Source organism: Rhinolophus sinicus, chromosome 8, assembly GCF_057876585.1.
Source record: "Rhinolophus sinicus isolate RSI-liver-muscle chromosome 8, RSI-T2T, whole genome shotgun sequence".
In the NCBI taxonomy this organism is placed as follows: Eukaryota; Metazoa; Chordata; class Mammalia; order Chiroptera; family Rhinolophidae; genus Rhinolophus; species Rhinolophus sinicus.
Window position 1 is genome coordinate 56,491,301 of NC_142508.1, and position 144,179 is coordinate 56,635,479.

The window sequence follows — 144,179 nt, forward strand, 5'->3', positions numbered from 1 at the left end:
TTTCTTCTCTTACAGTTCCGGAGGCTAGAATCTGAAACCAAGGTGTGGGCAGGTCCATACCCGCGCTGAGACTCTAAGCAGAATCCTTCCTGTCTCTTCCTAAATTCCGGTGGTGGCCAGCAGTGCTTGGCTTATAGATGCATCACTTCAATCTCTGCCTCTCCTCTGTGGTCACAGGGCTTTCTCCCTGTGTGTCTCTGTCTTCCATCTTCTTATAAAGACACCAGTCCTATTGGATGAAGGGCACACCCCTACTCCAGTATGACCTCATCTTATATGGTCACATCTGCAATTATCCTATTAAATATTTTTGTTGTGGTGGTAAAATACACATAATATAAAATTTACTATTTCAACCATCTTAAAATGTACAGTTCAGTCGCATTAAGTATATTCACATTGTACCACCCTCATTACCATCCATCTCTAAAACATTGTCATCATGCCAAATGAAAACTCTGTGTCCATTAAATACTTCGCCATGCCTCCCACCCCCCAGCCCCTGGTGACCTGTATTCTACATTCTGTCTCTATGAATTTGCCTGTTCTAGGTACCTCACATAAGTGAGATCATACACTATTTGTCCTGTTGCGTCTGGCTTATTTCACTTAGTATAATGTTTTTGAGATTCATCCATGTTGCATTTAGCATGTACTGGAATTTCATTCCTTTTTATGTCTGGTTAGTGTTCTATTATATCTACATACCACATTTGATTTATCTGCTCATCTGCCAATGGACATTTGGGTTGGAGGAGGCTTTTAAAGATGTCAGGCACTTGAGTATGTTCATAAACTGAGGGAAGGAGGCCACAGACAGGGCGGTAGTGGAGCAAATGCATGAATGAAGCCAGGCCCTGAGGAGGGTAGGGGAAGGATGGCATCCACTGCTTTGCTTTAAAATATTCTTTTTTTCATTTTTCAATTACAGTTGACATACAATATCCTATTAGCTTCAGGTGTACAACAGAGTGATTAGACATTTATATAACTTATGAAGAGATCACCCTGGTTAAGTCTAGTACCCACCTGACACCATACTTGTACAGTTATTACAATATTATTGACTGTATTCCTTGTGCTACACCCTACATCCCCATGACAACTTTGTAACTTAACTACCAATTTGTGCTTCTTAATCCCTTCCCCTTTCACACCCATCCCCCTAACTCCCCTCCCATCTGGCAAACAAAATGCTCTCTGTATCTATGAGTCTGTTTCTGTTCTATTTGTTCATTTATCTTTTCTTTAGATTCCACATATAAGTGAAATCGTATGACATTTGTCTTTTTCTGACTCACTACACTCAGCACAATACCCTCTAGGTCCCTCCAAGTTGTTGCAGATGGAAAGGTTTCATTCTTTTTCATGGCTGAGTAATATTCCATTGTATATACGTACCACCTCCTTTTTGTCCATTCATCCATTGATGGACACCTAAGTTGCCTCCATATCTTGGCTATTGTAAATAATACTTCAATGAACATATGGATGCACGTGTCCCTTAGAAGTAGTGTTTTGGGTTTCTTTGGATAAATACCCAGAAGTGGGATTACTGGGTCCTTCTTTGTCTCTATAAAGCCTTTGTTTTAAAGCCTATTTTTTTCTGGTATAAGTATTGCTACCCCAGGTTTTGTTTTTTGTTTGTTTGTTTGTTTCCATTTTCATGAAATATCTTTTTCCAACCCTTTACTTTCAGCCTGTGTGTGTCTTTCCATCTGAAGTGAGTCTCTTGTAGGCAGCATATGTAAGGGTTTTGTTTTCTTATCCATTGAGACTTCCTGTATCTTTTAATTGGAGCATTTAATCCATTTACATTAAGAGTAATTATTGATAGATATATAGTTATTGTCATTTTATTATTCATATTTTTGGACTCCTTCTTCTCCTTCTCCTTCTTCCCCCTCCCCTTTCTCTTCCCCTTCTCCTCCTTCTTCTAGAGGGAAGAAGTTCCCTTTAACATTTCTTTTAATACTGATTTGGTGGTGATGAACTCCTTTAGTTTTTTTCTTATCTGGGAAGCTCTTTATCTCTCCTTCTATTTTCAATGATAGCTTTGCTGGGTAGAGTAATTTTCATTGCAGGTCTTTGTTTTTCATCATTTTGAATATTTCCTGCCACTCCCTTCTGGCCTGCAAAGTTTCTGTTGAGAAATCAGCTGACGGTCTTATGGAAGCTCCCTTGTAGGTAACAAACTGCTTTTCTCTTGCTGCTTTTAAGATTCCCTCTTTGTCTTTAACCTTTGCCATTTTAATTACGATGTGTCTTGGTGTGGGCCTGTTTGGGTTCATCTTGTTTGAGACTCTCTGGGCTTGCTGGGTTTGTGTGTCTATTTCCTTCACCAGGTTAGGGAAGCTGACCACCATTGTTTCTTCAACTAAGTTTTCAATTCCTTGCTCTCTCTCTTCTCCTTCTGATAACCCTGTAATGTGAATATTGGTACACTTCATGTTGTCCCAGAAGTGCCTTAAGCTATCCTCATTTTTTTGGAATTTATTTTGTTTCTTTTTGCTGTTCTGCTTGGGTGTTTTCTACTAACTTATCTTCCAAATCGCTGATTTGATGATCCTCTGCTTCATCTAATCTGCTGTTGATTCCCTCTAATGTATTCTTTATTTTAGTTATTGTGTTCTTCATTTCTGACTGGTTCTTTTTTATGTTTTCTATCTCACTCTTGTTTCCTATCTATTTCTTGAAGTCCTCACTGAGATCACTCACTGAGCATCCTTATAACCAGTGTTTTGAACTCTGCATCTGGTAGATTGCTTGTCTCCATTTTGTTTAGTTATTTTTCTAGAGCTTTGTTCTCTTCTTTCATTTGGGACATGTTTCTTTGTTTCCCCATCTTGGTTGCTTCCCTGTGTTTGTTTCTATGTATTGGGTAGAGCTGCTACATCTCCCAATCTTAGTAAAGTGACCTCAGATAGTAGGTGTCCTGTGGTACCCAGTGGAGCAATCTCCCTGGTCACCAGATCTGGTGCTCCAGGTGTGTCTCTTATGTGGGTTGTATTTGCCCTCCTATTGTAGTTGAGACTTGGTTGCTGTTTGCATGTCAGTGGGAGGAACTGACCCTCAGGCTGATTGGTTGTGAGGACCGGCCATGACTACAGTGGAGGAGCTGTGTGCAGGGGCTGCCCTTATGGAGCAGTTATGGAGCAGGATCCACTTTAGCAGGACTCTGGGGCCTGCCCAGTCTGTCCTTTGGGTGTGTTGTCTGTGGAGGTGGCCTGGTGGTGTTCCAGTGACACTCTCTGATGCAGGTCAATGGATGTACCAGCCCTGTGGCGTCCTGGGAGAGACTCTGCTGCATGCCAAGTTCAGCCTCCACCTATGCCCTGCACAAGGCCACCAGGCATGAGCCAAAAAATGATCCTCAGATTTCTTCCACGTTTGTTGGGCTTGGAGGTACCTGGGGGAGGCTAAGCTGTGAACTCAGGCTAAGTGCAACTAGCGCCAGGCTTAGGGCTGCTCAGCAAGAGGTACAGGGCAGGCTGAGGCCAGATGCTGCTTGTGTGGGGTTTGTGAATCTTTGAGAGATCTTAGGAAATTCTGCAGCATGAGCCAAGATAAACTGTTTGTATGGAAAAAGCCACTGGAAGCTGCTTGGGTGGGTCTGCAAGTTGGGTGGGGCAGGGTTTCAGGGCATCCCAGGGCGGGGTGAACAGTGTTAGCCAGGTTGATGGAGAGTCAGATATAGTGCCTGCCTAAGTCTGCACACTGGGAAGGGGGAGGGCTCAATAAAAGAATAATGGCTTCTGCCAGCACTTCTCTCTGGGATAAAGCTGCCCTTCAAGCCCTTGCCCTGCAGCCAGACAATTCAGTTCCTCTTTGTATGTCCTTGGTGTCTTTCAAGCTGCTGCCCCAGCACTGGAGTTCAGAGCAAGTGAGTCCATCAGCAAGTAATTTTGTGCGTACAATAATCCTGTTTTCAAATAAGGACACACTGAGATACTCTCTTTTGGGGGGATATAATTTATCCCATGACATAGGTTTATCTTATTTAACTATAATTTTTGAATAACTTAATTCTGGTTCACTATGAAGAACCCTCTTTAACATATGATAAACCGAGTCCTCGACAGAGTAAATAACCTGCCCAAGGTTGCACAGCCACAAGAGAGGTCTTTCTGAGACTTGAACCCAGGCAGCTCAGTCAAAGAACCTGTGCTGGTAAATGCTACTCAGTGGAGCCCCTAGACATGTGAAAAGTATCCAACTTGAGGAATGAGAACTCAGAAACTCAGGGCTGCGGTCTCTTCTTAGAACACACTCCTTATGGCATGCCCGTGGGCCAGTCTCTAACCCTCTTTGGCTCAGGGTCCTGATGGCTAAAATGAAAAGATTTGCCTAGAGATGTGGTAGCCAGCATGGGAGTCACAGCCATGTGTGATAATTGAGCACTTGAAATGTGGCTAATTGGAATGGAGATTCCTTAAGTTAAAACACACACTAGATTGTAAATACTAAGCCCAAAAGAAAGAAGGTAAAATAATAATTCTTTAATATTGATTACATGTTGAAATGATAATAATTTAGATATATTGGGTTAAATAAACTATATTGTAAAATTAATTACGCTGATTTCTTTTTACATTTTTTCTTTCATACTATTTAATTTTTTTAAATTAGTGTCAAGTGTACTAAACAATGCAATAATTAGACATTTACAACCCTTACAAAGTGGTAACCCCCTCCCCCAATCTACTACCCTTCTGACATCGTGTATAACCGTTACAATGTCATTGACTCTATTCCCTATGCTGTACTCCATATCCCGTGACTATATATATATATATCCAAATATAATTATAGTTGACAGCCAATATTATTCAGCTTCAGCTTCAGGTGTACAGTGTAGTGGTCAGGCATCTACACCATCCATGAAGTGATCTCCCTAAGAAGACAAGTGCCCATCTGACACCCTACAAAATCTTTACAACATTATTGATTATATTCCCTAAACTGTCTTTCGTCTATTTAATTTTTCTATGTCATTATTTTTATTAATAATGTTTTTCTTTCATATCTTTTACATATTTCAAACACAGCTTGCACCAGCTTAGATCATTCAGTACCAGGCTTTTGTTTATTTCTTTTTAAATTGTTTGTCTTTTAGCTATGGAACCCTTCATTCAAGCACAACATTGGATATATTCAAAAATTAGTTTTATTTATTTAATCATTCATCTATTCAACAAATGTTCACTGAGCACATTCTGGGCGGCACACACTGCTCTGGAAACTGAGGATTAAATAGTCAGGTTAAAGACACGTTATTTAATATATATTGTTGACTCATTAACATTGAACTCGTGGTCAATAGCCCTAGAACTTATGCCTGAACAAAGCTTATCTAACATACCCATTTTCTCTAATAGACACATCACAACCTTCTTGCGCTTAGAAACACAAAACAGACTCCAGCCCTCTGTCTGGGCGCCAATTTAAACAACAAAATTGCCAACAAAAAGGACAAAAAAATGTAAAAAACACTAAATAGACTGTGCAAAGGACACTGTTTACAGTATGAGAACTGAAATAAGAAGGCAGAGTGTTGGTCAACTTCAGCTGGGACCGTGTCTCTGAGACAACTCAATTTTTCTGCTCTGCGCTTATCCGCCAATGACCATGAAAGGAGAGCAAATATTGATTTTGGAGTTACAAATAAATTTTAGCAAATAGGCAAATTTACAAATACGGAACCTGTGAATAATGAGGACCAACTGTATGTCTTTGGGGAAATCACTACATATATCCTTGGGATAAACAGGAAATGAAGTCTTAGATTTGCATTCTCTGAGAAGGCTGGAGAGAATTCAGTTCCTCTTTGTATGAATTGATAGCCATTCCACCAGAAAAAAGTGAAGAAGGTCTGGTCTGGTCTGGCCTGGTCTGGCCTAGGGCATTTTATCTAGAAAAGTGGTTGTTAGAGGGAAGATTCCGCCGTGATTAACTTCAAAAGCTTTATTATCAGCTCCTTTTCTCACAATCTGATCTGGATGTCAATCTGGATGTCAATCCTAGGAGGGCCACTTATTTGAGCAGCCCTGAGTCAATTCCTCACTACTCTGAGCCTTGTGGTTTTCATCTGTAAATGGGTGCATCTTAGAACTTACCTCCAAGGGTCGTGGTGAGGTATGATTGAGTAAATGTAGAGAAAGCATGTGTCAGGGTCCCTGGCTGGGGCCCTGGTCCGATTCAATAATCCATGTCATGGAAGGGCAACCCTTCAAGGACCTCCTTGAGAGTGGTTAGGAGTGCAGTTCTCCTGAAGGCTGGATGCATGCCAATTATGAAAGTGCCCACCTTTTACCATTCAAAATAGCCAAGGGGATCTATAATTATAATTTTTCTTTAAAAATTCATGGGGCTTTGACAACCTGAGAAAGGACAAGAATCCACAGTTATTGTATAGGGATCAAAAGGTACCAAAAGGTCTCCGTTCTGACTCAGTCAATCTCATTATCTGTTGGCTTCAGCATAAACTTGGAAGTCTTAGGTTTTATCTCAGATCACCAGATAATGTATGCTCTTGTCCTCAGCTCTTGGTCCTCAGCAACGTGTTATCTAAAAATCAACTGAAAACCAGTAGTATTGTGCTTCAGTGGAAAGATCATTGGGTTTTGAGTTGTACTGACCTAAGTTTAATTTCCTAGTTCTTGGTCTTACTCTGTGTGACTTTCAGGCCAATTACATGATTCCTCTGAAACTCAGTTTTCCCATCTGGAAAATGGGCATGATAGTGCATAACTTATATTTTTACTGTAGATGTATATCAAGTTGTTTTTAAAGGGCTCAGTCTGGTGACTACCAGGTACTAAGTAGACATAGGTACTAAATAGCCATCGCTATTGTGAGAGTGTCTGTGTGCATGGTTTGTGCCTTATTAAAAGTCACTCTTACTTTGATTCTTATAAATACCCCTGTAGCTTAACTGTGTATCGGTTCACATTTCCATTTTGCTTCCTCTTTTTCGATCTTTCCCTCCTCGCAGAAAATGGGACTAATTGTATCACAGGACAGAATCTTTACTTGGAATCTGATCCGGCAGCAAGAAGCAAAATATATTGGTGTGTAAGAAAAGGCATTGCATTGACTTCCCCTTCCTTGAAATCTATTTCAAAAATCCTGAGGGAAGGGAGACTCTAATAGAATGATGGTGGAGGGATGACATGGAACTGTTATAAAACGATGACCATTCCAGGGCCAAACTGCAATTTAATAAAAAGGAAAATATATTCCTACCCACTTTCCTTTCAAAACCAGGGACGCTTTTCATTATAATTATTACAAGATCTGCATCCCAAATACTTATAACTTAATGTCGTATTTCAAACATTTTATTGAAAGATAGTTTTTTTCTTAAAGAGAGAGGGATCCGCTTTTGTTAGTTCATAATTTAACAGTTCCAAATTTGAGTTAGATCATTTAGCATGTTTTTAAAATAATATATTTATATTTGTGTATATCTGCATATGTGTATACAAATATATAAGTATTTGTGCACATATACACTTCTGTCCAGACAGGGACGTTAACAAATTACCCTTGATGCTGGGGCTACTTGATAATAAAGTGGTTGTTTCATTATTTATGTGTGTAGTTTTCTTTTTCTTAAACAAAGTTGGGAGAATTGTATCAATGTCCATTTCCTGGTTGTGACATTATACTAGAGATTATACTAGATATTGTGATATATACCAGAGCTATGCAAATTGTTATGACGGGAAGTGGGTGAAACATGCATGGAGTAGATGGTTTGATGGGTGAAGACCCCAGTCTTTCCACTCCTCACCAAGCACCGGAGGGAATCCTGTCTGGCTGCTCAGCCTCTCCTTCCCTCTAACTGCTAAGGCAAGTTCTCCTCTACCTGCTGGGCTCTGGCCAGTGGTGAGGCTCCCGGGGGAAGGGGCCTGGAGAGGTCCCCAGAGGGAGAAAAGAGGGGGCTGTTTTGCTGCCGGTTACAGCAGCCCCTGGGCAGGGCTTGTTCTAGGGGAGTTGTGTGAAGGGGGAAATTGGGGATTTTTTTTTTTAAGCAAAAGTGAGTAAAAGAAAGGAAGAAGAGAAAGAGAAGGGAAAAAGAGTTTTGCAAGTTTAGAAAGCAAAGGGTTCAGAATGGTAGTGGATTGAGGGGTACACGGAAGGAAGAGAAAGGCCATTGTAAAAGGGGTTGCTTATGAGTTGGGCTCTTCTTGGTCTTTAAAAGACAAAAGAAACGATCCCAGTTTCTTTCATTTTAGTCATTCTTGACTCTTGGCCTGGGCTTCTATGAAATGAGATTTTCTGCAACACTGCCACGTGGTCTCTCTCTCTCTCTCTCTCTCTCTCTCTCTCTCTCTCTTTCTCTCTCTCTCTCTCTCTCTCTGTCAGTGTGTGTGTGTGTGTGTGTGTGTGTGTGTGTGTGTGTGTGTGTGTTTGTGTGTGAATCCAGGTAGTAAATTCAGGCTGGGCTCAGCCTGGACCCCAGACTGCTGCGATTTTCCTGCTGACTCTGGAATTCCCCACCCCCGTGATGTCACAGAGTTACTCACCCCTTCTGACTCAGTTTACTCATTGGGAAAATGGGGATCATCATAGTTCCTGCCTGGTGGATTGCTGTGAGGATTAACTGAAAGAATAGGCAGTAGTGCCAGGCGCACAGGAAGCACGCAACCATATAAATATCAGGCATCAGCACTTCCTCACCAGTCAGCAACTCGAGGGGTTGACACTTGTCTTCCTTAGCACCCTGGCCCTTTATGGACCAATTCCCCTATTTGCCAAGAACTGAGGGGCTTCCTGAGACTCAGGAGTCACCAGTTTAAAGCTGGGACAGTCCTGGGCACACAGAAGCTTGTTGGCTGCCCTCTATGTCATCCTCCCTCGTCTCAACCCCATTCATGGTCTGTATACGGCAAACACGTATGGATTATTGGTTGCCTGAGCCAAGAAATTGCCTGTCTGCTGAGCCAATTAGTTAACACTTTCTGGGCTGTGGCTGTACCAGTGGGTCCAGGCAATCTATTGCCTAATGTCTTCCCAGAAATGGGCACAGTTAGATCCGGGGGGGAGTCTGGGAAGGGAAGGGTGGAGAGGGAGGCTGGGGACACACAGAGGGTGACTCAGCCCTGAGTCTGGGGGTTCTGTCACGACAGGCTCACCTTCCCCTGGAATGCCCGAGTACCAGGGATGTGGCCCGCCCAGTGCTGTGAGTCAGGTAGGATGACTTGCTCAGGGCATCTTCTAGGGCCAGGCCCAGCCCCTCCTGACACCTTTCTGGCAGGAGCGGGGTACCTCCTGAGGGCTGAGGGGCAGCAGCCAGGACAGCCAGCCCAGGTCCTGGGAGAGAGGCTGCACACTGTACCTGATTCCTGCTAATCATGGTGGCAATGCCATGAGCTGAGTCACCAAAGTGATGAGCCATTGCCATTTCAAATGAGTCCCGAGCAAAGTGAGCTGCGCTCTGCACAGAACTTTTGGGGGCGGGAGGAACCTCCCTGTTTCAGTTATTTCCAGGCCAAAATTCTTTCAAGTGAAAATGTGATTGGGAAGCTTCTAGGCTCAGCAACCAAGGGAATAAAGAAATTATATTTTTATAATGATTTTTATCACTGCTACCATTTCCCATTATTACCTATCCTTCTCTAAGCACCCACTGTATGCCAACCTCTTTATATCAGCCAACTGTTGAAATAGCTCTGGGTGATGTTTATTATTATCCAAACCTAATATTTATATTATTAATGTGCATGATAAATCTAAGACTTGGGAGGTTCTAGAACAGGAGCAAAGTCACAGGGTGATGCCTGGCAAATTCTGGACCCTTAGTCCTTTGCACGCCTTCCCAAACGCTGCCTCTTTCAGGCCCACCTCACCCTAAACATACACTTGACATATCTTGTGTCCTGGTATTTGTCCAGAAAAAAATATGGAGAGCTGGATAAGCGATTGGATTCGGAGACAGTATGACAAGAAAAAAAAAATCTGAACGTGCACATATTACTTTAAAAAAATTGTTTCTGGACTCATGGTCCTTTCCCTCTCTTTCTGTCTCAGTTTCCTTCTCATGTTGATTTAGAGATCATCTTCAATTTAAATATCAATTTATTTCTCAGTAACACTTAGGCCCACAGGTTCTGGTAAGGGATCTTTACATGCCCTTTGGATGCATTTGCCAAATCACACTCAATCCTACATCCATTTGCAATTCTGTCAATTCAGTGTTTTAACTATATGTGAATTAATCCACATAATTGCTCTTTATTAAAAGCAAATCTGAATTACACTGTTATTACTCATTTGACAGTTGTTAAGAGAGTAGATCTTAAAAGTTCTCATCACAAGAAAAATATTTTTTTGGTAACTATGTATGGTGATGGATGTTAATGAGCTATTGTGGTGATTATTTTGAAATGTGTACAAATATTAAATCATTATGTTGTACACCTGAAACTAAGGTAATGTTAAAGGTCAGTTATACCTCAATTTTATAAAATCTGCTTGCATTATCTGCTTACAAAGTATGCTTTATGAAGTCGGAATTCCTTATACTGACTCTTTGTCTCTCCTCGTTTAGATCTCCTCTGTTCACCGGAACTGTCCGAAACTGTCTGTCTGGTGTCTGTGACTTTCCTTAGGCCTTTCTTCACCTACAACTCTTCCTCACCCCTCAAACCTTAGTTTTAATATTACCTCCAAAAGGAGACTTCCCTGAGTCCCCTTGGCGCTGACTGTAGCTGTCACAGCTCTCTACAATAACTCAAATGTGGCTCTCGGGTTTCCAAACTGGAAGGCAAATTAGAGTTATCTGGGATTGTGGTAAAAAATGAGATTCCCCAGGGCCCCTCCCCCAGACATTTTTATTCCATCAATCTGGGCTGGGGCTGAGGGAATCTGTATTTTTATAATCCATTCTCCAGGAGATTCTGATTCAGGTGCTTCTCGGGCCCTACTTTTAAGAAACTGCTCATTATTGTAATTCTTTATTTATATCTCTGTTCCCTGCTGAACTCCACTGACCCACCACTCAAAGGTCAAGAGCTCTCAGAAATAAGAGCAACATATTTTCATTCCTAACGTCCTGGTGTTTGACTGAAGTATGGGGACAAAAATGTAATGACTGAATCCATTTAATCTGTTTTGTCTATAGCTGTTTAGTAAGTGCCTACTATGCCTACACCATTGTTCTAGGCACTGGGAAGAAGCAACAGAAAGCAAAAGAGATAAATATCCCTGCCCTGATTGACAAAGCAATGGATGAGTGAGTTATGATGACAGTTTCTGAGTTTTAACAATTGTGTATCAGAGGGTGACTGTTTGCTGGGGACAAGGGAGCTTCAGGGACACTAAATTAGTAGGCATCACAATAAATAAGAGACAAATCACACAAGAGAACGATCGCTCTTCTTTTTTTTTTTCTTTTTTTTCTTTTTTTTAACAATGAGGGAACTGAAAATCAGAAAAGTTGGGACTGGCTGCCTATTCCAAGACTATTCGGTGCAGAGTCTGAGTGCAAAGTCTGGCCTGTTTCGTTTCTAGCACTGAGTTCTGGGTTGTCTCCCTGGGTTCATCATGGCCTTGGCATTGCTGCAAAGATCATTTACCTGGTACAGGTGATCTTACTCAGCAAAGCCAGCAGACATGAGCCTGGGCAGTGCAGGAGCTGAGCGAATGGGTTACCTGGGACTGCCTTCTCTCCAGCAAACTCACCTGTGGAAGTACCTGGGCACAGGGGTTCCACTGAGCTAGCAAGTTGTGAGTATATTGGCACAACTGTGCTTCACGAAGGAAAGCATGCCGTCATTCCTCATGCTTTCATTAAGAGGATTTAGAGCACAGGAGCCTGAAATGGCTTTGTGTTGGCACAAAAAATCAGAGATTAATAGGAAACCTTGAAAATAGTAAAGCATCTGATTTGGGCTTTTCCATCAACAAGCCCAATAACCCAGAGGAAACTATTAACATACAAATAGACAGGCTTCCCATTAAAACAGCAGCAGACGGTTCTGGAAAAGACCTCTTCACGCAGAAAGCAATTATGACGGGAAATCGAGTCCGATTCAGGCCCATTTGCAGCAAGCTTGGAAAATCAAAATGGAACCACTCATAATCGTGCAGACAACCCTGCTGTGGGGGAGGGGGAGCTGGTTCTTTATTATTATTGCTTTTATTATTTTACTTTTAAAGAATTCAACTTTATAAGCTCCAAATCTTACTGACTTGCAGCCTCTGCTCAGACTTATAGCGCAGTACAGGGCAGACACATATATTCACATACCAAAGAAAGAAAGAAAGGAAGAAAGAAAAGGAATCAGCCTGTGTATAAATAAATAGGTTTTTTTGGTCAGATTTTCAGAGGTTAATAGGGTTTCCAGCTGAGATGCCACTCAAACCAAGAACTTCTAAATAAATAGGCATCTACTTCGAGCGTCTGCACCTTCTGAAGGTCAGATGCTTCCGCCCTGGGCCTTTCATTATTTTAACAGAGCTGGGATGTGCATGGCCAGACCTTGAGAGGCTTAGTTGAGTCTAGAGATGAGAGGTGAGACCTAATAAAGTTGGAAGCCCCAGCTAAGGACAAAATCATTCTGGAAAACATGAATGTTTACTTCCAAATGGTTGTGGAAAGGGTAGTAGGCCAAGATGCTAAACAGATAATAGACATTTCTAGACCTTCGTGCAAGTACAAGAGCTTGGTGACATGATGACATCCTAGGGACTGACTAGCGAAGACCCCTGCCTGCAATACCTTCTTCTCCTAGCACTGGGCAATTCTTCCATGACCACATACTTTACTCTCATTAAAGTTTTAAGTTTCTGTCTTCTGTGCAACCCTGTGAATGTAGTATTCTGAGAGGTTGGGACTGGCTGCCTATTCCAAGGCTATTCAGGGCAGAGTCTGAATGCAAAGTCTGGCCTGTTTCGTTTCTAGCACTGAGTTCTGGGTTGTCTCCCTGGGTTCATCATGGCCTTGGCATTGCTGCAAAGATCATTTACCTGGTACAGGTGATCTTACTCAGCAAAGCCAGCAGACATGAGCCTGGGCAGTGCAGGAGCTGAGCGAATGGGTTACCTGGGACTGCCTTCTCTCCAGCAAACTCCCCTGTGGAAGTACCTGGGCACAGGGGTTCCACTGAGCTAGCAAGTCGTGGGTATATTGGCATGACTGTGCTTCATGAAAGGAAGCTGTATTCTCTAAATACCTTGTAGAGGAAGACAACTTCACGAATTTGACCTAAGACATCCTACAGTTGTCAGCCCTGCCTGTGTCGCCAGCAGAGATTGGGGGCTCTTCCTCATTTCTCTGTGCCCCAGCTACGTTGGCTCTCTTCAGTCCCACAGACTTGCCATACTTCTCATGAGCCGGGCCTTTGCACATGCATTCCTCTCTGCATGAAGGCTGTGCCTTCCGCATAAACCTAGTTAACCTCCTAGTTATATAGAGACGTGCCATCTGGTCCCTTTCCTTCAGTGCCATTGTCTATAATTATAAACTTATGTGGGTAATTATTTGATACATTCCAGTGACCCCGAGACCCTAAGATTCATTTAATCATGGAGCTCACATTGCCAGAACATAACCTACCTCAGGCCTAAAGATAAATGATTCCCCAGCACCCAAGTCAGGCCCTCACCTTGTCAGTTATATTTGGTTTGTCCCCATTTCTAGAGCAGAGATTCTAAAACCTTTTGAATTTCCTAAGCAGTGAGAGAAAGATGTTTTTTGTTATGGTAATAAGGTGACTTTTGGAATGCCCCTAGGTCACCTAATGATGGGGCTAGTTGCCAGGGGCAACAACCCGGTGATTGGTTCACAAATCCTTTGATACTCTTCCTTTTAAGCAGTAGAACCTAGTTCTTCACCTTTGCAGGTGGACTGGAATTAGTGCTATGCTGTTAATTGATAGAACCAAGCAAAAGTGATGGGAGGCGTCTTCCTAGATCAAGGTCATGAAAGTCACTGTGTGGTTTCTGTCTTGATCCTTCTCTTAGGTAACATCTCTAGACAAAGCCAGCTGCCATGCTGTGAGGACACTCAAGAGCCCTGTGAAGAGGCTGTCCTGGGGAGGCACTGCCAACTGCCAGGTGAGTGAGTTGTCTCAGAGGTACCTTCTCCAGCCTTTGTCCAGCCTGGAAATGACTTCAGCCCCAACCCACAGCTTGAATGCAACCTCATGAGAGATTGTGAGTTAGAACCACTCAGGTAAGCTACTCTCGAGTTCCTTACTCTAAGAAACTGATTGAGATACTATATTTGTTGTTTTAAATTGCTGTGTTTGGGGTAAGTTACATAGCAATAGATAACTAACACACCACCCCACTCCTGGGATCTAATACCAGAGAGCTAGGGCCCTAACAATAAATGGTTCATTGTTAAAATAAACCAGATTACAGAATGTACCTAAAATCAGCCATAGCCCTCTTTGAATTTGTTCACCCGTGGTGTGACTTTGTTAGAAGTAGAGACTCAATTTGTACAGAATTCTTTCCCCTTCCTCGTGTATTTTTTCCCTGTAGAACAGAATGGCTAATTGCATGGGTTTGACATTTAACAAATCAGGGTTCAGGTTGCGTCTCTGCTATGTATTATGTAGGAAAGTGTTGGAAATTTATTTAATCTCTCTGAGATCAGATGTTTCACCATAAAACTGAGGGTAATAGGCCTTACTTCACAGAGTTGCACAATCCAGGGGCACCAGGGTTTTACAGGGATCTATTTAGATAATGTACATAAAATATTTAGCACAGTGGTTGGTGCCTATTAAGGACTCAATTAATAGTAACCATTATTATTATCTTTAATAATAATTACCCAAATTACCTTACACCAGCAAATAGGAACTTTCTTGAATTCCAAAGGACTGTGCTATTGAACTTAATTCTGGTAAACAATGTGTGGTAACAGCTGAGTGTTCTGAAAACGTGGTCTGTGACTTCCTGCAGCAGGATGCTGTAAAGGGGAAATTCACCATGAAGATGCCTAAAACCAGTCTCAGACCCATTAAGTCAGTATCTTTGGGATGGGAGCAAGGGAGAGAGGAAAGAAAGGGAACCTGCATTTTTAACAAGCTTCCCCAGCTTGATTCCAGTGTGCAGGAAATCTCTAGTATCACTGTGGAGAGGAAAGCAATTCATCTCAGAACTGGAGGAGAAGCAGGGGTTCCAGTCAGACCTCTGACATTCACTAGCCAAAGTGAGCTAACCTTTGTCACCCGCCTTTTCTCATCTGTGAAAAGAAAATGCGAATCTGCCTTCTCTAGCTCACAGAGCAATTGTAAAGATCACCTGAGATAATACAAACATTACCCGACTATCTAGTGTGTACACAGTTTACAAAGTGATTATATACCCACTTTATCTCATTGAAACTCAGGACCGTCCTATGAAACCAGTCTTCCTCCCTGCTGATGGAGACAGGAGTTTAGGTAGCTGAGGTTACGTGGCTTGTCCAGGTTCAGAGTTGGGGCACAAACTAAGGTCTGGACCACACATCCACATCTGAACTAAAACCAAGATGCTACATCAAGATGCAACTTCTAGGCACTACTTGAGCTAAGGCTGCTGCCTTGGTTATGCCGCCGAGACTAGAGAGAGAGAGACCAAGGCAGAAACTGTTTATGTTCTAATTGCTCAGATTACAATTATGCATGCAAAGAGCAATAATGGTTTTAAAACAAAAACTGTGAGGTCATTGAAATACATTTCCTTAGCAATGGCATTAGAGGAAGTATCAGTCTTGGTGTGGCAGATATTTCTAACTCACGCACCATTAAATTCACTCATCTTAAATTATAAACCTGATTAACTTCATTCATTTGCTTTTTCTGGATCATTATTTTGTTTTTTCTGCCTAGGTTTATCCAAGAAAAGAATATCTGGGAAATCATTTGTATTCCCCACATGCTCTTTGAGTAAAGGAAAATCAATTTTCAATTGGATAGCTTATATTTCTATTAATAAAATTAAGTGTCTGCTATTATACTATGTGAAACGGTTGGATGGCTTTTCACTGAGTTTGGAGGGTTTGTCTGGGATGGTCTGACTTAAAGTATAGGATATGTTGTGCGTATTAAATAGATCTCTGGGTGTCAAAGGTGGGAGCTCCTCCTAAAGATAGTCACATGTCCTTTAGAGTAGGAGGCTAAGAAGAACACTCTCTCCTGGAAAGACAAGCCATATGTATTAGATTCCATGAGCAGAGAAAAGAAAGCGCTTTCAAATGTGAGCCCAAACCTCAAGTCACAAAGTCAGACTCTGAACTGTCCACGCTGATTTGGGATCTGGTTGAGTTCTCATATCGCACCTCCAGGCCGAGAGCTTGAGAATGAACTCGGTACTTAATGAAAGTGTTTGAAGTTGGGTTCCCCCAGGAGTAGACCTGGATGCAAGAATTTGAGTGCAAGCAGCTTCTTTGGTTAGTGGTCTCAGATGCTCCGGTAGGTAAATGGGCAAGTTTGACAGAGGAGGCCAGTGTCCAAAGTAAGGTTCTTGAGTATGTAGGTCACTGCTGTGCAATTGGGGCTCAGTCTAACTGTGGACCTTCATGAGACTGTGCAAAAAACACTTCAGTTATCCCACCCAGGGGCAAGAAAGCTGGAGGGCATTTATCCTCCAACTCCCATCTGTTCCCAGGGTGTTAAGACCCTGGTACTTCTGACCTGCCCTGGAGTGTCCTGAGAAAGCCCTCAGGTAGGGGTTCGGGGATACTTACAGCTAAAAGGCATCAGCTTGACTGACCACCTATGGAGTTTTCTACACCCATAAGGCTATGTCGTGGGTCGGTTTGTATGTGGTAGTAATGATAATGATACACTGGCAATGCAGCAATAGCCATCTACTGAGCGCCTATCACGTGGTGGTTACCGTTGCAGGTCCGTGATGTATCTCATTTAACGCACACAGCAACCCCATGGGTAAGGCGTCATGATCCATATTTCACACATGAGGAGAGGGAGAGTCAGAGAGCTTCAGCTGGCAAAGGAAAGCCAAAATCGGAGCCCAGGTCTTTGACCATAGAACATACCCGCTCCACAGAGCAGGGAGCAAATGTAGATTTGTTTAATGGATGCACTGAATATATACAAAGAGTTCTTTTTAACTTTTGACATTTGAAGGTGGTGTTTTTGTTAACTTGTATCTGTCTTGAATATTTTCTGAAGTCCACCCCTCACCTGCCCCTCTCACCTCCCTGCAAGGCCAAAGTATGTTCTGTAATAAGATGTGGATACTGTTTAGTCCTAGATGAACATGTGTGTACCTCCTGTATATCTATAAAACCACAGAAAATCTACCCAGGGAATCCAGGATGGATCAGAGGGCCTCAGACCCTCTTTTACTGACTCATGCCAGGAACAAACGGTGTCCCTCACTCTCTACCACACCTTCCTGCCTTCAAGTTCAGAGAATGTGCTCAATGCAGCTTCATGCAATATCTAGTTATTTTCTAGGCCAGTTCACAACAAATATTACCAAAGTTTAAGAAAATATGTTGGGCTTCCAATAAGGTTTCAACTACTACACAGATGTTAGTAAGATAGAAAGTATCAGATAATCTGTTTCCTACCACAGGAAGCTTCTGCTGCTCACAGTGGGGTTTATAGTTGACAGAAAGAAGAGTAAAATACATAAATAAATAAACAGAATTTCATATGCTATGAAAGTGTGTTTTCCTAATGCAATTACACTGAATCTCTCAGGTAACCTGGTCATAGGAAGGATTATCCAGAGGTACTCTGTTTTTAATCTCTAAGAGCATCAGCCACCATCACACAGGATTCATCTACTTTGCACCAAAAAAAAAAAAATACAATTTGGAATATTTATGATTTGCCATGTATAACTGCATATAGCTCCCACTGCTGCCCAAGCTGCAAGAGAGAAACTGAGGCCATTTTTTCCAAATGGATCAATGTCTGAAATATTGGCTTCTATTTCTGAAGAAGGCACTTTTGAGCTTGTTTGTCCAACTCTGTAGTTCAAATTAATTTCACCCTTCAGGGATTTGTAGGCATGTTGACAGATTCAATGACAAAAGTAGAGTTTTATTGGAAATGGTGTTAGTCAGGGAAGCAAAGGGCTCAGAGAAGAATTTGTTAATGGGCTATAGAGACTTTCTTCCTAGGTCACTGGTTCAAATTTAGAACCTGCTTGGCAGTGATTGAAAATCATTGCCACTTGACAGGAGGCTGACAGGTGGCCAGTAATGTGTTGGTACCTATTCCTGAAACTCCTTCTGGGAGAAACAACCACATGACGGGAGGGACACCATGGATTAAATGAAAACATAGGAGCTGAATTCCCAGATAGCTTTCTCAGCAGCTTGTTACTTAACGGGTTAAACACTTTTATCAGTTTAATAGATAATGGCCCGCCAAAAGATTGCAATGCCTCTCTCTCTCTCTCTCTCTCTCTCTCTCTCTCTCTCTTTCTCATTGTCTTGGTATGCACACATCAATTATCAGTTATTTATTTGTACCTGAATTATGATTTTTTGAAGTATAATTGACATATAACATTATATTAGTTTCAGGTGTACAATATAATGACTTGCTATCTGTATATATTGCAAAATGATCACCACGGTAAGTCTAGTTAACATCTGTCACCACATATAGTTACAACATTTTTTTTTCTTGTGATGAGAACTTTTAAGATCTAATCTCTTAACAACTTTCAAATATACAATACGGTCTTATTAACTATAGTCACCATGCTGTACAGTACATCCCATGACTTACTTATTTTATAACTGGAAGTTGGTACCATTGGCCCCCTTCACCTATTCCCTCTCCACACACCCCCTCCTCTGGCAACCACCAATCTGTGCTCTGTATCTATCAGCTTCTTTGTTTGTTTGCGTTTTTAGGATTCCACATGTAAGTGAGATCCTACACTTTCTGTCTTTCTCTGTCTGACTTATTTCACTTAGCATAATGCCCTCAAGGTCCATCCATGATTTTGCAGATGGCAAGATTTCGTTCATTTTCATGGCTGAATAATACTCCACTGTATGTATATACCACATTTTCTTTATGCATTCTTCCACCCATGGACACTTAGACTGTTTACATACCAATACTTACCTCTTGACAGCGACAAAATCTAATTAAAACCAAGGGCAAAAAATGAGACACAATGAGAAATGAGGGGTTAAAAAGCAACTACAAAACCTCACATCAATCAGCTGCTTATAGCTGAGCTAGATGAGCCACATGTTTGTATGAAAAAAGACCAAACAATCTTAAAAGGCCAGACCTGGCATCAGAAAAACACACAGGGACAACCCCTAAATAGAATGGCTGCAGGAAGAAATTTGGCAGATTTCCATCTGAAGGGCTCTTAAGAGACACACAAGGCAAGGAGCCGCCATGTAGAACCCATTATGGGAGGGTTGGCGCCATATTAATTTCAGCATGGCTGTTCCCAGCTGGAACCCAGTCACCCAATCACATCTCTGCAGGAGTCCGTCCTTAATGCAGGCTGGGCCAAGGTAACGAGAACTTGATTCTAAGAGGGGGAATTTCCTTATTTCAATGGGCTTAAGCCAAAACCTTTAAAATTATTTTAATGTCATTTTTCTTTTTAATGGGACATGTAAGTACTAGGAAAATTATAGGCATTAAAAGGGTTTCCTTGGACTTTTTTTTTTTTTTTTTTCTTTTGTAATTGCCCTTTAGAAGGTAGAACTTTTAACTCATTCTGAATGTTTCACTCTGATGTGAGAAAGCCTCATATCCTGAGGTAAGTTCCTCATATTTTCTCCTAAAAATAAAAGCCAAAATAAAAAATTCAAGATACTCCCTAGTTTAGCTCAACAACTGCTCTTCCCCCTTAGATGATAAACCACTGGATTTCCAGAGGGGTGACAAGATTTATCCACAGCTGTTGGCCAAAGGAAAAAGTGTGTTACAAACACATAAGAGACAATACATTAAGCCACATTATTGATGAATTTGCAAGTAACACTGCATCCTGCCCACCTGAGTGAACATTGCACTCTTCAAAGTATACCTTTACGAGACTGATGATTTTAAGTGTGGGTCACTTCCTTAAGTTTTGCTGCAACCGTATCACAGACAACCCCCCAGACCTGCGTGGCTTACAACCACAAGCATTGTTTTTCTTGCTGCCAGGTTTGCTTATTGGCTGGGCCTTAGCCAGAGGCTCCACATGCCTCTCATTTTAGGACTCAGGCTGCAGAGGCAATACCTGAGGAATGTTCTTCCCACTACCACAGAGGGCAGGAGCTCAAGAGAGGTGAGCAGAAATATGCAGAGCTTCTTAACAGTGTCAGCTTGACTGGCACATAATCATGTCTCATCATGTCCCATTGACCAAACATGACCAAGTGGGATAATGGGTCAAGGGGAGAAGGAATATGTGTTGCTCATGAATATAATCTACCGCTGTCACATAATTTGCAACCCTCTACTGTACAGATGATATTTTTATTGACTTAGCACATGTTTATGGAGTACCTACTCATTACAGGAACTCGTTGCTGTATTGAGCTGAGCACAATACATTCATTATATCACATCATCCTCACCACAAACCTCCGAGGGAGCTACTTATTCCCATTGTACAGATGAGTAGATGGTAGACAGCTGCAACCAAGTTCTATGCCTTGGCCCTAACTGTGGAAAGCTGTCGAGCCAGGATTGGAGCCCGTGTGATCTAGTGGCTCTGGGCCTGTGCTGTAAGGCAGTAACTGGCTGAGGACTGACGCCTGGGGCCCGGAGAAGAAGGTAACAGTCCCCACACGCAGATCAGACGGTCTGCTGGGATCCTCAGACCAATGCACACGTCACTATCGCCTGGAGAGAGAGGATTCTATTTTGGAAAAGATTCAAGGACCTTTGGCAACTTCTGGAAACCAAAGTGGTTGATTGAGTTTGGTAATCCCAGTTGAGGTCTGAAGTGAGATGTGACTATAAATCACTGAGGCTGATTTTATGTGCCTTGTAACCTGAGGAAACTGTAACGAGGAAATTATAGCGAGGAAATTTTGAGGAATTTCTGAAGGGAATTGTAAAGAGGAAATTCGTCATCATCCTCCGCCTGTAATCAATCAAGCCTGGGAATCTCTTTACTATTGTGGCCCATGCCAAACATTGGTCTGTCTCTAGACTCGCGCGGCTATCTCTTTGGTCTACTGGTCCACCAAATACAGTAGTCTCTACACCTTTACCACAATGTTTTGATGCTCAAAATCTGTGCTGTCCAATAGGATAGTCCCTATCACATGTGGCTATTTAAATTTTAATTCAATTAATGTAAAAATTCAGCTCCTTGGTCGCTCTAGCCACGTTTCCAGTGCTCAGGAGCCATAAGTCGCTAGTGGCTGCCATATTGAATAGCGCACGTATGGACTAGGTCCGTAATTATAGAAAGTTCTATGGGCCAGCACTGCAAAAACTTATAAATAAGTCTCAGGATCATTATAATAGGGCAAGTAAGTCTCTTTTCACTCTTTTTCATCTTTCAAGTTGCTTTGGCTCTTTACAGTTCCAAATAAATTTTAGGATAAGAAATCAGGGAAATGTACATTGAAACAACAATGATATACCACTCTATAGCAACTAAAATGGATGTGTTATATGTATCAAACTGGGGAAGTCTGAACATAATGAGAGTGTGTGAAAAAAACAAGTTGCAAAAAGACTGTGTGTGTGTGTGTGTGTGTGTGTGTGTGTGTGTGTGATGCTATGATAGAATTTAGGCAAATTTTAAAAACACACACAAAAAACTATTCTATATTGTTTATGGATTACAATAATAGCTAATATTATTAGACATTTATTTATTCCAGGCTCTGTTCCATGGACTTTAAATGTACTAACATTTGACGACTGTACCCAGGATTGATTTACTATCTTTTTTATTTGACTGAGACATACAAAAGTTAAGCAACTTGCCCCAGGTTACCCAGCTACTTGGTGCAGAGTTGGAGCTCATAGCCAGCCTGTCTGGCTTCCAAGTCTGCATTCATAACCACAGTGCTATCCTGGATTCAGACCAAATGACACTCACCAGACATGCATGGGAATGTTTCCAGAGAGAGAGAAATTAGAAATGGGCTGTAGGTCTTTACCTTCTGCATAATGTGTGTGTGTGTGTTTGAGAGAGAGAGAGAGAGAGAGAGAGAGAGAGAGAGAGAGAGAGAGAGAGAGAGAGAGAGAGAATAGAGAAGAGATATTGAGAAAGGGAGATCCGAAGGAAAAAAGAAAAAGGAAAATACTAACATCGGTCAGATTAGGTGGGTACATGGTGTCTTGTCATTTTCTGTTTGATTAAAATATAAAATCAGTTTTTAACTAATAAAATAAAAAATAATGTGTATATTATTAGAGGAAGTAAGGCTTCCCAAACTGGCTTATGACCTGCAATTTGCTAACTAGGCTTCTGTGTTGCTAAGAGCAAGATGTTTTGCAGAATTAGAGGTGAGAACTGGTTTTTGAGGGGCAGCTGTGAGGGGCACAAAGCCAGGTGACAGGAGAGACTGCTACGGGAGAGTCTTGGGACAGACCTAGAGAGGGGCAGCTCCTACTGGAAGGGTGGGACAGGGATGCTATAAGAAAATCCTCTAGTGCTTGATGGAATCCCTTCTTGATTCGCCTAGGAAAGCTTCATTAAAATCTACATCATCCATGTTTCTAGTGGCCAGGTTACTTTTTCCTTTTGGCATGTGGAGAAGGGGTGGGACTGGCCTCAGAGGGACTGTTCTGTGTGTGATGTACTGTCCCAGCAGGTGAAGTTATGCTCCGGTTCCATATATAAAGCACTGCTTCTTGGCACCTGCAGGCCTTTACCACGGCAGGTAGTGCTAGTAGCCAGTATCGCTTCCCGTGGAAGCCTCTTCTCGAATCTGATGCTTTCTGTGATCTGATCAGTCCCGCACTCAAGCTTCACGCCCATGTCACCCTGTTCCTGTGGCAGAGCTACCTGCTAGCCTCCCAGGCAGGGAGCCTCTTTGGCTGTCTCCCTGATGGCAGCTCGCATGTGAGGTGTCTTGCACAATTTCTGTTCTGGAAGCAGACAGGTGGGAGTGGCAAGGTGGGGCCTCCACGGGCAGGTCTGGGGCAGCTTAACCGTGTGAACGGCAGACACCTGCCAAGCCACCAAGACAAGGGGAGCTGGGTTCATCCAGGTGAGGGTGGGGAAGAGGGGAGAGGAAGGGGGCAGCTGTGGAAAGTCTTCCCTCCATCCTCTCCCTGCAGCTGCTCTGTACAAAGGACCACCGCCCCTGCCCACTGAGTCCCCTCCATGGCCAATTTATGGCTTCTTTTCTATGAGCTCATCAGCAATTATGGACCAGCAGGTTGTGAAGAAGCAAACACCCTGCAAGGCACAGTCTAGTTCTGGCTCTGCTGTGGCCCCTCCTGGGGCATGAAAGGAGGTTTCCAGATTCTGGGATTGTGGCCGATCTGTACCTGCCTCAAGCCAACAGCAGGCCTCACGCTCCTTTGCACAGTGCAAACATGGACCTACAGGGCTCGGCTTCCACACATGCCAACACACTTATTTCCAAGGCAAAACACTCCAGAGCAGAATGATAAAATCCTGTTTCTTTAGGATAGTTTGCCATTGAATTTTACCCTGTGAGCCTCACTGAGGAATGCACCACTGTGAAAGCCTGGACACTCTAAGACACTACATGGGGCAGGGCTCTTTGGCCGGCAGAGAGGGAAAGACACTGTCACGGATGACTCCTGCTGCTTGGGCCACCTGCTCCCGCGTCCTGTGTACCCACAGCCAAGGCCTGCCTTGGAGTTTGGATCTGTGGAGGATACAGGATAGGCTACTGGTAAGGAACAGTCTGTGGGGTGAGACAGGACTGGGTTACGGCCCTTCTTAGCTTGGTGGTTAAGCTTTCTGAGCTTCATTCCATTTATCAGAGTGGAAACCTGACCTGCTTTGAAGAGTTTCTAAGATTAGAACTAAAAGTATTTTCGTGTGGCTGGTTTCTCTCATTAAGCCTGTGGGGACAATGAGTGAAATAATTTTCCAGTTCTCCTTAGATTCTGCATATGAGAAAGTCAGTCGCAGATTATTAACACTGGTGTGTTTTAAGTAGATTTACTACTAATGAAATTGTCATAGATATGTTCACATGTGGGTTTCTAAATCCCTACCATGTCAAAAATAAGTACATAAACAAATAAAACACACACACACACACACACAGTTTTATTTGTTTTTTCCACTTATTTGTTTACTAGTGCTACATAGTATGTATATATATATATATATATATATATATATATATATATATATATATATAAAACATAGTACGAAGGCATAACGAATGGGGCTCTGAATAGGCAGACCTGGGTCCCACGATTTATTCTGACACATCTTGGTTTTATGGCCCTAAGCAAGTTGATCAACTTCTCTGAACCTGTTTTTGCTCGTTTTGAGATACAGTATGCAAAGTGGTTAAGGGCTTTAACTCTGAAACCATATCTGGGGCTGATTCCCAGGTCCGCTACCTACTCATCTCTTTGTGCCTCAGTGTTTTCAGCTGTAAAATGGGGCTAAGACTAGTACCTACCTCATCGTGATGTTGTGAGGAGTCCACGAGCTAATAGAGTGTCATGTAATATAAAGAGCTTACGTGACTGACCAAGGGACAGTTATTAAAATGACTACAGAGTGGGAATAATATGAGAATCAACCTTAGAGGGTTGTGGTAAGGATGAGACGAGGTCATGCATGCGAGGCCGATGACTTGGAGAGGACACCCAAGTGCTGCATAAAATGGTCACTGCTATTTCTGATGTTTTATTTCAGACCAGGAGGCAGGGAAGCGGGGCTGCATGCAGGCCAGGCTGTGTACGCATGGTGTCCCAGGTCTCACTGCGGGTCTGCAACCCCAGGATCTGAGGAGATGAGTGAGGGAGACAGGCGGGCAGGAAAGGGAGAGCTAATGTCCCTGGAGAAGGGATGGCGACGGCCGGGCTCTGGCTCAGGTGGAAGTGCAGGGGCTGTGCCCACCACACACCAGGGGGCCGAGATGCTGCCCATTTTACTGATCCACCTCCTGCTGCCAAATGTTGTTCCAACTAGAGCTCTTTGATCCCATGCCAGTCCTTGGGCAATAGAGGCAAAATGTGCCGGGATTCGTGCAAGGGCCTCAGGTGAGGGCCTGCCGAGCCTGACAGCCGTGCTGGCACAGGGCCAGGGGGAAGGTCCCAGATGGGTGGGGATGGGCCTGGGCTGCCTCAGCCCTCACAGCCAGGAAAGCAAAACAGACATATCACAGGGACCAAGGGGCTCTCTGGGTAGGTGCTCTTGCCTTCCACGCAGGCCACAGGACCTGGAACCAGAAGTAGAAGGAACAGCTGCTCAGATACAGGGAATGGTGCAATCGCACAGGTCCTCAGGACCACCTTGTTCAGACTGCACCTCGCAAAGGTGAGACAGCTGAGGCCAAGAGAGCCGGCGGGGGGGTGGGGGTTCCTGCGGTCACAGAAAGTCCACGTCAGAAGGAAGTAGATCTTTCCATCAACTCGCCACAGGGTTTCTTAGCTTTGTCTCTGTTGCTATTTGGAGCTGGCTCACTCTTTGTGGTGGGGGCCGTCCTGTGCATTGCAGGACATTGAGCCGCATCCCTGGCCTCCACCCACTAGATGCCAAAACACTTCCTCCCCTGCCTGGGACAACCAAAATTGTCTCCAGACGTTGCCCACTGTCTCCTGGAGACAAACTCGGTGCAATTGAGAACCTCTCCCTGCCTTGTGTTACAAAGCAGAAAGGAGCAGAGAGAAGAAGAAAGACATTGAAGAGAAAAAAAGAAAGAAGCCAACAGAAGAAGTAGGGGAGAGAGGAGGGGAGAGGAGAGAGAGAAAAGAACGTGCCTACAGTGCAAGCATTGCCCTGGGAGCCAGTGTCAAAGCTTTGTCAAGTTGGAGACCTCCCTGTGATTGGGCCCCAGAGGGCAGATTGTGGAAAAGGCATACTTAGGAGCAGCTTCCTCCAGAAGGGCCCAATATGGCGGCACTCTCCAACACATCAAGCCTTTCCCCAGGAAATTCCTGTTGGTCATGATCCGTGCCAACATTTGCAGTTTCCAATTCCCCCATATGTCCCTACTAAGGGGAGGCGACCAACGCTGTGCCCACCTGGGGCTGTTTGTGTTTCTTGGCCAGGTCCAGGTAGCCACAATGGATGATGGCAGATATGTCCAGCGCTGGAGCCTTTTGCAGAGCTTCCCCTCTGCCGAGAACAGCTAACCACGGGGATGCACCTCCAGAACACAGAGAAGACAGGCATTTTCTAGTTAAGACACATTTACACCAGAAAAGTATGCACTGCTTACCTGAAAGTCAATTGGAACTGGGATTTCTGTATTTTTATTGGCGAAATCTGGCCGCCCTAGACAGGCCCCTGAGACCTGACTTCAGTGGCAGAAATGGGAAGAGAACTGATATTTCAAACTCATTCTCCGATCACACCCATCCCAGGAAAGTCGCCAGCTTGGGAGGGCTGAAGCCTGACCCTCCTGCCAAGTGGCAGGATGATTTTGTCCTTGGCAAGAAGGGAACAAACAGAAAATCAGTCTCTGGTTAACTTGACGCCAGGGCAGGCACTGACGAAGGCCTGAGTACATCCCAGGGTCTGTGCTACCCGTTCACACGCATTGTTTCATTGAATGTCGGTGACCATCGAAGGAGTGGGATTTCTTTTTCTATCTGTGCAGAGATGGAGAAGTTGAGAGTGCCAGGGATCCAGCCAAGGCACCCCCCCCCCACCCCCCCCGGCCACAAGTGGCAGAGCTGGACTCAAAAATGGCCGACAGACCTCACCCTTCCCTTGCGATTTCAGTTCTGCGGCTCTCCTTTCTCTCAATGCCTTTACAATGTCCCTGTTTCAAAACGGAGCACCCGCCTGTGCCTGCCACCCCAGGTGAATCAAAGTCCGAAGACAAATATGGTAGGTGATACTGGAGAAAGGCCTTGGTCCTAGAGGCACAGGCAGGAAGAGTTTGTGTGACACCACCCAGCACTGAGTCACAACCCCAGCTCTGTCATTGCCGGTGCGACTTTGGCCAAGTGACATGCGATTGTTTGAACCCCAGTTTCATTTTCTAAATAATAGGGATAATGATATACACTGAACAAGAGAGTCCGGATTTAATGAGAGAATGCATGAGAAGTAAGTGCTCGTCAATTGAGCTATTATCTACCTCAAAGGATTGTTGGAGAAGTATAAAAATGATCAAAGCAAAGAAACGTAGTAGATGCTTCATAAAAAGTAATTAGGATTACTGTTACCAGAACCTCTTGGAATTGGTGATTTGTTTACGAAAGCCACTAAAAAATTCTGTTCCCATTGCAGAAGCACTGGATAAATGACTCCTTGGATAAACTAACTTTTCACCTAGTTTGCTGAACCTACCCAGGTCCAAACAACTGAAAATCAATTTGATTTGACAGCTGTGGAAAAAACGAAATGCACGTACAAGTACAAACTGTTGAGCATCAGATCCCCTCCGCTCTTGCACAAAGTGAGCCTGAAAGGGGCCTGCTGTCTTTTTTGATCTTGTTGCCTGCCCCTTGTTTGAGGCTATCCCACGCATCTGGGCCACCCATCACAGCTGATAAGATCGGAGGTCTCCCTCCCTTGCTGATCCCCTGGTCTCTGGGGGGCAGCAAGGTGCACACAGGAGCCCAGGCACCCGGGCTTGGCCTTGGAAACACACCCCAAATCCACCCCAAACTCAAGAGCAGAGCATTCTCAGCTGCCCTGTAGCACAGTTAGTGACCACGGAAAAGGCAGAACAACTGGGGTCTGGGTGCCGTGGCTGCTTCTAAGATCAAGGAAGGCCAAAGGGAACTTCACCCACCTGTCTCTCCTGCCAAAAGAACAGGTGACTTCAGTCCCTGCTCGCTCCCTGCCTCACTCATCCCCACCAAACCCCTATTTCCAGGCCCCAATACTGTTCCAGGGTCAAGTGTTCCCATCAGGTCCATCTGTCCAATTCTTGAAATGACACATCCTCTGAGGCCACTAGGCACAGGTCAGGTCACTTGTAATACCTCAGGAAAGGCTCTCAGCCACCCCGAGCCTCAGTTTTCATGTCTGTCAAGTAGGGAGAATAAATCAGCATAAACACTGCCTGCCTCCTGTGGCTGCTGTAAGAATCAAGTCACATATTAAGGCCGAAGGGGCACTCGGCATGCATTTACGTGGGGGTGGTGCATCCACCCCGTTCTACAACATAGTGGATGTTCTCTGGGTAAGAGCAGGGACATCGTCACTCAGTCACCTCATTCTCCTTGACGTTTGTCCATCTGTCCTGACTTTCTTTCACTTGCCACAGGGAGGGGTGGGGTTGTCAGAGGGTCAATTCCACAGGAGTCCGTACTCCCTGAGTTTTTAGCATAAGTAACCCAGTACCCAAATTAAGGAATCTGGCTGCTTAGAGATCCTCCCTATGGGTTTATTTTAAACTAGCTGCTAAGAAGAATCACTATAGTTGTAACCCCAATAAACTTTAATTGAAAAAAAAAGAATAATCAGTAACTATTATGAAATAAGTCCTGTGGCTGCTTCCGCTGCTATGTTGAGTTGCCCCAGTAAGAAACAGCATCTTCTCACATCATACCCTGAAGATATCTATCTTTTGTTTTATTCTCTCTCTCTCTCTCTCTCTCTCTCTCTCTCTCTCTCTCTCTCTCTCTCTGTCTCTCTCATCTTCACATGGCATGAACTACTTTTCTAATCAATAAGTCCACACACTATTATTTCAGTTTGAGCTACTCTGGATGATGCTTGCCTATTCTTTTAAGTACAGCCCCCACTTAGACTTTATTTTAAGCCAGATCTAAAAGTTTGGTGAGCATCCGTCCACTCAGTTTTATTTGCACAAAAAGTGGTTCATTTTATGTATAGGGATATATAAAATATATCCCTATACATATAAAAATGCATATATATATATATATATATATATATATATATATATATATATAGTAACTATCTGTCACCAGCCTAGAGAAAGGGCTACACTAGACAACCCTGGGCAAGTAGCTTAACTATTTTCTGAGAAAGTGCCAGTTAATTGCAATTGATTGGTAATAGCTTTCATGTCATGGACACTGATTGTGTGCCAGGCATTGTGCTAATATCTTATTTAATCAACAAGGCCTAGTACTATTCTTAACCTCCTAGTACTGTTCTTAACCTAGTACTAAACCTCCAAGGCTTAGTACTATTCTTACCCTATTTTATAGATGAGGAAAATGAGACTGGGAGAGGTGAAACAATTTGCTTAGAACTAAGAGCTAATATGTAAGAGCTGAGATTCAAAGCAAGGCCTTTAAAACACTTTTCACTGGGCCTGCTAATGAACTCATAATGTTTTTGTGTGGACAAAAGCTCTATAAGCTGGGTGCTTGGGTTCTCCTCATTTCACAGGGAAGGGGTGAGCTCAGGGAGCCATAGGTGTGATGAGTTGAATGAGGAGAGATGAAAGACACCCCTGAACCTCAGCATTTGGGAGGGGCCTGGGCACTGCCATGACCCAGCCTCGTGGCATCTGAAGAATGCTCTATGTGTGTGATTATACATAAGATTGTTTAACTAATCACATTGCTCACCTGTCCCAATATCTGCCTTTATGAAGTGTCTTTCATCTTGGATCTCCAGAGCAGGTGTAAACACTGTAATTAGCTGTAATGATTGTTATGTTTTTTAATAGTCACCTGTTATAATGTCCCTTTGACAGGCAAAGGTACTAGGGCTTTGGGTCAGAGAGAGAGATCCTAAATATGGAGACTCTAGACATAAACTAGCCAAGCCCCGCCCCCAACCCCTGACTGTGAAGAGCAGGATCCGTCTCAAATGCCCTGGAGCCTCACAGGAAAGCTTAGCACTTCATAGAGCAAAGAACCAACTTGGACTATCCAATTCTATCTCCCTTTGCCTTTAGGAGGGGCTCCTATTTCTTCCTAGATGGAGGAAAGTGGTCACTTTCCATGGCATTTAAAAAGTTAGGTGTGAACAGTCCATTCCATTATGAAGGCAAAGGGGGTTCAAGATTCAAGATGCTACGGCATCACACACCAACCACAATTTGTTCATTGGTAACGCAAGGGCAGAGGTCATGAGAAATCCTAAATCACAATAGCTTTGTATCCTTTTATGTGATAGTCAGTCAGGTGCAGCTACAAGATGATGCAGGCTCAGGAAAATAAAGTTCATTATACTCATAGATCCTAGAGACAGGAAGCACATCACACAGGCCCACATGGGAAAGACACCTGGATGGTCAGGAGGCAGAAGACAGAAGCAGGGGAAACGCTTAGGCTTTCCCTTTGTTAGTAAATGGAAGAACCGGGATTCAAGCTGAGGGTCTTTGTCTTCTAAAACTATCCCCCTGTGTAAGAGTGAGAGAAAGGAACCTTGGCTGAGCAGCCATTTTTCAGGAAGTCATGAAGTGGAAATTAACTTTTGGAAAATAAATTCTGCAGAAAGAAACCAGGTGGCTTCTTTGGAGCAGACAAACAAGAATCCTTGACTAATCAGAAAATTCACTGTGGGAGTAAATCTACAGACCCTTAATCCCTCTTCAATCCAATTAGGTGTGTACTCTGGAAAAACTCGTATTCACATTCGTCAAACAACCATGTACAAGAATGTCATATAGTCCATATAGTCATATTTCTAAAAGCAAAACAGCTACACACAAAAAACAGGTAACTGAAAATGACCCCATTATCCATCAACAGATGAATAAATAAATGGAATAGAACACTAGTTTGTAGGGAAAATAAATGAACTACTTACAGGTACAGACGCCAACATGGAGGAATCTTAGAAACATAATGAGGAGAAGAATAAACACGTAAAGTAAGATAATATAGACTATAGTGACATTTTCACAAAGCTGAGAAACAAACTGCACACACACCATGTAGAGCTGAGGCATACCTACATAAAGAGAAGTGTTTTAAGGAGAAATATCATAAATGTTTTTAATGATAATCATAAAATTCAGGATAGCAGTTACTTGATAAGGGAAAAAGAAGGGCCTTGGGAAAGAAAATTCACCAATATTGGTTTATGGTTCTTAAGACATTGTTATACAGGCATTTTATATTCAGTTTCATGACTTACATATAGATTGCATATATAATTTTGTATGACTCAAAAATGCATATTTCAAAAGAGAAGCTTCCTAGCACAAATGGCCCAAAGGCAAACTGTTTCATTCAGTGAAAGTAGATAAACTTGAACTTCAAGAAACATACAGGAATGTGGTATTTGTGGGGAGGGTGGGGATCCAGTGGGAACTTGGGAAAAAGAGGAAAGTGGAGGAAAAGACTGGAAGCACAAAGCTGCGAGAATAAATGTCTGCGATTGTTGACTTTTCTCTCCTTTCTCCACAAGACACTCTCTGTTGCTGGCTATCTCCTCTTCCTACACCTTCTAAGATATTTTTTAAGGACCCAGGAGCAAGGGAGAAAACAAGAACCCGCTCTTCCCAGGATGGAAGGCTGAATCATTTTCATGCTGGTGAATACAAAGGCTGGGCAGGGCACCAAACCCCAAGTCAAAACCCCAGGATCCTTTTTCTACTCTAAAAGTGTGACATGGTAGAGGTCTTCATGCTCCCAATAATGGGGGACATGTGAATACCATATAGATGAGATCGCATCATAAGCTGCAAATGTTGTGCTTATACACAGGTCTTGGAGACCCAGGATCTTGGCTTGCTTGCTCTGCCTGTAAAGACCTTGCCTCAACTTGCTCGCTCTCCTTTCTGTTTCATCCGGTTGCACTTCACCGTATTTAAGAGAACCTTCTCAGTTTGGGAAGTGAGAGTTTGAGAAAGGTAGAGGTAATCCCTCCCCACCCCAAATATTATGACTGAACCTATAACACAAATATCCTAATAAAAAGTGGAAAGAAAATTATCTGGATATCACAAGAATCTGTGTTTGAATACCTTAAAACACTTATGTTTGGATTATGGGTTTAATGTTATTTTGAATTTGGATATGAATTAGACACTCAGTAGAGGACATTTTAACATGTTGCATACGGCGGGGTTTAAATCCCTCGTGAAGATTCTTGTGATCCGTACGCAACGTGTTAGTGATGATGATGATGATGGCAGCTCTTGTTTGCGAACGTCAAGAATGTGTCATACACACTGATGGACTTATGTGCGGCCCCTTATTTATTTTCAGAGCAACATTTTGAGGTCAGTATCCTTATCCACTTACCAGTGAGGGTTGGGGTAGCACTGCAAGGTAAAGCAACTTGCCCAAGAACACTGAATAACTAGAAAGTACTTATGCTGGGATTTGAACCTCGACCGGGCTGGCAATGAAGACGTGCATATTATATCCAGGTCCTGATATATTATTTTTCAAAGATTTAACAGCCAGGAGAATGTAATGTCCAAGCTGAGAATAACCCTATTTTACAAAGGGCTTCAATTTATTTTAATACGTTCCCCTACTCAGAGCAATTAATTACTAAGCATTTGTGAGCCACCTGCCTTCAGTCCCAGCTCTGCAAATGTTTTTATTTCCACAAAGCCCGAGATGGAAGAAAAAAGCAAATCCATTCTGATTCTGCTTGCCAAGCCACAGAGCTCCCTCCAAAAATCAAGAGTTGTTACTATTGGCAAAGAGCGTTAAAAACCCGACCATGGTGCTTGCGGTGCTTGACTGGAGTAGTTCTCACATCAGCTGCCTTCACTCCCAAGTTCTCTGAGCTGCCCTGGGGTGACAGTGTGTGACAAGCCTGCATCAAATACCCCTCACCAGGCCCAGGGTGAGGTGCTGACTGCACCGTGTTACACTGGGTCCACAGCGCAGCTCTGAACAGTAGGACCTTTCATGGGCACCTCACTAACGAGAAAACTGGGACTAGCAAGGGAGAGAGAAGGTCAAGCAGCTCTGGGAGGCCCGAGGAGTTAAGAGCTCCTGCCCGCTTTCAAACTCCCGCCGTTGACAAGCTAACACGCTGTTTCTCCAAGGCAGGGTTTCTCAACCAGGGGAGATGCCCCACCCCCCGGGACATTAAGGAATGCCTGGAGACATTTTTGCTTGTCACACCTGAGGGTGGAGGCTGCTGTTGGCATTTGGCTGGTAGAGGCTATGGGTGTTGCTAAACATCCCGCAATGCGTAGGACAGACCCCTCCTACAAGGAATAATTTTTCAGCCGCCAATGTCAACGGTGCCCAGGTGGAGAAAACTGGAGTTAAGTCTGGTGTTAGGGAAACAGAAACGGCAGAGAGTTAAGTCCACCGTGGGAAAGGGGACCCTGTTACCAGCAGCAACCTGCCTGCTTTCTATGGGCCCAGGCTCCAGCCAGCCTGACTTTTAGTATACCCTGTTCCATCCATCAAACAGGGTAGTCCAAAACACCCAGAGACAGCAACGAAAACCATTCTCCTTCCCAAATCTCTCTCACGGGACATAGAGCTTTGAGGAGCTCTCAAGGGTGGGGACTGCAAAGCTAGGGAGTGGAGATGGGAGCGGAGGGGGGAGGGGCCCTTGTTTTCTAGGTGCATGGTGAATTGCACACAGGTGACACGGAGTGCCCAGGTCACCAACTCCAGGGAAACCTCCTGCCTCCTAAGAATCACTTCTCAGTGTCCAAAGGGAGGAGGAAAGTTGTCTGGGAAGGGTTAAGTGCGGATCTTCCCTTGCTGGCCTGTCTCCCAGGCTAAGTGAAGGCTGCTTCATCTCATATGGGTATGAAAGACAAACTGTGCAGATTGAAAACAGCTGTCCGCGGAGGGAACGGGCCACATGTCCGCAGTGCCATGCCGAGGTTTAGCTAGATCGCTGCCCTTTTGTTTGACTTTGGGGGAGCAGCACAAATAAATACAGTAGGTTCTGTTTAAACAAAGGACTCTGATCAATAGAGGTTTGTATAGCTTACGACCTTCAACCATAAACAGAAATTTGAGGTAAAAATCCACAAATCCCAGATCAATTACCAGATTATTTACCCTTTTGCACTGCTAATGTTCCAATCTGCCTTGCATATTAAATAGCCAGGGAAGAAAAGGATTTTTGTTGCAGGGAAGAGGGAGGGCTCTGTGGATTTATTACAATCAAAGCCTGTGCCATACGTTTTCTATATAAACCTGGCTGCGGTGATTGTGCAAATCGGCTAAGACAAATTTGAAATTCCAGGACTTTTCAGCTGATGTTACCAGTAGCTTTAATAATCTTTCTTTTTCTTTTTCCCTTTCTTTTCTTTTTCTTTCTCTTTCTTTCTTTCTTTCTTTTTTTTTTTTTTTTCAGGGATTTTCACCATTTGCATTTGCCACAAAATTGTTATTGCATTGTGGTTTGCCATAAACGAAAGTACATATATTAGGGCTTCAGTCCCCATTAGGGTTGTGGGGACGGAGTCCCAGAGAACAGTTTCCAGGCTCTCGACCTCATGTGGAAAGATGCTGGCTCGGGTAGTAGATGGCCATCAGCTGTGACTGGTTGGCCATCAGCTGTAACCAGTTAGCCATTGGCCACTGGTATAACTGCCATGGCTGAGCTAGCAAGGGCAGATTGCAGGGGGGTTGGTTGGTTGGCAGAGAAGCGGATGGGGGATTGCAGCTAGCAAGGGGGGTTAGCAAGTGTGGATGGCGGATTGTAGATCGTGTGGATCCTACTTCCTGTGTCTCGCCTGGCTGCCAGTGAGACTGGGGTGCAGGAAGACCCCTTGTTGGGGTACTGGTGGATGTTTGCTTTTGTGTCTCCAACCCAGATGCCAGAGAGAATATAGTGGTATGAACCCCCCATCCATGGCTCCGTAGGTGTTCCTTTTTGGCCTCACCATATCCTGGGTTCTGGTGCGGGGAGCGGGACTAGAGACCCTGTATCACACATAGCGCAGTGAGCAGGGTACGATGCCGGCGGGAACTCTCCAAAGGATGGTGGAGCAGTTTGTGCGTATGAACACTACATCTCAGGAAGCCCGTGAGGAGCAGCTCTGGGAACAGGAAGCGCAATCTGCCTGGGAGAAATGCGACCCCTTGGTGAATTAGCGGTCCTCTCAAGCCTCTGGATGGCATGCCGCCCTATTGGCTATAGCAGGCGTCGCCTGCCGTTTGGTGGTCTGCTGCTGCCGCGGGCTCCTAGAGTTGTGGACGTCTTACACCGAGGCCTCTACCCAGTCCGACACCTGGCACGGGAGCAGGATTCCAGCAAGGTAGGAATGGTGTCTGACTCTGGGCAAGAGGACAGGTGGCCCCACACTGTGTGTGGTGCCTGGTAGCCACTGTTCTCGGGAGCAGGAGCCCCGTTTAGGGGTGGGAGGATGTGGATGGTTCTCCAACCAGCACAGGCTGGAGAAAGCGAAGGTTGTTGCTGCTGTGTGGGCTGGGAAGTGCTTGCTGTGGCAGCCCAGGTGGGGGACTTGTGGTCCCAGGATGCTTGCTGAGTCCTCAGTGGAGGATGCAGGTGAGGTCAAGGTTGTCCCTCACCCTCAGGTTGGGGAGGACTTCGAGCCCTCACCCTGTGGAGAGGGCATTCATTGTGAGGGCAACGCACAGTCCTGGTGAATGACTGTGGACTATGGGGAAGTGCCTTTCATCCCTGATTTGATGGACCAGCTTGACTGTTTACTTGGAAACGTACCCCCATGTAGTGGAACTGGTGGGTGTTTACTTCCTGTGTCTCGACTGGCTGCCATCAAGAATATGTGAGAAGCCTGGCTGTGCCCAGAAAGACTGGTGGTGCCCTGAGAAACCCTGGCTGTGCCCAGAAAGTAGGTGGACATTGAGGGATACCCCTGGGACATTACTTGAACCGGACTGAAATTTTTCTCATGAGCTGAGTTCCTGACACAGGACCCCTTGTGGAATCGCTTGTCGCGTAGATTGTGAGGCGAGACGCTGTAGGGGTGGAGTGTGGGGACGGAGTCCCAGAGAGCAGTTTCCAGGCTCTCGACCTCATGTGGAAAGATGCTGGCTCGGGTAGTAGATGGCCATCAGCTATGATTGGTTGGCCATCAGCTGTAACCAGTTAGCCATTGGCCACTGATATAACTGCCATGGCTGAGCAAGCAAGGGCGGATTGCAGTTAGCAAGGGGGTTTGTTGGTTGGCAGAGAAGTGGATGGCGGATTGCAGCTAGCAAGGGGGGTTAGCAAGTGTGGATGGCGGATTGCAGATCGTGTGGATCCTACTTCCTGTCTCGCCCAGCTGCCAGTGAGACTGGGGTGCAGGAAGACCCCTTGTTGGGATACAGGCGGATGTTTGCTTTTGTGTCTCCAACCCAGCTGCCAGTGAATATATAGTGGTATGAACCCCCCATCCATGGCTCCGTTGGTGTTCTTTTTTCACCTAACCATATCCTGCATTCTTGCGTGGGGAGTGGGACTAGAGATCCTGCATGACAAGGGTCCTTGAAAGCTGTGAATCCTTGAGAAAAGCTCCTTGCCCTGGATTTCCTAGACTCTAGTTTTTCCCAGGTGTAAGCTTGGGCTTGTGTGGAGGGTTCCTCACCAGCTCTGCACCTCGGGCAAGTTGCTTAATCTCTTGAAGCCTCTGTTTTCTGGTCTGTAAAATGGAAAACAATACTGTTTACCTCTGGGAGTTGTGATGAGGATGAAATAATACGCAGCATCTGAAAGCACAGCCCACATCTGGCGTACAGGAAGTGGCATTCATTAGCATTACCATGATCGCCAGCACTCCTTCTTCTCTGGTGTCCTGAGTTTCAACATGTCTGTCATATTTTGGAGTGAACTCTCTGAGTCAAGGGCTTGTGGGGAGAGGCTGGCATGAAGAACTGGGGACTAAGGGACAGGAGCACATTGTGCCACTAGGAAGAGAGGGGCAGCATTTACCTAACAAGTCAGCCTGAAGACCCCAGCTAGCAAAGGTGATGGGTGCCTTCAGATCACACCCCACCTCACCTCCCGCCACCCACGGAAGTCTTTTGGCTTAGATGTCTGTTCATCAGAACCTATAGATATACTCCCTGCAAAGAAATGGGTCAACCCTCCCTCCCTCCAAACCCTCTATGGGATGCTGGCTTCAGCAAACACAATTCCGACCCCATCTGCTAAACTAGAAGTCCCTCCAAGGGCTGGGGCCCTCTGCCCATCTTGTCCACCTCTGATCTCCAGCCCCTAATCCTGTGAAGAGCCCCGAATAAGCCTCATACACTCTTGTTGTTGGATGAGTGGGTCCTCAGGCTGCCCCACATCTCACCCTTCTTCTCTCCCGGCTTGTAGACTCGACATTTCCCTATTATCCCAAGGCCTCCTGTTTACTCCCCACTCTGGCTTCCCAGCCACTCGCAGAGAAAATGTGAGGACTCACCCTGTTCTCCATGTTTCTCTTCCTTCCACAGATAATATAGGATTATAGAGAAAGCAATCTGTGCTCAGCACCGTGTTGAGAGCTTGACATCTATATAGACTCATTAATTTGCACAGCTACACCATTTTATCCACATTTTACAAACAGGGGGAGTGGGTGTTAGGTTCTTCATAGGCTGAAAGTGGCAGATGAGAATCCAAACAAGGTCTTCCCAACTCTTCATGATCAGGCCAGTGGTTCTCAAACTTCAGTAGCATCAGAATGACCTGAAAGGCTTATTAAAACATGTTACTGATCCCACTCCAGGATTCCTGATTCAGAAGGTCTGTGGTGGCGCCTGTGAATGTGCATTTCCAATAAGTTGGCAGGTGTTGCTGATGCTGTCCAGGGACTGCCTTGAGAAACTGCCCTAAGTACACTCCTCTTTGGCCAAGGACCCAGCACCCTTCCCACAAGAGGGCAGGGGCAAAAATCCTCGGCACTGCACCATCTATCCCTTTCCTAAATTCTAAATATCAAATGGAAGACATTTGCATCATCAAATGGACTACAAGTCAAATCAATGGCTAAGTTTTATCATTATTTTTCCTTTGTATTTTGCTGAGAGAACCAACTTACTTTAGAATCATCTGTGTCCTATAATTCATCCTCAAGTATTACGCATAAGTTGAACTAAAATGAAGTTCTCATTAACCAACTCTTGTAAATTTTTTCTTTCTTTGTTTTTTTTTGTTTTGTTTTGTTTTTTTTGATGAAGGAGTAGGAGATGGGAGGGAGGTCCAAGAGTGAAGAACATTCTTCTAAATTAACCAAGAGGTCTAATTATAGCAGAGGCTGGCTGTTTTATTTAAAAGAAAAGCAGTTTCTTGAGTTGTAATTATTCTATATATTATAACACGTGGAAAGTAATGGAATGGAGGGGAAGGATTAGAAACTTGCATTCCTTAGTAATGAACTGCATAAGCAGTAAAAGCCCAAGTTAGAGTATTTTTTTCCAAACTTTTACTCAATAAATATCCTGTCTCTAACGTATCACAAATTCCAAATTAGCAGTGTGTGGATTCATGAAATCCATTCATTTCTCCATTCATGCATCCCACAAACATTTATTGAAGCCTCTACTCTTTGCCAGGCATCTGCTGGGTGCTGGGCCAGGGGAGGGACAGGGGGATGTTGATGTTAAGAGAAATAGGATACAGGCCATGTCCTTGAGGGATGGTGGGAGACAAAGGGTCATGGAGGAGACGTATGTGGGTGGAAAAGTTGGGGAAGGGGTTTCCAGACAAAGGGAATAGCATATAATGATAGAAGCTGTAATAGATTTTGTTGGTGCTCCATCCAGATCCCTCTTACCAGGCCACTGCATCTGTCCCCCAGCTGCTGCGTTGATTGCAAAGGGCACAAAACTGTCTCCTTCTCAGCCAAGTGGAGCCACCTTGCCAAGGGGTTATGCCATCCATACCCCCTGCCCCCCTACCCACCCAGGGGGCAACCTGTTGACTGACTAACACAGGAGTATCTTGCCACACCCTTGCTTCCCTTTTTCCCCCCTGCCCTGTCTTATTCCCTCCTTCCTTCAACAAATCATGCATCCACTCTTGTCTGAGGCTCTGCTTCTGGGGAACTTGATCTAAGGCGGAAGTGTAATTGCTCATTTTTGGTCTCTAAAGCCACATACCTGCATTTGTTACACTGGCTAGCGCATTTACTAGCTGTAGGAGTCTAGATAAGTTACTCAGCCTTGACCAGAACTATTAATAGAAGCCCAATGGACCCAAGAGGTGGGCTCCCCAACCCCCACCTTTTCTTTGCCCCATCTCTTAATTAAGGAGCTGCACCATGTGCGTGCATGTGTACATATCTAAAGACACACACATGCACGCACACACATGCACGCACACACACGCATACATACTCACGGGGTAATAATAAGAAGCAAAATGTGCAACCAGGGGCTTGGGGACCTGCCACATAGATAACTTTTCCCTAAAGACTTGAGAGTTGATCTCTAAAGCCATCTTCAACCTGATCTGGTATTCTGTACCTCCCCAAAGTGCTTGCCGTGGCCTTCAGTCAAGGCCCACTCTGACAGACCCACGTATGTCAGGTGGAATGCTTTTAGAAACATGTAGTGCATATCAACTAGCTTCAGCAATAGGAAAATGTATTATTTTGTATAATACATATTATCCACATTAACAGAGGCAGGGCAGATTTCTGGACTGGTTGATTCAGTAGTCAATGATATCAATAAGGATTTGGACTTTTCCCCCATTTTCCTGCTCTGTTATCACCCATGTGGGCATGGGTTACCTATAGGAAGGAACAATAGGCAGCATACACACCAGCTGCAGGCTGCGGTCTTTACTTCCATCTGATTGGTCCATCTCAGGTCGTGTATCTGGCTGGGACCAATAACAGTTAACAAGAAAATGCCATGTTCTGATTGGCTTAAACTAATCAAGACCTATCCCTAGAGCTGGGGATGGGATGAAGGCAGTATAGCATGCCGATTAACAGCTTGGACTCAGAGCCAGGATGCTGGCATTCCTGTTCTGCCTGTCCTGCTAGTAGCTATATGAATTCAGGCAAGTTATTGATTTCTTTCTGCCTCAGTTTCCTGATCTGTCTGATAGAAATATTATGCGCGCTTCATAGGGTTGTTATGAGGCTTGAATGACTTGATAATAAATGCCAGGAGCTTTGACAGTACCAGCTCATGGCCAGCAAAAGTATTAGCTATTACCATATTGTGTTTATCTGAACAAAATTGGGGTACAGTTAGGAAAGACAAATATGGCAGCCGATGTAAAGTAGACAGCTACGTAGCATTGTTCACGATACTATCTCCAGAGCCCAAGTTGGTTTTCTGACTCCTTGACTGTATTCAGCTCAGCATCCTAAGTTGAAACATCCTGGCCGGATGCATAAGGTTTAAAAACCAAGGTGTTTCTGAAATCATTCTTGGCTTTCAAAGTAGCTCCCCAAGCATTTTGAAATTGTAGCTCTGAGCCCTTCTCTTACTAACCATCTCTCACCTGAAACCCATCATTAAACTTCTGTGTTTGAGTAGCGCTGTCAGCTCCAGGAGATGCTACCTCATAATGGGAGATCTGGGACCCTGTCTGCCCATCTCTCAGGGGCTACACCACCATGGAGCAGTTGTTCTGGGCAGGCTCAGTCGACTTCCAGAATCAATGACAAAGCACATGTAGCTGATCACATCATGCCCCATTCCAAGCCTCAAAGACTGAAGCCTTTGCACTCTTGAACGGCAAGGACAGGAATGAGTCAGGCTGGCCAGAGGGCATGAGCAGTAACAAAGGGTTGCAGTGAATATAGAGAAAGAAGTATCAAGAGGAGGTGGAAATACCTCCTGGCAGGGCTGTTTATAGGTGTCCACTTTAGTTAATAATTTACACTAATCCTAAAGTTCAGGTTCGTACACTGGGACATCTGGATGGGTTTCAGATGATCACTGAGCCCCTTAATTTATATATGTGGACTTTTCTAGTGGGGAAGGCTTCGGCTTGCAATGGATTCTCAGAAAGGTCGAGAACCACTGTACTGGAATGAAATCTCTACTTCACGAAATTAATCCCCTTCACTTCCTTGCTCATTTTCTGACGGCTTCTCACCTCCAACAGGGTTCTCTTAGGAAGTTGTATCTCTCAGCTACAATCATTTGTGAAACTGAGGCCAGGACCTTGGGCATGCTAAGGACCCCAGTGCAACCTGCTGAGGGATTGGTCCAGGCCCCACCCTGACTGAACCCCAACAGGGAGTCAAAGAAGCTCATTGCTGGACTTGATATTTTGCACAAGGATAAAATTAATTAGTGAGAGGCCTGAATTCTGAGGCCAGGCAGAAACCCATTTCTCACCCAGCGTGGCTCAGAATTCCACCCTTGAGTCACATGGGATAGCTACACAAGTGTGGCCGGGGCAGCAAACAGCTCCTTACCAGATAAGTATAGAGATGGAGGGCTCTCATTTGGGAAATTTTATAGCAATTTGACACAGTAATTGTGTCTGCCTCACCTAATAGTTTCAAAAATGGGGCTTGCATTTTGTATGTCCTGTTCCTTTATTTCTTTTTTCTAAAAATTCATTTTGGCTGTGTTTTATGAAACTGGTCACCAGAAATAAATAAATAAATAAATAAATAAATATATATATATATATATATATATATATATATATATATATATATATAATACTGCTCTTCACACAGAGAAGCACTAACCTAGGGGATCTGTCAGGTCACTGTCCTGGCACCTGTGCCACTAACATGTAGGACATTTGTTGGGCCGAGGTGTGGGGATGGAGGATGGATGAGCCTGAGGCAGAAACCCCAAAGTGAAATTTCTTTAAGGGCTCCTGTAACCTGAAAAGTCATGGGATTTTCACTTCCTTCCACAATATATCCACCTTTGTTTTAAAATAAAATAGGTTCACTGGTTTTCATTCGTTTAGTTTCCTTCAAGTTGTCAAGTAAAATTTTAGCTCCAAGAAGATGCACGGTGACTTTTTAGTTTGTTTGTTTGTGCCTGTGAGAAACACACACATGTCCTATGTGGCCTTGTGTGCCCTTTGAAACACCATCGTATGCCCTTTGGAAATAGTAGCATTCGTCATTTCAGGAAGCACTTTGCACCAGCTATTCAACAGCAGTTTAGATGTAAAAGCAATTGAGTGGAAGGAGTATTTTGTTTTGGTTTCTGTTTTCTCCAAAAAGCAAATGTAAGTTTGATTGTTTTAAACAAATGTGACTTTCTGTGTAGTCTTTATAGTTGATGTAGTCTAGTGTCTACGAGCAAACTCTTACATAGTGTTTACTATGCGCTCGGGAAAGTTCAAGGGGCTTCTTCTACATTAACCCATGTAATCCTTATAGCCATCCTTTGAGATAGGAGCTGTTCATAGCATCTCTATTTTATAGATGCAATACTGATGCACAGGGATGCTAAACTAAGCCACTTGCCTCATGTCACATAACTAGTACAGCTCCTGCCATGTCGACATCTTGGGGCCAGGGGTCTGCTCTGAACTTATCCGCCCAAAGCTGTCCAGATGGGACAACCTTAGGGACTGTGTCAGCTAAATAATTCCTATTATGTGAAGAACACTACCACTGCATCCAACTCAGGACCAAAGACTTACAGGGCAGCCAAAGTTATACACAGGTTTACATTAGACTGTGCTCAGATGAAATCCATTGGGTTCTGAAACTGATACATAGACTAACTTTTAATGCACAGTCTGCTGTGCATTCTGCCACCTAAATGATAGGCTCAAGTTGGGTCCGCGTGGAGAAGAATTGTGTTTGGGGCTGTCGAGTTCAAGACACCCTGGCTAGAGCAATTTGCTGGAAAATTTGGGGCAATTTTATAGCCACAAGGACACCCCATCAATTCCACTAACTCTTTTGGACATGCTTGATTTTGTCATGGCTGTGAAGATTCAGCCTTTGTGAATTATCCACACGCCAACCCGCATCAGCATTCGATTTGGTGTTTCAAGCAGCCCATTTGGTTTTGAAATTAGTTGAAGACGATGCTATTTAGGGGCCATGTGAAAAAATATATAATCTGTCTTGTGCTTATGAAAAAAAAATTGCTGTGTTCTGATTAACTGCACGTGACGCTGAGATATATCCCTGTGAAAATGACCTCCATTTGCAGTCTGATTTTGATTTGCAGGCTGTGGAATTAGATTCCACCTCATTGGTTTTATGTTTCTCCCATCGTTTGTCCATTCATTCACCAAACATTTATTGAGCACCAACTATAGCCAGACCCAGTGCTAGGTGCTTGGAAGGAGGAAAAGAAGGAGACCATCCGAGGATAAATAAGCCCTGCTCTCTGTCCTTGAGTTTTCAGTTTTGTCAAGGAGACAGATATATAAACATACAATGATCGTGCGGGTATGTGCGAAACCCAAGCCAACACCTATTATAGATCCCAAATTAATTCATTTTCTAATAGCTCAGTTACTTTGGTTGTTACAAATACCAGGTTGTATAGCCTGAGAGTTGGGAACTGAGCTGTTATTTACTATTATCTACAACTAAGGTTGAAACAACCAACTGGGTGCCTGTAAGGCTAAACTCAGGGTGATGAATAGAAGTGGTAGCATCTGTCTACTAGATACACTCATGTCAAACAAAGCCCACAAAGGACAGAAAGCATTTTCCTAAAGCACCTGCGTTTATCCCAATAACGACAACCCCTCCATCTGCCCCAGGCTTCACAAAGCACTCCCACATCCATAATTGAATCTCCTTCTGACAACAAAATCTCTAGATAGGCATTATCATCTAGTGAGAATTTAGGTGACTTGCCCAAGGCCACGCAGCTAGTTAGTGATAGAACAGGTCTCTAACTCAGGTCTCTCATTCCAAAAACTGTCCTGCCTGGTGCATCATGCTACCCTAATTATTTGTTGAACACCTTTTTTACATTCAGCTTTGGATTTCACTGTATGATTGGGTAGTCTGATTCCAATATCTAGGTGCTGGGTCATCTGGGTCACCCGGCCAGGTATTTTATGACTGTAGGTGAGTGGCCATTTTATACCCAAGAAAGGAATGCCCTAACACAGTAACATCCATAATGAATCCAGGTAGGACAAGTACAATCTTCTAGAACCAGCTATCTGATCCACTCCCAATTCACCTTCCTGGTCTCACAACCTTGATGTTTTCCTTTATTCTTTGAAGGAAATAACTTTCTGGAATAATCTTCAGGATGATCATAAAAAACAGACTTTTTTTTCTTTTTTTTTTTTTTTTTGGTTTTGACTCAGTGGGAAACTTGACTCAGCTTTTTGAAAGTCAGAGTGGCCTTTGTGTTTGGAAATTAACTTTTTACAGTACCCGGGGGGTAGTTATTAGTCACTGGGTACTTTTAGGAATTTAAATGTGATCGATTAATTGATGGTAAAAATTATATTATGTGAATGCAAATTCTGAATTGAGTTTGGTGTTCACAGTGGCCTGAAAACATTTTAAAAGGCCAGGTTAGGCCTGAGGAAATTGGAAGTTTTAGTCTTTGCTATTAAAAAAGAAAAAAAAAAAGAATGAAAGAAAGAAAAAGTGAGTTTGCAACAAACTCAATAATGAAGACCAGAATTGTTTTCTTTTGACAATGTTATCACAATTTATTATCACAATCTAACTCTACCATAGCAACTCTAATGTAAGGAATCAGGCAAGCTTTTGTTCGACCTTTTTTTTTTTTTTTAGAAACTCTGCCCTACAAGTCTTATCAGGCTTATAAAGCTCATAAACACTGGAACCCCAAACAACTTAGGGAGATAGAAAGACAAAAACTGAAAGAGAGGAAGAAAAAAAAAAAAAAAAAGAATGGTGATAAAATGAAATTGAAGAGGATAACACAATAGAATCTGGAGCCATTAATTTTTATAGCTGATGCAGCTACTAATATTTTATGAGGTTTGGAATATGAGTATACAAAAGCACCCTCGTATCTGCCCTTGTTCTCTTTCTGTTGTTGTTTTTATACATAGATAAGCCCATCATATCTGTGCCTTGAATACGGTCTTAATACAGTTAAACACCCTATAGTAACAAGCATTCTGTTCAATGGACTTTTTCCAAATCAGTCTCCTTTTGTTTTTAGTTTGGTTTTCCACCTTTTCCAACAGAAATTCATGGACCACTTCACATATCATTTCTTGCCCTTGTTCCTTTTTTTTTTTTCCCTTTCAACTTATCAGAGCTTATTTCCAGTTAAATCGCAGCAGGGTTTTGTGTGTACTAGCTTTCCTGGACTGTACAGCCTGCAATGTCTCCATTTAAATGTAGATTTCAACTTTACTCTGGGGAGGGTGGTAAGAAGCTTTTTGCTGCAGCATTAACATCAAGGTGAAAATATGAGCTTGAGATGGATGCCATGTTTCCCTAAGTAGGGCTGTGTGAGTCCAGTTTGAATATTCCCAGCCATTTCTTTTCAACTCGCCTTGTACCCTGCAGGGGAAAAAACACTGCCTCAGTCAGCCCTGTACACAGAAGTAAAGCCAAAGGAAAGCAGAGTGGAGAGATTAGGAGAGATGGAGTCTGGACACAGCAGTTGAGCTCATGGGCCTAATTGTCCTCATGTAGTCCACAGAACCAAGCTTCAGGCCAAGGAAATCGAATACGAAAGGATAGCATAGACACTAGCACAGATACTGAGCCGGTGCAGTGGGGGTTCTGCCCATGACCCTCTGGAATTAATGATGAATATGATTAAAAGGGCATATTTAAGAACCGTTCACATCTCTTTTCATTGTCAGGAGCCCATGTCTACTCTAAAGACATGGGGTAAAAATGTATATACTGTAAATAAAGCTTAACCATGTGTAGATCATGACACACTTTGAATTGTATCCCCCACCCTACATACACTTTTTAAAAATTTTTTCACTGAACTGTGGTAGATATCTATGAAGTTCATTTTAAAGGAAGTTAATGAAGTGCATGATTTGCCTTCTCTCTCTTCTGCCCTGTTTGATGGATAGGCCATTAGAGAGATGGCAAAATTAGGTAGCCAAACTCAAATCTGGGGAAATTATACAGTTGTGTTTTTTTTGTTTGTTTGTTTTTGTTTTTGTTTTTTTCTCAGCTGTTCATGAGACAATCCTACTCCCAACTGACATTGACATGGAGTCTTTTGTGCTGTCCAAATGATTCGATGGAGAAAGCACATAACTTTGTCAAGTTCTCTTCAAATATCCTGTTCCACTGAGTCCATAAGAATACTTGTACTTGCAAAATGATGTATCTTGATTTGGTTTCCCAAACACTTGGTACTCTACTTCTTCTAGAGCCCCACCCTGATCATACCACGGAAAAATGGTTCCTAGCTTTAATCATACTCGTATATGGTACTTAACCCACCACCATTACAAGCTGTGATTTTGTTCATTACTTAACCTTTCTGTGCCCCAGTTTGTCCGTCTGTAAGCTGTTAATAATACTAGAACTTGCACCATGAGTTACTTGGAAGAATAATTCACTGAATGCATGGAAAGAACTTAGGATAGTCTCTCTCTCTCTCTCTCTCTCTCTCTCTCTCTCTCTCTCTCTCTCTCTCACACACACACACACACACACACACACACACACACACACACACAGACATAGAATTCTCTCCTGGAGACTTAAGGAACCAGAGGGAAGAAAGAGAAAGGAGTAGCTGTAGAATAAAGTCAAGTACATTTACTTTTCTAGAGATCCTGATATACAGTAAAAATAGAGGAATAAAAGTATTTTAGTGAACTATGGGCCAGTAATAAGAAAATGATAAGAGAATAAAGTCAAAACCAGCAAACCATGGCAGAAATAGAGGAAGAAGGCAAACACAGGTATTTTCATGAAAATCCCCAGATGACCAAAGTAGCTTAAAAGCCCAGGATTTCTGGAGAAATTTAGGGCTAAAAAATTAAGCTTCTCACACTGACAGTCAGACCAAGAAAGCCATTGTTTGCACCTCATCTGGTCTAAATATTAAGTTTACAAATGGATGTTGCTCGGCATTGTGTGCTATAGATGCTTTATGTTTATTTAAGAACTCAGTTTCAAGGAATGTTCTCCAGACATGTGGTTCACCGCAATAGACAGCTGTTGATATTCTGATCCCATGAGCATTCTAATATGTTTAAAAATTGCGACACTTTTAAAAGCAGATGTTCTACATAAACTGCGCACAGAGGGGAAAAAAGAGAAAAAGAAAGAAAGAGGGAAGGAAAGAGGACGGCCGGATCTGTCACTTGGCATAACACTGGAGCTCTGTATGCTCATAGAAAATTCACAACAAATTGAAGTGAACCCCATAAAGCTGGTTCCGAGTTTTCTTCTGCAGAAAAAATTAAAGGAAAATTATTTTAACAGAAAAGAAAGTTCCACCTCCAGTAAAGACAAGCAAGAGAGCTGCAGCTAAAGCCTGAAGGTCAACCACTGCCATGGCTGTGGTTCCAGGTTCTTTGCCACGGCTGTTTCCTGGGCTACACTGAGCATGTGTGTGCAACTGGTCTCCAGCTCTTCTGAGGTTCTATGTGTGTTGATTGATTTTACAAGCAACCTCCACTTTCCTCCTAAGAGTTCGTTTGGGTGGAAGTGGGCCTTGTCTCATGTGCTGATATAGGTTTGTGCATGTGCGGTGCCATCACATGGTTAAAAGTAGAGCTGCTGGGGGGGTCAGACGACCTGGGTCCAAATCCCACCTCCACCACGTGCTGAGCACATATGGGCAAGATACTTTTTCTGAGGCTCCATTTCTTCCTGCATAAAATGGAGACCATAATGATACCCATCTAACAAGAAAGCTAAAGCATTTAGCACACTGCTTGGTACACAGCACACACGTAATACCTTTTAGATACTTTACATGTTAGATTTTTTTTTTTTTTTTTTTTTTCCAATTCAGGTTATTTAAGACTAACTTGCTTTGAGAGAAAGTTTGGCAACTGTACATCCTCCCCTGGGATAAGTGGATAATTGAGGGTGTCCTCAAGTCAGTCTTGGAAATCACTAGTCCACACAATTGGAAATGATCAGTTTGGGGAGAAATGGAGAGATAGCATGGTGTAATGGAAAGGCGGCATAATCAGACAGCCCTGGGTGCCCACCCGGGCCCTGCACCTCACGAGCTGTGTGGTCTGGCCGAGAGCTTCTTCCCCTCACACTCCAGTTTTCCAGTTTAATGGCTATGCGTTGACCTTTGTTTAAAGTCTATGACCCGACCTCTTCGGTCCTATCTCTCATCATTTCACCCCATCCCATCCTCTCATCCCGCCACCATGAAATGAGTCACTTCTTATCAAACATTTCCATTTCCTTCACCTTTTGGCCTTTGCACTTCCTGTCAGATAGTCGTCCTATACCCTCTTCCGTCTTCACGTCTCAGCATAGGCCACTTCTTCTAGAACAGCTTCTCCAAGGTGGCTAGCCTCCTTTGTGCTCTCTTAATACTGGATGCTTACGCCCATCTCAGAGCAGCTTTCCCTGTATTATCTTTTCCTGTTGAATTGTCTCTCTATTTGACTGGAAGCTTTTTCAAGGCAGGGGTGGTGTCCTATTCAGCCTGGTACCTCAGCACCCAGCGCAATGCTGTTCCAGGAGAATTGATAATACTTGGTGAACCAATGCATATATGGATGGTTGAGGTGAATGTGATGGCTGTTTGCATCATCTGGGACTGGAAAGGTAGGTCTCTGACCTCAGCTACATAGAACCTTTTGGTGGTTGGTTGTGAGGTCCAGCATCTGAAAGTGGTCCGTAAAAGCAATTCATGATCAACTGATTAGAGTCCAGACCTTTTTTAGTTGCTTTATCTTTGGTAAGTTCTCTGACTCCTCAAGGGGACCTTCTCAGCTATGTCAGATCTGCTCTGCCTACTCTTCCAGCCTCGTTTCTTACCACTGGCTGTCTTTTTCTCCGTGGTCCAGACTCATCTGTATTACCTTGGTTCCTCTACATCTTTAAGGTCTCCTTCCCTACAGTCTCTTAGGCATATTCTTCTCTCATGTTCACCTGCCTGGCTCCTACTCAACCTTTTGGGATGAGGTTCAGTGTATTATAGCTCCTTTAAGTGGGTTTTTCATAATGGGCTCCACCTTCACCCCTACTCTCCCAACTGAGTAAGGAGGCCTCTCTGTTATTTGTGCTTACAGCCCCTTCTCCTGCCCAACATAGCACTTACTACAATCCTAATTATGTAGGAATTGACGTGATTATTGGTTTAACATCTGTCTGCTCAACTACAATGTAAGTTTGAGGGACCATGGGAGCAGTATTCACTGCCGTAACCCCAGGGCATTGCTGGGGCCTGACAGAGAGTATGTGCTTATGAAAGAATGCTTGCCATGGAAATCAAAATGTGGGGAGTAGAGGTCCATGAATTCTATAAAATTGTTTGTGGAGTGCAGGATTGGTATTCAACTGGCGTGAACTGGTATCATTGCATCAGTTGTTTACAGCACGTGTCCATTCTGATTAGTCAGATCTGATTGTTAGTTATGGAGGTGATCAATAGCTCAGATTTCATATCATATTTCGAAAGGGGTTCATAATAGATCCCATTCCCCCAGCTGAAGTTAAGATCCACCTTTCTGAAGTCTGAAAAGAGCCCATATCATGGAAATTTCTGGCGAATCATCAAGGTCTCTACCCACAATCCTGGGCAATGCGTCTGTCTGTGTTTTCCATCTGTGCCTGCCTTGCACGCTTTCCCCAACACAAGATCCTTCACAGCTGTATGTTACACATGAAGGATATTCTGGGGTGCTTGAAGTCATTGGTGATTCATCCCTATGGAATGAGTGGCTTACCAAGAAAGACATACAGGGCGCAGAACAACATACATAGTTTCTCTCCTTTGAGGAAGAAAAATGTCTGGGGAGGAATGGACCTCAGTGGCCTACATGGCAGAGGTGAGTGTGTCCCTCAATCATCACCGGCATCAGGAGAAGGAGGAGGAGAGGGATAGCCAAGCGGCTGTCTCTTCCTAAAGTGAGAGTATGCAACCCCAGGCCTGCCCAGATATGATGAAGAAAAGGGCTGATAATAATAAGACAGCATGTATTGTCTACTGTGAGCCAGGCATTGAGCTAAGTGCTTGCTAGGCATTCTTTATTGGTAAGTTATTTAAATCCTCACAGCCACCCCAAGAGCTTGGTACCATGTTATCCCCGTGTGTGTGTGTGATCAAACAGAACCTAGGGGAGGTTAAGTAACTTTCCAAAGGTCATTCATCTCACAAGGGGTGAAAGTGGGATTCATCCTGGGGTCTCCGTCTACCGTACACTGTGTCAAGGGATTAAGGGCTCTCCTTTTGGACAAAGGGGACAACGATGCTGCTAGAATTACGGCATCGTTGAACAAGTATTTATTGTGCACCTATCATATGTCTGTTCAAGGTGTCGGGTATAGAGTGGTGGGTACGTTACACTAGTACCCTGACCTCTGGAATGTGGCCTGGGGGAAATACACTTTAAGCAATTAATTACATTGGAAGAGTGCTAAGAAAGGAAAGCAGACGTGCTGGGAACCCAAAGGCCAGCCTAGGATATTGGACATTCAGTCACTAAGAAGACATACCCTGGATGGTGCTATTGATCTTTTCAACAGAAAAAAAGAAGCCCAGGAAATCAGGATCAGTGAAGGTCATGGGATGGTCCTCCCTGACACTGCAAGCTCTCTGAGCTCCATGAGAGCAAGAATGGTATGGAAGTCATTATTTTCTGCATCTCTGGTGCATAAGACAGGACCTGGCAGATAAAAGAAACTCACTCAGTATTTGTGGGTGAATGAATGGCGGTATGAATGGGAATCATAGATGCTCAATAGAGGTATAGCATGAGGCTAAACAGATCTGATCGCAATGAACAATGACTAAGTTGGGAAAAGAAAGGGGGAAACAGGGAGTAACCCTGGCACTAAGGTGATGTGGAGGTCACCTAACATGCTGGTAACAACAGTCATACACTTAAGAACCCACGTGAGTGGGACGGGATGAATGAGAGGACATTAGTTACTACACAGATAGGAGATGAAGGTATGGAAACTCATCATGGCTTAGCAAATTCCTCAAAGTCAAGACACACACAGGACATTAAATGAGAAGACCTGCTTTGAAATTCTTGTCTTACTAATAATTAAGTAAAAAGCTTCCAGAGACTGATGGGTGGATGAACCTACCTGCCATCTGGTGTTGAACATCAGCTTGTAGATTACAATGTTGTTATCACATTCACAGTGCCCTGCGAAAAACAAAGAGTTGCTTACGTTCTTATATAGTATATGGAACTAACAATATAAATGATCATATGTAACTCATGTTAAGTGAGTAGCTTAAACGCCTTTAGATGGAGCAAATTTCTTGTGAAATTTAATTTAACAGAGACAATTCAGGACTTGAAAAATTCCACTAGTAGCAGTTGTAGTAGTAATAGAAGTAGTAGTAGTAACAGCTGCAACACCACCAGCAGTAATAGTAAAGCAAATAGTAACTACTATTATTTAAACCTCCAGTAAGTCACAGGCCTGCGATATATGATGTGAGTGTGTGTGTTATTGTGTGTGTCTGTGTGTGTGTGGGTGTGGTGTGTATGTGTGTCTAGTGAGAGAGAAAGAGAGATCTTATTAAACTCTTATAAAATGTATAATATATAGTTACAACAGTTATCTTCCCCCTGTTAATGAGAAATGGAAGATTAGGGGTCTTGCCAAAGGTTACACAGCTAGTAAGTAACAAGACAGGATTTGAATCAATTTCTGCGCAATACCAAAGCCCACAATCTTTCTACGGATGCTACTGCCTTGACACATGTTGGAGTTTTTGAAAATTAGAAAAAAGGAAAAGCTTTCTGGCAACTCAGCAAAGGCAATTATAAACAAACCAAGACCATGCTTAGTGAATGCATACGTCTGGCTGGAGTGGATTGTGAATGTTGGGCCGAAAGTACAGCAGGATAGAAAAGGTTGACTGGGTCATGGAATATCCGAATTACCAGAGGATGGGGTCTAGACTCTATCCTCTTGGAAACATGGAGCCCCTGACCCATTCTTAGCAGCAGCGTAATTTATTCAGAATTATTTATTGGACTGGAATGTTGGGAGAGAGGATGGAGGCAGAGAGACCAGACAGAAAGCTGTTGCAATAACTTCTCTGAGGAGTCCCAGACTTGTCTTGCTATCCTATCATGAAGAAATGCCTATGTTTGCCCAAACCATTGGTGTCAACTCCTCTTTAAGACACTAAAGGCCTTGCACCATCTGACACCACTTCTTTAGCCTCTTCTAACACCTTCCCTGCACCCTCACTAATGACAGTTTAAGCCACTGATCTTTCAGTCATTCAAGGTGGCTACGCTCCTGCCCAACTCAACAGCATCACACATGCTACCTTTGTTCCTGAAAAATATTCTCTGTGTTCTTCAGAGGACCAACGCCTACCCATCTTACACAACCTTTCAGCCTCAGCATCAGCTCCACTTCTTCCTCAAAAACCCCCCTGACCCTCTGGATGCCTGGATGGCACCCTTCCTTGGAGTCCCATAATGCCCTGACTTTTGCTTTCACCTCGCTATCATTGCTATGTTAGTTAACTGACGTATGCAGTTACTTGACTAACATTCCCTCTCTCAACTGAATCTTTATAATGTCAGGGCTAGCGTCTCCCTTTTTTCTCGTCATGTTCTTATTTCTACTAAGCACAATACCTGGTCCCGAATCAGCACAAATAAATACTCGCTGCATGAATGTGAGGAGGATTCAGGATGCTCAGATTGGAAGTGTGGGGTGGGATAAAGTGGGTTATGATGAGGATGAGTAAAAAATAAGAAGGATGTTGAGGGTGGGCTTATAACAGCCTTTTTTTTGCACAGGCAGCTATGGCCAGCTGCCAATCTCAGCAGCAGGAAGTAGAGACTCAGTGATTAGCAATTCATCAACCCACGAAACTCAACCAACTCCAAGAAAAGGAAGCAGCAACACCCATGCCATATAGCTTGCGTAGGATGCCTCTGACCACAATTGCGGCTGTAGCTCTATGCTTCTGTCCCTTACCCCTCTCAACCGAGATAGCCATTCCTGTCACAAGTTCTATGTCTGTGTGGTGGAAACAGTCATATGTAGGTTAAAAACTGTATGAAACAGCCCAAGTATCCCTATCCCAGTGTCCAAATGAGGAAACCCTTTCAAATCCAGTGGAGAAGAACTACATTGTTTGAGTTCTTGCATGATAGGGAATATATGTCCACTGCCTTTATATTTGAATGACAGTTTGACTGGCTATGAATTTTAGGTGTCACATTTTTCTTACCCTGAGGGTGTTTTCTACACTGTCCCACTGTCTTCTAGTATTGAATTATCACTGACATGAGGTCTGGAATCAGTCTTATTTTTTTTCTCCTTATATATAATAACTGGAATGGCATGAGATTCCCGCTTTTTCTTTAAACTTCAGGACTATACAAGGATATGACTCAGTATAGATTAATTTCTATCATTTTTTCCTGGGGTTCATTATGGTCTGTCAAATTATATCTTCAAAATGTTTTTCCCTATTTTGTTTATGTTGTTGGGTCCTTATTTTAGTCATACCATTGTGTTATGTATAATCCCTTTTTCCCCCAGAGCTACGAGTATTGTTTTTATCTCTAATCCCTTTTAACTCTTTAAAACTGTACATTCACATAGTATTTTATTTCAGGAAAACATTCTTGAATTATATCATTATATCTTTTCTTTCTCTTTTAAGTGTTTTTGTCATTGCTTTAGTTTAGTTTAGGTACATGAGTTGTATATATGCCTCACATACATCAGTTAACGTCAAATCTCCATTTTTTTTTTTTTTTACTGTATTTCATTGCTGTCGTTTTATCTGAATCCATTTTAACTCTTGCCCTCTTTAAAATTTAACTTTAATCACTTCTTTCAAGACTGCCTTCATGTCCCTAATTATTTGTCAGTAATTTTCCCTTGTGACTTTTGAAGTGTCTTCCAAAGGTCCTGATTTCTGTGATGGTTTTGTAATTTATTTTTGCAGCTTTCCTGAATTTGGCCATATTATTTCTCATCTACTTTCACTATTTTATCATTTATTCCTTGAGCCCTTGGAGGTCTGCTTTGAGGTGTCACTTCATAGAGGTCATGCTTTAGCTAATTCCTTGGAACATTTGGCCAAGTGAATGCAGTTGTCACTGCCAGGTTCTCCTGAGATAACCTTCTCACTGGATCACACTGCTTAAGAACATTCTAGCAGAATGCAGTTGTCCCAATTTGCCACTCAGGGAATGGAGAGTTTATAGGACTTAGAGGGAAGTAATGTGCTGAATGGCAGAGTCAGGTGTATAGTTGGTCTCTTTAAAACCTCATATGTGCTAGAACCTTACCCAAAGGGCCCACCATGGGCCAGCAGCATCAATACCACCTGGGAGTTGCTAGAAATGCTGAATCTCCGGCCCCAGCCCAGACCTACTGAACCCAAATCTGCATTTTTATAAAATCCCCAGGTGATTTATGTGTACATTCAATTTGTGAAACCCTGTCCTAGAAGACCATCATAGCAAGGCCTATTGCCTTAGAAATCACCCACCCCAGTGCTGGTATCTTAAAAATATTGGTTTTACCTATACTCTGTGAAGAATGTCTTAGGAAGACAACTCACAGTTTGAGAGAGAAAGTCCATGACAGTATTTGAAGCTCCGGAGTTTGTTAATAGTTTTCAAAATGTGAGTCCTTGTCAGCTGAGATTTACTGTCTATTTGAAGAGGAGAATCGCTGCCTGAGAGAACATACTGATCAATAATTCAAATTAAGAAATCCCATTTTTAACGCTCACATCGTACCAGAATGACGGCAGGGCCCAAGTTGTAATTATTACAAACTTCAGCCATTAGAGACTCCACTCTGATTCCTGTACCCAGGAAAAGAGAAAGATGAGAAAAACCACTCTGCTTCTCTTAAGAGATTGTGCTTCTTCGAGACATGACCAATGGTTTGTATTTTCCTGAAGGAATCTTTCACGGTGGGCTGTATCGTGTTTTGAAAGAGTATATACTGGTTCTCCGTTAATGAAGATGGAGACACGGGGTTAAGAGTAGAATCTGAAACTCACCAACACAACAAATTGGTTTTTGAAGATCCAAATACATCTAACATCCTAAATGTGATTTTGAGGTGTTCAACTCTCTTGGGCTGTGATTTGTTTTCTGAGAGGACTGTTCAAGAGAAAGTGTGCATCCAGAGCACCACGAGAAACAGGAGTTACATAGAAGGAAGAGCTTCCTCAGCACAAGGCAGAAATCAAAGTGTGGATAGCCCACGCGTGTCTCAGCTTTGGGAATGCCTCTATGCACGTAGTAGGTGGCCATGCCCTGCAGAAGGACATTCTCTCTGGAGACTGAAGGATGCAACTTATGACCTTCAGAGGCATTTACCAATTTTTCTGGGTTGTAGCTATGTGACAAAGCCAAACTATTTTGGAAATAAGATAAAAAGTATAAACCCATGGTTTGACATTTGTGGCACAAAAGGTAGAGTACTGATTCCACTAACTTCAGTATCCTTTGCATTGGAAATGGAGATATCGTCCATGAGAGGAGAGTGCCCAGAGGTATCTTCTTCAAGTTCACTATTTCCAAATCTTCAATCCAGTTTGTCTTTTCTTGACTTATACTGTATAAGGAACCCACTGTACTGTTTCCCCATCTTTGTAGCATCTCATTTTAAAAATATGTATGCACAACTTGGCTCAACATACTTCATCCTTTTAATGGACTTGGAGGCAGATACCATAATTACCCCAATTTTACAGCTGAGAGAAATGGGACTCCGAGAAGCCAGGATACTTTCCTTAGCTTCTAAGAGTCAAGATTTGAACCCAAGCAGTGTAGCCCAGATTCAGTACTCTTAGCCACTAACCACTTTAAACCTCTCAGCTAACAGTATTGAGAACCAGGCACTGGCCTAAGTTTTTACACAGATAAGAATAGGATACACAAGTGCTAAAGGGATAGAGAGTGGAGCTGGGGAATGTTGGAGGCAGTCTTCGAAGAGCGGTCCGAGCCTGGATGGGCAGTGGCTGGAGCACCCCAGTATTTAATACCCTGTTGTGGTAATAGTGGAATACTATACATGTACCAGCCTTGTATATACATCATGAGAAATACTTTTGTCTGCAAGTAACAGAATGCCTGACTCCAGAGGCTCAAACAAATAATAATTTAGTTTTTCTCCTGTTGCATGAAATCTGGTAGCAGGAAGTTTCTGGCCTTAGTCTAATACAGTGGTTCTCAGCCAGGGATGAATTTGCCTCCGAGGGGGCATTTAGCAATGTCTGGATATATTTGGGGTTGTGACAATTGGGAGACACATTTTTGATTGTCACTAAATATTATCGGCATCTGCTTGGTAAAGGCCAAGGGTGCTGCTAATCGTCCCATGGGGGACAGGACAGCCCCTAAGCACAGAGAATTATCTGGCCCCAGATGTCCATAGTGCTGAGGCTGAAACATCTGCATCTAACAGTGAATGATCACAAGGCCCATCTCTCAGTGTTTCTCTTGGCCTTACCTCATAGCTCCAAAGGGGCTGCTGAATCACATCCTCATTTGAGACAGGAAGATGGGGGCTGGGGAAAAAAGGTGGCTGCCATAGCTGTGTCTTTCCGGTGAATCCGGAAAAGAAATGCCTTTCCAGAGCCCTGAGAAGACTGCCACTTCCAACTGACTGGCCAGAGCTGGACCCCATAAAGGATTGGGCACAGACAACAACTTGCACGGGGCTAGGTACATTCCTCCCCAGATAAACTCAGGGTCTGTTAGCAAGGCAGAAGAGTACTGGGCAGGCCACAGTTAGTGTGCGCCATATCAGGCCGATATTTTGAACTGATGTTCTTCACAAATGCCTTTTCTAGAGGCCATAAAAAGTGCAGTGATTCCACCCTCTTTACTGGTATTAAACTAAGCAGCCCCCTGAGTCTGCCAGCGCCTCTCTTTAAAGGGCTAGCCTCATCTGCCCAAAAGCAAATGTTTTTAAGGCTTCTTTTCCCATTGATAAATTGCCTGAGCAGAGACAGATTGAATTATTTATCGGAACTCTGGAAATTAGGATGGGCTATTCTCACTGCGGCCGTGGTCCAATTTTAGAAAATGTATTTGTGGAGCAATAAATAACAATATTAATCCTAGACTCCTTTTATTGCTGTTTGATTCATCCGTTCAACAGCTATACAGAGGGCTCTGGTTATGAGTGCTTAGCTTAGGTATAACAGTATGGACATGGTAAAAGTTCTAGAGTATAAGCTCAAGACAAGGAATCAAGTCATTCTTGACCATGTGAAGCGATAGAGCCTAGCTCACTGAATGGCTCATGAATTTCAGTATGTTTACTAAACGAATGAAGGCATGCAGTGTTATCTTCATGGGGACTGTATTTTAGTTTAGGGGTGGCAGTGGATATTGAAAGTAAGCAGGCTATTATACTACCTCACAGAAGTGTCAGATCCTCTGAGATGGTCTCCTGATCCATCTTTGGGGGAATCAGGGAAGACTTTTGGAAGGAAAGACAGTCTAAGCTGAAACCTAACAGAGGGAGGGGAGTAACCTCAGTGGATCTGTGTTGCACCCCTACTCAGCCACTCACCCCAGGGTACCTCCTCCTTTATCCGCATGATATTTGGGGAACATACGTATAATTCTATAAAAAAGATAAACAACTCAGTATAAGATTCATAAAATCCTTTCAAGTCCTAACAACTTGTGAGTCTCTCTCTGATTTAAGTTCCATATTTCTGGCTCGAATAAACATCAAGATGTCTTTTCTTCTTGAGACCTCACCTCATACCAGAGACTGAGGAGGCAAAGGAAATGCTGGCCCCCTCAGACGGCCCTCCGAGTGTCTGCAGAGGCTGGCTGCCTCTGTGGGTAGCTCAGGGGCATGTTTGGCTGCCAGCAAATGTGCTTCCATTTTGTTCACGTCCCCATTTCCCACCTCAGCCTTCCCAGCCTCCTCCTTGGGCCTCCCATTACCCAGGAAGCTTCTCCTTGTTGCCAGCGAAGGTCAGAGACAGCCACAACTTCTTGTACAAAGCTCCCTCCGGGGGTGCTTTTAGGATGTCCTGGGTTGGAAAAGCTCCTCTAAGGCCTCCATGTGGGAAGGAGTCGTAATTCTCTCCATATTGAGAAAGACCATACCCCGTGTGAGGAAGACTCCATTGCCAGGGATGGATTCACTAAGTGAATGGACTCATGACGGCCTAGAGAAGAACTGCTTGCCTGTCTGCACTGCTGCCAGCAGGCTTCTGACACTGCGTCCACTTACTTTGAACCTATCTGTCTGCCGCTTGCTCTTATTTGGTGAACTCTTTTGTTCATGCATTCATTCAACGGATATTAACTGAGCACCTCTGATGTACTTGGTGAACACAACGGTCAACAAGATAAACACAGCAATCCCTGTCCTGATGAACGTTATACGAGGGAAGGGAAGACATTTAGTTAAATACGCGATTGTAATCACGTGCCACGAGAAATAGAGAAGGGCGCTCAGATGGCCTTGTGCTGTGGAGACGCTTAGCAAGGGCTCTGGCACATGCAGCAAGTCAGAATGGGCTCCACAAGATGTAAGGTGGCAGCCGAGGATAGTAAAATAATGACAAAGACCGTGCCTCATTTGTCTTACATCTCCAGGGCCCAGTGGGATGCCTGCAGCAACCACCACCACAAAAATGTGTGTTAACTGGAAAAAATGAGGGACTGTACCGCTGAGGTATCTTCCAGGTCCTGCGCCCCAGTCCACCCCACTGGCTCGCTGGTTCATTCAGCCCTCTCCATTCCCCTCTCTTCCACAACAGCCCCCCAACGGGCCCCTCACCTCCACTACTGGCCTGCGTACACGCCCCACCCTCCGCTCTGATGATCGTTTTCAATCACGAAGAGAGTCACTTAATGCCCCTGCACAAATCCTTCCATGCTGCTGCATGGCTCACCGGGTACACCCCACACCCTCTACCCTCCCTTGTTGAGGCCGCTATTTCCATAATAAAAATCTTCTCATGGATTCCTGAACTTGCCACACTTTTTCATTCTATTGCACCTTTGAACCTGTTGTTCTCTGCCCCCGTGCCCTCTCTGTTTTTCCTCACCTGGTGAACCCTAGCATGCTTGCGGAGCCCATACGCAGAACTCCACCGTGGTTGTTTTTTCCAGCTAACCTAGTCACAGGTAGGCTCCTTACAATTGTATCATGATTGTTGATGAGCCTTGCATCTCCAGTAGACTGTGGGGCCTTCCTCAAGAACGTGGATGTTATTTTATTCATGTTTGTTTCCCTGGCACTGTGCCTGAAATACAGCCGGGATTCAATAAATGTTTCTAAAAGGAATAGAGCATTTCCACTGCTTTCCAGAAATATTCGCGACAAGACACAAAACGAATAGCCTTTTTGTTTTCTAAAAGTGATAGCTACCATTACAGGCAAACCTTATAGCTGTTTATTAAATACTGACAATTTGTTTTATGAGCAGCAGCATAACAACTGCATTTGGCTTTTGTTTCTACTCTGTGTACTTTTCTTCAGAATAGTGTCTGTGCCAGGGTCTCTTGCCGAGAGAAGATCTTCCAGGGACCTTTGAGGAACACCAAGATAAATGGATACATTTCAAGAGCATCTTTTAGACAGTCTTTTCCAAAAGGGCATCTGTAATAGACAGCTTTCTCCAAAGGCTTTATACTCCAACCGTCTGCTGGGAAACAGAAGTAGGAACGAAACAGATTTCTCCCTTAAGAAGAGGAAATAAGCCAGCCAGCTCCACCTTTACAGGATGAATTGGACACAGCCCCAGAGGAGCGATCACCTGCCCCCCATGTATTGGGGTATTTTCTTTTCTTTTTTTTAAATTAAAGTTAATTGGGGTGACAATTGTTATTAAAGTTACATAGGTTTAATTAGTCATCAAGAAATGGAAAGTATGTATAGTAGTGTATGTAGCTATCGTTGTGATCACTTTACCAGGTCTATTCATCATCACTACTTGTATCTTCCACGAGTGCTTACCGTCAGGCAGAAAGCTCTACTGAACTTGAAGTTTACAATAGCCACAGGACATTAAGCAGTGTCATCTCAGTAGACACCATCCCATTCATCAAGTTAATATTAGGGTTCCATGAACAGGACGTTCGGGGGTTAGTGAATCTTTTGGAGCATGTGGTGACTCAACAAAAAAGTATTTGATAATTTATATAATTGACCATGCATGACACATATTTGCCCAAAGTTCCCAACAAGGCAGCCAGAGGTGGTTGTGTTTCTGATTGTAACCCCCCTCTGGCTTCATCAGTGTCATCTGCAAACAGGAGTGTTGCCTCTTTCCGTGATTCAAAAGGATTTCAACATGTTTTCCAATGAAATTGGAAAGACGGAAGTAGGCCTCTTTGATGTTACCGAGCCAAATTTTTCCTTGTTATACATTGCCTCTCCTTACAGAGACTCAAATGCGTAAACTCTTAAAGAGAATCTTGAACACTGGAGTGAGTGATCGTTTCCATCAAATTCCAAGGATTCACCCAGTCCAACTGTGCGGGTGATGATGTTAATAATATATCTTTTAAAAGTTGCAAGCATGAATTATTTGCAACACAAGTTTGATGATAATAGCACGTATCATACATTAGTTCTGGGAGCTGAATAATGCAGGGCTCATGCAGCGCAGTTCGATAGAATTTGGATTTCTCCAAATCATTTTCCCTTTGTTCTCTCACCGTAAAAAGACCTACGAGGTTAGTCCCACTGTGACAGCAAGCAAGCTTAGACACCGTGCTTGATGAAGAAGAAACAGCAATGCCTCCTCATTTCAGCAGTAGCCCTCTGTGTCCAAGGACACACCACCCCAGAACCCCAGACAACAGTTAGTAATTATTTGATGAGAGTCTGTTTGTGTGTTTCCCAGACACATTGCTAGAGCGTGTGCTCCAGGTGTTGCATGGGCAGGAAAAGTTCAAGTGAAAAGGAAGACATTCGATGACATCCTCTGTTGCCCAGACAGTTGCAAATCTAAAGTGCACCAGGATAATGAAGCTGAGAGAGCTTCCTTCGTAAGGCACATCTGGAGTTCCCTCAGATGATCAGGGTTTTCCTGCCCTCGACTTTTCACTCTTCTTTCCCACCTTCCCAATTCGTGTCTGTATTATCTTATTCTCGATCTCTATTAATAGACTATTCTTCCAGACGCTCATCAGATTTTCTCACTGCTAATTGCCCAGCACCTAGAATAATGACGGATGCATAGGAAGCACTCAGTACATACTTGCTGAATGACCTGAATATATATTTGGGATGGATGAAAGCCCTGTCAGATGACAACATGTGTGTCCCCACTTCTGCATGTCCTGATTCTGGTGACATATATTTCCTCAAAGAGGCTGGCACTGTAGTCTTATCTGAGCTCTGACACCAGGCTCTCCAGTCCCCTGGCTCATCCATAGCTTGGCCACCTTTGGCTACGGGACCCTTTGCTTCTCTAATCGTCTATGGCCTGATGAGTGAGACACATGGCATCAAATGGCAACTTTTGCACAAGGACCAGTCTCAGGTAATTTCTGTACAAGCATGACAAGCATTTAAATATTCTGGACACTTCATCAGTACTCCAACAAATATGTATTAATCATCTGTTTTGTGCTCTGCACTGTATAATGGTTTATAGATACCAACAGAACAAGTGCTTAAAAGATGGCTCCTAAGCAAGAAGGAAGGATTAGAAAGGGGGACAGGACATTTTATTTGGGGGGGGGATGGATATGCTCATTGCCTTCATTGTCATGGTTTCATAGGTGTGTACAAATGTCAAGACATAAAACTGTACACTTTAAATATATGCAGTTTATTGCACATCAATTATATCTCAATAAAACTGTTAAAGTAAAAAGATGGCTTCCAAAATGGTGAGGCAATTTTTTCCAAGGCTTGGCCATTCGTTGGAATTTCTAGTTGGGACAGACATTTTTATACCTCTGGCTTCACAGGGTCTGAAAGTTGGAGGAGAAAGATCTTCATCTGAAGTGATTATAACTGGGTCTAAAGAATGGGCCAAATTAAACAGATGCTATTTAATGGGGAACGATGTGAAACTTCTTTGTGTCTCAAAAGCTAATGACACAAGTATGGGATTTGGGAGAAACAGCTTCATAGGAAAATACGTAGAAGAGATAGAGGATGTTTAATTGACAATAAATTCAACAGTGCACTGTGATAGCCAAAACCAAAAAGAGAGAAAGATTTTAGGATGTAGTCTCCAGAAGAAGGGAAGAGATTGTTCTGTTCTCCTCTTTCGTTCTTTACTCAGCTAGAATATCATGTTTGTTTCTGGTGGATCACACATTAATAGGGACACTAGGGTAGCATTTAAAAATGTCTAACCCAGAGCACACCTTCAATGATTTGCCAACTACTAGGAGAATAAAACTTGGCAGGTGCCAGGCATTCTGTAAAACATACATCACATGCTTTAAATCTTTAGGTCTGTAAAGCAGGCCTCTATGGGGATGTGAGTTCACTATGTTTGCCACATTGCTCTGACTCTCCACCTTGGAGAAACATGGTGGATCGCACTTTAAAATCAGGCATAGCCATGGAACTTTCTTTGGCCTGTAAGTGTGAGTGCCAATGATGCATGTAATTTTGCAGTGGAAGCACGTATCATCACAGACCCATCAGTAGGGTTGATGAGTAAAACAACGTAGGTCAGTACCTGCCCCTGACCAGACCACAATGAGCATGAATAAAACTGAGACCTTACTTATTTAAAGTTACTGAGATTTAGGAGCGATTTGTTACTGCAGCAACACAAAGTTCACTCTGACTGATACAGGCTGTGTCTTCATATTTCAAATGAGGAAGGAATTTGCTTAAAATCCTATACCCAGTCAGTGGTGAAGCTGTGATGTGAGTTCTGACGATCTGGCTCCAAATCGCATGTACTTCATCACTCTGAGGGGCAAAGGGTTTAAATCTAATTTGTAACTCTTTGGGCAGAAGGAGCAAAGCTAGAAGTTAGAAGAGATCCAATTTCTGGCTCAGTATCAGAGATCACAACCACAGTCACCTGACAATCGAAGGGGCTGCTTGGGAGGTTTTTATTTCCTCATCTCTGACAGTGTGGAAACAGAAGCTGGTCAACTTCTTTTCCAGGATGTGATGGTGAGAAGACGAGCACTGAAAAGGTGTTTGGACTAAAAGATTTGTTCGTTTCCTCCCAGCCCTGATAGCCTAGGAGATTGGACCTTTGAAAGGGTAAATATGCCCAGAGGTCATTTCATAAAGATGTGCTGACTGCAGTAAAGCATTCTCAATGAGAGAGAGAGAGAGAGAGACAGAGAGACAGAGACAGAGACAGACAGAGACAGAGAGATAGACAGAGAGAGAGAGAGAGAGAGAGAGAGAGAGAGAGAGAGAGAGATCTTTTTCAGCATCTAGGTAACTGATAAATTAAGTCAATGCTGATAACCCAAATACTGTACAGAGGTTCAGCAAAATCCAGTGGAGTCCCCAAATTTTAATTGCAGGAAGTGATTTATCTGCTATAGGTAGTAATGCTGCCTAGAGCCTCAGGTCAATCAATCTTTATTCTCTAATATTCCCTCGAAGCAAAATACATTGTTATTGTTCTATTTTGTCCATGCCCCCCCCCCCCAATCCCCATCCTGTGCCAGGTAATAAATGCCAATGTTTTGTTGTGACCCACAATTCTCTCTGCATCTTACATTCCACCTTCCTTTGGTGGGACACTAAGACCTGTGCTCCCCCAGCCTGAAAATCTCAGCCACATAAATCATAAAGCAAGGAGATTTTTATGCAAAATAAAGCACTTTCCATGCTTTTTCCCTTGCAATGATTACATGATTTTCCCCTGAAACTGAACAATATATGTTTCATAAATAGATCCCTCTCTCTGTAAGCAAACCTTGGAAATGGATTATTTGTTTGGTTTGCATTTTTGTCTTTCAGTGTTGCAGCTCCCAGAAGCCAGGTCTCACAGGCGCATTGCAAAGGCGGGAATGGGAAGGGCTGAGAGGAATCAAGGAGCTTGTCCTTTTCACGGGGACTTGCCCCCTGCAAGTGGCCCATTGCCTGTTAGAACTTAGATCACAGGATACTCAGAACGCCTTGAAAAGGGTCTATTTCTAATCCCAGAGGGTGTGGTTCTCTAATTATCAGTGAGGAACAAAAAAAAAAAAATAGTAGAAAAAAATGATGTGTTTTAACATCTGAAAGTTCGTAGCCTTTCTAAGCAGATATTTATTTTTAGTAACCGCATGTCTCTTCTGTAAAAAAAAACAAAGTTCAATATTTGAGAGAAGTCACCGTTCTCTGCCGAGGGTACCAAACTATGGGATGTCAGCAGCATTCTTTACAGGGTGATGCATGTTAGAGCCACAGTCAGCTGGAAAAAAAAGCGAGAGAGAGAGAACGGCGATCACTTTGAAAGAAAGGGCACATTTCATACCAGGGTTCTAAAAGGCATTTAGTCTCCATTCCACAAAGAACACCTGCTACATGGAACGCCTCCTGCCATAGAAACCAGGATGGAACTGGGGTTTCCTGGCTCTCTGACTTAGCATGTCCAGTGGCTAAATGAGACCCAGGGCTCCCCACCCAGCTTCTTGAAAGAGACCAAGTCATTTGATCCCAGGACAAAGGGGCCTCGTCAGAGTGGACACAGCCCAGCAGGGAAATCCTGGCATCACGCAAAATAGAAACAACCTCATTATTCTGGAATGTGAGGGGCTTAAGCAAAAGCAGAGTTGAAATGTGCCTTTGTACCTTCCCTAAATCTGAGCAAAGCCGATGAATTTTCAAGTATCTCTGAGAATATGATAAATGATTTCATCACCCTGTAGTACGTGAAACATTTGATGCAAATTATAGATTTGTCCATTTCAAATTAGCCTCTGTCTCTTAGGAAGGTAATATAAGTACAGAACAGGGGGCTTTGGTGTCCGACTGTCTGAGCTCCGATTTCCTTCTTCTATTTGTTACCTATAAAATGACTTTGCACAAGTCCTTCTTTGAACCTTGGTTTACTCATCTGTAAAATGGGATAAGAATGGATTATTGTCAGAGTCTGTACAATTCCTAGCACAGAGTAAGTAATACTATATTCATGAACACACCACCATGATCATTATAAGGAAATACTCTCTAGATATTTCGACTGGATACCCTATTACCACTGTGGTGACCCTAATATGAAAATTTATGCACATTCAAAAGTGCAAAGATCCTAGACATTGTAATAAAAAGTGCCCAAATATTGAAAGCCTTAGTTTTCTACATTTGAATCCATCAGCGTGTGTGTTGAAACTGAGTCTCAGTTTCTACAGTAACAAAATGTTAATTATAATGCTGGCATCAGGTAGGGTGTAAAACAAGTGGGACCACCTACGTCAGTGCGGCATCCAAACCTTGGCATCCAGCTTGCTTAGCGTGGTAGTGTCACTCTGCCCAGCCTTGTCATGACCTCATGGCCAGGTCTTGTGGCTTGACAAGCCTCTAAAAGTATGGGGAGGGACTCCAGGAGCAGTACATGCCACCTGGTTGTTCCTGATAAGGGGTCCTACCCTGATATCTGTTGTCTCTGCCCTCATAACTCTTCATGTCATGCTGCAGCCACCTCTGACCACAGCACTTAGGCCTCTCGCTTCTCGCCTCCTGGTCTAGAAGCTTTGAGGAGCAGCTAAACCATCTATGCCTCTTTCTCACCCTCCACGTACAGAATGCAAGCCATGTGTATGCACAGGAATCATTCATTAGGTGCTGACTGAACAACTGAATAATAGAACACGGCCCTCCCCTATCATTTAACATAGCGAGAGGCATTTTATTTGCTGATTTAATACCCTGTCTTTCTAGGAAGCACCTATATGCTGGCTTTAGTTGGTGTCATACCCACAGGCTCAACACAGGGCCTGGCACACTCTGGAGGCTTCATAAATGTTTGTTGTGTGAATGAATGAAGGAATGAATAAATGAGTAACCTACAGAGTGGCTCAATGAATATTTAAAGTTTCTGGCTAAATAAAACATTTGCCACCTGATGACTTGGGTAAATCGGGGTATATGCATCAGCTCATTAAGTATATGGCAAAGAATCAGTCATTGAACGTGTCTCTTTACAGAATATGATTTGGGGGCTGTAATAAACCCAGAATTATGCATGCATGAAATAAAACCTTGGTTGTAGGCTTTCCGTAATGACTCCATACATCTAAGTTCCATCCTGATTTGAAGACCCTTTTCTTTAAAGTCTCTTTCCTTCATTCCCCATGTCCCTACCTCCTCCCTCCTCCAGTACAGACCTGTACATACCAGCATCCTTTTGTGTCATTTTTTTCTCAAAAAAAAAAAAAAAAGCAAGCATTAAATGGTGTGTGGTTCATTTCATAGACACAATTCAGGCTTTATAGAAATAAACATCAGGACATTACCAAATGTTTGGTAAGGGTGTGAATGGAACGCTCTTAGGTTGATGGTGAAAATATAAAACCGTAAAGCTACTTTGGAAATCTGTTTACAGTTTTTTGGTTTTCGTTTGATTGTTTGGGTTTTTGTTTTGTTTTGTTTTTTGTGTCTTTAACTAAAACTAAGCGCACACCTACCCTATAACTCAGGAATCCTATCCCTAGGAATATTACCCATTAAAAATGGTTGCATATGTCCAAAATGACGTACACGAGAATGTTTCTAGATGGTTGATTCATTTTAGTCAAAAGGTAAATAAATGTGGTTTTTCTATACAGTGGAATATTATATAGCAGTTAAAAAAACTATTGGTACAACAGTACTGCCTATTGGAAATTAGTCTGGAAGCATCTCACATATATTTTGTTGAGTGAAAGAAATCAGACACAAAAGAGTGCATTCTATATAATTCCACTTACAGAAACTTGAAAAACAGGCAAAACTAATCAAAGATGAGATGGAAGAGTGACTAGTGGATGGGGGGAAGAAGACTAAAGTGAGAAGGAGTACAGAGGGGCTTTCTATCTTGGAGAGCAGGAAATGCTTTCTATCTTGTTCTAGGTGGTGGGTACATAGGTAAACAGGTATATCATCAAGCTGTAAGATGAGTCCACTTCACATGCATTGCTGTAGGTACATCACTCCTCATTTAAAAACAATGTAATGGCGACAAATGTCAGGATTCTCTAACTGTACCAAGACCACTTGACTTGTTTCCTCATTAGCACAATCTTCTGACTATTTCTTTTTACATATCAATGACTAGCTTTGGATGGTTTCCTAGGTGTTATACTAATAAAGTCAGTTCAACTCCTCTGATGCTTGTAACATAGACCTCTTAACTCACAAGACAGTTGCTAGAGAGGGGTGGTCAGCTTGAACGCAGTGGCTATGTGAGCTGGATTCACATTCCAGCTTTGCTGGGTACTAGCTGTGTGACCCTGGACACGTTATCTTAACATCTTTGAGTCTCAGTCCTATTTGTCTAGGAAGTGGGAATAACATCGGTCTAACCCCACAGGGATTACATGAGAAAATATATATGAGGGTGGTTAGCTTGGCGCTTGGCACAGAGCACAGGGTGACAAGTCATAGTATTAATAGCTTCAGACACAGTGGTTGTAGAAGTATGAAGAGCCATTGCAAAGGCATAATAGTGTAATGGTGTCACACTGGCCTGTCCAGACCACAGCCCAGATTGTCGGGGTTTGAGCTGAAGGCATCACAGGAAGGGGATATGAGTGCTGGGAGAGATAATGACACTGGTCATGTCACGTCAGAATGGAAAGCTCCGAGTATGGCTTGGAAAAAGGAGAATGCGGCCTGTAAGACATTGGCTCCTGGCTCTGGAACACCCCATACTTAAGGCAGGACATGTATCCATGTTCCTGGTGTCACCAAAACCCCAAGTGAAGCCAGATGTGCCAGGCCCCAGTCTGCGCCCCAGCCTGTGGTTCAGTGGGCACACAGATCGCATAACTCTCTGTAATGGTTCCCACTCAGTGGCTCGCCACGGGACAGTGTGGGATTACAGTGTAAAAAAAGAAACCAGGGGTTCAACCTGGTGGAATCTGTGTCTGGTTAGATCATTTACGTTCATAATTACTTTCCGTCACCACACTGGAACGTGTCTGGTTGTTCATAATGGGAAAAGTGATTTGCTCTGGCGTCCACATGGAGAAGGCCGTGTGACTCACCGGTCCAGGCCCAGCTTGGGGAACTCAGTGTGGCTGAGTCCCTGCTTGGGCTGATTCAGTCAGAGATGCTGCCACTCTTCCTGGCAAAGACTTTAACATTCAGAGGCAAGAAGGACCATGAACCCAATCGAGACATAAAGATAGGTTGATAATTCTCCCAGCAAGTTATTCATTGTCAATGGCAATGGCAGCTGTCATTGTCAATGGCAACATAGTACTACGTGCTAAGCACTCTATGTACCATGTGTCACTGTGACCTAACAACTACTCTATCTAGTCACAATCATCCCCATTTTCAAGATGATGAAATGGAGGGTTATAAGTGTGAAGTCAAGCTTGTAAATGACAGAGCCAGAAATCAAATTCTTTCATGCCAGCCTTCCAAATCTTGGTTTCCCAAGGGAAACCTGGTAGACTATTTGAGAGTCTGAATTTCAATTGGCTAGGATGAGACTCTGAACGCACGATCTCCTCAAGAATGACCAGAATATTCTCCCCAAAGGACCTGTATCTGGATCAGGCCAGTTATCCCAACTCTGTTTGCCAACTCCCAATCCCCAACCCAAAGATCACATCCCTTTGGGAAGGATTGTATGTTCATGGTGGCCCCTTACATTTTCTAAGGAAGTTGACCACATGCAGAGCAATCCTCAGAAAAACTTGGGAGTCTGAATAACTCAGCTTTTTTAGGTTAAATCTCACATATACTTTCATTCCTAAAAAGATCCCAAGATGAAAGGAAGAGATGTGAAAACTTATATTGGGTCTGCCAAAATGCAAACACACATCCCAACTCACTGAAGTGCCATATTGGTTGGAGCTTGATGACAGAGGCCAATAAGTAAAGGAACTACTATTGACTATCATGCTTAGCACATAGGATGTATTCAATAAACTATAGGAATTGTTTTTATTATTATTCTACAAAATGTGAGTATTAGTTCTCATCTCCTATGAGCTGAAGGAATTCTTACAAAGATTCAGCTTCTAATCAAGACTCTAACCTCCAAGAGAGTCCCACATGCCCCTGTTTTTCATGGAGGGGAGATTCCACCATTGCCCATGAACTGCTAGTTCTCCTGGACCAAGGTGAAGCCCACTTGTCCCATGAAATCTTGGGGGTGGTGTGTCTTCCAATCACAGAATGGAATCAAGCCCTTGGTAATAGTATGGAATACCAGAAAAAGACCAATGCATAAGCATTTGCTTAAGAGAAATGAACACTTCTCCTGTGATGGAGTTTGTTTCTGCTTGCCCACGTAGTGACTGCCAGGAGCCATTGTGCTAGGCGGATACAGGGGTGTTCTCCACCCAACCATCTCCAGGTGAGCCAGCAGTACACAAATTCTTTGTATAGAGCACTGTGGTTGCCTAGGGTTGTGACGACTGTGCATTGGGAGGCACTTGATGTAGAACAAATGGCAAGCATGGGTGTGTTACAGTCACATCTCCAGATTTACATCTGCTTAGAATATTTTTAGCTCAACACATTTCTTGTCACTGAAACTGAGAGGGAGCTGTCACATATAATTCAAGATAGGGCCAGGCTTGACTCTGTTTCCTATTTTCCAGCGGCCAAAAGCCCATACTTCAGGACTCATTTGGGTGATTATGGAAAAGACGAAGTCATTGCAGATTTCGTCACCGAGAAGCCCTGCCATGTCTTGTAAGTGATTTGATATTTACATAGATCAGGCTTCAAAAATAATGAACTCCCAGGAAATATGAAGTGGACACACCTCCCGAAGTCACGGAGAACAAAATGCTTAATGTAAGGGAAGGGCCTAAGGTAGTATTTCTCACAGCATGTTCTGTGGAAGCCCAAATCTGGCTACCTTCCATGAAAAGAGGCTTGTGTTATCAAATAATGGATGCATATTATTGCCCCATTTTAGAAGTTCCCAAAGTACATCAGCAAACAAAAGGTTCTAAAGTCCAGCAGTCATGCAACCGTCATCTCAGGGTTTCCTCAAAGGTCTTTGCTCGTGGAATTTTTTTTTTTCAAGGAGTACCTATTACCTGTAATGACTTCTTGGAAACAATCAGCTGCCAATGAAACAGCTTCCGTTGTTGCAGAGGCCTGGGAAAACATTTCCTCTCAATCTGCAAGTCCTCAGAGATGGCTCCCAAATAAAAGTCCTGCTAAATAGGTTCTGGTCAGTGATAATTATTTCACACTGATCAGATTTTCAGAGAAGGAGCTGAGAGGCTGGAGTAAAATCACCTTCAAAAATACAAGCGATGTCCTGGACATTTTTGTCATTGTCATTTGTCTTAGTCCACTCAGGCTGCTATAACAAAAATACGCAGACTGGATGGTTTATACAACATGCATGTCTCACAATTCTGGAGGCTGGAAAGTCCAAGATCAAGGCACCGGCAGATGCAGTGTCTGGTGAGGACCTGCTTGCTGCTGCATAGACAGCCATCTTCCCCCTGGGTCCTCACATGGCAGAAGGGGCTAAGGAACTCTCTGGGGTCTCTTTTAAATAGGCTCCCATTCATGAAGTCTCCACTCTTACGACCTAATCACCTCCCAAAGGCCCCACCTCCTAATACCATCACCTTGAGGATTAGGCTTCAACATATGAATTTTGGGGGACACGCACATTCAGTGTATAACACCATCTGAGCTACTATATCAGAAACTAAGTCAGAACTCTGGGGAAGAGACCACTCTGACCTTAATAAAGTCCTATGCGGGACCTTGGTTACTGACCTGAGTTCTGGAGTCATTAGCATAAAGTCTAGGTCCCTCTTCCCTTAGTAACCGTGATGGGATTTTCGGCAACGTTTTTTACTTCCTCCAACCTCATGCTCTTGACCTTAAACATGGGGATACGATAATCATAACAATAACATCTGCCTGTGTGCATCTCGTGAGGATAAAATGAGACTATAGATTCCCTGGGCCTGTTTTAAGCATTCGATAAATGTGGGCTATTAGAACTATTTGCTATTTTTGTTATTCTCCAGTCTTCCCATAGTAATGAGCATTGAAACCCTTTAAACAATGAAACTTAATTATTTAATTCTAGGGCAATGAAGAAGGAGGCGGTCAGACTGAGGGGAAGAGGGACCCTGAAATGTAGAGTGGGTAGCCCTGGAGAAGAAAGGAAAGCAGGCCAAGTGTCTGCGTCTTGTACTAGATGGAGAAGGAAGAGCACAGAAGCAACCCTGAGGCCTAACAGCCTCATAAGAAAGGAAAGGACATAACTGCCGCCAAAACAAACTTGTAAAACACTGCCACAAAATGCCACTGAGCTACACACGAAATGCTGGGCGTACCTTCAGGGAAAGGTAGACACAGCTCTGCAGTATGGTTACTTCATTTTTCTCTTGTATTTCTAAGTTGTTTATTTTATTTGTTTTTTCTTGTAACAAGTCTTTGCTACCATCTGGGCCAACGAGTTTCTCAAGGACAGGCCTCTCCATTACTCACATCACATGGGGCCTTGGCATTCGAGCCTGAAAAAGTGAGTGCTCACCGTCTGCTCAGCATCTACAAGGCAGTGTGTGGATGGGGGGCTGGGTGACAGAGTCAGGGATGGACTTGTATATTAGTTTCCTAGGACTGCCATGACAAATTACCACAAGCTCTGGGCCTTGAAACAAGACATAGAGTCCAAATGTTGGCAGGTCATGTTCCCACTGAAAGCTCTTGGGGAGAACCCTTCCTTGCCTCGTCATAACTCCTAGTACTCCTGGCCTTCTTTGGCTTATGGCAGTGTAACTCCAGCCTCTGCCTCGATTTTCACTGTATCTGTCTGTCTCTCTCTCTTTGTGTCCTCTCCTCACAAGGACACACTCATTGATTGGCATCCTTATCAAGCATGATCTCATCTCAAGACCATGAATGAATTACATCTGCAAAGACCCTATTTCCAAATAAAGTCACATTCTGAGGTGTCGGGTAGACATGAATTTTGAGGAGACAGTCAGTATTCAACCCATGACAGCTTGGGACCATGAGGTAGGAGATACTGAGGGGGTTTGAGATGGCCCCAACAAGAGGGCTAAATGCGGACTGGTCACTCAGCTGGGAAGAGAAGCGTGGAGGTCATAGGAGGAGGAACCAGGCACGCCTTGTGTCTCCGATTCTCCTACTGAAGCCTCATGATGAACACACAGGGTGAGTGCTGTTGTCACCCGTTTAGCAGAGGAGGAAACAAAGGCTCGGTGACACAATGGAACTTGCCCACTTTCATAGAACTAGTGGTAGAGTCAGCTCATCCCATGCTCTGCAAGTGTGTGGAGGATGACAGCTGGTGCACCATGACGCTTCGGGCCCTCTTGCAACTCATGCGGAAGACCAACAGTAAGTCTCTGATAAACGTTCCGTTGACTGCCTAAGACAAGTAAGGTTGTCCTTACCTCTACAACATTTTCTTTACACTGCTCAAAAGACCTCATGTCTTTTTCCACCACCACCCCTCGCCCCCCCACCATCTCTGACAAATATTCTTCCTACCTTCCCCATAAGTCTGGCACAAAATTTATATTTCCCAGAACATTCTCTAATTTGACATGAGCCCTTGAAAGTCTGTGTGAGTAGCACCAGGGCAAAACAAACAAACAACACACAAAAAAAAACAAGAAACAAATAAACAAGCACATGTAGTGATGTGTGTTTGGGGCAGGCCATCTGAGCTCTAGGCCAGAGGCTGTCACTAAGGCATGATGCAAATTCTTCCAAGTCTCTGAGTCTCCTTGTTCTCAGGTGAAAGCCAGGGGCTTAGGAGAGAGCTTTCCTAAGGTCTGGCCCACCTCCAACTTGCTGCTGCTCTCCATTCTCCCACGGCTGTGGTATCTCCAACAGAAAGCAATCTGATCGCTCAAAATGAAAACTGGCTCCAAATTCTGCCTGGCCCTGTTACCCACCGGCCTTTCTTCCATGGGGTCTTTCCCTCAGTCATTGCTTTTCTCTTCCCTACAAAGATCTCAGTATCCAACAAAATTCATGTTCACTTAGATGCAGAATCTTGCTTTTTAGTAGGATATTGACTTTCTTTAAGACAATTCCAGGACAATGTAACGATCCCCCTGTCCCATCATTCTCCTGTCTGACCCTTACCCAGACCTTAACAAGAGGCAGGAATTATGGGTAGATCTGCTGCTTCTGGTCCTCCAGTCTGAGCTTGAGCCCAGGTCTCTGAGCTGCTGCAAGAGAAGGGCCCCACATTCATTTCTGAGTCTACTTAAATGCATGCTGATGGCTGAAAAGTGATTCTTCTTGCAAGTGTTGCTTCATCCTGGAATGGGCTTTCTATTTTATTTTTAGTTGAAAAATGACTTGTATGCCTCCCCTCTCTCCATCTCCTGAGGATTTGCTGCTCCTCAGTCATTAGGAGTTGATCGTTGGTCCACTCTGTATACGGAATTGTCCCAGGCACTCTAAAATAAGTAGAATGATCTCATGGAAGACAGAATAGCCTATAAAGGTGCAGTCAGAGAGCAGTCACTATAATTGCTCTTGCAGCCACCTCTCACCCTTCCCAGGAGGAAGCCAGGAGCTGGGTGGGTAAAGCTGGTAAAGATTACTCGGATGCTAGACACCAGCTACCTTTTGACATTTGCTTAGAAAATGAAATGGCGGAAAGAAAGCAGGTAAGAGCTCAGCCTTCTTAACATGCCTTTTGCCTGAACACTCTGCCATTTTGTGGATTGAAGCCCAGGGGCTACATGCAGGTGGCCACTGGCTCCCTCTTTTTCCTCTTTTCTGGCCAGTGGCCAGAGAGAGCCACTGGCGCTCTCTCTGATCTAGAGAAGGATGCATTTAGAGAAGAAAACCTGTACTGTCAGTGACAGATTCATCGATTCAGAATCTATCCAGGTACTAATCTGTTTATTGAAAATATTTATTGAGCACCTATGATAGGGTATATCATAGTCTCTGAGGCCATTAGGTAGGTTATTTTCTGTAAAGGTCTGGAGAGTAAAGATTTTCGGCTTTCTGGGACATAGGAAGGAGCTCTGTCCTAACTACTTGACTCTGCCTATGGTGTGAAAACAGCCATAGAGGAACAAAGGGGGTGACTGTGTTCCAATGAAGCTTTATTTATAAACACACATAGCAAACTGAACTTGGCCATGGGCCATAATGTGCCATCCCTGCTATAAATGAGTAAAATAGAGCTCAGCTGAATTGGGGAAAAGACATATTTTCATGTTGTTATTTGTTGTGTGCCTATGTAGGAGAAACAGGGGAAAGAGGGCGTCAAGAAGTGGGGAGAAGTGAGACAGCTTCCCCAAAGAGGAAATACTGTAGCTGGACGTTGAAGAATGAATAACAGTTCACCGGGCTACACAGAGAACACGATTTTAGGCCACAAAGAGCAGTATGTACGAGGATCCCAATGTGTAAAACGGTGTGACCACTTCTGCGAGTGGGAAGCTTTTGGTACACTTGGAAAAATGGTAGAAAGAAGGTGGTAAAGCAAGTACCTTTCTAGAATGAGGCTGATGAAATTCTGCTTTTGCCAACTCCGTCAAAAAGGAGAGAACAATCCCAAACCCAGGAGGAGAAACCTGTGACTCCAGCTACTAGGGCAATAGTCTCCGTCTCGATCATAATTTAAGGTACAGTTAATTCTATTTCAGGTATTCTACTCAGACATTAATCCGTTTTTAAAATTGAATCCATTAAAGAACACTATGAAGTCAGTATTGTCAGACCCATTTTACAAATAAAGAAATGGATACCCATATTGATCATGAAATTCGTGAAAATTCACATAGGTCGTCAGTGGCACAAGTGGGATTCGAACCCATGTCTGAGTGACTTCAAAGTCCATGCCCTCAAACACTAGCTCAGCTGTTCTTTCACTTAAGTATGTATAATAAAAATTGGGGGGGGGGGCGGTCATTAATTGCAAATTCTGAGTCCTTTCCCGAGAGGGGTCTGGATCACTGGTATGGAGCGGGGCCTGGGAATTTGCATTTTAGCAAATACTTCCAGGTGACCTTGGTGTAAGTGGTTCTTGGAAACTACACTCTGTACAGGAAGTGACACTGCATCCTAAGCTCACATCCAAAATATGGTGACCAACTGTCTCGGGCTGCTCACAGAAAGTTCCTTATCCCGGGGAACCTGGGACAGCTGGTCACCCTACAAGCCTCACTCAGATCCACACATATCAGTCCTAGCCCAACGCCTGGCACATAGTAGACGCTTGAAAACTATGTGTGGAATGAATGAATGAATGAATGAATGAATGAATGAATGAATGAATACAGCTCACAGTGGAAGCCCGGGGTTGATTGGCAGGCTTCCCTGCAGCAAGAGATTTGAGGAAATCTTCAAGGGCTAAGTCAGAGGGACAGCTTCTCCAGCTCCCCTGGGCGTCAGTCACAGCCCCGGAAAAAGTGATGCCTCATCATGTTCCCATTTGTGCTTACGTGTTCAGGCGACGCTTGTCCTTAATGCAAGAAGAAAGGAGAAGGAGGCAGGAGTAAATCTTTTCTGTCATGATTACTTTTCCTGCCTTTCCACAGCCCTTTCCCCAAGCGCTTAGCTCTCCCCTTCCCCTTCTGCAGAGTGGCCTGTCCACCGAGTGGGAGGGGCTGTCGTGTTGGGAGACTGGAGCCTGTCCAAGCTCTGCCTCGCATCTGTTGGTGAGCCAAATCAATAATCATTTTAAGACCTGAGAAATGGCACTGGAAATCTGGGGGGATTGAACCCCTTTTCCTGTTTATCTCACAAGGCTAGCTTGAGGTTCCGGCATGTGGACAGCACTATGAAAACCCAGCAAGGCTCAGATAATGAAATAAAATATATTTTTTATCATAAATATCTATCCATTTAGCTACTCAATGGGTGTCTTGAAGTCCCCGTTCAGAGCCAAGGATGGCCCCAGGTTTTTGGAATCTCACTAGCTCAGAACTGTCAGATCGTGGGGGAGACTGGCCTGTAACAAATAATCACGTACGTGAGGACGTAATTACAATCATTACAATCATGACGTAGGCTACAAAGAAAAGAGGGTTTTGTCAGACCACAGAATGTGGGGACCTGGCCCAGTCTTTGGTTCATGGAAGGTTTCCCCGAGGAAATAATACTTAGGTCCTAAGGTTGAGTGAGAGTCAGCCAGGTGAAGAAAGAGAGGAATGGCATTCCGAGACAAGGAAACAGCATGTACAAACACACTTGTATTCTTGCCAAGGGCAGCAAAACTTTCTAAAATCAACATTTCTTCTCTTTCTCGCCTCTCTTCCTCCCCCTCTTTCCCGCTCCTCCATCTCCTTCTAATGATGTCCTGGTTTTTTCCTTCTAATGTGGTTAATATATATTAATCTATTTGCTGTTTTTGTTAAATAGAGATGATCTCTGGACTAGGGAATGGGCTCCAATTCGTGTCAGTGCTGTGTGCTTTCCTTCCAAATTTCCATCTAAATATGCCCCAACATAAATGTCAGTGTTCAGTGGTGTGAAAGAAAATACAAGGCCCTGGGGACACCTCATTATATTGCAAATCACTCAAGAACACAGTTTCTGTTCCAGACCTTGTACCAGCTCCCAGCCCTCTGTGGGCTCCTGGTAGGCCCCTGACGTCTTCCGGTGGGCAATGCAGCCACAGCGCAATTGGTTCAGCTTGCAGATTTGGTAAAGAGTTTGGAAGACATTTCCCAGGAGTAGAAACAAGTGGCATCTTCTATGCGAAACAGAACTCTTTTCACATCGTTCACTCTGATTTGTGCTACATTAAAATAAACCTTCAGCGTCAGCTTCTGGTGCGAGCCCTAGGACTCTTCTAAATGTATCGCTTTCACAAAGACGTTTTCTTTGTTAATCAACAGGGCGCCGTGGATTTGACGCTCTGGTATTGGAGTACAGGTTTTGCAGTTATTTATTTACCAAGAGGGAAACAGAACAGTGGTTCCATTTGCCACTCCTAAATTTACTGTCAGTCCTTCTGTGTGGTGTAAAATTTGTCGTCATCTTCAACAGCTTTCAGAAATAAGCATTCCAAATATATTCACCTACTGTACAAAGATCTGCTGATGCCACTCGTTGCAATTTTGCAAGAGAGGATGGGAAATAGTAGATCTACCTGGGAGGAAATGAATCTTGGGAAGAAAACAAAAACCTGCGGCCTTTGTAAAGCTGAGGAAAATATCAGGAATCACAAAACTGTCACCGGGCCTGGCCCCCTGAGAAGTGCCTGGGTTAATCACTGCAGACATCAGGGCAGGGGAGAAGGAGGGGTTCCCAGGACTATGACAGCAGTGAAGGGTAAAAGGACACGTACTCTCTACAAGATAGTCACAACCCATGGCCAACCAATGGGCCCACTAGGTATTCCATCCACACCTATTACCTGCCAACTCATACCCTTCTCTCTCCTCTGCCAAAATAAAGGGAAATGTCATGTTATTGGCTGGAGAATTCGAATTGTTTAAATTCTAACATTCTGGAAGTCCCCAAACCTCTCTGCCCAGTGGGAGAAGCTTCCTGAAAATAAACCGGAAATGGAGCCCTGGTTTGCAATCACCTCATACATGCCCTCTCAAGCAAAAGGTAGGCTGGAGCTGGAGGGCACATGACTTCTAAACTCAGCATTCAGTAACCCCTTATTGGGAGCGTGAAATCGGCCATGATGGAAGTATTTACACCAGGAAAACTGTGAATGGTTACAAAGCAGGACTTCAGTTTTGTTTCAGTGTCAATTTGCCCGCACACGAATGCCTGATCTCCACAGTTATCCATACTCTATCCCCAGATTGCATATTTATTCATTCATTCAACCCATATTTATTGAGCTCTTGTTATGTGCCAGCACTCTGGAGTAGAAAACCCAGTCCCCATTTCATTTATAGGAAAACTGAAGTTCAAAGAAATGAGCTGACTTGTCCAGAAACACTCAGTGGCAGCCCTCTGCCAGGCTCTGGGGTGAGAATGACAGACCAGGTGTCTGCCCTCATGTACTTTACATTCCTTCCAACTTTTAAATCTGCATGCATTATAAAATTATTCATTCATTCTCCTGTTTTATAAGTGACTTCAAGGCATGTGAAACTGCCCGTCAGAGCTTTGGGTCAATTGAAAGACGCAGTGGGGTCGCAACGAATGAATGACCTCCCATCAAAAGCAAAGATATTTTCTTGGACATTGTGGGGAGGAGATCTTATTCCATGTTTGAGTTCCATTCGTATCACTAATTATCAAAAAACATCACAGATATGGACGTGTTCATTAACTAGATGGTGGGAATCCTTTCACAATGTATAGGTACCTCAAATCACCACCATGTACACGTTAAATACCTTATAATTTTATTTGTCAGTTATACTTCAATAAAGCTAAAAAAACAAACAAACAAATATTAAATATATAAATAAATATTACAGGTAAACCCCTGGCGTGGGAATTCCAGTTCCCACTTGATCTAGGAGGAATCTGAAAAGGGGACCTGGCAGAGGCATGCCTCCAGGAAATGGGATAAGAATAGAGATTGATGCCCAAGACCTCCTGTCATGCAGGGCGGCCTGCAGGGTCTCTGCTCCCGCTCCCCACATAAGAATGCAGGATATGGTGAGGCCAAAAAGGAACACCCACGGAGTCATAGGTAGGGGAGTCACACCACTATATTCTCGCTGGCGGCTGGGTTGGAGACACAGGGAGCAGGAGCTACACCGTTTGCAACCCTCACTGCACCGCTTGCAGGCTCAGTCACCATCTTCTTGCTAGCCCCCATTTTCTGCTAGCGTAGCCACGGCAGTTATATTAGTGGCCAATGGCTCACTGGTTACAGCTGACGGCCAGCCAGTCACAGTTGATGGCCATTTACTACCTGAGCCAGCACCTTTCTATGTGAGGCTGAGAGCCCGGAAACTGCTCTTTGGGGCTCTGTCCCCACACCCCCAAATGGGACTGTGCGTTCTCGGGTGCCTTGTAAATAGGACAATGTTTTATCAACGCCAGTACTAATTGCCATAATTATTCGTTGTTCAAGTTATTATTACTAGCCATTTCAAAATAAAATCTTGTGACCTTATAACACCAAACACAACCCCAGACTTCCCTCTCTCGGAGCAAGGAGCCATGTTAACTTTTTAGGCATTGTGCCCTCGTATCAGCCCTCCACGTAGCGTCCTGCGGCAGTGTGGTGAGGGGAGGGGACTAGCTGGCTGGAGAGCCAGGCTTTTCCGTGAGTACCAGTACTCTGCAGTGTCTGAGATGATAAGCAGAAGAAGATTCCATTGGCTCCCCTGATCCAGCCATCAGACTTTAGCCAAACCAGAGCCATCACGAGACCCCTGAGGCAGCGATGAGCAACAGCTGCTGGAAATCGAGGCTTCTCGCCCCATCCACGCAGTTAACCACTCTTCCTAGCAAAACAAAATGTTCCCGTTTATAATATTTTTTTTTTTAAAGAAAGTCATGCGAGGCATTAGAGTGGTGCTGAAGCTGGTTGTGTTAAAAAACTCCAAAAATGATAACAAATGTTTTTATTTTATTTCATTTTATTTTCCAAACCATATGGACTTGCCAGCTCAATGCATCACTGCTTGTTTATTCTAGAGCAGCTGTCGGCACCCTGATAATGCTATAGTATCGCTCAAGTGCAGACTGCCAAACCACAGTATATGGAAATCATCTCACAAATTGAAAGAAAAAAAAAATTAAACTCTACTTCAAGTCCGATTTCAGCCATGAACTTCTGCAAGGAAGGGGGTCGGGTAGGGGGTGTGGAATCCTATAAATAGTCTTAACATTCAGTATTGTTTTAACAAGGATAAAGTGTGACTGCTCTGGTTAATCACAACTAGTCTTTGACCTTTACAAAGGTACAATTTAGGTTTCATTGCCAAGTGCAACTTGGTGTTTTCTTCTTTTAATTGCTAAACTATGATTCAGAAGTCAGCCACAAGAACACAGTTTGGAAACTTGATTCCCTATAGGTTTTAGGCACTTTTTATGTATTTATTTGTTTTGACCATGAAAAAATAACCACTCATGACAGGGATAACCAGCCAAAGGCACACATTTCAGCCTGCTGTCCTAGAATCACCCGAAACTTTTATTAGAATCAGTTGACCAAGTCCAGGCCATGTATCCTACATAGAGAAGAAGTTAAGCCGAGGATAGCACTACAAAGAAAAGTCCCCTCGTTGGGAGGAAGCAGGCTCTGTGAGGATGGATAGACTCTTGCACTTCTAGTTGGCCTCTGTGGAACAAAATCCTACCTGTGCCACTTCTTTTACTGCCTGTATATTATGTCGCCAACAGCTGAGAAGAGGACTAGGCAGGAAGAGGAAGACAGATCCTAGGTGAAGTCTTCCTAAGCATGAGGCCCTACATATCGTCTAATTTAATTCCCACTGGACCTCACTGAAACAGGCAAAATTATCCCCATTTTACAGATGTAGGAACTGAGACTGAGTTGGGAAGCATCTTGCCCAAAGTTGTTGTGGGTTGACTTGTGTCCCCCCCAAACAGATGTTCAAGTCCTAACCCTTGGTACCTGTGAATGTGATCTTATTTGGAAATATGGTCTTTGTGGATATAATTAAGATGCAAGTTAAGATAAGGTCATACTGGAGTAGGGTGGGCCCTTAACCTAATACATCTGTATCCTTATAAGAAAAGAGAAGAGACACAGAAACGGACACACACAGAGACAAACGCCATGTGAAGACATAGATGTACACAGGTGATGACGTAAAGACACAGAGGGAGAACGCCATGTGACAATGGAGGCAGACATTGGAGTGATGCATCTACTAGTGAAGGACAGCCAAAACAGAAGCCAAGAAAAAGATAGGGAACGGATCCTCCCCTAGGGCCTTTAGAGAGAGCAGGGCCCTGCCAACACCTTGATTTCAGACTTCTAGCTTCCAGAACTGGGAGAGAATACACTCCTGTTGTTTTAAGCCACTTCGTTTCTGGTAATTTGTCACGGCAGCCTTAGGAGGCTAATACAAATGGTTAATATGATTTGGACACCTTACAACAGCTGTGTATCCTTTACTCAAAGTGAGAAGCACTCTCTGTGTAGGAATTCCAACACATTTCTAAGAATTTCAAAGATAAATGGGAAACACACAACAGGGAATTGATGGACTGAGGAAGTCCCTCCATGACTGCCCTTACACTGCCGGTATTGAGTGCGTTCTCCATGCCACAGGCTGCCAGGTGCTGAGGATTCGGACATGCGTCAGCCAGGGTCCCTGCCTTGGAGAGCAATGATCCCGTGATGTGGGTTGGCATCATTATCCCGAATGTATGGATAAGGTCCCTAAGAATGGAGATGGAATTGGAAAGGAGACAGTAGGAGCTTAGATGCCAAACTCCAGTACAGGCTGGAGCTGGAGACAACTCCTTAGAATCGGGGATACATAAAGCAGTGCTTGATGGCTGTGTGGGATGAGACCAGCTGGCAGGAAGAGGTGGCAACTGAGGAACAACTTTAAGTGAGGACCTCTAGCAATTATGTCCACATTGGGGGAGGGGGTGGTCAGGGGACACTGAAGAGAGAGTCTAACTGGTGCGGAAGCCTTGTGTTACCAAGAAGGGGAAGTCTTGAGCCTTCCCAGGAAGGCCTCGGATGGCGGGTGACTAGTTTTGTGGGGCTCTGGTAACCTGGGGCAGGTTTTGTCGAGAAGATAGATGGGCAGAATGCCCTAGCTGGTTCTGAATGACTAATCTAGCAGGAGAGGAGCTCACGGAGCCAACGGCTGTGTCCAGACTCATGTTTGCACAGTGGCTTTCTGAGATTAGTTTATTTCTCTGGAACGGGTCTAGCCAATTCAGTTCCTAGGGATCTACAATCATTTAGCCAAACCTGTGGGCTCCCTATTTGCTCATCTCTCAAGGGACATCACAGCATCCTCTAAGCACTGACACAGGTCATTTTGATAATGTGTCCCGTCATCTCATTTGGCAACAAAAATCCTACCCGAACAAAATCCTTCCCCAATCTGGAAGCCCCTGGGTAGTGGGCTTAAGGACTAAACCCTTCTGCTTGCATGGAAATTTCTCTGGGGCTCTTCAGAGTTTTAACATTCACTTAGCCAATAAAGTTGATTCCTCATTGCATGTTATAGTTCTCATTGCTTCCTGGGTTTCAGGCTTACACCAATTAGTACGTACACAGATCTCCATGTTTTTCAGTAAGCTTATTATGGGTGTATTTTATGTCCTTTTTATTAAGCATCTATTTTGTCAGGCACCATGTTAGACTTTTGCATCCTTTTGAACATGTGTACGTTATCTCATTTCATCCTAACGACATGAAGTGTGATGGTCCCAATTGTACCAATGATGAAAGCAAGACTCAGAGAAGTTCAGAGCTTTGTGCAAAGTTAACTAGCTAGTAACAGAGAGCATAGGTCTCAAATACTGGCCTTTTGATTCCAACCCCTATATTTTCACCTACTACTTTGCCTTTCCCAAAGATTAAAAGATAAATAATGTCCTTTATTTCCTGGACCATAAAAGAACAAGCCCATGATCTATTTATTGGCTTAGAAAGTGAGAAACCCCTCTCGAAAGACCATGGTCCTCTGTATCCTGTAGACTGCCAAACACACAACACACATACACACACAAGCACACACACAGCTGAGCCCATAACCACACCCTCACCCTGGGAAAGGGCCCAAGAAATAGCATGAAGTCAAGGTTGCCAATTTTTTAATCCTTTGACCTAAGAAAATATGGCAGATAAAAATCCTCACAATGTGTCTCAGGTAGTGATTATACCTGTATCGCTCGCCCTACATAGTAGTAACTGCTTTGATGAAAAATTGTTTGTGATTAATAACTAGTAATCTGATGCGATTTAAAAGTCACTAGCAGAACTTCTATGGAAAGTAGTTCTGTGGCATTTTGGTTTATAAAATGAATAGTCCTCTTATAATTTGTCCACTTACAAATTATGATTATTTTTTTTTAACCATAATTATAGGAAAGTTGTGACCTTCCATCTGTTAAAAGGGTTGATTATTTCTTTTTCTCTTCCCCTTCTGAGAAGCATCTCTGACTTAAGGTTTCTCAATCCCAAAATATTAAGAGATGTAAAGCTTCTGAATCTCCATTATATTTTTAACATAAACTGTTTAAAAGAATTTACCTCCAGTTAGAGTATGCATTCCAAACCTTAGGGTCTCAGTTTTGTCATCTGCAAAATGGGATTAAATATTCTTTTCATTAGCCTGTGTTTCTGATAGTCAAATGCTCTCACGTCTCCCTGGCTGTCTAAGACAGAGTTGTGATTATGTAGATGTCTAGCATTAAACTAGAAATGATGGAAGAGTCCCTCTTTCCGCACAGACAAAAACGATGAAGTCTAACTCAGAAACAGAAATGACAATAAACAGATTACTAAAGCCACCTGGTTTATAACACGTCTTGTACACACACAAACATTACATTGAGCTGCATATAATTCACTCATTGGGGTCCTCACTAAGGGCTTAAACTAAGAGAGAAGGAAGGAATCCAAGGAGACAGCAGCCATTAACAAATATCACCCCCTTTCTACAGTCCCACTCAACCCGACTCCAGATAGAGGCTGTGGGAAGCTGATGGAGCTGTTTTTGGGGAGGAAGAAGGAATGGGCTTCTCGAAGGCAGGCCAGACCACGCCTTTTCAGTAAAGTATTGGTTTACAAGTTGGCCACACTGACGGCTGACTTCCCAGATGCAGGTAACATGCCCCCAGGAAGCAAACACTGGGCAAAACACATGAAGAGGTAGCTTTGGTCAGAATTGCTGGATGGGAATCCAAAGACTGATCAGATTTACTAAAGACTGATCTGAAATGGTAAAGGTTTGAGTTTTATTTAGTTGTTAGGTCTGCCCAATTTTTCTGTCTTTGTCATAGCTTTGTCTTCTCTGTAATAGCCAAAAATAACTTTTAAAAGCATAACTTACACTTTACTGTGCTTCCTCTAGAAAATGTATGGAATTCCTTAGGTCTCCCTTTTCTTATCTTTAAAGAAAGCATAAGGTTTCTGTGAGGATTAAATCCATACACATTCAACACTATCCCCGGTCCACAGAAAGCATGCAATACTTTGGATGCCCTTGTTTCTTTTCTTAGTAATGGTGATGGTGGTGCTAATGGCGCTGATGGTGGTGGTGGTGATGTGATGATGGCAGTGATGGTGGCGTTGATAAGGATAATGATGGTGGTGGTGGTGATGGATGGTGGCAGTTGTTACTGTGATAGACTTGAAACTAAGACATATTCTTAGTCACTGTCCTTGATTCCGTTTCCACTCTTCCATCAACCTCTACGTCCATTCAGCCTCCAACCATCACTCTTCTCATAGTGTCCCCATATATCTACCTACCTGATATAAGTCTATCTTGCTGTCTTCCTTTCTCCCTATTCTTCCCAAATTGAATTCTCCAACCCCAGACCCATTCTACCTGCCCCACTGAATTCAAACATGATTCATGACCCTATATCTGTACCATGTCCCACTATTTTTTTCTTCTCCCTTTCTTCTTTTAGAGTCACTATGGCGCTTTTCATTTCTAATCAATCCATGCCAGGACCACTGGCTCCTAGGAGGCAGCCAGTATGAGACAGGTAGCTCTAGCTTGCTACTCCCTCATGGTTTCTCACCATCTACCATGACCCAACCCTCACTAGTATGAGCCCCCCGCATAATGGCTCCCAGGGTCCAGCATAAGCATTTTACATTCCCATAGGGTCTCTAGCCCAACTAGAATGGTGACAAACACTCTCTGCTGGTGCAGCTAGTGATCTCTTCTGGGTTCCAATCACATTGCTAAGCTCCCGATGACCATGGAACCCTGGCTGAGAACACTCTCCTTCATACGCTAAGGGAGCAGCCAGTGATACTTAGGGCAATATGGTAGTTAACAGTACAAGTTTTGATGTCAGAGAGGCCAGGAGTTACATCCTGATTCTGACACTGTTGGATGACCCCCACCTTGACAGGTTATTAAACACTACATATCAACTGCCTCATCTATACAAGTAGAGGTACCCGAACCTACCTCTCAGGGTCAGTTAAAGATGAAATGAAACGACATATTTAAAATGCTGAGGTTAGCACCTAGCATATAACAAATGTTCAGTAAATATTGCCCACAGTTGTTCCGCGTTGGCTTAACTAAATAAAGTATAATCCAGTAATACCTTTTATAAGGATCTTTCCTCTTGTCCGGCTCCACAAAGATGCTGAAGACCAAGGTGACATCAGATGACAGAGCCAGCAGTAGAGGCCCCAGATCAAGATCCTGAGACCTCTCAGATAAGCAGAGGTGTGGGGGAAGGAAGGTACAGTATGTGGAGATGAGATCTAGAAAAATAAGAAAATTAGGACTCACTTAAATTACCTTTACCCAGCATTAATCACAATGAATGCAGCATGAGGTCTATTTTTATACCAACATTAGAGGGCAAAGCCAGTGGAGATGTTGAATTTCTTTTTTTTTTTCTCCTTCTCAAATTACTCAGGACTCAAAGTAGAAAAGATGACCTGTTGGTTTGCTGACTGGATATTTTAGGCAAAGTCATGAGGTACTGACTTTTCTTTCCCCAGGACAGAGTAAGGTGATGCTTTGTCAACCACTTGGCTAATTTCATTGCTGTTGACAGTTGATCCTAATAACGTGCTCAGTAAAGTAGGCTGGGAGCTCCTAGCGGATCCACTCTGGCTCCTGGATTTTCCATACAGGCTGTCTCCATTGATCAGATATAATCGAATAATGGCTGAATTCTGCTTCTCGATGGGCCCTATAGGCCATTCCGTTATGACATGACCAAATTGGCCACAGAGCATTCAATTTGTTTTAATGGCCAACACAGAGGCAATTAAGCAGATTGACTGTGCAGCGATCCAAATTGTCCATTAAGAAGGTGGCCGGAATAACTGGACCAAAGGCATGTACCCCCCCCACCCCACCCCCATCCACTTATTTTGGGATGTCTAGACTTAGCTGCGCCTTTAATTTTCTTAAAACCCCTATTAACTAGTTCTGTTTAATGTTGACACTACAGTTCTTTAGAGTGAAGCAAAGCAGGTTGGGAAAATAAAGAGGGACTTTTAGGATGATCCTGAACTTTCTGATCTGAGTGAGGCAATAAGAAGTAAGCACCGCATTCAAACTCTGTGGATCTAACAGGATATGAGAAATTAAATGCATCGGTGAAGATTGCTACTAATACTCGTTTTATGAGGACAGATTTATCTTTCCACATTAGCAGCCCCCAAGGTTGTGATCTGTCTCTATAACATGTACCTGCATTGGAACAATTGACAATTGATTTCATCTGTTCCTACTTTGCTAATTCAATCTGCAAAGGAGAACTCTTGCAGGAATTTTAAAGATGAAGAATGCACCTGTTATATTATGGAACACAACTGGTCTTTGAGTATGTGTGTGTTTAGTTACATGCATTTAATTCCTTTGTACAAATATCAGACACACTATATAAGAAGGCTAGTTTATTAGGCAGGAATAGAATGTGTCTGCTAAGATGTTTTTGCCTGGAAGTTTAGCAGCAGAGGACTAGTTTTGCCAAAAGAAATAGGCAAAGATGGGTGGAATCAACCAGAACTACCATCAACTTTTATGTTGAACATGTTTAAAGGCCCTATTTTCCATTTTCAATGGCACTTTTCCTTTATATATTTGTCATCAATAATCATCGGGCAAAACCAAAGCGAGAACATTAAAATAGAGTAACTAGCAAATAAATACATCTCAACTTCTTTCCAAACAATAAATTTCTCCCACTGCTAAAATTAATAGTATCTTAAGTACATATTGCGTTTGGGGGCTTTCAAAACACATTTTCACTACAGTCTCATTGTATTCTCTAGTGTTCCTTCTAAGTCAAGTGTGGCTATCTCCACTTGACTGATGAGGAAAGTACTGAAAAATGAGTGACTTACCCAAGATTACATGGTTATTAGTGGCAAAGAAAAGAACCAGGGCTGCTGGCTTTTAGCCTGGGGTTTGTTCTCGAGATAGACCTGGATCCCCTGGCTGGAAAGCTGTATCTGCCTGATGGTAAGGAATGGCCAGTTGTCACACTGACCATCTATACCTGAGTATCTCACAGTCTTGGAGGAGAACAGGTCACCTCAGCCTCCCTGTCCCCAATGTCTCAATTCTCCTGAATCTAAGCAATTTTCTTAGTGGCAATATGGTGTCAAGGTTAAAAGTGAAATATAGATTTGAATCCAGTCTTCACTATTCACTAGTCGCATCTCAGCTCCTCATTTTCCTTGGCTCTAAACTAAGGATAACAACAGTATCTACTTCATGGTTGTTTATTATCTCCTGACATGGTTTGTGGTTTCTCTCCCATTTACCGGTATATCCTAATTGGACCACCTATGTCCAGTGAATACCTAGCACTCGGTAAGTATTTGTCGAATGTATAAATGAAGACTAAACAAGAAAACAATGTCAAATGCCTCCCATATAGTCATAAATGATCAATACATGTTCATTATTAGTAATAATGGTATTAGTAATGGATTCCATGAGAAAGATAAAAAACCTAGTTTCTGCGTCTTTAAAATGGGCTAAATGATATTGTTGTCTTAGGGTTTTTGGAAATATTCTAGAAAAATCTATGCAAGATGCCTGGCATGGTATTTATTGTTGTAACTATTATTAGTAATATTAATATTTATTAGTATTAATATTAGTATTATTTAGATGTTCTGGGATCCCTCCAAGACTTTGTATGCCAAGAGAAAAATGGAAACAATTATTAGCATTCCTAGGTGCTCACCACACGCCAAAAGTTCTGCTTACAACACAATAACTAGCGTATGTAGAAAACATCCCTATTTTGTAGGTTGAGGAAACTGAGGCCCAGACCTGTACAAGATCATGGCTGGTGGGACTTTTTTCTCTAAAGTCTTCAATATCTTTTCTGACTGCATGTCAGAAAAAGCTCCTGCTCAGCTAGTTGCTATTGCCCCTCACCACTTTGGAGCATATTGTTCTCTAGGAATTAATGTGAGAGAGAACTCTGAGAGTGGAGGGTCATGGAAGGACTATTAGTGTTGCTCCCTCAGGTGGAGGAAGTGGCTAGAAGTCATATCAGACACCCGGCATATAGCAGGGACTCAGTAAGTATCTACTGGATGGATGGGTGTCGCCCTCCTCAGACAGAGAGAGGGTCGGAGGACAGGGTTCTCAGGGAATGGTCACCTACCTTGGGTCCCAAGCAAAATCCCAGAGACGCCAGGAGAATCTTGAGCACAGTAGATCTACGATATCACTATCATAAACACTTTTGAGGCCATAGCTCCTATTTTCTTTCAACTTAGAGAGAAGGATTAATTTTGTGGCCCTAAGTTAATACCTTCCCATCTACCCTAACGCCCAGCTCCCCCATGACCATTCCACAGCCCCGCCCCCGTGGTCCCCATTTATAATCTATGGCAATTTTAATAACACCTGTGAAGCATGAGACACCTTATCAACCCTTCTCTTTTCTTCTGGTGGCACAATTAGCCAGATGATAAAGCTCTTTAAAATGAAAGAAAACACTAAAAAGTATTGATTTTCCACAGAGCTGTAATAATAAATGTATCATTCCAAACTGACATGGGGACTAATTTAGAAGGGATGCATAAATCTAAAACTATCTGTGTGCAGTGACATTATTTTATAAAGTGTAACAAAAATTTATATATGGAAGTTTGTCTATCATTAAATTACTCAGTTTGGATTTCCACTAATAAAATATAAGGACTCGTTACTATATTAGGCAAGTCACTCCTATTATTAATTTGTTAGATAAATGGCTTCTATATCTTGGAACTTTAAATGAAATGGAACTCACTAATCCTAATTGCCTTGCCTTCTACCGGAATTTTTTCCCATTAGTTCAGCATGTTTTGTTTTGTTTTGTTTTGTTTTTTTCTCTTTTCCATTTGAAGAGAGGAGCCTTCTCCAACTTAAAGCCGTAGGGTATACCTCCCGGGTTTATTAATTATCAGGTATTCATTCAGAGGGGTTAATTAAGCAATAACTTTCTGTTGACTGCCGTATACAAAGAATAAAAGGCTTGACTTCACCAGCTGATTAAGCACCTAATCACGTGCCTTCACTTTCCTCCCTGTGGTTGGGGGAAATAAAAATCTTTGACCAGTTCTGGCCTGGGGTTGCCAGGCCACTCAGGAGGCCAGTTAAAACTAGCTTTTTATTTACAACACAAGCCACCTTGAATTTATCCAAAAAAGCGAAGGGACTCCTACTTCTTAGGGTTTCTGAGGGGAAATGTTGTGCCCAGAGTCTTTTTTAATCATCACTATTCTTTCTTTTCAGGCCGAAGCTTAAATATTTTCATGTTTCCTCCTTCCAATTGCTAAAGATTCTTCTTCTTCTTCTTCTTCTTCTTCTTCTTCTTCTTCTTATTATTATTATTATTATTATTATTATCATCATCATCATTATTATTATTATTATCATTATTATTATTATTATTATTATTACTGTGGCTTCAAAAATTCTGTGGCATACTTTTGAGCAGCAGAAGGTAAAAGATAATTTTTTTTCACCCCTCTCTAGAAAGTTTGTTGGAATTAAAATAAGTCAACATGAGAACGCCACATGCCAGGCATGAAGGGGGAGAGGGTGGTCATTTGGAGTTTTTATGGATAATTTTAATTTCAGAGCACATCTACTCAGGTTCATGCTCAGTGGTTGTGGTTCGCAAAGACAGGCAGAAGCCTGCCATACGTGCGGGGATGGTGGGCTTTCTGAGGGCTGACCAAAAGCTCATCAAGCAAGAAAAGAAAGAAATGAGTGTCCTCTAACATGACTACGTTAATCCAGCGTTTAGGAGGGAAGAAAATAAAGCAATTTTATTGCCAGGGTCTTGGAAGGCTCTCGAATGTTCCTCTGGGACGTAACAAAAAGGAAAGCTCATGAAAAACCTACTCCATAGAGGCTTCTAATGCTCTAGCTAACCCTACCTGACAATTAGGTGGCAATGGGAGAAAATAGGGAAGTGCACCTAAGGGGTGGCAATCCCATCTGGCTGCAGGAAGCATTTGGAACTTTGTACTATCTGCTCAGCTTTTCTGTAAATCCAAAACCATTCTTCGAGTCTATTAATAAAGATTATAAAAATCAATGTAAAATAATTTTTAAGTACATAAAACAAAGAAAGGCATGCCTTACTGACGACACGGCCAGCTCTCACGAGCATGCCTGGATCAAGGGAAACCTCAGTCTGGCAAATACACTAAGATGAGTGTTGAAGATCACAGTCTCCTGCATGTTCATTCCCTGGGTCTGTCCACATTCTATCGTGGAGCCCATTTGGCCAGTAGGAACATCCATGCCTTTAGGGTCCTCAGATCAAATCAGGGCCCTTTCCGAAGAATGGATCCTTCTTATTGCAAAGTCAGGGACTCGTGAATCTATGGCTTCAACAGGCAACCCTCTCTCTAAGGCCGTCCTTCAGTCACACCACCCCACGCTGGAACTGGGTTGGAGAGGCCATGTTCACTGATGCATGGAAGTGTTATAAAAATAGTTCAGTGTTTCCTCTGTGCCAGGCTCTGTGTTTGGAGTAAGTGCCTACCTTGAGGAAGCTTCCAGTCACCTGGAGAAGTCGGGGGGCGGGGGGCTGCCGCCCTACTAGGTAACACCAAAGTTTTGATCTATAAGAGGGACCAAGAGAATAAGTGGTGAAGGACAGGAGGGAGATACAAATCACCATAAGAACCAAGGGGAAGAGTCTAGAAGGATTATATTCACATATGGGGGTCTCTGTGGTACACAGAGCTGAGGTGCCTCCTGTGAACCCGCAGTCCCCTCTTTCTGCCTCATCCCAGGCCTGTGGGGAAAAGCAAGCCTCAGTCTAGCATTTAGGAGAACAAAGGAGAAGCAGTTGTGACCCAGAGACTACACATGTTTTCCTTAAGCAACCACAGGGACAGCCTCTTTGGTGAGTGCACTTACCAGATGGCTGCAGCGTGTCAGCTGCTTCCAATCAAATCTTGCACCACTGAGTTGGTGCATCCCACACACTCAGCAAGATTCTGCTGAGTGGAGGAATTAAAAAAATAAAACGAAAAAACCCAACAAAACAAAAAACCTTATTTTGCTCCATACCTAGAAAGTGTGCTCTTGGGGTTTGGAGGACAGAATCCAAAATCAACAAGAAAATATCAGAAGAAAGCAATGAAAAACTGAAGACAGCACCCTGTCCTGGGCCATGTGTTTTGTTTTAAGTTTATGGTGCTGGAGTAAAGGCAAGGAAAGAAACTGGTTCTTCAAGTCGGTGTGGGCAGAGACAGGCAGGAAAGGGGTGGAAGAGGACAGAGGGGAAGCTGGTGGAAGAGAGATGAAGGAGAAAGAGGGGAAGAGAGAAACGGAGACAATGCAAGATATTTGCAAGGATCACAAAGTGCTAAAATTCAATTTATTACAAATATTATTTTGCAAGTTATAACTTTTCTGGCTTAATTTCAGGTATGAAGAAAAACAAAGACTGAATTCATTCAATCATATATATGTCGTGTGTGTGTGTGTGTGTGTGTGTGTGTGTGTGTGTGTGTAAATACTGTGCTCATGATAGGAACTCTGGAAAATACACTTTAGTAGAAATTTTAAAACATATCACCCATATCCTACCTCCCCAAACATAAAATGGTTTCCTTTTAAAGAAATAGCTGGATCAACTGTTTTTCTGGGAAGGGGAAGGGAAGAAGGCAGTGAGGAATGAGACCATTTCTAATGACATGGTTGTATATGATGCTGTGTGGTTCCCATACCTCCCTGTCCACACACACACACACACACACACACACACACACACACACTAAACCATAGCCCCTGAGTTTGAAATATTCCTCCAACAAACAAAACTAGTAATAACCCTCTCCCTCTGAACCTGAATTACTTTTTTCAGCTTCTTCCTAGAAACAGAATGTCCTTTTGGGAACTGGGACAATGCTTGCTGAATTGAACACCCCTAAACAGTCATAGGCCCCTATGAACAGGGCATTGTAAAAACACACAAGTTTTCTGGGGATGTTCAGTGTCATTCAGTGGTGCACACCTAGCTATGTCCTGGAGCCACCAGACCTGTTCACACCTGCTTACCATTCCAGAACACAGAGCAGGGCAGATCTGTTCCTCTAAGACACTTACAAGAAAGGAAAGGAAAACTCGGCTGTGGAATGAGTCTTTGATGTACCCCACCCCAAGCCCTTCCAGACAGCGGAGATGTAAGGGGGCTGATGGGCGCTTTGGTTTGGTTTGTACTCACTAAAAAGCTTCCTTCAATGCTGGTTTGTCCTCCTCCCCCAGCCCCACGCCCAATCACACAAACATGAAAGGGAGGCCCAACAATCTTCTTATAAATGCAAGTGAAAACGATTACTTAGGTTAGCCACCTCCCGTCATCCAATGCTTTCCGAAGCCCGGAGATTAAAATCCTGTAAGATTCAATTTCCGCATCTATAACATGGGGCAGCTCACGGGGCAGTGGAAGGTTTAAAGAGATGGACAGATGCAACTGGAACCTAGGTTCCCCCAGACTCTGCGCTCCCCTCCATTGTCCTCCTCCTAGTCTGCACAACCCAGATCCAGCAACACTCTTCTGATAAAACGTGGTTTGGCAGCCTGTGAAATTATGAATGTTTGGATTTGGAAGATGGCGAGGGAGAAAATGAAATTGCATGCATATGAAGTAAAACCAGAAGCTTGGGAATTATCTGGCAAAGGGAAGCTTGATTTGGAAAAGCGCTCCTTTGTTTTTACATTTTTCCAGTATAAAAAGCACCACCAGACAGGATCAGAGTACTGAAATGAAACACGACTTTTTGGTGGGAGAACCAGAGTAAGAACACCGAACCTTCCCAGGAAAGAGGAAGAGGGGGGCAAAGGGAGAAAGAAAGCAGGAAGGAAAGCGCTGCTCATTCCTGGAACTGGGGTTGAATGCAGACTTCCAGATCCGGTCAACTCTTTGCCCAAAGGTGACAGGACTTGTGTATTCCTGCAGCCAATGGTTAACCATTATGAGGTTGGTGTAAAAGGAATTGTGGCTTAAATACGTTCAAAATAATCGCAAACACCGCCATTACTTTTGCATCCACCTAATAGAAATCCATCCATAAATTTTGGTCCGAAAGCTGTAATTTTTCCTCTGGAAGATTGCTCTATGGTGTAGAGATTTGGCCTTGTTTATTTGTTTGTTTGTTTTCATTCTTATAAGATGCTAAAAATGCCCTGGGACTCACTGTTGACAAAGGTTGCTAAGTGTTTCTAAATCAGGATTTCAGTGGCGTTTGTTGCCATTATACGAGTATGTAAGCTTTCTCTGAGCAAGAATACTGAGTGTGAGGAAAAGGGCCAGGATGCAAATATATTGGGTTGGTGCAAAAGTCATTGCGGTTTTTGCAATTGTTCATAACTTTTTAAACCGCAATGACTTCTGCACCAACCTAATATTATCCTGTTTATTTCATTTTAATTCAGTCAAGACTTTCCTCAGTCATTTAAGACTGCCAAAGGCATTTTAAATATTACAGGATCCCAGTGTGTCTATATCATTATTCACACTGGGTCGCTCGTCCCTTTACTAGTGTGGTCTCTAGTCTATAATACACAACTAATACGTATGGAATGAGAGGATGAAGGCATGATAGAATTAACTGTAAGTGGTTCCAAGATTCTGGCTCTTTCTGTCTTCAGCCCACTCCCCCAAATTCCCATTTCCTAGAAAATGTTCCAAGTATGCCAAAACGGCCTGGTTTTAGGCGACCTCTAGGCTAACACTGGCTTCGCTCCCCTGTTCTCTCCTTAAATCACCTGGCAGAGTGCTTGTACCCTTCTCCCCACAGAGTATATCATTTGTAGGAGTATTTTTTTCTAAGCCCCTCTGATTGCAAGAATCACCTGCGATGCTCACTAAACCACCACTTCCCAGGTCCTTCCAGTATATTTCAGTTGCACATTAGATTATACTGGGGAGCTTTGAAAACTGCTGATGACCGACCAAGCTGTCTTCCAGACCAATTCCGTCAGAGACTGAGGGTGTGGGATTCAGGCATCAGTAGCTTTAAAGCTCCCTGGGTGATTCTGGGTGCAACCAAGTACCAATGTCAAGATTGTGATCCAGCACGTCTGCCCTGGAGATTGTATGAGAGATTGCATGCGAGTACTCCAGGTGGTTTTTATCATCACGGAGAGATTTTAGAAATATTGGGCTACAGTCTAGGGGCGAGATCAAGCCCTGTTTCTGACAGGTGGGTCAATTTCTCATAAGACTGGTCAGTTGAATTCCCTCGCTTATATAGTTCAGTAAGTGGTCCAGTGGCAAACACCTGATCAAGTTGGACCAATCACTTTCTCTCACCTGGGATATTGGAAGGGGTGGCACTTGGTTGCAGATGGTGTTGTTTGTAAGAAGACGTAAAGTAGATTTGAGATGGTCATATTTATTCCATTGCATGGCGAAGGTGGGCAAGGAGGTGATAAAAACCTTGTGCAGACCTACAGCGAGCAGAGGAGTCACGAGAAGAAATATGAGTAAATAGAGAAGGAGGAGATAGAGAGAGAAAAATATCCTTAGATAACAAAAGCTTTCTTTCTATTCCTGGTTCCAAATCCTCATGAGGCCGGGTGCCTGTTCTACCCACAAATTCATGAGATACTCCTCAATTCTTTGTATGTGTTATGTGTTTCTATATATTTCTTTATATTTTCTAGATCAAGGTTTTCTTTCTTGCATCCAACAGATCCCTAAGACACCAATTCCATAATACATGAAATCTACCAATAGCATATTCCAATCTGAAAATGCAGGGACCAGGAAAAATGATATGTTGCAGGAATTCACTCTGCTCACCTGAAACAATTCCAATCCTACTTTTGCTATATTTATCTTATTAGATCATCCACTAAGCCTCAAAGCTTACATAATGGAGACAGACAAGCCCACTAGCTGTGTAGACTTGGAGACATCAAGTAGTACATGATTTGTTGTCTCCAAGTCTCAATCTCTTCTTCTAAATATAGGTGTATGCGCCTCATCCCAGAAATGGGATAACTAGAAAGTGGCTAAAACAGGCCTGAGTTTACAGCAGATGTTCTAGAGATGCTACTCTATTCCCTTCTACAAAGTGAGACATAAGCACATTTCCCAGAGGTTAACCTGCAATTTAACAGATTTTCTGTAACAAAGTCAAAGACGTGAGGGGGGTAGGATGATTAAAGGAAGTCGACACAGGCTTCTTTCTTGCAGTCCTTTTCAGAGCTCTGACATGCTAGTGTGCACTGTGATCTCCAAAGCAGGGATATGATAGGTAGAGATGCCACTTATCACGTAAGGTTACAGAATCCTCTTACTCATGGAGCATTTCATGGGACTGTTGTCGTGTAGAACACACTGTGGGATATTCTCAGCTAGGCCTGCCATTTTCAAACTGTGCTCTTTGGATCTTGGTGGTTCTGAGGGATAACCAGCAAGGAATCTGCAAAAAGGATGTGGATGGTGATGGCCAAGTTGAGTAAAGCTCCACCGCGTTCGCCTCTCCTGGGAAATCTTCCCACCCCCACACCAGGAACTAAGTATCTGAGTCTGTAACAAAAATGCAGAAAAGGTATACGTACACTTAAAAATCATTGACCTTCACCAGAGCTAACCAATTCAGAAATAATTACAAGGAGACATATTCACCACTCTTTCCTGAGCCAAATAACGAATGCTCCCTTATCTGTCTCACGGTCCTCTTTTCCTATTACAAAGCTTGTTTTTTCTTTTAAAGTCGGGTTTATTGAGCTGTAATTTATAAACAATAAAATTAGCCTTTTTGCATTCAGTTATATAAATTCTGACAAATATTAGTTGGATAGCCACCATCATAATGCAAAACGTAAGATAGTCCCAGCACCCCAAAAAGTTCCCTTGTGTCCTCTTTCCATCCTCAGCTTTTGTCATCCACTGATACGTTTTCTATTCCTATAGTTGTTCCTGTTTTGTTTTTGTTTTTTTCCTTTCCAGAATGTCATATAATTGGAATCATACAGTATATTTACTTTTGAGCCTGGCTTTCTTCGCATAACAATGCATTTGAGATTCATCCATGTTGTTGGATATATCAGAAGTCTCAGAAGTCTGTTTCATTTTATTGCTGTCTTTCATTGTATGGATATCACACAATTTGTTTATCCAACCACTAGTTGAATAACAGTTGAGTGTTTTCTGATTTTGAGCAATTATGAATAAATCCACTATCAACATTTGTTTCAGGTTTTTGTATATGTTCATTCCTCTTGGGTAAATACTTACGGATAGAATTACTGGGTCAAATGTAAGTATATGTAAGAAAGTGCCAAACTACTTTCCAAAATGGCTGTACCATTGTGCATCCCCACCAGCAATGTCTGACAGTTTCAGTTGTTGCCATTCTTGTCAGCACTTGGTATCACCAATTTGATTTTTTTCTTTTAATTATTTCAGCCATTCTAATAGATAGGCAGTGGCGTCTCATTGTGGTTTTAACTTGAATTTCCCTAATGACTAATGATGTTAAGCATCTTTTCATGTACTTTTTTATCATCTCTGTCTTCCTTGGTGAAGTTTCTATTCAAATATTTTGCCCATTCTTTTAGTAGATTGTTTTCTTACTATTAAGTTTTGAGGGTTCTTTATAGATTCTCTATGGAAATCCTTCATTAGATATTTATTTTGCAAATATTTTCTCACAGCTGTGGCTGGCTTATTCACTTTAACAATATCTTCTAAAGGGCAGACTGTTTTTTGTTTTTTTTTTATGTCGTTTTTTTTAATGGATTGTACTTGTTGTGTTGTATCATAGAAATCTTTGTCCAACCCAAGTTTTCCTCATATCCCAAAGTTTTTTCCTATCTATTCGTCAGAAGTTTTACATTTAGATCTATGATCCACTTTGAGTTAATTTTTGTATATGGGTGCAAAACATGGACGAATGTTCATTCATTTTGCATGTGAATGTCCAATTATTCCAGCACCATTGGTTGAAAAGACGATGTTCACTATTGATTCATTATTTACATCTATTTCTTCATCTATTTTTAGTAGCTATCTTGGGTTTACTGCATACATCTTTAAATTGTTGCAGTCAACCTATAAATAACATTTAACCCTACATGTATAGTAAAAGAAACTTACAATAAACTTCTAATTCTCTAAGGTAGGCCTGTGCATGTTGGCCTCAAGGGTGGGTTTTCTGTATGTTCCTGTCCCTCTTTGCATCTGTGGTGGGTCTTGTGTGAGAGCAGTTTCCTGCCCCTCTTCAAGCAGCAGATCATTGTTGGTATTGGTGTGATACGGGTCCCAGAACACTTTCATTGACCAGATGCAGAAGGAATTTGTCTTTTAGCCTTCCCGCAGCCTTAATGGACCTTCACCTGTGCACTGGATGCTACAGAGTTTGCTGCCCCTGTCAAGCAGCTTAAGGATTTTGTTCTATAGGGGAAAGGGTCCAGACGGGGCTTTCTGCCTTCCCATGGTGGCAGTTGCTCCCCTCCTTCATGCCTGCACCCCCCGAAGGAGGTTCACGATGGTCTACTGCTTGCCTCCAATTTTATTTGAGCATCTGGTGGAGGTCCATGTTGAAAATCCTACAAATGAGTGAGAGCTCCCATTGTATCTATGGTTCCTTGTGTTTCCATACTCTCCTGATAGCCTATACTCAATCTTTAGCAATTCATTAAATTTTTTAAGATGGTTCCTGGTGCTGTTTCTTCCCACAACCTGCTATGTGGAAAACCTGTGTTCCCATAACAACTTTCCTTGAAGAGGCCTGCGTTCACTTGGAAATTGGGCTATTTGGTTGCCCGGTAGCTTCAGCTCTCTCATGGATGCAAGAAAAGTTAGTTCATCTGCTTTTTCTTGTTGCTAGGGTAGGTACAATACTCTGTCCAGCTTTCCATACCTGGGTGGAAGTGGGACACCCTTTCTACACAACGATTTTAAGCCTCCAGCAAATACCCCCTTCTCTCTTAGACAAAGGATATAGACCAGATCAACAGTTTGCTTCAATGTCCAGCCAGTCATTCACCAGCTAATCAAATTGAGCTCAATCTTTCTGAATTATATGCATAAGTATTGATTGATCCTCGTGGACTATGTGTTGCTATATAGACACATGAATCTCATTGTTTATTATTTCTTCTAATAGATTTCTAGGCAGGCAATTTATGCTTGAAATGCTTTTGACGCTATTTTAATGCTTGTGTTTACTTTTTAAAGGATGGTAAAAAAAAAAATTTAGTACTTGTATTAGTGCCTTAGGGCTGCCAGAGTAGACTACCACAAACTAGCTGGCCTAACACACAGAAATACTTTTTTTCACAGTCCTGGAGACCAACAGTCAGAAGTCAAAGTATAGGCAGTTTGGATTGCTTTTGGAGGCTCCTGAGCTGTTCCATGCCTCTCTCCTAGCTTCTGGTGGTTGCCAGCCATCCTTGTGTTCTTTGGTTGGTAAATGCATCATTCCAATTCCTGCCTCCCTCTTCACATCACCTTCCTCATTCTGTCTCTGTATCCTCTCTTCTTCTTATAAGGACACCTATTGTGGGATTTAGGAGCCACCTTAAATCCACGATCATCTCATCTTGAGGTCCTTAACTTATTTATATTTTCAAAGACCCTCTCTCCAAATAAAGTCACCTTCACAGGTTCTGAGGGTTAGGACTTGGACATATCTTTTGGGGGACCTACAGTACTACCAATGTATGTTTACCAGGTCATACTTCTTGTGCTGTTTTTATAGTTATAGTTTTGCATTCCATTGAGTCATTAAAATGAGCCACTGTGGAGCCATAATAATTTGAATGATTTAATCTGCTACTTAGGGATTAAGAAGAACTGAATTTATAATTCGTATCTTGGCTAATCCATTTACAAACTGAGAGACCCTAGGCAAGTTACACCAGGACTCTGTGCCTCACTTTTCCCATCTGTTAAATAAAAATAATATTACCTACATTCTCTCAATGTTGTCTGAAGATCAAATTAAATGAGACCACATAGGCAAAGCAGGGGTATATACGAAGCACTAATAAATGTTGGTGACCTCCCCCTTGGACCCCATGTTGCTATCCATTAAATCTGCAACCTCTCCCCACATGAACTGATTACGTAATGCTTCACGGCATTTTTCTGTTTATATAGAAATGAAAGCAAGAAACAAGCCTGGAATGGAAGTCAGGAGAAGTGCATTCTAACCCAAATATCACTACCACCCAGCTGCTTAACCTGTAGTTATTTGTCACAGTTCTCTGGACCTCAGTTTCTTTAAACGTAAAATAAAGTGCTCCAAAGTTATTGGCATCTCTGAGTCCTTTACAACCCCTATAATACACGATTTACATCTTGGTGGTGGAATAAGTGTCAGAGAAACTTCCAGACTTTCTTCTCATTTATTCCAGACTTTCACACCATTAGTGATTCACTGATAATCTCTTAACTCAGTAAAATCAACACAATCCACAGAATAAAAACCAGGCCTCTCTTTGCCAGGAAAGAACACTCGGATTTGGGGGTAAAACAGATGCGAGTATATGTGTACTCAAGACATCTCCTCCCAGAGGACCTGGCACCACCCCAACCTCCATCTCACACAGACCAGCATTTATGTCCACTCCAAAACCTCCCAAGTATGTATTTCATAAAAGCAGGGCCTGGTTCAAATCCCCTGTAAAGTCTCCAAAGGGAAAGAATAGAGTCAATAATCTGGCTGTGTCTGTGTGTCATAAATTCCCCAATCCCGTTCCCTCTCCCGATAACACACGTAGGCGCACGCACACACACATAAACACAGCCATAAATATATACACTCCCATTTAATAGACTGGGGGTTCAAATTACAGTTAGTGTCATAAAACTGAGGGTGTGTGCAGCAGTGTGTGTTTGTGTGTGTGTGTGTGTGTGTGTGTGAGAGAGAGAGAGAGAGAGAGAGAGAGAGAGAGAGAGAGAGAGAGAGTTACAAGCCTCCTTTACTTGAGGTCCTAAGTTCCCAAAATGTGTGATTTCTCTGAGACATGTAAACTGTCCTCACAGAACTGTCCTAGAAGCTTCATACCTAGATGCAGGGCTGGTTAGATAATTTGCATGCCAAGTGCAACATAAACACATGGGGCCCCTTCTTCAAAACTTGTTAAGAATTTCGAAACAGAAACAGCAGAGCACGAAACCTAGTGTGAGACCTTCTACCTGCAAGGCCCCGTGCAATTGTGCAGGTCACGCTCCCAGGAAGCCACCCCACCTTGGTAGCAAATAGTGAGTCTGGATCAGATTCTTGCAGCACAGCCTATTTCTTTAGGATATGACACACTGAAGTGTGCTTGTGGACGTGGGTAGCATCACAGAAACCCACCGGTCTCTGGAATCAGACCAGCCTGGTTTGAACCCTGCTAGACCTGGTCCTAATAGAGTCACTTTGGATACTTCCGTTCATCATTTAGAACTTCAATTTTCCATCTATTAAATGGAAGTGGGCGACCCGTTTCCCAGAATTACAGAGAATTAAATGCAATAAGACATATAAACCACCTGGGGCAAACCCTGGCACACAGTAGGTGTTCATACTGCCCTTTTTTCGGGCACAGATTTGCAGATCTGTTCAAACAAAACAAAACAAAAAACTAGGTATTCAAAGTGAAGCTGCTGTAAGTGAAGGTTGCAATTGGTCGCTGGTGATTATGGCCCAGTGGGATTTGAAACCCTGACATACCTTTTTTGAGTCTGTCCTCATTTATCTCCAATGAGGTTTCTCTCCTGTGGCAAGAGATGACCTTCGGAAAAGGCCCTCCCTTAGCGTCGGAGTTTGGGGACTAACCCAAGTACAGCTGAGAATGAAGACAAGTTGCAAGGGGGAGGGGAGACAGAGAAAGAAACAAAAGTTAGCGGGGAGTTTGAAGAGTCCCCGGGTTTGCTTTCTTGGCAGGGATAGAAAGCTTTCTGGCAGCCAGGTTCCTGGAGCAGGGCCGGCGGCTCCGCGGCTTCCATTGGCCCACCCGCGGCTGTTGCTACGCGGATGGACCAATGGTGAGCAAGGGGCATCCGGGCTCCTCCCCTTCCCTGAGCCTAAAGCAGAAGCGGGGGACAAGGCAGCCGTGCGCTCCTCCCCACCTCCCTCCGTTTTTTGTTGTTGTTGTTGTTGTTTTAATAAGGAAGGGCCAGAACAGAGTTGGGGGCGCAGCCTGGGCGGGGCCGGACGCCTCCCTGCGCCTCGCCCCGGGAGGCTGGGCCTCTGGGATGGTTCACCTGTCAGACTAGTTCCTCCTCTCCCGCGCTCCGCTTGCCCTCCTGGCTTTGCACAGCCTAAAGGCATAGGGTGGGACGCGCGGGTTGTTTCATTTATTTATTTTTCCTTCCTGGTACGTGTGTGTTTTATGTTTTAATAACTTTATCAACTCGGTGAACTTGCGCGAGAGCACCCTCCGCTTCTCTTGCATCTGTCCTTCGTCCCTGTCTCTGGCCTCTGGATCACTGCCAAAAGTTGTATCCCTCCTTCCTCCACTACAACCCCAAACTCTCTCTCCCCCCCCCCCCCTCTAGTCACTGAGTCTGGAGCATCTGCATTGAAGATCAGTTTTCTTGCTCCAAAGCAGAGCCTCCGATTAGAAAATGGAAATTGCCCAGGAGGGAAAATTCCCAGGCAAGAGCGAACTGGGATGTATGCAGCACACCGTGCTGTGGATTAATCAAGACTATCCTTAATAAAATCATATTAATAATATCATTTGCTGTACCATACACTATGCTTACTTATCGCAATTGCCATGTTTCATCCTATTTAAAGCTTGTTATAGATGGATAAACTGAGGCACCGAGCAGTGAGACACTTGTTCCAGGTCTGCAGGCAGAAGCAGGACTTGAACCCTAATATGTCTCCTCCCGGAACCCTTGGTTCTCCCCACGTCCCTGTGTTGTTGCACAACTCTAAGACTGCCCATGTTACCATGGGTTTCCCACCTGGGCATGTGTCTCAGTGGAGTTGGTACCACCTACCCAGCCCCACCCAGTCCCATGTGCACCCAATGAGCATGTTTATGACCCCAGGCCTATCCTAGCCCATCACTAGTTTAACCCTTGCATTTTATGGGGATCTTCCTCAAGATGCTTCCTTCCAATTCATTGTTATGGCTTCACCATTGTGGTGGTCAATAGGGCCTGTGAAAATTATCCTATTTAAAGGTGAGGAAAATGAGTCACAGAGAAGCAGTGCATCTGGCCCAAGGTCACACAGTAATACTGTGCAGGACCTAAGAGCAGAACATAAATTTACCCTCCTCTCCCTGCTCCCTAGATAGCTTCTCTGCTCTCCAAGAATGCCTATGGCCTAAAAATTATGAATTTAAAACAACAACAAATTGTAGGGACTGGAGATACAGAAGCAAAAGAAGAAGAAAAAGTCAGTGAGAAATGAAATCTACTCTAGTCTTTGTTTGGAGACTGCCTGAGAAGTGGCCCCCAGCTGGGAGCAGGATTGACTGGTGGAGGAGCATCTACTGGCAAGGCTGATACCTACCTGGCAGACAGCTGCCTACCACCCCAGCCCTTGTTCGAAGCCTGGCACCAGAGGGAAGCGTGTCTGTACCCAGTCTGCTATTGCCTAATAGGCTCAGCAGAAAAGCCCCAACGAGCCTTCCCTCTGCCCTTCCCAGGGAGAACAGGATCTGGACATATTCACGTTTTCCCTAACACATAAGGAGCCTGAGGGATGTTTCTTTTCTGATGACTTAAAGGAGATGTGTTTGAACTCCGTACTCAGTATTACCCAGCTGATGAGAGCGTTTCTAGCTCCACCCATCCCCAGAAACATAGTAACATCTCCTTCCTTAAATCCCCCTAGCTTAAAAAGCCTAGACGAAACCCTGCTCAAAATCTTTCATTGTAAAGGTTATTTTCTAAAACTTTTCTTTAAAATCTGTGGAAAACAAAAATCGGGATTGGAACAAATCAGATTATTGTGTTTGTGGAGGCTGATATAATTGCTGGCTGTTGTCCCCAGTGTCCCACTATAACTCTTTAGACAGCCCTAACTTTTCATGAATGCTTACAAAATAGCTTGCCTCCTGATCACTAACCTAAACTCTTCTTGTTGCAACTTCTGCTCCCTCCCAAGTTTTGTCCAGTCAGTGAGACACTTACCTACACAATGCTTTTTCACTCCTGCTTTCAGTATTCTTTTTAGCCAAGAGCCCCACAAGTATCCTGTATCCCTTCCATAATCATTTCCTTGGAGTATGCTCTGCTTCAGTGCGAGGTAGTGGGGATTCCCCCCCATATTTACAGTTAAGTGGGAGAAACACTATTACCCAAATCCCATCAGAAACCCAAACTTGCTGTTATTCTTGTCATGAAGGGAGCATACATATGAATACATACATAACATAATCACAGAGTATAATAAAAGGACTTAAAGTCATTTGGAGCAATCAAGACAGGCTTCATGGAGGAAATGATGTTTACGCTGAGGTTTCATGGATGGACATATTGTAGAAGTAAGGATGAGAGTGTAGGAGAAGAAGAACCAGCAGAGGCAAATATCCTCTGTTGGGTCTGACATCCACATGCCCACTGCATGCAGTTAGCAGAGTCTGTTGCAGTCTAATCCACTTTGCATAGATGGGAAATTACTTGTTATTGAGACTGGTAAAAATTAGCTTCTCTTAGAACATTGGTCTTCTCCCTAAGATAAGAGATTAGGACCATATGTTTAGGCCTGTTCTCGCTAGGTGGGTGTACAGTTCACCAGAGGGATAAAATCAACACATTTTTCACGGCTTCCATAATCAGGGAGTGGGAATATTGGAGTCCTACCGATTTTTGCCTTCGCCCAGCATAGCTTATGTTAAGAAATTTTAAACTTTCCATGCCCCTCCCTGAACTGAAAGACTTTAGATTCAAATGCCACCAAGATTTATTAAGTACTGAGTAGAGGCCTGGTATTTCCTAAGTATGACCCTCTGGGAACCTTTGCAACAACCCTTGGAAATGGAACTTTTCAACCCCTTTCTGCAGATGGGAAAACCAAGGCCCAGAAAACCCCTGAGTCCTGACTCCAAGTGTGTGTCATGGATTCAGAATAGGATAAATTATTCTTTGACAATACACAGAATGAATGTTTTATGTCACATTATTTGGACAATATTTTAAAAATTCTTACACAGTATTTGATCTATAACACTCTCTGAACTTGAACTTCCCCTTTAATAGTTAAGTCACTGCCTTTTTGATGAAACCAGGTTGACTTTCAGATCCTTGATTATTCAAAAAAGCTTTCACCTTCAACTCTTCCAATTGGCCCAAACAGAAAACATCACTTGCATACGATGATTAATTACATGTTTAAACAAAGGCAGTGGACAGAAACAGAATCAGGTGTACTAACAATAAAGCTCCCTACTTAGAGATGATACCAACCCTGCAAATGAAGGAAGAAATCAGAATACCTTCATAATAAACATCATAATCTAAGTGTCTAAAAGCCTTTGAGGACCATGCTTCCACCGCTCCCTGAATCTCTCCTATGTTCATAGGGGCCTGAATTATATTAATTGAGTCAACCATTCTCAATGGTCTTCCCATGGAAACCCTTCTAGATTTAGTACTACCAAAAGGAGGCTCTGAGATTCACCTTTCCAGGCTTCAGTGCCTGGGTTGGTGGTGAAGGGCTATCAACGTGCCATTTTCAGAGCGCCCGGAGTGAGCTCCCCCACTCCACAGGCATCCTACACTGTTTCTTACAGCCCCTCCATTTGAGTGCTTCCCCAATGGACACCGATTAGCTTGCACCTATGCAAATATCAGTCACAGCAGCCTCCTCAAATAGAGGAGGAATCAGAAATCCACAGGACTTCCAATGTTCCCACTCCCTTCCTTAATTCATCCATCCATCCATCCATCCATCCATCCACCCACCCACCCATCCATTCAACACATTTTTACTGTGTTCCTACTATGTGCAGCACTGGGGGGATGAAGTTAACAAAGCCGCCTGTCCCTGCTTTCATGACATTCACAGCTTGGTAGAGGGAAAAATGACAATGTTTAAAGTACCAGTAATGAAATGTCAGGTCGCCATGATGATGCATGATTCAAAAAAATTCCCTCTGGCTCCTGTGAATGGGATGGGAAATGGGAGAAAGGACGTTGTTGCAGTCCGTTGCTTAATATTAAATCACCTGCTCCATTAATTTCCAGTAAGCACTGCTCATGCCCTGAAATTATTGTGTTTTCACAATGGGATTTATAGATGATGTAATACAGAATTGTACACCTGAAATCTATGTAACTTTTCTAACAATTGTCACCCCAATAAGTTAAAAAAAAATTATTGTGTTGTTTTACTTCTTTACCAGTTCACGATCTGCCTTTACTCCATTAGAATGAACACTCCATGAACAGAAGAACTTTCTCTAGTTTGCTCACCTCTGAACCCCTGGTACCAGCAGAATTCCTGGGACCAAGTGGGAGCCCGTCATATTTGTTTAGCCAATGGATGACTTTTTCTTCAAACCTGAGTGAGGCAGGAATGCTAGAAGCATCTGAGAGAAGGTGAACAGGAGTTACAGGACAAAATGTGACCCACTTGCCCCTATTGGGAATGTCTTTCTGCTGGCTTATACTATTGTCACTCAAAGAGGCTCCAGTTTGCTCCCTAGGAATCCTTCTGGGATTTGGACAGAAGACTCTTCTTTGTTTTAATAATTTAATTACTGGTAGACAATTCAATCCAAGTTCAGAGATAACTTCTTGAATTTGCAACAGAAGAGCTTTTTTTTTTTTTCTTTTACTCCCCTATCACCCACCCCTTATGCTTCCCAGAAATAGGTGCCACGCATAAAAACCCATGTACTTAGCAGTTAGCTATGGAAGAACAAGAATAATCTCTCACCTTGATCAAGGAAGGAAGAAATGGAAAACTTGATCCCCAAGTGGCTTTATAGCAACTGCAAAAAAAAAAAAAAAAAAAGGAGATGTTGGCATTATCCAATGCTTATAATATTTTCCTTTTTTAAAACAATCATTATGTTTGTGCTTGCAACATGCTTGGTAATCACTTCTGATCATCATTTTCTACATCAGCGCAGCATTTTATCCATTTTGAGGAAATTGCAATTGAAGTCAAGAGTGGGTGAGGGCTTCCTTCTTGAGACATAGCACAGACAGCTGAAACCCTGGAATGGATCAACATCCAGAAGAGCCTTTGTTGTCCTTGCTAATATTTCCTCTGAAAGTTAAATCTACCGCATGATGAATTGCAAAAGGGTAGGTCCCCATTGGAACGGGTTTTACCCATAAAGTAAGAAGCAGCATCTCCAGGAAGTTGTTGTCATGGCTAAAAGGGAGGGCTGTGCTCAGAGTACCGGCATCCACCCCATCTTTGTGGCATGGCACTAGCAATTAGGGATGTCGTCTCTCATCCCCTAGTCGCAGACAAAGAGGGGGGCAGTTAGATGTCACTGGAGGAGACAGAAGATGGATGGCCCTGGGAGGTTCCTCTGTCCTATTGATGCAGACACACCCGTCTCTCTGTCTCACTGCCTGCATCACCTTCAATTTGGCCAGATGGACATCATGGGGGAAATTTAGTCTGGACCAGGGATCTTAAAACACTAGCAAAAAGAGCTGGCTCTTGGGAGAAATGAGGATGGGGCCATTAGAAGTTGGGAGCTGGGGCCATTAGGAAGCAGCCGGGCTCTGTTGATGCACAAGGGGATTTCTGCTCGATAATGGGAAATGTGAACACAGGTTAGTGCGGTGATTACAGCATCCTGGAGGGGGGCCCTGAGAGGTCAGGAATAGATTAAGACTCGCTCAAGCAAAGGTTGGGGGAAGGGACGAAGGTCACCCCTTCTGACTGCAGGGAAGTTATCCATGTGGTCAGAGATGTTCTATTCCACAGTGTAGACAGGAAGGGTCCTTTTAGAATGTCACACTAGGCAATTGCACCTGCGTTTCCTCAGACCTGGGAGAACTGGACCCTCAAGATTGGGGCAAATTAAATGCAAGCCCAGAACAGAACTCTTTACAGAGCTTAGTAAAGGATTTGCTACATTCTGGTGTGGCAAGATGGCCTAGTCTCCACCCTCCTTCTGGGGGCCATTCAGCAACATCCATCAAGAAAACAGACTCTAACACACACACATACATTTATTCTGAGAAAAATACTTAGATATCCACACCGAGATTTATAGGTCACAAAAAGCATCAGTGTCATATTTATACTGGTGAAAAATGGAAAATCATCAAAGTGACCCAGAACAGAGGAAATAGCTAAATCAATTGTGTATTCCTACAACGGCACTTAGTAAACCTTTAAATATAAAATCACGTTAATGACATGAGAGAATGATTATGGCATGTTGAGCAAAAAGAAAAAAATGCGGGTTACACGAAGAAAGTGGATAGGATGTGATCCCAATTCAATAAGGAGAAAAGAGTCAAAAAAAAAAAAAATAGTCCCAACTATTAGCAGTGGTTATCTCTATGTAATAGGAGTATGAGTGCTCTTTTATTTTATTTTCACAGTGTTCAGTGTTTTCAAAAGTAAGTACACATTAAAATGTATGTGTATGTACAGCTAATACATAAATTAGTTACTCTCCCTTCCTTACCTTCCTCACCCTGCTTTCTTCTTCTCCACACCCATGTTCACTGTCCGACATCTTACGGATTTATTTGCTATGTATGTATATAGTTGTTTATTTGCTATGTATGTATCATGGTTGCTCTGTCTTCTGGAATATAAGCTTCTCAAGGGCAGGGACTGTGTCTTTTTCAGTGCCAAACCCCACTCCCCTCACCTACCTAGCACACAGCCTTAGACAGAGAATTCAATATTCACTGAATAAATTGATATGCTCTTTTTATAATCATGAACATTGAATATTGTTGGAATATAAAGAAGAAAAATTGTAACTGCCGAGAAGGTTTGTTTTCTCGCCCATTGTAAGGGCTTCTTAAAATAGGGCAGGTTAGCAATGCAGAGTCATTTGACTCTGGCCTCATTGGACGTCTGAGTCCCAGGGTCTAGGAATGAATCTGATGAGATGCTACAGCTGTCAAAGGTCACCAGGTGATTCTCATACACAGTCAAAGTTCAGACCCCTTGCAATTAGCCTCTCTAAAAACAAGTAGAGAAGGCTATAGCCTTTTTAAGTCAAGGCACAAAATTTACATCCTTCCTCCTCTTCCAAACCAGAATTTTCCTTTTGACTAGGGTGATGTCACAGAGTGTGGCCTTGAGAAAGAATCCAGACATTTGCCACGTAGTATCTAAGCTCCCTCCAAATACGACTCAGTGACAAAGCCTCGACATGCCAAGACTGTCTTGGAGGGCTGTGGTTAACCACACAATTGTCCTAAATGCCCAGTTCTCAGTGTGGATTCCGGCGTGTGCCTTTTTAATTCGCACAAATGATCGAATGGAAATCTAAATCGGAGAAAGAAAAGATCTGTCCCTAATTTCACACCTCCCCACAAATTAATCTTTTCCCCTTGTTCTCCATCTTTCTCCCTTCCAGTCCTTGAATATTGAAGTTTTACAAATTCGTAATCATTACATTGATGTTTCCAAGATACGGTTCTTTTCATTTCATGATCAATATCTTTCCCACTTCCCCTTTTCTGCTGTTCCTCCCACACTATAGACTTTTTTTTCTTTGTAATAATTAATTCTTAACCGTGCTGTGAGGGTTTGCAACTCTCAAAGCATTTTCATGCCAATTATCGTGTTAACAGAACCAGATTCATTTATTTCCAGGATAGCTTTGTTCTTTCTTATGTCAAGTATCTCAGCAGAGACTTATCCAGAAAACAATGCTTAGAACCATGAGCTGTTAGAACTGGAGAGACCCAAGTTCAATTCCTGCGATGTAATAACAGAGAATTCAGACAAATGTAACCTTCCACAGCCTGTTTATCTTGTCTGTACAATGTAAATACAGTCCCAGTAGCCAGTCCATACAGTGGCCATGAAGATAAAATGAGAAAATCACTTATCAAATACTCTGCACGGTGCCAGTGTCAAGTTCCATTAACGTCAGTTATTGCCATTATCATTGGTATTAAATATATTAGATAAAGGCTTTCAATGACTCTAGGAAGTGAGAGGCCTGACCTGACCCCCAAATCTAACTCAATTCAATCCACACTTTTCAACCCAGAATAGGAAAGAGAGAACTACATTTTATGCTATGTATGCCGTTCACTCATTATTTGTCTGATAGAAAGATTTCAATGCCATATTATTGGACATCTTTGCCTGGGACAGAAAGATAATTTTTGAGATCTCACCCGTCCCCCCTAAAACAGATACTTGGGCATGTCCGGTTAAACTGAAATCCAGCATTTCCATCGTTGAGAAATTTTGGAAATTTTTAGAAACTTTTCTTCAGATGAGATATTTTTAGGCTGAGGTGGAGGTGGGGGAAGGGGCTTCTCAGTGCCGAGCTTCTCATGAGGAAGCTTGTTCTTGCAGGTCTCAGCAAACACAGTTGGTTCCAGGAGTTCAGGCTCAGGTAAGCTTTGGACAAACACCGGAGGCTCGGAGAGGCTTAATTGAAATGAGCCTGGACTTAAATGTTTTATGAGTTACGCCCATCGATAACATTGTTGGCCAAGATTTAGTCGGCCTCGTTGTGAATATGCTTCTGTTAGCAGCTGAAAAACTCAAGTCTTCACTGTGGAGCCAAGGTTTGGTTTTACTTTACCAGTCCTCTGAGAGCTGGAGACCATTTGTGCGTGTCCATGCACAGAGAATGAGCACCCTGGCATCTGCAGCCTCCTGTCATTTCAGCCTGGGAGCCATTTCTCCCTTGGTACAACTTGTCTTGAAGTTCCAGAAAAGCCAGACCTCAGCCTTCTCTTAGCCAAGTCCTCCAGGCTGGGACCAAATTCTCTCTCAAACATAACAAGTCTAGTGAACAAGGGAACACCTAATCTGAGCACCTTGCCAAGCTCCCATGTGAATTGGGAGGAAAACAGAGCCTGTCTTGGGAAAGGAGATATAAAATCCCATGGCCGGATGGAGCATATGGGGCGGTCTGAGGGAGAAGCCAATTATTCTACCCAGATTTGCCATCTGTTTTGGTTTGAACAAGCTTCTCCCCACCCAAGTTCAGAATCATCTTGGAAACTTTTCCTCAGCTACCCCCACCCTCCAGACTGTAAACCCCACAGGACTTTTTGTCCATATCGAGAATCATTACTTTCATACATCAAAAATATTATTAGAAAACTCATACCCTGAAAGTTTGAGTGGAATAATATCTAAGAGTTCATGTAATTTTCAGAATGATCTTTGGGCCAATAAGAAATGAGATGAGGGGGCCGGCCCGCTGGCTCAGGTGGTTAGAGCTCCATGCTCCTAACTCCGAAGGCTGCCGGTTCGATTCCCACATGGGCCAGTGGGCTCTCACCCACAAGGTTGCCAGTTCGATTCTTTGACTCCCACAAGGGGTGGTGGGCTGTGCCCCCTGCAACTAGCAACGGCAACTGGGCCTGGAGCTGAGCTGTGCCCTCCACAACTAAGATTGAAAGGACAACAACTTGACTTGGAAAAAAGTCCTGGAAGTACACACTGTTCCCCAATAAAGTCCTGTTCCCCTTACTCAATAAAATCTTTAAAAAAAGAAATGAGATGAAAAGGTACACATCAGATAACAATACACTGACGTTCCAGCCCCACATTCATGGTACTCTTCGGAATGTTCTGGATCAGTCACCCCAGTCAGAAAGAAGAGTCAAAGCCAGGGAGCTCGATGGCAAAAATTTAATATGGGGCACCATTACAAGGTACAAAGGTGTTGAGGAAAGGCAAATGGGGTACGAGAACGCCAGCCTGAGATTTGCAATGGCTAAGATCTCCTACCACAAACTAAAAACTGAAAAAGCAAAGTGAAAAATCAGAAGGCTACGATTATTGTAGTGCAAACACCTACATTGTCACGTATGTTATTGCATGTTATCTCTATACTCCTAATTTCATAGGTTAATATAGACACTCTGTTTTCATACTGTTAGTATCTAATGCATGCAGTAAAGTTTCCATGCATGTTTTTGATTCAAGAAAGAAAGAAAGCCAGGTCAATCAAGAGCATGTTTTAAACTAAAAGGAAAGGTGGCAGGAATGTAGGTGGCAGGCAGACTCCTTCCCAGGACTAATGGAAGGATCCATGAGACATTATGTTTGACTGTGCCTTGCTTGTAAGTGTTAGGCCGAGACAAACATGTGCGTTGTCAGTTCTTTGTGCTGTGTGTGCCAGTAAAACAATCCAACATCTTTTTTTCAGGGTGATGTTGACACATGTCAAATACATGAACATTCCTACTGGAATGACTCATTCGGAGGGAACAGCAAGTCAGAAAGAGGAGAGGAGAGGAGTGGGAGAAACATTGTACAATGGTTCAAGGTACTGGGACCAGCACATCTTTTGGGTGTCGGTTTTTTGAAGAGAGCGGTCACAGTATTACTGCTATCCTATTGTTGTTTGATATCACGTTCATCGTTGTTGTAATTTGTACATTGCATTTGCTTCACCCACTTAGAAGTCGGAATGAGGTCACCAAGCCAGGGAGTGGACACGAGTGAGGCCTCCCCTGTTGGCTGCACCGCAGGCGCCCTTATGGTTCTCTGTCTCCTTCAGTGGATCACGAGTGCTGGTCTCTGAGCTTTCAGCATGTGCCTTGAACACCACCTCTTCAGCCTCCTTTCTCCTGTCTTTCCTTGACCTCTGTTCATCAGGCCGAGGCTGGGGTCCTGTTTGGGGGTACTGCCCTCCTTTCCTTTGGAATCTCCTCTCTGCACAGTTAGACCTTCCTTGTTATTGTTGCTGTTGCTTGTTTATGCCTTGTCCTGTTTTGGGGAAGATTTGACTGTAGTATTGGGTATAAATCAAATGAAACAAGAATCGATAAATGCCAACTGAATGTGACCCTGTTTAGAACCACCAGCCCAGACCTTTCCTTATAAGGCCTCCAAAGAGTTGCTTGGCTATGTCCATCCTAAACCTCTCTATGCAGGGAGAATAGCTTCTCCCTCTGGGAAATGACCTCAAGTGTGTCAATCCCAGGGTCCCTGCCTGACAACCATGGGACCCAGACCTACCTTCCATCTCTGTCTTAGTATTGAGCTCATCTCAGGATATGGACAATGGGGATTTCCATTCTCTTTAAAGACACACATCTCCGTCCCCATCTTCCCATCCACACCCACACATAACCCCAAATAAATGATCAGAATGCAGTTGTCTGATGCCCAGACAGTTCTCCAAGCCTGAGTCATTGAACATCTAAGAAATGTTCCCTTAGGTTAGCAACATGATGGTCTTAGGATAGTCTTTGCCCAGGATGGTCTACTTTCTATTGCCCACAATGGCTTGCTCAGATTGACTCTCAGTGGAAAAAGGAAATATTTCAGCCCCTGCTCCCCAACAAAAATACTGAAAAATAGAAACAGAGCTATGGCTCAATCAAACATTCCATTTCAAGTGACCAAACTTCTTATTCTAAATCCGTCCTCAGCTTCCTGGTTCTTCACAGGTTTTCCTCAAAAACACTGGTGTATTTGTTTTATCCCTGCACCATGGAAGGGCCCTTCCAGGTAGTTTTTCTCAGACAACAGGATAGTGTCCTATGCCCCCAATGGAGTAGCTATACCTTTACCAGAAACAGGCTTACAGATTTGAAATGCAAGATTTTTCAGCTTGGACTAGAAAATCCTACAAAGGATTTCAAAGGCAGGTCTTTAGTTCTGACATGTATTGCACTAGTATTGTTCATGCCTGGTGGCTTTTCCAGCACGGGCTGACCCTGCTCTGGAGTGAGGCAGCACAGCCATGTGCCCTCTTTTCACTCACTTCCACCACCCATGTCATCCCCTCAGCTCCCACCCATATGCCCACACATTACAAGGAAAGCCTCTGAAGGTGAGAATTAATTTAGACCAGTGCCTTCTCTCTGTTACTCCAGATCAGCATTCCTCTACGACATCTATCCGCCCATGTGAACGCAAGTTACAGAGCTACCTCTCAAGACTGGAACATTCTCTCTTGTGACCATTGACGTGGCTTGCATACTTCAACCCATTGGCTTTCTTGATGTTATTGCTTTTTATTTTTCTTCTGTTTACAGCATCACACATACCTGTGGTATATCTACTAACAAGAAGTCATGAGGACTTTCCTTTGATTTTCAGTTTCAGCTACTTTGGAGATAACTGTCTACTTCCTGGGAACCACTGCAACCCACACTGAAATCTACATGTGCAATATGATGTATAGGAGAAGTCAAGGCATCCCAAGGAAATCCCAAGGCAGCATTTTAAATTCTACCATCAGTTCATCGAAGAAGACAGCCAAGAACACACAGCTTCAAACTAACTTCCTTCCTCCCTACCTCATTTATTTCCTTCCTTCCTTTCTTCCCTTCTTCTTTCTTTTCCCTTTTCTCCCCTCTTCCTTCTTTCTTTATTTTTTTCATCCTTTTTCCTTCCTCCCTTTTTTATTCCTTTTTAAAATTATGTTAGTGTTGGTAATTATCCCAGTATCTCTAACACCTATAAGAACTGAATCTATTATTATCTTTCACTCAAGAACACAAAAATTGATCTTCTCTTGGAAATAAGGACATCTGTGATTCACTTCCTGAGCTTCTACCCCAGGTGGTGTCAAATTGTGTTCACTTTTCTCCTGTCCCCTAACAGCCTGAGCTTAGTTAGGGGACACCTTCTGAACACCCTCCACAATATGTCCCCTCTTTCATATAAACACAAAATATCCAAGTCTTTTCTAGGTAGAATGATCATTCCCCAGGCTATGCCTACTGCCCTTGCGTATTTCAAATGCCCCCCTTTAACTCTCAAAAGTATCCTGGTTTTCTGAGGAGTTATACACTTACCCTATCCCTAAGAGATCTTAAAATATGGTTCAGACCCCAATTTCATGGCTTGGGACAGGCCATCACAAGGAAATCTCTGAGTTCCTGGAGTGTGTTCCCTCATGCTTCTCTGTGGTTTCCTGGATTCTCGGCTTTTCTCTGGCATCAAGTGGGATACAGAATTTACCTTTCATTGGTTGACTGAAAAAAATCCATTAACGAATGTATGAGCTTTTGGTGTCCTTTATTTAAATTTTGAGAGAGTGCTGGGAATAGCCATAGTGTGGTTTGCAAGCCCCCCTCCTCCCTCAATCTCATTGGTTCTAGCCCTACTTCCTGCCCCCCCATCCTCCCTTGTCTCCCCCTCCTCTGCTGAGGAGCAATAAACACATTCCTCTCCTTACCCCCTGCGGAGACTTGCTGTTCATATCAAGGTCCCCGAAGGCCTCCGTTTATATCCCAAGTCCTTGCCAAAGGAGTTTTTCTAAATAAATGTCTTGCTCTTCATGAAAGAAAACACTGATGAATACATTTTTTCTTCATGTAATTAAACCTAACTACCTAACTACATTTAATTTAATTGTCCTTATCTTGATTCTCACTGGCATGTTGACAAATGTAAACTTTAGCAGAAAATACGGGAGAAAATAAGAAGAGATGAAAGCATAAAAGAAATGAAACACATGGGACAGGAAAAGAAGAGGGGAGGGAAAAGGAAAAATAAGAGAGGGAGGGAAAGAGGGAGAGAGGGAGGGAAGGAGGGATGGTGGGAGGGACACTTGGTACCAGAATCTAAGATGTTATCCTCCTAAACAGTGGTTTTGAAACTTTCCTGTGAGTGGGTGTTTCTGGGAGTGTCGTCAAAGGTTTAGATTTGTGGAGTCTCACCCCCAAAGGCCTTGACCTATTAAGATCTACAGGGACCACACTTTGAACTCTTCTAGAACATGCCTAAGCTTAAGAAAGATAGTGAGAGTGTATAAAATTTAAGTGTAGCTAAGTAGGGGAGGATTATGATTATTTTTCCTTTTACCAATTGATTTGAACTATATGGAGATCATTCTGTCAGCCTTAGTGTCTCATTCTGGCCTGAGAATCTGAAGTCATCTTAAGTGGCAACAAGTATTGAATATAAGCATTAGAATATCCAGGTCTTTTTCAAATCCAACCTTAAGTTCAACAATATACACATTAGCCTTATCCAGAGGTACCTTTGCAGACAGAAACAAAGTCAGGTCGTCCAGGACAGTGCTGGACAAATTGATGGGACATTTGCTGAGCTTTTTTTAAAGAACACATCAGAAAAGTAGTAATGAAATAATACATGGAACATACTTTGCCTGGAACCGAGTATTATAATGAAACAGACAATGCTTTATCTACTGGAGATGTGGAATGACGAGCTCCCCAGCATGTGTTATCCAAGGTACTTAGTCAATGTGTTAACTACGAGAAGAAGTGCTTAAAACAAATGGTGAGCCAGAGGAAAGGCCAGAAAACAGGGTGACATTGACAAAGCTAACTTTATCTGTTTTAAAGCTGCCATCATAAATGCTATATGTGATTCCTGCCCTACTTTCATTCCTTCACAATTCTCATTCAGGCAATTGTCCCTGTCCCCCGTGTTCCCCACGCTGATTATATTTATGGCCACCTTTGTGTTTCATTGCCAGAGCTGCGCCTGACTGGTTCAGGCCATCCAGGCAATCAGAGCTCTTCAGTCAAACGCCAGGAACAGATTATGAAGCCCTTGGTCTTAGTATCTGCAGGCTGCTTTAACACAAGTACCATAGATGGGATGGCTTAAACAACACATATTTATTTCTCAGTGTTCTGGGGGGTGGGAAATCCAAGATCAAGGAACCAGCAGATTTGGTTTCTGGTAAGATTCCACTTTCCATTTCATAGACAGCCAGCCATCTTCTCACTGTGTCCTCGCATGGCAGAGGGAGCAAGGGAGCTCTCTGGGTGTCTTTTACACGGTCACAAATCTTTTCCATGCGGTCTTCTCCTCCCAAAGGCCCCACCCCCGATACCATCACACTAGGGATTAGGTTTCAACACATGGATTTTAGGGGGAGGACACAATCATTCAGCCCATAGCATTCTTAAAACTCACACATATGGGCATCAGAATAGGACTGAGAAAAGAAACCCCACAGCAGAGAGTCTACCTGGAGTTAATTCAATACATACTGTACACATCTTCAAGAAGGCTCTTCAAGTTGACAGTTCCTAGTCTGCCATCTTGCTATCTGATTCAGATCACAGCCCCAATTCCATGTCTTTTTCATAAACTCCACTTTCTTGGTTTCTCCATCTTGGTTTTCTATGCAAAGTTGGCTGCTGCCCCATAGTCTTCTACATATGTATCCATAAAGGTGGAAATGTGTACCCTTCGATCAGAGAACTACATTCTCTTTTCTGGGAAAGCCGAAGAACTCCATAGCATTGTGAAAGTCTGCCCCTTGTGTTTTCTTCTCCACACCTCCATCAAGGCCCCTCAGGTCAATAAGCTTTATTCCCCAGGAATTAGAGCGCCTCATAAGACCTTCATAAGGCTCGTCAAGTGAGTCCTCAGTCTGAGATCATTGGCTTTCACCTGTCTCAGTTAATAAAGGCAGCTATTGTTTCTTCATATAAAGGAGAAGTTGAGTGTCTTATTTGAGTCCAACCAATGACTTCGTGGGAGAGCAGATATGAATGGACAGTTCAGTCAAGGACCCCTATCCGCTCTTACTCTCCTGGTACTGAAAACAAGTTTGGACAAGATCTTCTTCACAGAATCTTGCTAATTCAGAGGCCACTGGGCTGATGACTTCATCATCTTCCATGCAGATTTTAACTTTCAAAATTCCTAAGCAATAGTATGAGAATACTTATTTTGAGTTCCATAATTCATTGTGTACACTCGTACATTAGTAATCACAAGGGGAAATAAAGTTGCTTTTGGTGTGAACCTTGCTTGGTGTGTTTTAAACACTATCTGATTCATGGGAGTTACTTAAAACAGATAACAGTAGTATGATGTACTTTTCAGAGATCATCACACTGGCTTTCTGTATAGCTGGTTGATAAATGTGATTTAACCTGTTTTAGTATCTTTGAGGTCAGACTGAGATGGCTTGAAAGGCACATATCCTCATGATATCGCCCTTCCCCTTGGCCAGTGATATGGAAAATACACAACAGTCTCCATCGTATTGTTTAACTCGCTTTGGGATCCTTCCCTCAATATTAGTGGTAGTCTAATGTGACATATCTGCAATTAAAGGGTGATGTCAGTTGACACAATGCCACCACGGCCAGTTAAACATTGTTCCTTAGAAAATAAGAGCAGGGTAACTTTGGTAGTGGGCCAGGGACTGAGTCATTTGGCTCTCTCAGAGCGTCTAAGCTAGCTGAAACATGTCGAGAAGTGCAAGCTCTCTTCACACCGTGGAAGCAGGAAAGCAAGAAGCAGGAAAATGTAATTTGAAAACAATGCAGTGCTTCAGGGATCCACTATTTCCCTCACAATGCAGGTCTAATCTTATTCATGGATATTAACCCCTGGTATTATAGCTCTGTGCTGGGTGAGAAAAACAGAGTTGCACATCTATACTATTTCAATATGCAACATACTTTTAGGTGCTTAAATATTTTTTTCTCCTTTGCTTCTTGCAAAAGAGCTGGGAATTGAAAGATTAAATCTAATTTAATTTATGAGCACCACTCATTTTGATAGGAATACTTGGAATGTAATATATACTTGTAAAAAAAAATGCCTTCATGGAAATCTAAAAATGTACCCAAGTGACTGTATTCATGTTTGCACAATTACAATCTCATACAAAAATAAAAATATCTAGTGGAGACAAGAGAGACAATATGGCTGCCCCTTTGGAAGAGAAAATGTGGTTATGTTTCTTCATTAGTTTCCTATTGCTGCTGTAATAAACTTAGTGGCTTAAAACAACTCAAATTCATCATCTCATAGTTCTGTGGATCACAAATTAGACATGGTATCACTGGGATAAAATCAAAGTGTCAAGGGTACATTCCTTTGGAAACTGTAGGGGAGAATCCATCTCCCTGCCTTTTCTAGCTTCCAAAAGCTGCCTGCATTCCTTGGCTTGTGGGCCCTTCTTCCATATTCAAAGCCAACAATGGTGGGTTTAGTCCTTATATCACATCATTCTAATGTCCTCTTCTGTCTTCCACATTTAAAGACTTTTGTGATTACATTGGGCCTACCCAGATAATCCAAAATAATCTCTCTTATAAAATGAACTGATCAGCAACTTTACTCCCTTCTACAATATTAATTCCCGTCTCCTATACAAGATAATGTAGTCACAAATTTCAGGCATTAGGGTACGGACATCTTTGAGGGCCTATTATTCTGCCTACCACAATTTCTAATGTATTCTGTAAAATTCACCAAGTAAATTGCAAATGCAAATGAGTCCTTTTCCATCTGTTTTTCTACAAAACAAAAACAACTGAAATTGACTTCATACAACAATTACATAAGTGAGTGTGGAGTTATAAATTTATAGTAGAGAAGGAAGGTTTGTTTTTTGTGTGTGTGTTTTTTTTAATGCATTTTGGTTAAGAGCCAAAGATTCTTAACTTAAAATTTGCGGAAAGTACTACTATAAACAGATGACTATTAAACTTAAACAGTCATCAAGTTAAGTTAAATTCAATTTAACTTAAATATTTATTAGGAGTGAAAGCAAACATAAATGTTGAAAACTCAAATCCTTATTTCTCAACTGTCTTTTCATTTTCCCACAATGTATTTCTGGCTGTTTGGAGGTAATTTCCTAGATTTTATTAACCAGTAACAGAAGGGGTTTACAGCTAAACCCATTCCAGAGAATAACTCATTTGTAACACAATACAGCAGCTTCCAGAGACAAAGGGGTTAAGAGCATGAAAAAGCAAAAGCATAAACTCACAAAATGTTGTTGCCTGGGAGGTGAAATCAGTTACATAAAGATGGACACCTCAAGAAGTGCAGGGGACCTGATCCATGAGCAACACAGTGGCTTCCCTTTGTAAAATTTTTCAAATAAATGGAATTTATACTTTACAAAAATATTTGCAAGTAGTTATTCCAGGCTGAGCATGGGTTTAACCGCTGAGAATACAGTCATGAAAAAGGCAGGCAGAATATCTTCCCTTGTGAAGTTTACATTCCCATATGGAAAGTTAGATAATAGAAATATAGATACTTATAATGATCTTAGTGTGTAATAAGACACACACACACACACACACACACACACACACACACACACACACACACACACCAGATGGCACATACTGAATAATGAAGGAGAATTTCATAAGGGCCTTTTTACAAAGATGTGGGTAGGTTCAAGGTGAATCAAAGAATCCAGCAAGGAGGGCATGGAGGAATCAATACTCCCACTCTGTCTCCTCTTGCCTTTCACAGCCATGACAAGCTCCCATGGCTGAATCCAACCTGTAGCTTAAGGTCCAGGGAGCGCACTACTGCAGTGCGTGAAGACGAGCCTCCCTGAGCACAGTAGAGGGCGGAGACTGGACCTAGAGGAGCAAACTCAACCCTTCCAGCACCTATTTCTATGTATAAGTGCTTTGAAGTGATGCAATGGGGGTGTGAATGGGCATCAGGTGGGACACTGGGATTTAGTTTACATAGAGTTCAAGAAAGACCTCTCCTAGGGAGGGACATTTGAGCTGTGGCCACAAAAGAAGAAGCCACTGGTGCACAGTGTAGGGCTCTGTGGTTCTTGGCAGAAAGAGCCAAGTGTGAGTGCAAAGGGCCTGAGCTACGAATAGAATTTGGTGTGCTGGGAAGGGGAAAATTCAATGAGGATGTAATAGAGTCAGGTAGGAGGCAAGTGGTAGGAGATGGAGTCAGAGAGGTAGGTGTGATGTGGGGACGGAGTCCCAGAGAGCAGTTTCCAGGCTCTCGGCCTCACGTGGAAAGGTACTGACTCGGGTAGTAGATGGCCATCAGCTGTAACTAGTTGGCCATCAGCTGTAACCAGTTAGCCATTGGCCACTGACGTAACTGCCGTGGCTGAGCAAGCAAAGGCGGATTGCAGTTAGCAAGTGAGGTTGTTTGGCAGAGAAGTGGACGGCAGATTGCGGATAGTGTGGCTCCTGTTCCCTGTGTCTCCAACCCAGCCACCAGCGAGAATATAGTGGTGTGACTCCCCTGTGTATGGCTCCGTGGGTGTTCCTTTTTGGCCTCACCATGTCCTGCGTTCTTGTGCGGGGAGCAGGAGCAGACACCCCGCATGACACCCTGCATGACACATGGCGCAGCGAGCAGGGTACGGTGCCAGCCAGAACTCTCCAAAGGATGGTGGAGCAGTTTGTGCGTATGAACACTACGTCTCAGGAAGCCCGTGAGGAGCAGCGCTGGGAACAGGAAGCGCAATCTGCCTGGGAGAAACGTGACCCCTTGGTGAATTAGCGGTCCTCTCAATCCTCTGGATGGCATGCCGCCCTATTGGCTATAGCAGGCGTCGCCTGCCGTTTGGTGGTCTGCTGCTGCCGTGGACTCCTAGAGTTGTGGACATCTTACACCGAGGCCTCTACCCAGTCCGACACCTGGCGCGGGAGCAGGATTCCAGCAAGGTAGGAATGGTGTCTGACTCTGGGCAAGAGGACAGGTGGCCCCACACTGTGTGTGGTGCCTGGTAGCCACTGTTCTCGGGAGCTGGAGCCCCGTTTAGGGGTGGGAGGATGTGGATGGTTCTCCATCCAGCACAGGCTGGAGAAAGCGAAGGTCGTTGCTGCTGTGTGGGCTGGGAAGTGCTTGCTGAGGCGGCCCAGGTGGGGGACTTGTGGTCCCAGAGGGAGACGCTTGCTGAGTCCTCAGTGGAGGATGCAGGTGAGGTCAAGGTTGTCCCTCACCCTCAGGTTGGGGAGGACTTCGAGCCCTTGCCCTGAGGAGAGGGCACACATTGTGAGGGCAACGCACAGTCCTGGTGAATGACTGTGGACTATGGGGAAGTGCCTTTCATCCCTGATTTGATGGACCAGCTTGACTGTTTGCTTGGAAACGTACCACCATGTAGTGGAACTGGCGGGTGTTTACTTCCTGTGTCTCGACTGGCTGCCGTCGAGAATATGTGAGAACCCTGGCTGTGCCCAGAAAGTAGGTGGACATAGAGGGACACCCCCTGGGACATTACTTGAACTGAGCTGAAACATTTTCTTGTAAGCTGGGTTGCTAACACAGGGTCCCTTGCAGAAGACGCTTGTATAGATTGTGAGATGAGACCCTGTAGGGGTGGAGTGTGGGGACAGAGTCCCAGAGAACAGTTTCCAGGCTCTCGGCCTCATGTGGAAAGGTGCTGACTCAGGTAGTAGATGGCTATCAGTTGTAACTAGTTGACCATCAGCTATAACCAGTTAGCCATTGGCCACTAATATAACTGCCGTGGCTGAGCTAGCAAGGGTGGATTGCAGTTAGCAAGCAAAGTTGGTTGGCAGAGAAGTGGACGGCAGGTTGCAGATAGTGTGGCTCCTGCTTCCTGTGTCTCCTACCCAGCCGCCAGCGAGAATATAGTGGTGTGACTCTCCTATCTATGGCTCCGTGGGTGTTCCTTTTTGGCCTCACCATGTCCTGCGTTCTTGTGCAGGGAGTGGGACCAGAGACCCTGCATGAGACCCTGCATGACATGTGGCTACCTCATTGAAAGCCTTGTCTTGGGTTGAGTTTCCCCAGAAGAAAACCTGAGATGAGGCTTTGAGTGCAAACAGTTGTTTGGGAGATGATTGCAGGAGACATGGACAGGGGCGTGGGGAAGTGAGAAGGGAAGGGAAGGACTCCAATAAAAGTAATGTTATTGACCTGGCTACCATACTGGCACGTGGGGCTGGTCCCATGGGACTCCTGTGAAGAGGAGGAAGCAGGTTGCTTACTCATCAGCTCCCATCCAAGTTCCCTGTGGGGTGTCACTCCCTGGCTCTTCTGGAGCAAAGAGAATCCTTAGATGAGGAGCTGGGGGTGTTTGCAGTAGGATGCTGCTGGTGAGGGGTTATGCATGGAAGGGTTAGTGCTGGGTGATTGGGGTGGGGCACCCTCAGAGTCTGCTAATGGTAGAAAATCACTTGGCCTTTTTCTAAGTGTGATGGGAAGCCATCAGAGGTGATAAATTATTCACATTTTCTCTCTGACTGGGCTGAGTTGTTAGAGAATAGGGGTACAAACGGGTTCTCTTTTACTGTATATGAATGGAATATAATTTACATACAAGTGAAGTGCACCTTTGAAAATGTGCAGTACAGTAGATTTGCGTATATGCACAGAATTGTGCAACCGTCACCACTGTCCAATTCCAGTACATTCTCATCACCTCAAAAAGAAACCCCATGTCTATTAGCAGTCATTCCCCAAGGAGTGGGCTCCTAAATGGTGATGTGGAGGCTGGTTGGTGACGACCTCTGTGTTCATAACAGAAAACCTTGATGTAGAAGAAAAGAGCATTGGCTCCTGAGTCAAACACCTCAGCTTTGATTACTGGGCCTCTTTCTAGCCCACTATCCACTGGGAAGTCACTTCTCTCCCTCAGTGTTTTTCGCTACAAAATGGAGGCAGCAGTATCCACCTGCGTCGTTTACCTGAGTCAGCACTCACACACGTTCCATGCTGTCACCATCACGGGTTACATGTAAATGGGGGTCAGGGGAACGGTCACTTCAGATGGGAAGATAATCGCATGAGCACACACAGCCCAGTGTTGGGGAATAATTCGAGAGTTAGACACGTAAGTGGAACATCAAGTGAGAGGAAAGTTTGGGTGAATTGAGGCAGGAAGTAAAGATTTCTGAGAAGGGCTAGTTGGGAGTGTTGTATGGAGTATGGTCTTCCAATGGAGCGACAGCGGTTATCTAATTGGTTGGCGTACAACTGATCATAGTATTCTCTTATTATCTTGTATATGTCTGTAAAATTGGTAGTGCTTTCATTTCTGATATTAGTAATTTGAGTCTAGCTAAAGGTGTGTCAATTTTGTTGATCTTTTCAAAGAAACAACTTTTGGTTTTCACTGGTCAGGGTTTATTTTTCAAGAGAGGTTTTTACTCCATGATCTCTGCTTCTAGTTTGGGGAAGTTTCTACCCCTTTCTGTCAGCACAGATATACTATACTCTCTGAAGTGCAGTGTTTTAAAAGTGATGACTTTGTTTGCATTTGATGAGTGGATTTATGCATGTATTGACTTACACAGAAAATTCTCTCGCTTTTGGTTAAATAGAGTTGGCTACATTCTGACAGACGCAGCCTTGGGCTGGTAATAAGGGAAAATGATTGCTAAGAACACCAAAATTTGTTACAATTGTTTTAGTGTTTATCTTCTCTGCCAAAAACAAGTTAAACCAAATATAAATCTCCAAATGTAAACATTTCCTTTTTGTTGTTACCTTATTCTCCAATGCTTTCTCCACATTTATCCTCTGCATAAGGAGGGTACATATGCATCTCCTTTTTCCTTATAAGGCCCATTGCATCTCACTCTATAACCCCACAGAAGACTCTCTGTGAGGTGCAACTAGAAAAGAAATCCTACCAGATAACTATGTAGATATTTTCTTTTCCAGATCTGAGACTTAACAAAGTCTGTTTCCTCTCCTTTCATGGTCTGCCCTACCATCATCTAGCCAGCTCTTATATACCCTTTAATGTCTCTCAGAACAAAAAAGCATCAAGATTATTAGGTTTGTTTTCATTAGAAGAATCATTATAAAGGGCCTGAAGTTAGTGGACCTTGATCTGTTAATTAAAGAAGAGAAAAAACATGGTCTTTTGCAGAGGGGAGGACGGTGGTGCATGAAGGATAGTCTGGGCAATGGTTTAGTGACAGGAAAATACAAACTGAGAGCAGGGCATCACGGGACAGCTCAAGATATAAATGTAATGTCTGAGGTAGCCTCCACCTCCCTGCCAGACACACATTCATGTGCATGGACGCGCAAACACGCACAGACGCACAGAGGCCTTCCATGTGGTCCCACAAAAGCATATCAGTACATTTGACCTCTAGCTCTTTCTATTACATTTTCTTCCAATGGAAATGAAAATGAAAGCAAAATGGAAAGATTTGAGGTCTTTGGCCTTGGGCATCCAATGGAGACTCTATGGATATCCCATGGCACAAATCAGGGATGACCGATGTTCATCCTGAGCCTTGTGTTAGCAGAAGTGAGTCCTATATTTCATGAATTGGTGTGTGTGTGTGTGTGTGTGTGTGTGTGTGTTAGATTGGCTACATAGGTAGGTACCAACAATCCCTCCCATTCCTGTACACATATGCTACTACTTCTATCAACAGTAGGAGTCCCCTACCTTAATACTACTTTATTTTCAGGAAGATGAACGTGATGTTTCTTAGAGAACAGCTGAGTCAGGACCTGGGTTAGATAGTCTTTTTTTTTTTTTTTGGTCTTGAACACTTCTTTGTATGGGGAACTCATCAACTGTCAAGGTAGAAATTATCTTTAGAGACCTCTCACGTTCTTCAGTCAGTATTCTAACAGAATTCCAGTAGCGCCACAAAATAAGTCTAGGTCTTAGCCATGTTCCATTCTCCTCTCACAGTAATCGCTCCAAGGGAGAGAATTAAGGGACGAGGCAGAGTTCATTAACTTTCCCAAGTCTCCTGGGTACAGCCAACTGGGTGTGAAATGAGACCCTAGTGAAAAAGAGAATGGGACCCTCCAGAACCTGACTTCTACCAACTGAGAAGGATGGGACTTTCAGGGAAGATCCAGGTTCATTGATCCACTGATTCAGATTCATCCCATTCATAATTGCCCTTCATTAATTGCACAAACACGTATCTATTACCAAATAGGAACAGGCATTAGGAAATGTCATGAAAGATAATACATTAATTCTAATCTTCAGAAAACCCTTCAAAGTAAGCATTTTTGCCCCCATTTTTACAATCAGATTCAAAAAACAACTTGCCAATGGTCACACATTTAGTCCCAGGCAGAGCCAAAAATCTAGCAATCTTCATATTTCAAAGATTTTGTGGATTATGCTACCCCAGTGTTTCCTAAATGTAAATGAGCTGCCATATCCAACTTTCACATGTAATTTACTTAAGATTTTTTAAATGTACTCACCCTTTAAATAAATTTGTTTTAAGAGATTTTGCAGTTAGCAGAGAAAAACCAACATAACTTGTCACAAATAGAAAAGAGCAATAGAAATAAAACCCACTTGTTAGAGTCTAACTGCATCAGAGGCCCCTTTTATAAGTTTGAACCTGAAGCCTGATCTCTCTGTTAAAAGGGGAAACTAGCAAGTGTCACCCAGAGATGTTAGAATCATAGTGATACCCAGCTTAAACTTCATCCTGCATGAATGAGAAGGAATGAATGAGAATTAAAAAGGGCAGTGAGTAGTCCTCTGATGTACCATCTAAAATCAGCTCTTATACCATCTTTGAGTAACACCACTCTGTATGATATCCCTTCTTTCATGAATTCCTTTAAAGGATGTCTTGAAAGAGACAGAAGAAAAAAAAAAAAAAAAAACAGACAGACAGTGCAGTGTGAGGAGAATTATGTTACCTCGATCTCCAAGCTTTTTTGACCATATACCCTGATTATAAATTTCTTGGCCATACTCCCCTGTGTACATTTACATTTCCTTTTTATGAAGTAATATATGTGTAATGGTTTGCCAATATTTTATGCACATTATAAAACATACAAAAGTAGGAATTAAAAATAAATGCATTAATATTTTCCCCCAATAGCTCAAAAATTTCCTCCGATTGCCTTACTTTAGAGACTCTGGTTTTAGATGGAAGTGCAAGGAGCACAGAGAGAGGGTACCCAACCTACCCAGAGAGACAAAATGGAGGTTCAGAAAAGGCTCTCGGGAGGGAATGTCACAGGAAGTAATGCTGGTGTCAGCAAGGTGGAGAAAGTGAGAAATGGAATGTAGAACCAAAAGGGCCAAGCCTGGTAGGTATGCACACACGAGACATTACACATTCTGTGGAGGAAGGAACAGGAAAGCAGGAGGAGAGAAGAGGCCATGGGGGAAAGGAGAGTCAATTCTTAAAGGACCTTATAAACTAAGCTAAGTTAGGGCTCCATCCAGGGAGCAATGGACAGCCACTGGAGGGTTTTAGCAGGAAGCAATGCAAGCTCCAGAAGATTCTTCCTCCATTCACATACCCACGTACATGGGTGTACATACCAACTCTAACCTCCACACAAATAAGGTAGAGAACCAACAGCCTACCAGATGATTCACTTTGTAGCCCTCATTCATTCTTTCTTTAAACACACATTTATTATGGGCCTGTTATGTGCCAGGCACAGTACCCAGACGGGATATTCAGTGGTTGAATAAGATAGACAAATTCAAGTCGTCAGGGAGCTTCCAGTCCTGTGAAGCAGATAGACGAAAACAAGTGAATAAGATAATTGATTCGTAATCTCTAATTACACAAATAATGTGAAATACTAGGGACTTAATGGCAATTAGAATAGCAGTATCCTGAGATAAGCTTATCAGGGAAGGCCTCTGGGAAAGACACATGTAAGCAGAGATGTGAATAATAGGAAATAACCATCTGTAAAGGGATGAAGGAAGAATTGTCCCGGCTATGGGACCATAAAACCATGAGTATACAAAATCTTGGCATGCTTCAGAAACAAACAACAACAGAAGGTCTAGAAAGCTGAATTAGAGTGACAGTAGAAGGATGAGGAGAAAGGTGAGTTTCATTAGATGAGCAGGGACTCAATGACGCCTGGCTCTGTAGAGCAGGTCTAAGAGCATTGAGAAACCAAGTCAGACACCTGGGAGGGAGGGAGGTAATGCACATGACATTTGAAAAGCTCACCCTGGCTGCTGGGAGGGCTGGTGCTTCCTGTAGTGGTCTCTCTCTGGGTGTTGGTTTGGACTAGAGCGATAGCGATAGAGACAGGTAGACGTTTGAGTGATACTGTTGTCAGAACTTGGTAATGATGAGGGTGAGAAGAGGGAAAGACACAGAGGACAAGCTCATGATGTCCCTAGGAAAGCTCTATTGCATAGAAGAACAGGGAGATAGATGCACAGTTTCCAGGCAGTACAGGGGGAACTATGTCATCAAGGCAAAAATAGGGCTGTCACATTTTCTGGAAGAAGATAAATTCCTCAGCTGATCCAGGGTGTCCTCAAGTCCAAACTCAAAGGGTGGCCTCTTAACATTTCCATTTCTCTCCAAAAACTTATGCACGCCCAATGCTGCCTTCCAAAGAGCACAGAGCTATTAAAAACACTAATGAAATCTGGAAATGTGGTATTGATCAGGAGTGTTTTGTTCCAGTCACCACTGGGCTCTGGAATGACTCAGGGAGAGCCCAAGGCAGACAGGAAGAATCTTTCACATCATCACCATGGACCTTGAAGAGGCCATGTCTATAGGGCCACTCACCAAGAAGTTTTGGGGACCACCTGGGAAAGGGGTGGGGTGGACTCCAGCTGATTACTCAGGCCAGACCACCCCTTGGTGGAAATTGAGAATAGGAGATTCCTTGGTTGTCTTCAGCCAGATCCAGCCCCAAAGTTTGTTTGTTTCCTTCTAGTGTCTTCCATTGATCCTAAGTGTATAGTGCTTTGAGCTGTCTCCAAGAGAAAGGGAACTGGCATGTATTTGGCAAGAAAACACCTACTACCACCAAGTGCTTACGTTAGCGGCTTTACCTGGTTTATCTCATCAGAGTCTCATAGCAATGTTTCAATGTGTGGAATATTGCCTCTGTTTTATTAACAGGAAAAATGAAGTTTAGTAATGTCAAGGGATTTATCCAAGAGTCTCACATCTAACAAGTGGTAGGGCCATCTAGGTCTCAGGTAACAAAACCATCAGCATATATTTATATATAGCACATCATGTGTCCACCAACAGTCTATATGGTTATGCATAGACCAATATGATCCTCCCCCTGAGTCCCCAGGACGAGGCAGTCAGGAAGTGAAAGACCCATAGCCACCCCTATAAGGAAGGTGCATCGCCTGAGGTCAACTGGGGAGGAAGAGCTGGGATTTGAACTCAGGTATTCTGGCTCTTCTCGCTGCCCTGCATGTGCCCTCATTTGTGTCCTTTTCACTGTGTAACTCTGAATGCAGAATCACTTAGAAGACAGCGATTCTAAAGCCAGCACAAACCTCCTTAGTGAGAGTCAGGAATGAGAGATAATCAAATAAACATTTTCTATAATGAATATCACACAGACTCAACGGACTGGATTTGCGTGGGTTCACATATGTCATCCATGTGTGAGTATTTCAAAGGACAGATAGCATGGAGCCTTGGAGATATGTCATGTAATTATGTGTGCTCTTCAACACATGGCTTAAGCTTTCTGAGCCTCAGTTTCTTCCCTGTTAAAAAGGGGCTAATCATTTCTGCATGAGATATAATCATGGAAGTATTTTATAACACCTAATGCGTAGAGGCATTCAACAAATGTCAGTCCTTTTTCTTTTTACAAGAAATTAGGGTGTGACAAAAAGAGATAGAAGAGGAAGATGAAGGTGAGAGAGAGTAAGTGGCATGCAGAGATTTTCTTTATGTTCAAAAGAGAAGCTCTTACTGAAGACACAGTTGCCAAAATGTGTTACAAAAGAAATGATACAAGAGAACTCAGAGGAACTAAGCAATATGCCCAATACAAACAGCAGCATGGCAGAAGAGAAATTATAGTGGAAGAATCCTTGTTAGTCAGCTAGTAGGAGGAAAAACATTGGTTTGCCAATGTTTAAAAACATTTTTTGACAGTCTGCATATGCCTCACCCAGACACACTGGAGGCCCCATACAATAGGCTGTCAGGCTAATGAGAGTCCTTTCTGGGGGGAATGAATTGGACACTCAGACTCTCACAGATTCACTTATCCAGAGTAGACAAAAATATAGGCATAGAAAGAAATGTCCCCACCCTCCATTGGGGACAATTGGCAAATGTGCCATAGAGACAAGATGAGGGGAACCTATCCAAGGTATCAAGAAAAAGAAAGATATTGCAGAACAAGAAGCCAAGAGGAAAGAGGGGGAGGTGAAAAAGTAAACAAACAAACACACGCAGCGTGGCACGGGAAAAGACGGGTGAAAGATTCAGCGTGGCTTTTTAGGGTTATGGGTTAAACAAGAGGAAACATCAAAGAGTTGTTAAAAAACCATGGGATAGAATCGTAAATTCTCAAGAAATTATTCCTTAAGGCAAAATGATAGTGTTAGGGAGCAGAGCTTCTTCTGAGGCCTCTGAGGGCGACCTAGGGTGACCTCAACGGTAAAGACTGTGTTTGTTTATCTCGTGATCCCTGCTGCCCACCACCGTGCCTGGTACACAGTAGGGACTCAGGTAGTGTGAGTGATTCCACTCTATGGCAGAAGGGTAGTCGTCCTGATCCCCACGGAACCTGCTCTCCTGGGCCACGAGTGGAGCCCAGAACGTTAGCAGCAGTGTGGGGTTGGAGGGTGCTGGGGGCGGAGACAGAAAGCCACCTAGTACTCCAGTCATGTATGCAGGAAGGAGATGGTCAGGGACCCAAGAAGAGAAGCCTTGCACCCCTTGGCATGGCCTACAGGCACCCAAACAGCTTGGAGTACAAGTGTGGGCTCTGTGCTAGAGCAGGAGGAAGAGAAACAGGAGGTGGGTAATAGTAGTTGAGCTTTCTCTCAAAGGGTGCTGAGCCTGCCTGGGCCCCTTCTAATCTTGTGTCCCACCAGACAAAGCAAATTCTATGCCCTCTCACTCCCTGAGATGGATCCTTTTGTTTGACCTGGACTCTCAATTGTCCATCTGGGTGCCCTAAGATTTTAGCCTAACGCTCTCTGCTGGGGGACCTATTATAGACGGGAGTCATGAGGGGAAGAGAAAGGACCCTTCCTGAGTACTCCTATGTGCCCGGCGCTGTGCCAAGTGCTTTATTGCCTCCTCCAGTCCTCACCATAACCAGAAAAGATGCTGTCCTGGGTCCGTAATAAATTATATGATGATTAGAGAAGATTTGCAGCTTGCTCAAGACTACCCAGCTAATAATCATAATCAGTTTGATCTTTCTGCCTTTAAATCTCCCCCCACCCCCCAACCAAGCCACATGGGCATTCAGTTATATCAACACGAATTATTGGGCTGGTGATGGTGGTGGTGGTGGTGATGGTGATGAGAAAGATGACAGTGATCATTTAGATTATTTCATTGTAACAACCCTGACGTATTTATAGATAAGGAAACTGAGACTCAGAGCATTTAAATAGTTTGCTTAAGATCACAGAGTTGGTAGATGAATCCTGAAAGTGCACCAGAAAACTCTTTAAATAAACCACTCTTCTGATACAAAGACACAAAGGGATATTGAAGGGGGGGGGGCGACAAGTTGAGTTTAAGAACCTCATTTTCCCCCAGACCTAGTTTATTACATTCAGGAGAATTACCCCTTGTCATGGTAACCAGTTACCAGAGAAGTGAGACATGATCTATGGCTTTCGTGCTGCCATCTTGCAAGGGGCTGTTTGCAGCCCCATGTCCCTTATTCCAGGGCCTTATGGTCACATCACAGAGGGTAGGAAGGGAATGAACAAGTCTGACCAGAGATGCAGCTTGGCAAAGAGTAGCTGGGAGCAGGGAGTAAATCTCAGCCATTTCATACCAGTTTTCGTCCCTTATTGATCCATTTTATTTTCCTTTTACAGAACAGGAGCGTCCCTGCAGTCTAGCTCATCAGTGGCCTTTAAAGGTTTCCTATTGATCTGTGAAACTATTGTCTCGGTTTGCATTATGTCTTTTGGAGACACCCTTTGCTTTTGGGTCATGTTCTGTATTTAGTTCGCATCCCAAAGATGGCTTCTTTTCTGGGAGGAAGGAGCAGACATCTTGGACCCCAGGAAGCAGATGGATTTGATTTCCTAATGCTTCTAGCACCTGTTTTGGGGCTCTAGGAAGTCTCCAGCTCCAAAGAGTGATGGGAATGTTGGCAGAGGAGTGAGGGTCTAACGAGGGCCTGATGACCTCATTTCAAAGGGGTAAAGTAAGAGTGAAAACAAGAGCTTCCATGTCTTGAGGACTTTTTCCATGATTCAACCCCACATTACTCCTCAGAGGCAGGTTTACATATGAAGAAACTGAGGCTGAGAAACATTTAGTTGTTTGTCTAGACAAACTCAGCTTTGAATCCTGGTTTCACTAGTAACTACCTACATGTTGAAATAACCTAGCAAAGATTTCACAGAGACAATTTTCTCGTCTCCAAGATGAGGATTGTGATAGAATATTCTAGAGTTGTTGTAAGGTTCCCATTAGGTAATGTCTCTTAGGCACTTAGCAGAGTGTCCGGCAATATCCAGTGGACATTTGGTGAATGAGGGGAGACCCCCTTCAACCCATCTATCTACCCTGTCCCCCATCACTAGATGAAAATTCATTTCTTCTTTCTAAAGCTAACAATTCAAGTGAAGTCTAGATTTCAGATGAAGAGAAAATGTGTTTGAAAATGGCTAGTACTGTGTCTGTCACATAGTAGGTGCTCAATAAATATTTGTTGATTCATTTATCTAGCCACCTCTGGCTTGAAAAGAATGGTATGTCTCTAGCATCTTTCAATTTCCTTTTTCTCTACCTTCAAACATAATCTTCCCCTCAAACATTCTTTATTGACCCTTCCCCAGTATTATTTTCTTCCAAGTGACTTGAACCTTCATCAGAAGTCTTCATTCCTCACTGGTCACTGTTTTCTTGTTAATGCCTATAAGCTGCCTTCTGAATTGCCAAAGCTCAGATCTCTCCAAGTTTCCATGGACCTTCTCATTACTTTGCATTCCTCAGCCTTTCTCTGGCTTTTGACAATGTGCGTTATCCTCTCTTCCTTGCCAAAATGCTCTCCTTTGTTGGGTTCCTGGCCATTTCGTTAGGCCATGTGTCCATTTACTCACTCAACAGTTCCTTTTCTGTGTGCCTTTGTGTGCTGCGTGAGGGACTGGTGGTAGGTGTCACTTCTAAAGGAGCATTCAGACACAATAGTAGATTCTGTTTCTTTCCTGTCTTCCACTCTCCTCTACTGGTCCACCCTGATCAACTCTTTTAACCCAAGCTCAGATGTCATCTTCTACATGAAGACACCCTGACTACCCTTAAACAGGGACAATTATTTATTTTTCTCTGTACTGTTTCCATTCCTTCAACTTACTTCCATTATTACCTATATCCCCTTCATTTGAAATTCTTTTGTTTTGCGCCGGTCTTTCACTCTGAGTGTCTCAGAGGCATGAAATGGGCAAGGCAAGGCTTAGTAAATATCTGTTGCAATGAATGCAATATTTTCGGTTTCTTCACTCTTTTGCTGCTTCCTCTTTTTCATTCTGTCCCATAAACGAAGATATGCCCAATAATTGTCTATTCATGCTCCTTGAGCTTGCTTGTTGATCAGAAAACAGACTTGGAAAGATATATCTTGTTTGTTCAACTAGGGTCTTCGACAATTATCTTGCATGAAACCATACAAAATTAAACTTATCTTTCTTTCTCTCTTGAGCCCTCTAAGTCAGGACTTATACATCACTTAGCCTGGTGAGCTCCTTTCCTTCAGTCAGTCGTCTTTTATATTGGTTTCTTATGGCTACTGTGAGAAATTACCACAAACTAGGTGACTTATAACAACAGAAAATTATTATCTGGAAGTCTGAAATCAGTGAGTCGGAAGGGTCATGCTCCCTCTGAAGACTCTAGGGAACACTCTGTTCCCCACTTCTCTCCTAGCTTCTGGTGATGGCCCATAAGCTTTGGTGTTCCTTGACTATCAGCTGCATGACTCCAGTCTCTGCCTCCATCTTCACATGCCCTCCTTCCATCTGTGTGTCTATAACTTCACACGGTCTATTTATAAGGACCCCAGTCATTGAAGTTAGGGCCCACCTTAATCCAGGAGGACCTCATCTTAACTAAATACATCTACAAAGACCCTATTTCCAAATAAGGTAACATTCTGAGATTCCGGATAGACATGAATTGGGGGGAACATTTTTCAATCCATTTTGTCTACCACCACCAAAATCAGAATCCCAAACACTGCTTGGTTATATACTTCTAGATCCCAAAAACCTAAAACAGCTTTAAATGTCTTCACTTCCTTCATTATCATAAGCTGCTGAAGCAACCTGTTTCCAATCATAACGCACCTTACCTTCATTTTAAGTGTGTAAAAAAATTGTGACCCTGATATGCTATGAACTCCATGGGATATAAGCCCGATATGTCTTCTTTATCCCCATGTCCCAGAATATGGCACGATCCACGCATGGGTATTGAATGGCTATCTGTTGAATGAATACATGGCGAGCTGAGTATCAGTTTCAAGTCCTCTATCTGACTTTGAAGAGTCCTCCATTATCTCTTACTGCACCATCTGCTCCAGTCAGCATTTTCTGAGTAAAAATTAGGTGCTTTCAATAAATAGTTGTTGGTTGATTGATTATTCCATCAACCGGTTTTCCTGCTCTGAAGTATTTTTAATATTGGTCACCAGGAGGCTGGGGTGCAGAGTATAAGAGGGGTAAAGGGATAGGCAGTGGAGACACTTGATCAGCATTTCCACCTTAGAACTTCTGGGTCTGCCCAAGGTTTCCATTGGCCTAAGAACCCACTTCTAGGCCTTCTAGGAGAAAATAGTAGCAATGACTTTGGAACCATGGGTAGTGGGATCTGAGACAGAAATTGAGACTCATACTAAGAGTAGGCAACGTGGCCCCTTTTCTCTACAGAAAGGCAGGATACTGAGTCTAAATGGAAGAGATACCAGGTGGCTGCACTCTCTCACGGATCACCGGTGGGTCTGCATCAGTGAATAAAGTTTGTGAGAGCAACACTGCATGGCCACACACCTTCTAACACACTCCAACTTGGTGTAACATGCACGCGTGTCCCGAGGGGAAGGGAGGGTAATCTAAAAGTATGGATGAGATTGCCCCTAGAATAAAGGTGAGACTACTGGCAGCAGTCATTTCTGATGGAGCTGACCTTTCTGTGGATGTCTCCGGCAGGAAAATATTCATGGCTACCAGGATCCTAACAAAAGGAGAGAAGTAACTCAGGGCTGGTCATGGAGCCAATCGTTTTACCATGCAATTTGGTCCTAGGTCATCACAGTTGTTACCCACGTCTGAGTCACAACCCCCACCCCCACCCCAAACTGATGTGACCCCAAGAATGAAGGTCAGTCAGGTAATAGGTAAAAAGCCACACGCATCCTCTATTTTCCTGTGTTCTTTTTTTTTCTTTTCTAAGTGTCCTAAATCACCCATTCTCTTAGCACTTATTCCTTCAGGGATTACAGAACTAAAGCGGGCTTTATTTTGTTTCAGTTCCCTTGTATCCATTTCAATAGAATCACTAATACCACTCATTTTCAGATTTTGTGTGCTTAATAGATTGGGAGTATGAGGTCATGTGTCCAAAAAGATAATTATCATTCTGGGCACTGATTGAATAGTTTCATTGTCCTGGAAATATATGGAAGGCAAAAAGGACTTTTGTTATGGTTTTACCTGATGGGTGTTCGTGTGTGTGTGTGTGTGTGTGTGTGTGTGCGTGTGTGTGACTCCTGAAATTTCACATGACTTAATTTGCCATTCTAAAGTAACAGAAATTTAACTTTGCTACAAGGGAAGTGGGATTTTAGCAGCAGATAAATTTGTATTTTCAGGAAATGCAGGCCATGCGAAAGTTGAGTTGTGTATTATTAGCCGTTTGATTGACGTGAGTGAGAGTTTATCATATCTGCCTGTTAGTTACCTAAATGTATTAGTTTCCTGAATCCTCCACACTTGGAGTTGGAGCGAGGAGCAGCGCCTGCCTGTGTCTTTCCACGATAAGAGCACTAGTTGGCAACACTTCTTCCACGGCCTCTTCCTTCCTAGAGGCAGAGAAGGCCCCAGCTTTGTACGCGCCCAACAGAATGTGGATGTGAACTGAGGGTCACCATTTCTGTAACTCTTTGAAGACCCAAAAGAATCGACACCAAGTGTTTTGGGAAAGAACATCTAGCCCCAGACTCAGAGCAGGAAATAGCAAATGCCTAGAACATTATTCTGGATGGAACAACCCATGCATTTCAAGTCTTCATGGATGGATTACTGCTAAGCCAGATGTGGAGATGCCAACAGTGACCCCTCCTGGGAAGTGTACCTGGAGAGTACCTCCCTGTATGGCTGCTCAGCTTCCATATGGCTCTAAACATGCCAGTGTTTGTCATCTGGCCATCACTGCACCCAAGATCACTGTGGATTGGGCTTACGTCACCATCTCTGGCCAAGCAACTTTTGTTACCTTTTCACTTTCTATCTCTTCCTCAACCTGCAACCTCCGCCACCCAAAATCCCTCATGACTATTATGTATCATATAGCATCAGGCAGTTGATGATGCTCAAAGCTTAGTTCAATCTAATCGAAAGGCTGCATGGAGAGACACACAGTCTTGGGTCTGAGTCTCACTACACTGCTTACTAGGTGGGTTAACTTGGGTGCTTACTGAACCCCCCTGAGCCTCAGTGTCCTCATACAGAAAACAGAAATAACAGGAGCCACCTCACCCAAGCTGTGAAGATTAACGGTACCTATGTCAGGGTTCAGGCAGGGCAACCGACTTCTCTACTAGACTTCCTTGTGTTTCACTTCAAGCATCATCTAAAGTAAAACTGGGAAGGCACATGTCGGATTAGCTGGATGGCCCTTTGTAGTTAATCCCTGCCATCACGTCTCAGTGGCAGTGACTGCAAACAAGTTGGTACTTTATAATACTACCAAATAGGTATTTTGATTGACTGTACTAATGAGAAAAGAATAAAGGGGAAATAAATTTAAAATCATCCATTACTGTCAAATTAATGCCAAGTAGCTTCACCGTGCCCAGTATAAATGGGGAACAATGGCGGGGTACTTGCGTCATCACACCTTGTAGGCATGGTGCACTGAAATGTACCTGTACTGTGGCATTCGGTATTGCTTTTACATAGTGAGTTTTGACACAGCTTCACAAAAACCATAGCATCTGTCACATTGAATTAAACTTATTGGCCTGAATTTTAAATATGTTGTACGTTTGTTTGCATTTAAATTATTAATTTGTTTTGTTTTATCATTTAATAGGAGCAAGAAGCATTAGGAGGCTAGAGAGAATTTTATTTTAAAATATTTAAAGAACATTATACTTAAAAGAATGTGTCAGATTCTTTTTTTCCTACTTTAAATGGATTCTGTGCATAACTAAGTTGGAGAAACATTCTAATAATGTATGTGAAATTCTACGTAATAAAAGGCCCAAAGACAGTGTACAGAAATGTCATTTCCTGTTCAGGGGTATGTGTGATGGTGGTGTATCTTCAGCATGACAGAGGACATGAAGAATAGAAGAATAATGAATAATCATAAACCTGTGTGGTCATCACTTTATGTGTGTGCCCAGGAACATACTAAAGATATTGCCCATAGTATCTCCCTAAATCTTCATAAGCATTTGAAAACACAGGGTATCATCCATTATATTATACCACGTTCCTGCCCTCAAGGACTTGACAATCTATTCAGGAAATGATTCATGTGTATAAAGGATTAATATGAGGTTATGATTATCAGAAGAGAAAAGAAAAGGGTGTGTGAGAGCCAAAGAAGGAGGGATCTGTCAAGGTCGGTTGTCTAGAAAGTTTCATGAAGTAAGGGTTAGCACTGGATAGGCAAGCTTGCTGCAATGTTCTCCTGTCCCTCCAGAGTCACTGTTCTCCTTCTGCCCCTTGCTCTGGGCCCCTGGGGGGCAACATGTATGGATGACAGCAACAGCTTCTCTTGCCATCTGACTCCCCTGTGAGTTCTGCCGAACGGTGCCGTCTTCTTATCTCCCAGCATCTTGGGGAGAAGCTTTCTTCTTCCAAAAGTCATCTCCTGGAAGTCTTTCAGTGAGTTTCATGGTCAAATCATCAGTGGGTCTGCATGTCCAGGATGTAGCTCGCATCCTGTAGCGATCCAATCAATTTTAAAATATTTTTTGTGGGTTTCACTCTTAATACGTTTTGTCTCTGGGTTGTGTATCATGCATCCGTGTAGCTATTGGTGTTTGCTTGGAAATGCAGTTCCATCTCTTGAGCATGCAACAGTGCACATAAGCGAGCCACCCAACAAGATCAGAAAGTTTCAAGGTAAAATCAGTCAGAGAAGAAGCCAAAGCAAGATCTGGACAAAGGCACGAGCAGGTTCAAGGGAGGTAGGTGGACAGGGATCTGGGTCTTTGGTCCCTGACCACACCCTCCTTGATGAGTTAGCTGCTCCCCCAGGGTGACTGTCAGGCCACCCTGTCCATACCACTGCCCTCTCTGGGTTCTTGTATTGCTTCTTCCCCTGGGCCTTTCAAGGTCGGAGATGACGCAACTTCTGAACTCCCATCCCTACCACCGTTGCTAGCCCTGGGACCTTGTGCTGTCCCTTATGGATTTCCTAAACCCCCCCTTATTAAACTCTCCTATTTTGAGTATTTGTCTGCTTCTCTCTAACCTCTGACTGGGACATGGAAGGATGGAGTGATGGGGTCAGTATAAGGGACTTCACAGTGAGTGGGGGGGTTCTTCTAGGCAAGTACAAGGTGTACACTAAGGTGAGGAGGACAGTGAACACTGAATAAAAATCATAATATGTATTAGCATCTGCATTTTCAAGCATACTTTATGCTGACCAGAGACTAGTCTCTTTAGTTCCATAATTCCTAATCCCAAAGATACTATTGCATTGCTTTTCCCACTTTTCATGGGAGAAAAACAGAGCCCCTTACGTCTAAGGCAGTTTACCTATTAAATGGCAGAATTCAACCCAGGTTCTGCCCAACTCTATCTCTCTATGCTCAGACTTCTGTCAACCTCTCAGTGACAGTTCCAGTCTGATGGGGATGAGATACTGGGCTCAAGTACCCAATTCTCTCTGGGGGAGACACAAATGGGAAAAAAGATTCTATGCCCGCCTCTCCTTAGATCCCTGGGTCCTTTCCTCATCCCATCCCTCTTGGAGGACTGGCTTTTTGAGCTCTTTCCTACTCCAAAGTACACGCCACAATGTTAGCTGGAATGCCTCTCCACATGAAACCAAAATCAGACTTCAGAACCCTCTGGGCTCCTCTAAGTTACTAGCTGTCCATCTTGCACCTGGCTGGTTTGCGTGTCTCCAGGCCCTGAACTCTGGCCAGCTGCTATATCTGAGCTGGGGCCCACCTGTTCCTGAGAGAGCTGAAGCCCTCAGAATAAGTGTGCATTAATGTGATTTCCTTGTGGTTAAGACCCTGAAAAGGCCTAGTGTGGCTATCACGGAAAGTCAGGGCATCCAGCATGCAGACCTGGCAAAGAATGTGCTGAAAAACCTGGACATGTGACAAGATTTAAGAGAGAGGAAGATCTTCCGATATTGATACTATTTATTGCATTATTTAATGTTTTCTCTACATGTTCAATATTAAATTTTTGCTAAAGATGGAACATTTTAGTGAAGGGGAAAAACACTCACAGTCCCTCATTTAAAAATGACTATTCTTGAGTATAGTTTAGAAATTTTTTGTATAGAAACACACACACACACACACACACACACTTTTATTACAAAAGTGTATATCCTGTTTACTCAAAGTGGGGTTTATGAACCATAGCGCTGGAATCACCTGGGAATTAACTAGAAATGCAGACTCTTGGGCCTTACCCCAGACTTACCAAATCCAAATCTGCATTTGAACAAGACCTCCAGGTGATTGAGGCACATGGATTATAAAACTGTATGGGAGTTCAGTGGTACAAATGCACCATGAATCCTTTCATTAAGCCCCTTTTAACTCAAAATCATACTTGCTCTGTCTCAATTTTCATGATTATACATTCCAATGTAGGCAAATACGCTGCAAAAAAGTCCTTTTGCATCTACCTTTTTTTAAAATTGTTTATTTCTTTTTTTTTAAAAGGTTATTTATTTATTTATTTGTTTGTTTATTTATTTATTTATTTATTTTTAAGGAGGGCACAGCTCCCAGTGGCCCACGTGGGGATCGAACCGGCAACCTTGGTGTTATTAGTACCACTCTCTAACCAACTGAGCTAATCAGCCACCTCTGCATCCATCTTTGACCAAATAATCATGACGATTATTATCATTATTATCACTTATTCTGTGCTAATTATGTTCTAGGCCACATGTCAAATGCTTTATAGGAATTATCTTACCTTATCCTTATGATTATCTACGAAGGAAGGGCTACTCTCATCTTAGAAATGATGTTATTGGGGCATTTAAAACAAAGTGTTTCAAATAATGATGATATTTCTATTTCTAGTATAACTGGTGGTCAGCATGATAGCACTTACTGGATACTTTCTTTATTCTAAAGACTATATTAACTACTTTATATTCATTATGTAAAATTTAAATGTCAAACAACCGTAAAAGACAAGTAATATTTTTAATCTTCTTACAAACCAAGGTAAACAAGGCTCAGAGGTTAAAAATCATGTTCACGGTCACATATCAAGACCATAGCAGAATCCCAGTCTGAACTCCAGTCTGTCAGGTGTCGCTGCTCACACTCTCAACATCATGCTTGGGGAGGAATGTGCTAATTTGCTTCTAGTTCTTCAGTGTATCCTGGTGGCCTCACCTCCTGGTCACTGCTAGGCTCTTAAGCAGCCTATTCTTTCCCCAAAGCCTTTGTGTGTGAATAGACAGAGGGGATTCAGGGCACTGCCTCCGCGGCAGGGATGGGCTTAGGGGAACAGAGGATTTTTTCCTAATCACAGCCCTACACAACAGGGCTGCCGGCAGCAGGAGCCTCAGACATTCAGACTCTGGCCGCGTGGCAAATATCCCAGGACTTTGCAGGGAACAATGGGCACTGAACTGCAGGTGACCCGCCCTGCTAATCGCTGCATGATTACCAGCTAATCAGTGCCTTGTTTGGGACACTGAATCCCAAATCCCTTTGGACTGGGCTGGGCCGTAGGAGGCAGTCACCTGGTTAATATGCCAGGGGCGAGGCAGGGGGTCATGTGTTCCAGTGCAGAGTGGCCAAAGGCCACCTTTGGTGCAATGGTCACGGGGTCTGTCTCTCCCCCGTTGGTCCTGGACAACTGCAGCTCTTGTCAACAGCGTGGAAGTGAATAGAGGCAGAGGAATTAAAGGCCAACCTATGGAGAAAAAGCTCATCAACCTTCCAGGCACAGAGAAAATGAAAGACTTCTTCTCAGAAACTCTCCAGAGGAGGTCTCAGAAATCATCCAGAGGAGGGGACATTAACAACCACCACCAACACCTTCATGGCTACCACCACTGTCACAGTCACCACCCTCACTAATACTGTACCCACCATCACCACTTCTGCTGCTGCCACCATCAGTACCACCACCCCCATTACCATCACTACCACCAACAAGATCACCACCACCTCCATCGTTAGTACTGTTATCACTCCACTGTCACCTCCATCACCACGTCCAGCATCACCACCACCACCAGCACCACCATGACCAACTCTGTCACCACCACTATCACCACCAACAGGATCTCTGCCACCTCCCTCATCATCATCATTACTCCCACTATACCATTGTCATTACTACTATCGCCACCGTAATTACCACCACTGTCACCACCATAACTGTCACTACTATTACAGCTACCACTACCACCACTACCACCACCACTACAACTATCACTGCCACCATTGTCACCATTGTCCCACCCCCAGCCACACTACCATCACCAATAACATCATCCCACCCCTACCACGACCATCACTTTTACCGCCTCCATCTCCACCACCGCCATCATCCCCACCAAAAACAACACGACCACCATCACCACTGCTACTGTCACCATAAAACCGCCACCATAGTTGCCATCGCTACGACTGCTGAACTCTGCCATATCCTAAGAGAGCGATTTTGAGTAGTATTTTTAAAACACTGGCATGAGAGTCAGACAAATTTAGGATTTACTCTATGAAGTACTAGATGTTTGAGTGTGGACAATGAATTTCACTTTGATTCAGTGTCCCCAAATGGGAAAAAAAAATGAGATAGTAATATAACTAGCTCATAGGATTGTGACTCATGCAGACCATTTATCCGTGTTTGGCACATAATAGGCAGTGAACAAAAGCTCACTAGGACTATTATTATCATTACTTCTGCCCCAGCTTCATTTCAGCACACAGCTTCTCTCACAGCCTTGCTTGAAAATAGATGGGGAGAGGACAATTTATCCCTTCATCCCTGATATCAGGGGATCCTCTAGGCTGCCTGTTGTCCCTCAGAAGCATGGGTTTGATCATGGTGGTATGGGTTGAAGAAAGTTTCCATTTGGAATCAGCCGTCTGGGTTTGAATCCCATCTTTTTTTTTAAAGCTATGTGACCTTGAGAACCTCTCTAACCTCCCAGAGACTCCCTTTCCTTTTCTGAAAAAAACAGAGAATGAGAATCTCTTCCTTGAAGGATTGGGAGAGAATTACATGTGATACGGTAGGAAAAAGCCCCCAAGATCAACAGGCACAGAGTACGCATTTAATACATTGAGTCATTGGCCAGATAGGTTAGCTTCGAAGAAACAATTATCAGGAAGTGGAAAACTTATGCCTTGCTCTAGAAAACTTCCTAATGGGGGCGAGGGGGGAGGGGATAAAACCACATTTTCCTCTCCCTCTACCAGATAGAGCTGAGCCCTACACTCTGAGCAGCACTCTGGGTGTACTGCTAAGGTCTAATAAAAGGTTACCTTTGCCCGGTTGCTTCAGTTCTAGGAAGCTGTTCAATGTTTGACTATATTTCTCCAAACTCATTTAAAAACAGTTCATTGGGTTAGTTCAATTGAATTATTGCTCCTTGGGAGTTTTCCAAACTCTGGATTTCCTTCAGAGAGAGTTGGATTCTGTTCCATTCTTGGAATTCAGGTACTTGCCCCTCTCTGTGACCCCTGATGACAAATACAGGGTAAGTAACCTGCTGTCTCCTGCACTAAGAAAGAACTCCTTGGCGTCCTGCTTGCCGAATGGAATTGCTTCTCTTATGCTTCCCCGAGCAAGAATGTTAGACAAGCTTGTCCACTTCCCTTCTTCACTTCTGTGGCTGTCAGTCACAGATATGTTGGTCACACATATTGATAAAATGGATATGCTCAACACTGTTTGCATGGTAAAAGGAAGAGGGAGAAAATTTTCATTCTATCCAATCAAAATGGGTCCTTGCCTATTCTATGTGAAATTGACTCATACTCTGTGAGGCATACCACAGTGAAAGAACTCTCAGCAGAAATTCCACCCATGACCGTGTGACACAGGCTGCACATGGAAGGTCAAGAGAGGCAGTGATGAATTACCAATCCACATAAATAAATAGCTAAGAATTTAATTTGGTAAGCCTAGCACCTGGCTGGGTCCACACTGGCACCTCCCCCGCTAACATGAGCCCAGGTAGACTGTCTGCCAGTAACGTAGTGCTTCATGTGCAGAGGTTGTCTCCTTGTGTAGAAGCCTCGATTCAGCTTCCCAGTGAGAAAGAAAGGACACAGGAAACAAAATTGTCTGGCAGACAGTCCACAAATTCCAATTTGAATACTTTTAGGTACCTACCACCCTGAATCTTGTATCAGGATGGACTGACCCTTCTTATTTCCCCCCGCCATATTGATAGAACTGAATACCTTCTGTGGGACAGTTGTCATGTTGAGTGTTGTATTGACATTTGAGGTTTCCAACAATCCTGACTAGTTGTGCCCTTATTTTTCACCCAGCAGTATGTTTTTCAGAACTTCACATACTGCTAATTGGTAATTCAATCTAATTTCTTCCAACTGCTGCATATACAGTAATTCACAATGGGTCCCACATTTCACTTCCCCATTTCCTCAACTGTGGAACCCCCCTGGTTGCCTCCCTGGTCCAGTAACCACAGGTCTCAACTCTACGACATCCTGTTGCATTCTCTCTCATGGACCCAAGTGGAGATGCTTTGGGATATCCCCAAAGTGGAACTTGATTGTAATATATATGATACTCAACTTTATAAGATTATTCTTTAGCATGGTTTCACTAATCTATAATTCCAAGAGCAGTTCATGAGGAATCATGTGTTTCCACATCTCATCCAGCTTTCTCATTTTTCCCAATCTGATGGATATAAAGCTGTATCTCACTAGATTTGGTTGGCATTTCTGTGGTGACTAATGAGTTTAAACATGTCTTCATGTTGTGTTGGCCATTTGGAATTTTACCTCTGTGGGTTGCCTGTGATATCCTATGCCCCTATTTCTATTGGATTTTATGATCCTTTTCTTGTTAACTTGCAAGGGTCCCTCACATATCCTAGGTTGATTCTTAGTTAGTTTTGGACATAGCAAACATTGTGTTCCAATTTTTACTTTTTAACTTTGCTATCCTTTATTAAAAAGAACTCCTCAACTTTGGAATAATCAAAGCTATCAAATTCCCCCCCCCCATAACTTATGGTTTGTGAGTTTAAATCTTGATGAGAACGTTTTCTCCACCTCTAAGTCATAAAAATATTCTTCTAAATTTCCTTCTGTTAACCTTATAATTTTGCCTCTCATTTAACCTCTTCTTCACCTGGAATCCACCTCTGTGTAATACAGGGCTATAGATGTTATTGTTCTCCATATGGTGAGTTCCTCAATCCCATTTACTAAATAATCTAACCATTTCCCGTGATATATAAGCTGTGTTAATCATATTTCAAGTCATCGTTTATAAATAGGCCTGTTCTGTTCCTTGTTCTCTGTTCTTGAGTCAGTACCATACTGATTTTATTATTATGGCTGTGTAGGATGTCAATATTTTGTAAGGTCAGCCTGTCCCCCATATTCTTCTTTTTCATGGTCAACCTAGCTCTCTGGGGAAATTCACTCTTTTGTATCCACTTTGGCATAATATTTCTGTGTTTCACAATAAATTTACAATAAATAAATAAAGGCAGGTGGAGTTTTGATTGTGACTGCATTGGATTTGCTCTACTTCCTTGAAACTACACAGGACATGTATGTTTCTCAGGTACAGAAACTGAGTCTTCGAGCAGCACTCCGCTTGTACTTTTGAGTCCATATGAAGATACTACTCCAGTGGAGGAGAGGGCTGTCTCTTGAGCTGCATGCCCCAGGAACCCAGGGCGGCCATAGATTTGGTTTGGGCAGCTCTGTTAATGCCTGATCCTTTCTTGAGTAATAAGTCTCTGCTCAGGAAACTGTGCCTTTGGGGCTCAGATTTCCCTCATTTAAGCTTGTGGCTTCTTGGCCTGGAGCCTGTTCCCTTCCCAAAAT

General features: G+C 43.2%; 1 protein-coding gene across 4 annotated transcripts; it reads right to left on the reverse strand.

Annotated features, from left to right (window-relative positions):
• Positions 1-24,294: 24,294 nt before the first annotated feature.
• Positions 24,295-100,905, reverse strand: LOC148757584 (uncharacterized). Of its 4 annotated transcripts, none has more exons than XR_016022029.1 (4): positions 100,689-100,905; positions 85,118-85,280; positions 50,981-51,042; positions 24,295-26,227 (listed from the first exon to the last, which is right to left on the reverse strand). XR_016022029.1 is itself a non-coding variant. In XM_088800221.1 (4 exons), the coding sequence occupies exons 1-4, from the start codon at positions 100,707-100,709 to the stop codon at positions 45,203-45,205; spliced, it is 312 nt and encodes a 103-aa protein (XP_088656347.1). In that variant the 5' UTR covers positions 100,710-100,905; the 3' UTR covers positions 44,425-45,202. The 4 variants fall into 4 exon arrangements, 1 of the variants encoding a protein (XP_088656347.1); XM_088800221.1 differs by lacking the exon at positions 24,295-26,227 and adding an exon at positions 44,425-45,268; XR_016022028.1 differs by lacking the exon at positions 24,295-26,227 and adding an exon at positions 45,275-50,550.
• Positions 100,906-144,179: the final 43,274 nt, after the last annotated feature.

Excerpts from the sequence above, each read along its gene's own strand:
- LOC148757584 (XM_088800221.1), bottom strand. The coding sequence starts at position 100,709 with ATGAGGACAGACTCAAAAAAG. Across the intron at positions 51,043-85,117 it reads AGGAAAGATCCTTATAAAAG|GGCACTGTGAATGTGATAAC; the intron begins GTATTACTGGAT and ends TGTTTTTCGCAG. Across the intron at positions 45,269-50,980 it reads TGTTCAACACCAGATGGCAG|GGTACAAGGCGAGTTGAAAA; the intron begins GTAGGTTCATCC and ends TTTCCCCTGCAG.